Below are 144,179 nucleotides of genomic sequence, written 5' to 3'. Positions count from 1 at the left end.
TTTTAGTTACCTCTTGCTACAAAAGGTTTCAGTTTCCAGGGTGGCAGAAAGAATGAAGATCGATGGTTGCTGGGTCTGGTTGGTCATACCAATTTGTACTGCAATCTAGGTGCTGCAATCTCTGAGATTTGAGTTTAAATGTGCGCCTTGCAGCTTTGGAAGAAAGATGTGGTCTGCATACAGCTGTAGATCAACACTGCCAGTTTATTCACAGGATAAGGCATCCGTCCTGCTTGTGCACATGGGCATTTCACGGGAATATAGAAAGGAAAAGAAAAGGAGACAAGTGGGATGAAAGAAGGAAAGAAAGAAGAAAGGGAAGGAAGGAGGAAGAAAGCAAGGGAAGGACAAAGGGAGGAAGTGGGGAGAGAGGGACGCAGGGAGGTGATTTGTTTGGTTTTTTAAAACAGCACAGTTCCAGCTAAATCTTTCTGATAACAAATCATGGTTCATTCATAGAAAAGAGCATGAGTTGAACATAAAAATAATATTATTTAATAAATACATGCTTAATAAAAATCGAATAAGAACTAATCTCTAATGCATACTGAATGATAAACATGTCTGATATTTCTACTGCCATATATTTGTGTTTGATCCAAATTAATTGCTTTTTAAAAATCTTGTCTTTGAGACATTGTCTTTCTGATTTGGTGCATAAAGTCCCCTACCCCCCCATACTGCATTTGAAAGGTTTCATGTGATTCATAATTTAAATTTTTTTCCAAATAATCACACTAAATTTCTAATGAGGGCACGGCACCTTTCTCATTTTATGAATTTTTAAAGTGAGCAACACAACGAGTTAGGGAGTTCCAATTTTATAATGCAAATTTGTAACACAATTTTTAATCCAACTTTCAATGATCCAGGTTCTTGTTTAACCTTTGGGACAACTCATACCACGCTACTTTACACATGTAATTGTTTTTAACTGCTTGTTTCCTTGTCCCATGAAACCCTGAGGAAAGGCAGTGAGAAATAACATCTATTCTTTGCATTGGAAGAAAAATATCTACGGTTCATTTTTACACACATAAAGCTTGACTCCTTGGTATCATGCATATATTCAGACTAGAGGTGCTTATTAAGGAGAGACTAGAGTTTGCAGGCCAGAATTTTCCCTGCTTAATGTTTCTTTGTTTGCTTATTTCTTCAAAACAAATACCTCGCAAAGAAAAATATTTTCTTTTAGGTCAGGGATGCATGTAGGTTCAGTGACTGGAATGCTAAAATAATAAACTAATATGATCTCTTAGAAAGAAATAGATAGCTCACGTTTATTTCGTTTAAACAACTGGGGCAGATTTTATGCACTAAACACAGACTAACCATCTTTCAGATGGGAAAAACTTAGTTTTTGCATACATAAGGTTAGACTCAATGCATTTATTTGATAATGAGGAATGTTCTGTGTTTAAAGTAGTAACTAGAAGAGTCATTCTTTGCTCGAAAATAACCTAAGACAACCCCGTTTGGCTCTATCTTCCAGGGTAGATTATCCTGTGGTGATAAAGAGGAAAAGTCATAGGAGAGCTTAAAATGCTGAGTAGTCAAATTTATGCCAGAGGAGAAAAGTCTGCCTGCTGCCCTCAGTTCTGAAGGAAAGAAACCTTTAGATTTAATCAGATATATATCACACTTTAGATACTCTCACAGGCATCTTTCCCATTCCAGAGATGAAGACAGTAAGGCACATAGAGAAAGGGCACTTATCTTTGGTAAACAGCTGTAGGCTGTGATCAATTATCAGAAATACATGATCAAGTAAACATGACAGCCATTAGTTAAGAAATACTTGTACAGCCCATATTTTGCTCATTCAGTCATTATTCTGTATTCTAGGTTTCCAAAGAATCAGTTTTATCATTTGGTGTGATGATAATAAGAGCTAGTTTAAGACCTTTATGGACCCCAAATACTTAAAAAGAATGTATGCCACATACATTCAAACCATGAACAGTACTAAACCATAAAATAAGTGTTAGGAATTGCAGTGCTTCTGGTTTTTCCCATAGAGACTTTGATTTTTTAAAAAGAAATCATATATAAAATCATCAAAAAAGATTGGCTGTTCTTGTTTGCTGAGCCCTAAGCACAAACTTGATCTGTGTCTTGAGTGTTACAGAGCAACGATGTCTCAAATATCAACACTGCAGTGGTAGCACAGACTTTAACGTTTAATTTCTGTTTCCTTTCTCTCCATCTTCTCGAATATTTTAATTAGGAATCATTTTAATAGAAACATTTGAATTACCTAATATAGTCTTTAAACAACAGCCAGAAAGAGAGAGAGAGAGAGAGAGAGAGAGAGAGAGAGAGAGAGAGAGAAAGAAAGAAAGAAAGAAAGAAAGAAAGAAAGAAAGAAAGAAATGTTTCCCTTAAATGGAATTGTCAGCTTTGCTGAGTATTCAGAGTAGCTGAGTCTATGGTGCTACTCTGAATTAGCTCTTTAGTTTTCATTAAAGCATTATATTGAATAAGTTAAATATCTCTGCTCCTAATTTAAAATGGTAATGAGAAGCTGAAAATAAAAGGCAGTGCAATGAGAAATATCAGGGACATGCACGTCAAATTTAATAAAAGGATTCTTTATCCTTGGTTTAGCTTTGGCTTTTATTCTTTTGACCAAAAGAGAACAGTGGAATCTTGATATAAAAAAGAAGGCTATAAAATGAAGTGTAATGACTTTAAAGATGAACGTATCAGTTCATGTATTACTTGGTATTGAAATTTAGAAACTCTCAGAAACCAAATTTTCAAAACCTATTAAAAAGACATAATTAATAATTCTACCTGAAACAATTTCTTTTTTCCATTATTACTAGTGGTATTATATGAAGATATGCTTTAAGAAAAACACTTTGATCAAGAATTTACCTAATGGCTTTCTTAGAGCATTTTTACAACTTTATGTATTTTACTATGTGGCAAGTGTTGTTCTATATTTGAACATTATTTGCTAATATAAAATGGCTAATCTAACACTCCACTTGAGAAAGTTAAAGAAGGCCTTACTTCCAAATTTCCCAGAAGACATACTCAATCCATAATGTATTAGGGTTTGTTTTCTTTAAAATGATCGTGAACATTATATAATATCTACATATTTTAGAGCCAAATTGACACAAAATACAAAGGTGTAATAAAGTACTGTAAGAAGGAGGTTAATTATAGTTTGACATGTCAGTTTCTATATGACTGATGAAACCATTTCAACTGACAAAAACCATTAAAGGCTTGGAGTTGGAGCATAGGTAGGTGGATTATAAGGCCACAAGAGGGCAGCAGATGGTCTAAAACTAATGAACTGACCTGGTAGATCTGGAATGATTACAGTAGTGAAGGTTTTTACTGTAAAACCAGCCTTTTACAAGTTTTGGTCTCCCAAGTAGGAAGAATGAGAACACACAAACTGTTTTTACTATAACAATGCCTTATTTTTCCCCTTTCGAATAGGAGAATAGGGAGTTTAGCAAAAATAACCAGTGGCTACTAGAACGAGTAAAAGTATTTGCTTGAACCATAGAAAAGGGGGGTTGCAATGTAGCTAGAGAAATTTAGTTCTCAAGTAGCTAACATAACTTCTCAATCCTAACCTAGACCTTTCATATAATTTCATATGATATGACACACATGGCCTTTGTGTGTCTAGCCAAAATCCTTAAAGCAATGCAGAGAAAATTTGACTGAGTCAGGATACATGTTTCTAGAACAAGATATTTCATCCTATAGACCAATGGGTTCAGCGCCATCATTTGACATAAGATATATATGTTTATTTGTATTTCCTCCTATTACATAAAACATGAGGTTGGTCCAGAGAGAGAGATAGGCTTCCATCCTCTGAATGTCTGACCTGTCGTCTGATAAATCTCCACCACACAGTCAGCCCTCTTGGATAATGGCTACAGAGGAATTGTCTCCGTGTCCCAATTCCTAGCTCATCTAGCTGACCCAGCTCTTTGAGAGATGCTTTCTCCACAGTGGAAATAAAGTTTTTCTGAATGATTTTGTGTCTGCCTGTGTGTGCATGTGCGCACGTACACATATGATTCTTATTAGGTCAGTGCATTGACCTATTTCTGGCAATAATGCTGCCTTCCTCCAGATCATCGTGACTCCACGTTTCCAAGTCATTGTCCACTGGTTCTTCATTTTGGTATCCCACGCTCAGTTAGACAATACATCCAGCCACTTCTACCCAAAGTCTCTTAGCTCAGGCTGCTGTAACAAATTACCAGAGACTGGATGGCTTAAACAACAAAAATTTATTTCTTACAATACTGGAGACTGGGAAATCCAATACCAAGTTGCCTGCAAATTCTATGTCAAGTGAGGGCCCTCTTCCTGGTTTGTAGGAAGAATTCTTCTTGCTGTATCTTCACATTTCTCTCATGAGTCTTCTCATAAGGTCACTAATCTCATTCATGAGTGGTTCACACCTTTGTGAAACACCTAATGATCTACCAAAGGCTCCACTTTCAAATACCATCACATTAGAGATTAGGGCTCCAACATGAATTTTAGTGGAAGACAAATATTCAACTGGTAACACTAACCAAAGTATGTGTGTGTGTATTATGGATATACTATATAATCTATATAGTATATATAGAGGTACATATATATACATATACATATATATATGAGTAGTAAATATATATGTAAATATATATATACATACATGTGTATATATATATGTATATATATATATATATATATATATATATCCTCTTATTACTATTGTCATCATTATAGCATAGAATTTTATTACTCTTCTGGGCTATAAAATCAACTCATAACTTATTTCCCATCATTAGGCTCCCTCCATCCTAATCCATCCTCCAGAGAGCTATCAGAGGAATCTTCCTTAGCATGACTCTGATCATGTTACTTGCCTCCTCAAAAACCTTAAGTGATGACTATTCTTTATCAAATCAAATGTGAACACAGAGCAAAGTTTATCAGGGCTTTCTGAAGTATGACCCCTGGACAGCACACTCTGAAAAGGTAAAATGGAATTTTAAAAACTCTGAACTATGCACTGTACAGCAAACAATTGTGTCCTTCATTTCCCTCAATTATAAAATTAGGTTAGACTACATAATCTTGCAGTCATCTTCTGAAATCAATATTCTGTGAATATAGCTTGTCAGCTTTAACTCCTACTTCTCTACACAGACATCTAAGACCCAAAAAGAACAAAACCACTGGCCACTGCTAGAATACGAACTGTATTTCTTCCAGCATGATTGTGTTCATAATGCCATAACTCATAATCTGTCCTTCAAGCCAAGTTTGTACATCAAAACCCTGACTATTCCTAGTTTTAATCTTGCTGTTCAAACTGCCATCCAAAAGTTTTCTCTCTTACCTCTAAATGTCTTAACAAAAGCCATTGAATTTTCCATGTTTCTGTCTTAGCTCCTATCTTAGTCACTTTGGGCTGCTATAATAAATACCATAGATTGGGGTAACTTAGACAACATTTATTTCTCACAATTCCAGAGGCTGGAAAGTCTAAGATTAAAGTAGTGACAGATGTGGTGTCTGCTGAGAGCCTATGTCCTGGTTTGTAGATGGCCACTTTCTCATTGATTCCTCACATGGTTGAAAGAGAGAGAGAGAGAGCTCTCATGTATCTCATGCTATCGTGAGTCTCTCCTTAACAGGGCACAAATCCCATAATGAGGGCTCCATCCTCATGGTCTAAGTGCATCGCAAAGTTCTCATCTCTGAATACTATCATACTAGGGAATAGGAGTTCAACAGAAGAATTTGGGGTGGGGGGGACTCAGTCTATAGCAGTTCCCCTATTCAAATTAAGTGTCAAGTGAGCAGAAACCATGTTTCACTCCTTTTTATCTCCTTTCGACCTTGTTCATTAAAGGTTTTCAATAAATTGAATGATTTACTAAATTATTGTATATGAAAGTTAAATAATAGAAGAGATTTAAATTTCTGATAAATAAATTAATATGCCTTGATCAAATTCCAGAAGAAAGATTACCTACCTCTGATGTGATGGCTCATCAAGACCCAGAGTTCTAAGGATCACTGGCTGCTTACAGTCACAGAGAGGAAAGAAAATTCCTATGTGACTTGAACTGTTTCATCAAAAGAACTCCTCTAGAGCAAATAAAACTAAAGAAATGGTATTGAATATAGTCATCAATGAGACCTTGAGAAGTAGTTATTTCTAAGAGTCAAATTTATTCTTAGAATGTTAAAAAGAATTTCCCTGTAAGATAATTCCATTTAAAACTTTAAAAATGACATTTATTAAAGCACATGTATTTAATTAGAAAATAAGAAATTGAAAAGGATATAGCATCTTTACAGAATTTAGGGGGAGAATGGATGCTTTGACTTGTGTACCAGAGAAAACCTGAATATAAAAAGAAGTGATTTAGATGTATCCTATAATAAATATGTGTCACCTTTCCTCTTCTGACAGAATAACTAATGATCATACCTCTTGGAAATAATACCTTAATTCATAATTTGTGAAAGTTAACCAACCAAAACAAGTCTTGGAAATATATTCTTATCCACTTGCCTTCTCCAAAAAACTAAAAAGTTTAACATTAAAAAGCTCTAAGTGTATACATACCCAGTAATAAATCTTCAAAATACTTGAAGCAAAATATGACATAACTGAAAGAAGAAATAAACTTCCCTGTTGTAGCTGGAGACTTTAATACTCTTGACACAAAATAAGAAACCTCACAGAAGACTTGAATAGCACTGCCTACTAACTTGATCTAATTGACATTATAGAATACTCCACCTTACATCATCAGAGTACAGATTATTTCCAAGAACATATGAAACATCCATAAAGACAATAAAGTAAAACTCAATAATTTAAAGAGACTGAAATCCTAAAAGCATATTTTCTGACCAAACTGAAATTAAAATGGAAATCAATAACAGAAAAATACATAGAAGCCCCAAGTATCTGAAAAGTTTAAAACACAAGTATAAATAACTCTTGATTCAAAGAAGAAGCTGTAAAAGAAATTGGAAATTATTTTGTACTAAATGAAAATGAAAATACAATATGTCAAAATGTGTGGGATGATGCTAAAGCAGTGTATGCAGGAAAAATGTTGTTTTAATTTTAAATGTTTAGATTAGGAAAAATAAGGGGTGTCAGATCAATGATCTAAGTTTTTGCATGAATAAACTAAAAAGGAAGAGCAAATAGAACACAGTAAGCAAAAGGTAAAAAATATTAAGGATATAAGAAGAAACAAATGTAATAGAAAACAGAGTGGAGAAAATCAGTAAAACTTTGCAAAGACTAATAAAATTGGTAAATCACTTGCTAAATTTATAAAAAAAAAACGAGAAATATAGAAGATACAAACAGCAATTTGGGGAATACAATATAGGACATTACACATCTTACAGATATTAAAAGGATAATAGAAGGATTATATGAAAACTCTGCCGATAAATTTTAAAACTCAGATGAAATAGACTATTTCACTAAAAGACATATTACAAAACTGACTCAGACATAACCTGAAAATCTGAGTATTCCTATATCTACTAAAGAAATTGAATTTTAGTTAAGAACTTTCCCACAAAGAAAAACCAGGGCTTGGTTGTCCATATTAAACAATTTCATCAAGCGTTTAAGGAAGAATTAATGTCAATCTTTCACAAACTCTATCAAATAATTGAGAAGAAAGGAAAAGTTGGCGGTGAATTTTACAAAGAAAGCATTATCCAGATACCAAATCAAGCAGACATTATAAGAAAATAATACCTTCATGGACATAGATGTGAAAAGCCTTCACAAAATATTAGCAAATGAAAACCAGCAATGTATAAAAAGGATATTACATCATGAAGTGTATTTCAAGAATGCAGGTGTGGTTTAAGAGCAAAAATGCCATTCAAGAATTAATAAATGGTGTTGCAAATAGCAGAATTTCCTTATTTTTTAAGCATCTAATAATATTCCACGGTGTGTATATACCATAGTTGCCTGTATCACTTCATCTTTTGATGAACACTTGGGTTGTTTCCCTCTTTCAGTATTGTTAATAGTGCTCCAATGAACATCTCTTTGAGATCCTGATTTTAATTATTTTCTGTATATATCCAGAGGGGAATTGCTAGATCATATAATAGTTCAGGTTCTAATTTTTTGAGAGTCATCCACACTATTTTTTCACTGTTGCTGTACCATTTTACATTCCCACAAACAAGGGTTCCAATTTCTCCACAACCTCTCTAACATTTCTTATGCTTAGTGAAATAAACCAGTCACAGAAGGATAAATACTGCATGACTTCACTTCTACGAAGTATTGAAAATAGTCAAACTAGGGGTTCCCGGGTGCCTCAGTCATTTAAGTGACCAGCTCTTGGTTTTGGTTCAGGTCATGATCTTGAGTTTGGGCTCTGTGCCAACAGAGTGGAGTCTGCTTGGGATTCTCTCTCTGCCTCTCTCTCTCTCTGCCCCTCCCCTGATCATGCTTTCTCCTCAAAAATAAATAAACTTAAAAAAAATAGTCAAACTCATAGAAGCAGAGAATACAGCGGTGGCTGTCAAGGGCTGGGGGATGGAGGAAATGGAGACGTGTTATTCAAAGGGTACAAAATTTCACTTACGCCATATGAGTAAGTTCTAGAGATCAGCTGTACTACATAGTAGTGCCTAGAGTTAATAATACAGTTTTGTGCACTTCAAAATTTGTTTAAAATAGAGCAGTCATATTGTGCTCCTACCCCTGTCCCCCAAAAAACAGAATACAAGAAAACTCTAGGAGGTGTTGGATATGTCTGTTATCTCAATTATGGGGACGGCATTACAAGTGTTTGCATACGTACAAATTCATCAAATTCTACACATTAAATACATGCAGTACTTTTGTACATCAGTTATACCTCAATGAAGCTGTTAAAAATAATACTACAATCCATCTCAAGAATTGTTTAATTATTGACTGAACTAATGTTTGCTCTACGCTTAGCCCAGTATCTGGCAAAGGATAATCATTCAAAAATCACACAATATGATAAAAAAATAAAATATTTTCAATAAAAAATAACTAATAAATGACTTTAGCCAGTTTGCAGAATATTAGGTCAATATGCAGAAATTATTTATATTTCTATAGCCTAGAAAAAAAATGGAAACCAAAATTAAAGGAATCAACATTTAGAACAGTATCCAAAACCATAAAACATTTATGGATAGGTTAGCAGTTTTTATAAGATCTGCACACTGAAAACTCTAAAAGATTTCTGAGGAAAATCTAAGATCTAAGTAAAGGGATAAATACACTATGTTGATGAATATGAATATTCAGTGTGGTTAAAACACAAACCGAGCTCTAGATTTTACTCAATTATGGTAAAAACTTGAGCAGTTTTTTTTTTCTTTTTTGGTAGGAATTAGTAAGCTGACTTGAACATTTATGTGAAAATTCAAGGGATCAAGAATAATCAAAACTGAAGATGAAGAACAAAAGTGAAAGAATTTTCACTTGATTTCAAGACTTAATCTAAAGCTATAATAATCAAAACAATGTGGTATTGGCTAAAAGACAGAGATGCAGATCAATGAAACAGAAGAAAGATTCCAGAAATGAACCCACAAATATATATCTACTTGATTTTAGAAAAGTTGCTACAGCAATTCAATGATGAAAAGGTAAATGTTTTTTAAAAACCAGTGATATGATAACTGAATATCATTATCAGAGAAAAAGGACCAACACTTTCAAATCTTACCCTGCACCATACACAAAAACTAGCCTGAAACGGACCTAGAATAAACATAAAAGTCAAAACTATAAAATTTCTAGGAAGCAACACTTTGTGACCTTACAGAAGACAATTTTTTAGAGAGTTCATAAAAAGTAATAACATAAACGATAAATTGAGCTTCATGATTTAAAAAATTCTCTTGGAAAGACATGATCAGGAAAATGCAAAGGCATGACACTAACCAGGAGAAAATATTTGCAATCCATATTAGTGAAAATGAGCCTCTATCCAGAATATTTAAAGAACTCATATGTATCAATACAGAGAATGCAAAGTATCAAAAATAGGAACTGAACTTCACAAAAGAAGACACATTCAAGGCCAACATAAACAGGATAATTCCCAGGGAAATGAAAATTTAAATGACAGTGAAATACCATTTAATAGTCACTAGAAGGACTAAAATTTAAAAGATTGTCAATATTGAATTTTGGCTAGAATATGGAACAACTGGAATTCTTACACATTGCTAGTGGGAAGGCAAAATGGAATATAGCCACATTAGCACAGTTCGGAAGTTTCTAATAAAGTTCAGCATAATCTTACCATATGAACCAGCAATCACAGGTATTAACCAAAAGAAACAAAAATGTAAATCCCAATAAAGATTTGTACACAAATGTTTACAGCAGGTTTATTCATTACAGCCCACAACCGGAAACAGCTCAAAAGAACATCAGCAGGTAAATGGGTAAACAAATCATGGTGTATCCACATGAATACTACTCAGCAGTAAAAAGGAATAAGTTACAAATACAGACAATGATGTGGGTACATATTTAAAACATTATGCTGAGAAAAAAGTCAGATACAAAAGAATACACGTGATGCCATTTATTTAAAGCTACAGGGAAGAAAATCTAAAACATTTATCAAAAGCAGATCAATGTCATCAAAGGCAGGGGGATAGGGGAAAGTGGATTAGGAAGGGGCACAAGGAAATCTGCTGGGGTCAGAAAATGTTCTATATCTTGATTATTGTGTACAGATTCAGTAAAATTCATCACTGCACTTAAAAATCTATGCATTTTATAATTTGTAAAATAAACCTCAGTAAAGTTATTAAAACTGCTCCCCTAAAAATTTTGAGCAGAAATAACAAGGCAACTATTTTTTTTAAGTTTATTTATTTTGAGAGAGAGAGCATGAGTGGGGGAGAGGCAGAAAGGGGGACAGAGGATCTGAAGTGGGCTCTGTGCTGAGAGCAGAGAGCCCAGTGGGGGGCTCGAACTCACCAACTGTGAGATCGTGACCTAAGCCGAAGTCAGACGCTCACCTGACTGAGCCACCCTGGCGCCCTAACATGACAACTATTTTTATTATAGAATATAGGTCTTATTACTTCATAGTCCACAAAGCACTACCCAAGCACAGGTACCAATGAGCTCCATCTAAAATCAGTGGACTATAGCTGAAAGCAAACCAGCTCAATTTATAAATTAATTGATTATTGATGAAAATTACCTAGAAATATTCCAAACTAATGATGCTTCAGAATTTCATTAACCAAACATTGAAAACATCTTGTATCCTTTTCTCTCACAAAGGAGACTGTTCTCCTTAGCAGTAAGCCCTGAATCATAAAGGAAAAACCCAGGACATTTTAGAGGTCTGGTTCAACCTAGGTAGAATGAGCAGAGCCAAATTCTTTGTATATTCAGTGATACCCTTGTTCGACACAAGGGCCATTCTCCTGTCAGCATTGAATGGCAAACCACAAAAACTCTAACCTTGATAACTGCCGGGTAAATTTGAGGAAGTTTAATTTTACTTGGAAATCTGAAAGGATACGTTTCCAACTGGCAGTCTGTACGAATAAGAAAAAGAACAAATATGCTAACAGTACACTACCCTCACCCCTTCATGATCTCAATCTATCCCTTTTCTCAGCAGCTTGGCAGAAAGGAGAAATATATCACTTATTTTCTGAACAGGAAACAGACACAGCAAGAAAGCAGCCCGTGAAGCGAAGACTCTGTGAGTGCCTTGTACAGTTCATCAGTGCACACAAATCTGGCCTCTAATGAAGCCATTTACATGCAGATGCAGGCCTGGGTGTGTGGACACCAGTCTCAACTCTGGGAATTGTTGTTTCATCTAATCAAAAGAAATTTGCACATGAAAGCCACATCCGTGTTCATTAACCCCACAGCTCTCTCAATATTGCTTCTCTATTATTCCTAACAAAATTGCAAACCTTCATATGATTAGGTACCCCACTTCAGAGCTTCATTTCCCTCCCATCCCCAACCCAGGCCTGCATCTGAATGTAAAACTGAGTGTGGGTCTGGAAGACTGAATAATCTGTAAATACACTTAACAAAACACCAACCCCAAGCACATTTTTCACATTGATTGGCCCACAAAGAGATGCGTCCTTACTCTCTTCCTCAACCAAGGAAGAATCTTCTATGCTTACAATCTCAGCATCACTGAAAATATAAAAATACTCTTCAGGATGGGAATCCCAAGACAATACGTTTAATTGCCAATTTTATTCTCATGTGTAAACAAGACAAAAGTCACACGTGTTCGGTGGCAAATAGGAGTCACACAGTACGTTGATACACAAAGGCCATAACAAAGGCATCTGCAGCAAGTCCTAAAAGCAACACTCATGGATATCGGCTGAATCAGGCCCATCTCACACTTAATAAGAATCACCTCTCCTGTCAATCGTGCAGATGTTAACTGTGCAGATCTTGTGCCAGGGGTCTGGCTACAGTGCTTTCTCATCCAGGACGGTGCATGATATGGGCACCCATTCTTATTACCAAAGAAAATCCTGATCCTGGATCTTCCAATATATGTAATAAATGTGTAGTAATAAATGTACTGGAATTGTTTATTTTGCTAGTAACAGCAAATTGAGGTTTTTCTTTCTACAGAATTAGAAGAATAAGAGTAACTTCGCTTTGTTAATGCAATTCAGCAGTGACCTGCCAGGAAGTCTGGGGCTGAGAAGCCAGGCAGATCTTCCTGCCCACTCAGTGTCTGGCCTTCTTGCTGAAGCTGCCAACAATAGTCTTAATTAGTGCCAATTATGATTTTTTTTAAAATGTGGACACCTGCATAATGTGAACAAGATGGAGAGTCCTACATTTTCTATCAACCATCCAACAGCTGTCAGAGGTTGACAATTTTTAGTTGTTATTGTTCCAGGAAAGATTCAGATTACTAGCCTAGAGGTAAATTTCTTTATGTCTCATTTGGATTAATGCTCTAAATCATCTACACCCCTATTATTTCCTCTTCCTTATTTATTTATTTATTTATTTATTTATTTATTTATTTATTTTCAGACAAAAACACAGCTTATGATCCTCCATAAAACAGGCAAACAAGTCATAGTATGATTCTGTGTTTTCAGTTTATTGAATGACTTTTAAAAATTCTATCATTGATTATTAGTATTAAAGAATTGGCCATAACTATGAGGCCTAGGAAGTTCCGCTATAGAAGGGCAAGCTTTAGATTAAAATGTCAACTATACAGTCCTGCATTCTTTAGAAAAAAAGCTAAACTTTCGGCCCACGAGTTTTGCATTTATGTTCCATGGATACATCACAGAGGCCACAGCAGAAGCTTAAAACAAGGTGGGAGTTCACCTCCTACTACATTTTCCTAATTGCCATACAGATTCTACTTTTCTGTAACTAGAAACATACATAAGATATTTTTAAAGAAAACTTCTGCAGCTAAAAGAATTTGAAAGCACTGGCCATATGCAGAAGACAAGAGAGAAGAGAGGGAGAAACAAGAAGAAATCATCTATTATCACTTACGAAAGGAAAAGGAAAAGGAAAATGACAGTATCGTGTTTTCTAGTGGCAGAAACGCTCCTGTGGAATCATTTTATTGCTCCAGTTGATGGGAGAGCAGTAAAACAACTGTTGGATTTCATTTTCAATTGTTGCTTAGTCTGTAAGAATGTTTAGCAAGTAGATTTGCAAAAACTTTGGAATAGCCCATCTGTTCATTTTAAATGATGAAGGAAAGGAAGGTAATTAGAAAAAAAAAAAAGGAGGAAGAAGGGAGATGAAGTATTGGGAGAAGTTTCTTGTTTAATATTTGTAAAACATAGCTTTCAATAAAAACTCTTGAATTCTGGAATACTTACTAGTGTGGAGCAAATTCTAAAGGAAGTGATTCAATAAGTGAAAATACATACTGAATTTCTAAATCATTTCAGGTTTCTATAACCTCCTATAACCAAACACTTTCTATACAGTTTCAGAATTCACACATGCATGAAAGAACCATTAATTAATTCATTTATTCAAGACTTATTATTATTTTTTTAATATTTATTTTTGAGAGAGATAGAGCATGAGCAGGGGAGGGGGGAGGGGTAAAGAGAGAGGGAGACACAGAATCTGAAGCAGGCTCCAGGCTCTGGGCTGTCAGCACAGAACCCCTTGTGGGGCTTGAACTCAGGAATAGCAAGATCATGACATACGCCTAAGTCGGACACTCGACCGACTGAACCAACCAGGTGTCCCTTTACTAAGTAAATCAAAATAAAAACTGTGAAAGATGAGGAGGATTTCCACAAATGTACAGTAAATTAGCCTCTCTGCTTCTCTGAGCTTAAAGGGATCAAAACTGAAGTTGTAGGATAGGTGATCCTTGAGGGTGGAGAGAGGCCAAACTTCTCATAATAGTAATCTGTCATTATTGCCAACCAGCAAGTCCACAGAAAACTAGTCTAGGAGGTGCTCCATGAAAAAAATAATTCTATGCTCCATTAATTTTGGAAATTGTTTTCTTACAAAGCCCCTCTTTGGAAATTCACAGTACATATAAAAATGGTAAAAGTTATTGAAGCCTTTCTTTAAAGAAACCTTAGTTTTGTATAATTCAGTATTTCCCCAAATCACTTTACTCCAGAACTTTATTTATGCAACTCTCACACTAGTAATATCCTATGGAATTGGAACTTTAGGAAAACACTTTGTGAAATTCTCGATTGTATCTAAGGTTATTTGCCTGATACAAAAATAATAGAGAAAGCACTATGCACTTCATTCATGGACACCATTGTGCACATAGACTATAGGTAGGTAGCAAAAGACAACTCCCAAATAGTCACACCTTCTCCATTTGGTACCAAATTTTTAAACAGCACAGTTTCTAATCCAACTTTAAGTCTGCAGTTGCTAAGGATTCACATAAGCCTTTTCTCTGTCCAACCCCTTATTGTTCTATGTTGGTGAATTATTTTTGCAACACATTTTTTTTCAGAACACTACCATATTTGACAACACTACAACTGTCACATTGAAACACTCACTCCCCCTTTGTTTTCCAGTGACATTGTGGATTACTCTGTTCTCCAACTTCGTGCTCATCGAGCACTTTTCCTAGGTTATTTGCTGTTTATCTTCCTCTAATTATGGATTTTATTCTCCAAGGCTCAAGTGGGGCTTCCATTCTTTCTGCTGTCTTTTCATTTTCTAGCTGATCATCTCTAACAGTTTAAGATACTACTTGGTGATCCTTAAATGCATATTCTTAGCTTCTTCTTTTTCACATAAACTCTATCCTCAAATTCTGGGTACTTATTATCCTAAAATGTAATAATTCAATACTAAAGTAATCATTGATTTTTATCAGTGAAAGTACTGGTTTTCATTTCAATCAATTTTCAGGCTTGAAATTTTGACAATATTTTTCCTTCATACCTTATATCCAAGCAGATAACAAATCCTGATCGTGTTTCTTTCACCCACCTATTCTTTCCATTCCAATCATCCTTTCAAGCATATACAGTTATATATGCCTCCTGCCTCCCCATATCTCACCACTATACTCTCACACATTGTTTTTTCCAAAGTATATAAGTCTTTATGTTAATATCTTATCACATATTGCTTTATGATTGTTATGTTTTTGGAAAATTACAAAATTATGGAAACTCCATGGTACAAAGTTTATAAATCCAGAAAAGGACAAAATAATCACCCAGAGTATTCCTCATCCATTGATAACCAGAGTTAATATTTTTGTGTACTTTTAAGTATTACCAGAATCTGTTTTTTAGCCTAATTTACTCAGTAGTATTACATTTTTGTGTGATAGATTTTCTTTTTTTTTTTTTCCAACGTTTTTTATTTATTTTTGGGACAGAGAGAGACAGAGCATGAACGGGGGAGGGGCAGAGAGAGAGGGAGACACAGAATCGGAAACAGGCTCCAGGCTCTGAGCCATCAGCCCAGAGCCCGACGCGGGGCTCGAACTCACGGACCGCAAGATCGTGACCTGGCTGAAGTCGGACGCTTAACTGACTGCGCCACCCAGGCGCCCCTAGATTTTCTTTTAAAACTTGGGGTTTAACGAGCATGTCATATTCCAAGAGGTATCGTAATTCATTTAACCATGTTCCTGTTGTTGGACATTTAGGCAAAATTCAGTTTCTCAATGTTATTAATAGCATTGTAGAACATTCATTTTTAAGTCACCTCTGATTTTCCCCCCTCAGGATAAATTCCTAGAACTGTCATTGTTCGGTCAAAGAATATGAAAATTATCAGAAATATTCTGAAATACCATCATCAGGGGTAGGGTATTTTCCAAAGTTCTTGTTCTTCCAAAACTTCTCGTAATTTCCTACTGCTCATTTTATAAATTCTAAAACCTCAGCTTGACTTTCAAAATTTTCTCTAACCTTATTTCACACTACTATAAATATTCCATTGAGACCTTTATAGTTTCCTGTCTCTTAAATACAATACGCTCCTTTTTTATCTCAGGCTTCTATTTATGTTACCTTTATTTCAGAATGCTTTTTTATCTTCTTCCTCTGTCTATCTATACAAATCATGCCCATTCTCCTCAACACTTGCTTGCTTATATGGCACATCTTTAATTGGATTTCCCTCAGAAATCACTTTCCCCTTTCTCTGAAGTCCTGTGTCATTATCAAGTACTTTTACTTTGATTTGAATTGTGAATCAGTTTGTATAAATTTTTCTTATTTTTTTTTACATTTATTTATTTTTGAGAGACAGAGAGAGACAGAGCACAAGTGAGGGAGGGGCAGAGAGAGAATGAGACACAGAATCCGAAGCAGGCTCCAGCTCTGAACTGGCAGCACAGAGACCGACATGGGGATCGAATTCATAAACCATGAGATCATGACCTGAGCCGAAGTCAGACGCTTAACTAACTGAGCCACCCAGCCCCCCAGTTTGTATAAATTTTTATCGACACAATTTTATTTCAAGTGTTTAAACATTTAACAAGATACTATGCATCAGACCCACAATGGTCAACGAATCTTTGACAAAGCAGGAAAGAATATCCAATGGAAAAAAGACAGTGTCTTCAACAAATGGTATTAGGAAAAACGGACAGTGACATGCAGAAGAATAAAACTGGACCACTTATTTTACACCATACACAAAAATAAATTCAAAATGGGTGACACACCTAAATGTGAGACAGGAAACCATCAAAATCCTACAGGAGAACACAGGCAGCAACCTCTTTGACCTTGGCGGGAACAACTTCTCACTAGACACATTGCTGAAGGCAAGGGAAACAAAAGCAAACAGGAACTGCTGTGACTTCATCAAGATAAAAAACTTCTGCACATTGAAGGAAACAATCAACAAAACTACAAGGCATCCTACAGACTGTAGAAGGTACCTGAAAACAACATATCTGATAAAGGGTTAGTACCCAAAATCTGTAAAGAACTTATGAAACTCAACACCCAAAAAAAATGTAACCCAGTTAAGAAATGGGCAGAAGACATGAATAGACACTTTTGCAAAGAAGACATCAGATGGTTAACAGACACATGAAAAGATGCTCAGCATCACTCATAATCTTGGAAATACAAATCAAAACCATGATGAGATACATGTCAGAATGGCTAAAATCAACAACACAAGAAACAACAGGTATTGGCGGGGATTCAGAGAAAGGGTAACCCTCTTGCACTGTTGGTGGGAATGCAAAGTGGTGCAGCCACTCTGGAGAACAGTATGGAGGTTCCTCAAGAAACTAAAAATAGAACTACTCTACAATCCATCAATTGCACTATTAAGTATTTACTCAAATGATACAAAAATACAGATTTGAAAGGATACATGCACCACACTATTTATAGCAGCATTATCAACAATAGCCAAACTATGGAAAAAGCCCAAATGTCCATTGACTGATGAATAAAGAAGATCGTGTGTGTGTGTGTGTGTGTGTGTGTGTGTGTGTGTGTATACATGTGTGTGTATACTCACACACACACACACACACACACATTTACAATGACGTGGATGGAGCTAGCAAAATCAGTCAATCAGGGAAAGACAAATACCATATGATTTCACTCATATGTGGAATTCAAAATAGATGAACACATGGGAAGGAGGGAGAAGAGAAGAGAGGGAAACAAATCATAAAACACTCTTAATAATAGAGAACAAACCATGGGTTGACGAAGGGAGGTAGGGGGGAGATGGACTAGATGGGTGATGGGCATTAAGGAGGGCACTTGTGATGAGCACTGGGTATTGGACGTAATTGATGAATCACTGAATTCTACTCCTGAAACCAATATTACATTGTATGTTAACTAACTGAAATTTAAATTTAAAAAAAAGGACACATTTTTTAAGTAAAAAATTTTTTAAAAAGATACAATGCATCCTATAATGCTTGGTAAATGTTTGTTGAATGAATAATAAATAATAGTTACTAAGATAGCACCCTATACATTAATGAAATATCTAGCTGATGTTATATTCATTTCATTGGCTAAATATTACTTGATAGCTGAAATTTTAGCAAGATATTATATAGAAGATTACCAAGTTAAGCTTTATTTTCAAAATGTTTTCTCAATTATCCCTTTTTCTTTGTATGCTATGACAAGTTGATTCAGTTAAATTTTAATCAGCTTCCTCCCAAACCAACCCCAAAATAAGTCTTAGAGTGTACACTCTAAAGTTACTTGCCCAAAACATGTTGTACTCAGGAACTGAGAATCTTATTAGAGAGAAAATAAAAATAATAATGTATTCTTGGAAATTAAGATGATTTGTTTCATTGCAATGTTTGATAAAGAACCAGAGTATTTTCCCCATGCTTTATAATTTCATGTCCAGAGTCAACCTTGGCTGTAATTTAACTAATTGTAACAAAAATTTGGGACTTACTAAAAAATTAGAAGAAGGAATAGAATTTGATTCATATGTACATTTGGGTAATCATTAGGATATGAAAGTAAGATTTGTTTCTACAAACCTCTACCAAAGGTTTTCATGCTTTGGTTATTATGTACATTTTTTGCTCTTTCAATATGGATAAACTTAAACCAGATCTTAGAATGATTATTCTAAAATTATATTGTCGACTAAAATTATATTGATACATTCTTTATTACAATAGACTATTTAGATATGAAATTTCATTTAGATGTACAAGACCCCTAGTAACCATTAAGAGAAAATTAAGTTATACTGGGTTTTCTGATATAGTGGAATTTTAGGAAGCATTAAGTTTAATAATAATAATAATAATATTCTATTAATAGTAATCAAAACATTATTCCTACTTTAAAATGAACTTATTGGCTATATTTTTCAAGATAAGTTTTGAGATAAGGATTTTGACCACACTCTGCTTCATGTTACACGCAGTTCATGAGTTCGACCCCGCATCAGGCTCACTGCTGTCAGTGTGGAGCCAGATTCAGATCCTCTGTCCCCCTCCCTGCAGACCCTTCTCCACTGGAGCTCTCTCTCTCAAAAATAAATATTTAAAAAAATATCTAACTATGTGAAAAAATTAAAATCAATCTTTTAAGATATCTAATACATCCTAACTTTTATTTAATCAAAACATTGTTTTATGTTTTTTTTTCCTATAGATTTCTAAAACAGACTATGAGTTAATACATGGAAAAGCATTTTGTTCCACCTTTAAATGATTCCCCATCACCATGAAGGAATTTGGAAATAGTGCTTTAACTTCATTTATTGTCTTTCTTTAAAAAGTCAAAGGGAATCAGGACAATCTAGTTGAACTCTACAAGGACAGAGAGAGGCTCCAACTTAAAGAATTGGAGATTTCACTTTGCCTCTAACTTCTCCAGTTTCTGATGCATTCTTGTAAGGATATGTATAGGTAACCAACCTAAGACAGGACCACAATATAATACTAGGAAACTGCTGGATCAGACCATAAAATCTGGTCTAAAACTCCTCAACAGAGTTCCAGTTTTCCATATAGACATATTAGTTAAGGTTTCACATGTTTACCTTTAGTAGCTAACTACCAGAAACAGTTGAAGAATGAGAACAAGATATTTAGGAGGGCTAAATCTCTGATTTATATGTTTGGAAGAGGACTGACTTTCTATGCACCGAAGCTTTTGCCTGAGTTTTCCATGCATTATCTCTTTAATCCTGGAAATAGCACTGTGAATTAGGTTATAGTATCCTCAGTTTTATGGATGAAGAGAGTAAAGCCGGAAAAAAAAATGGTTGAGTAATGTCACAAAGAAAAATTAAACAGTTAATAAATCATCTAAGGCAGTAATCTATGAATTTTAGGAAAATAAATAGAATTTACACTTAAAAAGGATCACGGGAAACCAACTGGGGAAAAAACAAAAAAGAACAAAAAAACAGGAGAATGCTTGCTTTGTTGCTTTGTTTTTGATCCTGGACTAGAATTCTTTAACATCTCACTGATGATCTGAATAGGCTGTAATCCCAGGTCCAAGGGTTGAATCCAACCAGCACCTGTGCATGACGCTGAGTCATCTATGTGATACTTCTTGCTGCCTTGAAAAGACCCCATGCCTAGAACAGAAAGTACTTTCAGGGGAATAATGACATTGACTTGACCTATTCCCCAGCTGCCTGGAGAGTAGTTCACACACAGGTCTAAGACTGTTTGCCTATCCAAAGGAAGCTCTGGATGAATTGCTCATTCATCATCCCAACGTCTATAATTCAGGGTTGCTCTTGTGAGGTTGCTCTATTACTCCTCAGTAATATCAAAGAGGGTAAAGTTATACAAACAAGACAACTTTGTCCTCCACCCTATCATGCAAGAAAGCTTACAATGTCTGTCTGTCTCTTTCTAGGTTGCTATGAATCCCTGCTAATGAAAAGATGAATAAGGGCATATGTTAATGAGGAGTCAAGTGCAAAATGAATGTAAATAAAAGGGAGGCCTTCTAGTCATGAAAAATATTTGAAAGTGATTTATTTCTCTTCCCTCATTTTTCCTTAAGAATTAACTTGATCGTGTCAACCTTTCTTTCTCTCCTTAACAGAGTTGTTGAGAGAATAAATCATTGATATTGAAGATATTTTGTGTCTACAAGCATGTGAAAAGAAAGAGAAACAAAACCGGGCATGCTTAAATTGTTGTGAATATCCAAGTTGTTAATATCCTCACTTACTGTTTGATATGCTTGACCAGAACTTTCAAGTTTTAAATAATAAAATATTAGTGTTCATGAATATATTGAAAAGTCACATTTTTCAACTTAGAAGCTCTCCTATCAAAAAGAGTTGATATTTTCTATCAATGTAAGAAAGGTTTAAAATAATATTGCTTTCTAGCTACAAGTGTCTTGATACATTCAATTCACTAATTCAAAGTGAAGAATTCTTTTTTCATAAATTTTTTGTTTGAATTTGACAAAAGATTTTTAAAAAATAAACTTCTTCAGAAGGCTGTGTAATTAGCAGTATAACTCTTAATCCTTTAATCCTTTTCCCAAAAGATTCTGAGTAACATATCACTTACAAATATGAGTTCTGTATTGATCATCTCTATATTAATCCATCAAACACAGTAAACATATTAATATGGCATGGGGATATACCACAACTAGTTTCTAGGTATTTTAAATTTCCTACAGTATATTATTTATAAGCAAATATACAGACAAACATGAACAGATGAAAATTTAGTATCTCTTACCTGAAGTGTTTCAAGAATAACATTGTATAGAAAATACATGATAATGCCTAGCAATCTGTACAAAACCATCTACAATCAATTCAGGGTAATACAGAAAGTCAAAGCCACGAGGAAACATTTGTCAGTGGCCAACCTCTTCCTCACAATGCCAAAGTCATACTTTGAGACAGATAACAATCTCTGAATAATGGCAGGACAAACTGGAGGAAATGAGCTGTAGAGAGATGCTGCCTGTTAAGCTACATAACAGTATGTACTGACTTCTTACTCCTATCTCGTCTCTGCTAGCAGACCCCTAGGAACTGCGTGAGACTACTATCCCAAAAAAATTCTGCATATCATACAATGTCCATTTTCTGGTTTGAGATTGGAGGTATAGTTGCCATAGTGATACATCCTGCTTTAGACTCTGTTGATACCCAGGTCTGTGCATTTCAGTATAGCAAAAAACAATAGCTTGTCATCTATGTGATTTACATAGAGATGCTAGGGATAGGAGTTTATGTGAAAATTCCTATTTTGGGAACCTTACTGCACAGTCCGTTTGGTTCCTTAGGGTTCCTTACCACTGCTTGCCCAGAGCTAGTTGAGCTATTCTTTTCTTTTAACAGCAAATCTAAGACATGGTTTTTGTCTGGAAAACTGAGTGCTCTGGGGGGTAGCTACTGTTTAAACCTGGCTCCACCTCCTTAAGTGTTCATCACACCCACTCTTTTCTTCCTATTCATGAGAGCCAAAACTGCTCAATTAATCACAAACTCCCATAACCAGCTCCTATATTTTCCAATTTCATGTCCCTTAAATATGAGTTATTGGCAATCCATATAAATAAAGAATAATTATTTAAAAAGCATTTTAGATTGAAATTAGAAACTTTTCATGCTTGCCTAAAATACCTTGAGAATACTAAAAATATAAATATTGGTTTAAAAGAAGAACTGACAGGGGCGCCTGAGTGGCTCAGTCAGTTAAGCACCCAACCTTGGCTCAGGTCATGATCTCATGGCTTTTGAGTTCAAGCCCCACATTGGACTCTGTGCTGACAGCTCAGAGTCTGGAGTCTGCTTTGGATTTGGTGTCTCCCTCTCTCTCTCTGCCCCACCCCCCCCACCACTTGGGCTCTGTCTCTGATTCTCTCTCTCAAAAATAAATAAAAACATTTTAAAAAATAAAATAATAAAAAAAGAACTGACAACTTCACAAACGCCTTTGTTTTCCTCTGACTCCTATCCAATTCTCAATTTCTATCTCCTGACTCTTCCCTTGTCTCTCCCCACTCACTTTATTCTTGCCTGTTAAAATACACCTTCATGCATTAGAACTTTACCTCAACAGGGGCGCCTGGGTGGCGCAGTCGGTTAAGCGTCCGACTTCAGCCAGGTCACGATCTCGCGGTCCGTGAGTTCGAGCCCCGCGTCAGGCTCTGGGCTGATTGCTCAGAGCCTGGAGCCTGTTTCCGATTCTGTGTCTCCCTCTCTCTCTGCCCCTCCCCAATTCATGCTCTGTCTCTCTCTGTCCCAAAAATAGATAAAAATGTTGAAAAAAAAAATTTAATAAAAAAAAAAAAAAAAAGAACTTTACCTCAACATTCCTTTTACCTTAAAGGCTCACTTCTTTCTTCCCTCCCTTCAGCCCTTGGACCAGCAATCTCTCCTACTCTGGATTTAGTTTAAATGACATTTCCTCAGATTCCTTCCTTCATCCTCCCAAACCTCCTCCATCCCTTACAAGATTAAGGTTCCTTTACAACCTCTCTAGTAGCAAGGAGCACTTTTCATGGTTGTATTTTATCATTATTTGTGTGATTACCTCTTTAACATCCGTCTTCAATGCCATCCTGTAAACCACATGAAAACTAGTACTGTGTACACATACTAGACAGCATATAATCAATAACCACTGAATGAATGAGAAAATAAATGAATGGACATATAAATGAGTAAGTGAATGTCCTGAAGACAATAAAGACACACTACTTTTGTTAGTGTATGTGTTTGTTTTAATTGTGGAGTATCTATAGCAAAAGCATTTTTAAATAATGTTTAATTACTTTTCTAACATCAGACAGTGAATTTACTTATAAAGAGTATCTTTATTATAACAGTTATAACTGACAGGCCTAAGGTATTTTCAGTTGAGAACATGACCTGCTTTAAAGATGAGTGACTCCTTACAGCGCTCACCAAAGGCCCACTACAGACAGCATTTACATTCCAGGCTCTGAGAAGACAAAAAGCAAGTCCCTTGCCCTGCAGATGCTTGCAATTTATTCCTCCCTGCCCCACCTCCACCCAGGGAAACTCCACTGCTCTCTAAACAAAAGAAGAGCTTGAAAGCACATTTAAATAAAAACTTCCCTATCACTTCACCACTATGTCCTTGGAGCATTTTACCATATGGCAGATATGGTTTGAGACATAATCCCTGCCCTCACAAAGCACATATTCTAGTCAGGAACACAGACTGGAAGAGAGACAATTCCTACACAACAGAATCATGGTTCTATGGGAACTGGGGACAAAGGTCTGTGGAACCTAAAAGGAAGAGGGCTAATTTGCATAAAGAGACAATGGCTTTATACAATAGGCCACAAAAAGCTGGGTTCTTGAAGGATGAGTAGGTTTTGCCAAGTGTACCAACAGGGGAAGAGCATTATTAAAAGAAAAATTAAGAAAACAAAAACCAACAAAACAAAACAAAACAAAAAACTGCCTGGGGAAAATGCTGGCACACTTTACAGGATGTATTTTAAAGTAAGTGTGGCAGTCAGGAGTGAATCTCATTTTAACAAATATAATTGTTACAACAGAAAATACCAAAGATGAATTGGAGAGAACTTCCAAATTTTCTTCTGTACCTTTCATAACTCGTAATAATCCTATTGATCACCATGCTAAATGTTTTTACCATAGATGAGTATTAGAATGTCCAGTGTAATAAACAGACTAATACCAATAGCCATGCCAATTGCTTTTTGACATTGTTTAAGTTAGTATCTTGCTCTGGTAGTTGCTTTAAAGCTGCACTGCTAGAGTGGTCTATGGACAAAACAATAGGAAATATTCTTTCTGATCGCATATCTTGAAAACAATGTAATAGTCTAGAAGCCAAACAACCTAAGATTTCCAGCATATTATGAGTTCTATAGAATATGGAAAGATAGTCTATGGAAAGTCTATCATAGTCTATGTACGGAAAGAAAGTCCTAACTAATGTCCTAGTAGACTAAAGGATGAGAATTGTTTTTTACTAAATGCCACCATTAAGGGAAATTTCTATTTGGAATAAAACTAAGAAGAACAATTTCTTAGGAACTGAAGAAACTAAAGTTCTCATAAGTTCTCATAAAGCATTGTTTTATGTTTATATCTATAGATATCTATACATATCTATCTATCTATATAGATAGGTTTATAAGTTTATATCTCTGAATATTGGTATCTTTTTTTAAATACCTGGAGAGTGTTTGGGTAAATTTGTTTCTATGAATTTTATTTAATATAGAATGTGTGAACTTATATATATATATATTTTTTGAACTTATGTATTTTTTTCTCATAGCATTTAAATAAAACTGTTAATTTCATTTTAAAGCTATATGCATTCTCAATAGTTAATTTAAAATAACCTTGGGGTCATTTCTAATGAGAAAAATTAAAACATTTAGATCAGAAATTCTAGCTTCTGTGAATACTGTTTATAAACATATGATACTACAACTAGATTGGGAAATAGGAAATTTGGACAATGGTATATCTTCTTTACCTTGGTTTAGAAGGAATAGAGCAGTAAGTGGTTTTATTATTATATCATCATAAAAATTTGAAACATAAGAGGATTTTTTTTACATTTCTCAAGTTTCAAAAAAGATTTCCAAGTATTAAGTTTTACAATATTCATATTTTAATGTTTTAAGGTTTCCAGAAATGATTTGCTAAGTTCATAATGTCTGCAAATCTGAAAAACAATTTAACTGTAGTTCTCTTAGAAATATTTAGATATTCTGAGTATTAGTTGATGAAGATAGACAATTCAGAATATAATCATCATGTAGACACCTCAAACATTCTGTATAAACCAATCAGATCTCTTACCTTTCCAGATCTACCCCAAAATAGCTGTGATTTGATGGCCTTAATTAGAAGAGATAGGGTTCCTGGGTTGCTCTGTTGATTAAGTATCCAACCATGGCTCAGGTCATGATCTCATGGTTTGTGAGTTTGAGCCCCACATTGGGCTTCGTGCTGACAAGCATGCAGTCTGTTTGGGATTTTCTCTCTCCCTCTCTCTCTGCCCCTCCCTCTCTCTTCCTCTCAAAATAAATGAACTTGGAGAGAAAAAAGAAAAAGAAAAAAAGAGAAAAGAAAAGACAGTATGTTTAGAGGGTTTTTGTCTTTTGTTCTCCAAAGAGCTAGGAGTTAGTTGTAGGTAGGTCTAAAACATTTATCTCACTGACTGACTTTCAGCGATGAGTCACTGAAAAACATGTGCATAAAATAAAATAGACATGCCAGTTTAGTACCTATGAGCAGTTGTGGTGTGTACAAAAATATATTAGCATTGTCATCCCTATAGTTATCCTTACCTACAGTACATTGGTTGTGCATGTTATTGAACCCACTTCCCATATGGACATATAGAAAATAGTTTATAAATACATAAATTGGTGTGGCATTCATTTACATGGGTGCAGTCCCTTCTTATTGCAGTGAACTCCACAGGACATTTCAGTTTTCATCTCCTTTTCTTCCTCCTACAACAGCAAGATTTCATTGTATACTGCTAGAAATCATATTCCCAGTTGTGGCTGAGAGTAAACAAACTCAAAACAGGATCTCCAGGTCTCTTTATTGATGCTGCCCTGGGAGGAGGCAGTGCATTAACAAATGGGAAAAGAGGTAGGGGAGGAATGACTCTAAATTCAATGCACTGAAAAGAAGGAAAGAAACCCTCAAAGGAAAGCCATTTACTTTCCAACACTACCCGATAAACAAATTAATTTCCTCTTTCTCCTCCAGGCTCCAAACGTGTTTTGGGGGTTGGGAAGATGGGGATGGGGAAAGGAGGAAAAAGGGCATTAGAGATGGAGTTTTTTTAGACTGGATGTTCATAACTATTTAAGGTGACCATGTTTGAGGGAATTAAGGGTGCCTTGTTACAGATAGATTTCTTTTCAGAATAAAAGATTCTGTTCGAAAATTGCTCGTTTAGATCTAACAATGGAAAGAGGGTCACCAACAACTGGTACTTATATGCACTCAACATATAAGTCTGCCATTAGGCACTTTTTTTAGAGTTGGAGAATGATAATAATAGGAATTTCTATGCAAAGCATTATTTGCTGTGAATATTTACACAGAAAATATACTTGTAACCAAATTAACAAAGCAGCACTCTACAGATTATAAACGGAGACATGGAGAGCTAAATAGCTGTTGTTACCATTTTTGTTAAAGAGAACTTTCCTCGTATAGGCACTCTTCAAAATCCCAACCTGCATTTTGTTGATGAGGTATGAGTGTATATAAAAGATCATCCCTTTCTGGCCTAATAGAATGTTCATCTAAATGACTAGACACAGGAATAGGGGTTCTAAAAACTAGATTACATGGTCATACCCACTAGATGCACTTCTTCTCCAGCTGCCCTACATGTCAGCTAGGGAAAATGGATCCAAGTGATCTGTTGACACCATTTTTATTTGGGAGACAAACTCACTACCTTGTAGCACTGTTCCCCACAATAGGTGACTGCCCTTCCCTTTTGTTTACTTCACCACAATTAGTTTCTTACACAGTGGAAGCAAACGGGAGATTTCAACTGTTGGTAAATAAAGGGCTGTGCATGAGTGGCTCTTAATAGCTTATCATCGTGTGTAATCAAACTGAATAATTGCTGGAGAGGAGAGCTCCGGCGCATTGGCAGATGCCCGTGGGCTGAGCTCTGCTCTGGAATGTCACCACACAACAAAACCCTGGATGGATAATGCATCAGCAGCACTGGGGCTCTAGGCATGTCGTGCAGGTGGGGAGAAATCAGCGAGGTGAGGCAAATGTAAGTGTGCCAATGACACGGGAATGGTATTGGATGGATAGGGGGCAAGGAAAAAGACAAAAAAGCCAAGAAATTGAAGAAAACAGCTTTCACCACTAAATGGAAATTACCTTGAATGCTGCATTGCACCAGTGACTTTGACAGCTGAAGCAGCAGCAAAGAGAACTTGACTAAGATATTGGTCGTGCTGTTTGCTTTGCAAGGGGCTAAGTATGGTTGACTTTCTCCTGACAAGATCAATCACCGTTCATATAACACAATGAGCCAAATTCAAGAATATTTTCTTGGAGGCATTCATAAAAAGATTGAAAAGAAGCAAGCTGTTCCTATGCCTGAATCCACAGGGACACAGATATACATTCTCCAAATGCCATTTACCTAAGAGTTTTCTTAGGTATTCTATAAAACTATACTTTGTACATGTTTACTATTTTATGTCATATAATTAAACTTTAATGTTATTTATCAACCAGGAAATCAATTCACAGATTCTAGATAATCTTCAATCCACACTTATTTTGCCCCATTTTAAAACTAGATTTCACAGACTAGCGCCTTGTTTTCTTGCTCTCTGCTTCTGTTGTTCTCCTACAGAACATGCTATGTATATGGCAGATTGGTGCTTACCGTTGAGTTTTGCAGTGATTTAGCTTTGTCATACACACATTCGGGCACATACACACACCAAGTCAAGTGAGCCTCATTACAGAGTGGCATTCTCTACGACAGACAAGTAACATCTGTGCTGCTTTGTCTGCAAACAGTGCGTCTGCTGGGGAATCTTATTCACAAATCCTTTAAAACACACAAGCTCCCCCTTTCTTCTCTCTCTTTTTTGCACGAGGATGTGAATATGAATTGAAATTCCAAATTAACTATTCCAGATAAAGCTTAAGGTTTTCATTAATATTTAAATTGAACTATCAGACGTGATGTTGTGATATTTCATACCAACAGCTTTGTACAGAAAGGCTTTTAAATATTAAGGTTTCATCATTTTCCAAAGAAAGAAGGAATTGTTCTTTTCTTTCAAACACTGATACTGTGGAAACTAACATGAGTCATGTACAAAACTAACAAAAAAAAGCATGAAATCAGCCATAGAATTCATAGAATTCTTTGCTATTGCACATCACCTTGAATACCAGAGCTCTGCACGCTGTCAGATAGGCTCATCCCAGCACTTAAAAGGGAAGCAACTACAGTTGTACAACCAGCAGCTATCTGTTTGGTTCTTGCCAGTGTCTGGCTCATAATAGCCATTCAATAAATATCTATTTAATATTGAACAAACAGAGATGTGAGCGAGATGTTGTGAGGGACACAAATACATAATAAACAGACTCCATCCTTGATCATATTAGAGTATTGACAAATTATTCTCATGGTTCCCAGAGTAAAAATCGGAAGACTTTCTAGAAGAGAAATGACAGGAATGGGTCTGACATTGAATGAGGAGGGCATTCCAAAAAACTGAAATGATATAAGCACAGGAAAAAAAAAAAAAAAGAATATTCCAGGCTATTAAAGGGACACTTAATGGCTAGGTGGCCAGGAGAAAAAGGTTTATCTAGGGGCGGAGTAGATGTCATACTTGAAAAGTTAAGACCGAATCATGAAGGACACTGAATGTCAGACCTTTCAACTTTCTATTCCATTTCATGAGAAAGAAGCTGTTGAAGGATGTTTTAGAAAGGGAGTGACAGGGAAATTAGTGTAGTGGGGAGATTAATCTAGCTATCCCAGAAGCCTGTTCATCCTTTTAATAGGAAAATATAAATATTCAATCCAGGCAATTTCAAAGTTTTCTAAGAACAAAGCAGTACATCCTTAAAGCGCTGGTGTTATGATCAACTTTCTTTGAGATATTGATCTTTTAATCATCTTGTAATGGCTTCATCAGTCCTTGATATGCCCTATATCTATTCACTACTCCTTATGTCACCTTAGAAAGATAGATAGATAGATAGATAGATAAGAAAAGAAAAGAAAAGAAAAGAAAAGAAAAGAAAAGAAAAGAAAAGAAAAGGAAAGAAAAGAAAAGAAAGCATCATCTTTATCTGGATGGCAAATACTGGGGCATCTCAATGCTAGGATTTAGACTGGTTCTTTTCACTCCATACTTACTTCCTTAGCTCCGTTTTATACTCATGATTAACATAGCTACCTACCAACAGATGACCATCAGAATTTTATCTTGAGTTCAGCTATTTCCTCTGAGCTCTTGGCTCTTAATAGCCAAATGCTTAATTAACATTTACTCTTGTACTGATCAAAAAACTTATCACCACCTGAGATGCTACATATGTATTTACTATTGTCAATCTTCCTTGCAAAAATGTAAGCTCCTTGTGGGCAGAAATTTTTATCTTTTTGTTCACTCCTGCATTAACATGTCTGCAATAGTGCCTGACACATAGATGATATTCAAAAATATTTTTGAATGAAGAAATGGCTAATTCTCTGGTCCAAGCTATCATTTATCATCTCCCATGGTATACCAACTGAGCAGACTATTTTAATCACCAACATTGTTTAGAATTACTGGCACACAGTGATAATAAAAAAATGGTTGGACTTTTTATTGTTTACATTATTCTTTTTAAATTCTCTATAGACAATGTACTCCTTTATTACCCAGGACTAAGGAGAACAGCTTTTTACTACCTTCCCCTTGGTAAATTTTTGGTAATCTCTCTCCTGGACTGTTTCAATCATCACTTTCCCATATTTCAAACTCCACACTCTCATCATAAACATTTTTTTTTTAAATTTTTGAAAAACCATGACACTACCCTGCTTAAAATGCCAAAAAGATTTTCTATTGTGATTAAGATGAAAACAGCACCTGATTAACATAGACAACAAAGGCTTTCAGGATCCAGCTGTGACTTACCTTTCTAACTATCCTTGTATAACATCCCTCTACTCATGCTTGCCTCCTGCTCTCTCTGCTCCAGCCACATGGACCTTCTTGCTTTAGATTCTCATACTTGGCATGCTCCTGAAATACTCAGAAGACTTCCATTTCTTTCTTCACCTAGTTAACTGCACTGCCCTCTTTGGTTCTAGGCTTACAGCTGCTCTTCCTCAGAGAAGCCTTTCCCTATCTCCTTGACTCAGTCAAATGTCCTTTATAGAACTTAGAATTACAATTTGATATTTGTGTGTGTCTGCCTTTGTTCACATTTGCAAATACTTAATTGCTTAATTACATAAGTTATTTAAATATTTAATACTTACTAGGTGTCATCTATGAGTCATGCACTGTACTGAACACATGAAATATAGCAGTAAACAATTGCAGTTGTGGACCAAATATTCAACTGGGAAGGTAGATAATAACCATTATGCTACATGCTACAATGCTAAGCAGTACTAAGAGATAAAAAAGAATAATAAAGAAGGCTAAATGGTAAGGGAATGTAGAGATTATTGTAACAGGTAAGGTGGTCAGGGAAATTATTTCCACAGAACAAATATTTGAATGAATAACAGAGAAAAGTGAAGGAGAAAGTATTACAGATATTTCGGCAAAGATAACCCTAAGCAGAAAGAATAGTAAGGGAAAACAGCTTGAAGTATTTGTGTGCTTGCTAGGTCAAAATTCAACCAGAGCTGATGCTAGAAGTGATACTAGAAGTAAGTAAGCAAGTAGGAAATGAGGTAAGAACACACACAGGGGTTGAGATCATATAGAATATTATAGATCAAGCAAAAGATTTTAAAATTCAGAATTTATTCTAAGTGTGTTAGGAAGGTGTTTGAGAACAGAAATGTAATAATCAAATTTTAGTTTAAAAATTTTTTAATGTTTATTTATTTTTGAGAGAGAGAGGGAGAGAGAGTGCACAAGCAGGGAAGGGACAGAGAGAGAGGGAGACACAGAATCCAAAGCAGGTTCCAGGCTCTGAGCCATCACCACAGAGTCAGACGCAGGGCTCGAACTCACGAACCATGAGATCATGACCTGAGCCAAAGTCAGATGCTTAACTGACTGAGCCACCCAGGAGCCCGAATCCAATTTCAGTTTTAAAAGTTTCATTCTATCTGACATTTGGGGGATAGGTTATAGTAGTAAAAGAGCAGAAGCAGAAACCAATCAGGACATTTTTGCAGTAGTATGGACAATGAAATAAGAGGATAATGATAAAGATCATGGTAAGATGTCATATTTGGAATACATTTTGACAGTAGAGCCAACAAAGATGGACTGCATGTGGGGGATGAGAAAAAGAGAAGAACCACAGAAAACTCCAAGATTTTTGGCCTGAGCAACTGAATATATGGTGGTATCATGTACTCACATAAGAAACATTGGGAAAGGGATGAGTTGATAAATGGGCTTTGAACTCGTTAAATTTGTTATGCCAATTAAGAATCCAAGCATAGATGTCAAGCACACAGTTGGATATAAGCCAAACTTCAAGTTTTAGGACATTATGTTGCTGATTTTAATAACATGAAGAAATGAAAGTAAGGCTGGAATTCCTTCATGATAACTTGAAAATTATTACTTTCTCTATAACATTCAAGATGGAGCCAAACTAGCTGACTTGTATATGTGTTACCATTGGAGAAGACTGTGGATATGCATATGCCTGTATATCTATCCTAGCCTTAAAAGCTGAGGGGCTCAAAGTAGATGCTAAATAAACAGACGGCTTTATTTTTATTTTCTTTTCATAAACAAGATAAATAGAAAAAAGAAAATAACAGTGACACAGCCTCTGGAAGCCCGAGGAGAATTTAGAGAAAAAAATAGGATAACCTATCTAAAAGCAAAGAATTAGGAAAGATGACAGAATGTATATAATATATATAAATAAAGTCTTTGAGTTCTAGCTCTTTCTAGTACATATTTGTTAACCTTGGGCTAATATTCTCATCTCTCTGGCTTTCAGTAAAATCTGTTCGAAAAAGCTACACAATGAATGTAAAATGAAAAGATCTTTTGAATTCAAAGGAAATCAGTCACATTTTCCTCATCACTTAGCTTGCAACATGGCCTGGGTTTTGTTTGCAGGTTTACTTTATTGTGGACTGCAATATTCCTATCCATTTCAGAAACTCCTGAGTTTGGGCCATATACTTTTAGTGCAATATTGTTCTACAAACCAAAATTAACATTTCGTCTTTAGCTACAAAGTTAATAGGGCACTGTCAACTTTTATAAGTTTTTTACACCTTTTTAGCCATTTTGTGGGGATATAAATTAACTCAACCACCATGGAAAATGTGTAAACAATTGAAAATCATAGAAGGATGGGGGGGGACACTATTAATGTTCAAAGAGCAATTTCATGATTATTCTCATCCATGTGGTCTTAACAACAACAAGAAAAAAAACTGTGAAAATACAGTATGGGCACCACTATGTAATTAGTAATGAAAAGATAATCTAATTAAAATTTTAAAAGTACATCCACTATAGTCTTCCTTTGACTTGTTACCCTGGAAATATTTGAGGATACTCATCAAAATACCCAAGGCTCAAAATAAATATGAGGACTATAGGACTTCTTGAATATTGCTTTTCAGTAAAATGAATGCTTGCATTTTGACAGTAGAAATAAGATGCACTACTACGGTAAAGAGATTTTTTTTCCCCATCTGAGAAGCAGCCCTAAGATAAAGAAAATATTCTATAGGAACCATTCTAGTTCCTATAAAATATATATGAGATATGATACAATTAAATAATATGGAACTTATGAATAAAGTAAAATTATATACTATCATTAAAATGCATATTTATAACAATTTATCATTAATGTATTTTTTTTTTAGTTTTCCATGAGCTCTTTCCTTACTCCAGAAAAGGGATGACTGACTCCTTTACAGTGTTTTCCAACACATTTTTCTAAAATGTGTTCAGCAGAATATTAGTGCTTAAGATATTAATATGTGCTCTACAAACAAATTAAGTAAATAATAACAAATAATAATAGTTAAATAAACAAACTATGGTTAAAGAAATTGGAGATATACTGCATGGTATATTAATGGTCTGGAAAGTTCCACAGAGGGGAAAAAAATAAGTAACTGAATTTGTTTCAACGAGCAATTCCCAGATTTATTGACCAAAAGTTTTTTTCCCTTAGCACCTATAGACAATTCCTGAGACTCCCATGTTACATAGAATGCAGTTCTGAAAACAGTCCCCTAGTGGTTGACAGGTAACTACTATATAGCTCTTCCTACATTGTACTGTGGTTACTACATAATGACCTATGTATATATAGGACCTTGTTTTAACTTACTTTTCTAGATTCTTTGATAGGTTATGATCTACAGTGTTTACTAATATTAAGAGATTTTTTTATGGTAAGAATATATTGTTAAATATATTATATATATAAACCCATTAATTCATTACTGCTATTAAAAAAAAACATACTTTGGTTAAATCTGAATATATTCCCCGTGTGGGATCATAGTGCTCTTTCTGCCTGGTATGATTTTCCATGCTACTTTAGTTAGTTAAAATCATACCTACTCTTCAAAGCCTAGACCAGTATCATTTCTTCTGTGAAGTTTTCCCAAATCCCCCCACTAAAAATTCTGTCTCTTCTCCTCTGCTGATTTCTCACAGCACTCCTCATGCATCTTGATTCTCAACAGACTTTCAACTTTGTAGTACACTTTACTTATGGACATGCCTCATCTACCATATGCCTGCTCCATATTTGCATCCACCCATGCACCTTGCTCTGTGCCTTGTACAAACAAGTATTCAAAAAACTACTTGTTAAAAATAAGAAAAGACTATCCTAATAGGACACAATACAACTGCATAAAATTTACTATTTGATTCTTTGAGCAAGACTTGTGAAATTATTTAATCATAGAACAGAGCAGAGAAGAAAAAAGTTTGAAAGGATTTAGCCCAGTTGATTTCAGACATGGCTAATTCTCAGAATCATTCTGAACTCTAAAAACTGCAAACACTAAAATAAAACCTTATAGCAGACCTGAATTCTAATTTCCAAGGATGGATTTAGAACCCAGATGAGGCAGATTATTCCTAATTCTGTTGCCATTCCATCAAAGAAGTCACATTCTAAAACCCCTTCTCTTTCACTCCATCATCATCTGAAAGGCTGACCCTGGAGACCCAGAGCCTGAAAGCACAGCATAGAGAAACAATGGTCCCCTTGGTTGCCATCTTTGTTGCAAACACAGAGGCTTACCACCAGAAGTCATTTGCAGATACTTTGTCAGGGATGAGGATTAAGAGGCAGTTGGAAATAGCATGGTATTCCTTACATTACCTAGTGGCCAATAGCATCAGAACCACTGGAAAAGATGATACAATGCAGGTAACTCAGGCCCACCAAATCTATGGGACAAGGTCAGAAAAATATGCACTTCTGATATATTTTAATGTTCACTAAAATTTGAAACTAAATGGAATAGTGGTAAGGATGCATGAGCTTTGGAGTCAAGAAGCCCTGTTTTCAAACACCAGATCTGATACTTTCATTGTTTGCCTAATACTGGGTAACTGTACAATGGCGATTTTGTAACAATTGAATGGGATGTGCCACACAGAATCTAACAAATAGGATTTCGTAAATAAATGTCATTCTTGAGTTAATGTTGCTGCTGATAGTGGTGCTGTGGCCCACTATGTGCTATGTGACACTTATACTCACCCGACACTCTACTCGTTGACCATTCCCTAACAGTCTGTAAGATTCTACTATTTGTATGTATTTAGCAGCTCACATACTCCTTTGGACTCTTTACCCACAGAAAAAAACACAGGAACTTCTAATATTATGAATATTTATACCTCAAAACAAACTTTCAAAAATTTTTACTCAAAAAATTTTAATATGCAAAAATTTTATAAATATTTTTGATCAATAAAGAGTGGTTTTAACTACTTTTGTAATTTTGCAGGTAAGAAAACACAGGTTTAGAGGTGCTGACTCTGTAAAGACCACATGGGAGGTACGTATGTAGCAGAGCTCAGACTCTGAATCCTTATTTCTACCACTGTACCAAAGTAGGCTGCTTGAAACATTTTCTGGACAGTTAAAGAAATACTAATTAAATTAATTTTACTTTAGCCCATTAAATAGTTGTAATGTCAACAAGGTAGCTTTATACATCAAAATATTTTATTAACCATGCTATGATATTGTAACCTAACATGAATAAAGAAAAATCACCTAGCCCACAGTGACCGTGAAGAAATTGCCTGTTTTATACAGGAAATATTTATGCATAGGTAAAACACACACACACTCTCACACACACAATTTATACGGTTCAAATATCAAAATGTATTAAAACACAGGTAATGCAAACTCCCTCCCACATGTACCTCTGGGCCCTATCCACACAGCTGCCCTCCCCTATGAGGGTCGTATATTTCCTAATTCCATGTGAATCTCACCTCCAAATGTTATGTCCTTATGCTGAAGCTCTGATTCACTTCCTCCCAAAAGCTAACCACTATGATAAATTTTAAGGGTTTTTATGTTTATGCACTTAAATATAACATGTACCTTTAACTTCCCTTATTAGTACACAAAATACAGTATATGGTACAAACTTAAAAATCTTGTTTGTTTGTTTCAATATAACAACATATATTGACAATATTTCCATAGGCGTATGAACAGATCATCCTAATTATTTTCATGTTATTACTTTGCCTTAATGCAACATAGTTTACTGAACCACATCCTATTAATGAATATTTCCTTCAATCATTTGCTTTTACAGGCCAAAATATATGAAACTGCTAACATTCAACCATTTTTGATCCATATAAAATGTAGCTTTCATATAGCTGAAATTAAATGAAACACTAACATAATAAATTGCTTGCATATTTGCAGATTTGAGGAGAGGTAAGTAGAATTCTAGTACAAATTCCCAGAAGTGGAAGTACTACGTTAAAGGGTATCTACTTTAAAAAAATTTTTTTCAATGTTTATTTTTTTTTTTGAGAGACAGAGAGAGACAGAGCATGAGCAGGGGAGGGGCAGAAAGAGAGGGAGACACAGAATCCGAAGAAGCCCAGGCTCTGAACCGCCAGCACAGAGCCTGACGCGGGGCTCAAACTCATCAACGATGAGATCATGACCTGAGCCAAAGTCAGACACTTAACCAACTGAGCCACCCAGGCGCCCCTCTACTTTTAATATATTTTTCCATAATCTTAATGTATTTTTGAATTTACCCATTGTAAGAAGTATACAAATGTATGACATATAAATAGCTGTTTAAAAGTGCCTATTCTCCCACAGTTCCTCTGTCAGAGTTTGGGAAATGTGTCAATGTAATGATCATGATTTACTTTCTTACTCTATCTCACTCTCTGTCTCTGACTTTCGCTGTCTTGTTGTCTATTTCTTCTGTTTAACAGCAATTTTCTTTACGCCTTTTGCAATTTGAGTCAAAGTCCCAAAGTTCCTTGCACCCCAAATTTATAAACGAATCACCTCATGTTTTCCCCTAGCGCTTTTAGAGTTGATTCCTTATATTTAAATCTTTTACCTATCTGGAATATATCATATTGCACGTTGAGACAGTGGTCAAAATTCACGTTTATCAGATGTCTTCCCAGTTGTCCTAATACCAGTTACTAAATACTCTATCTCTCCTCTAGTTGACCTTAGACACCACTTTTAACATATATTTAATCTTCATATGTATTTTTTCTATTTCTGAAATATCTGGCCTTTTTCTTTGATATGTCTCTCTTTTGAACTACACCATTTAAGTTTTCAAAGCTTTTTATTTTAATATCTGTTAGACTAATTTTTTTTTCTCAGACTCCTTACCAGAATTTTCCTGGGTACATTTTGTAAATTTCCTATGTATTTCTATTTAAAAAATTAATACATAGTTTATGACTAGAAATTGATATACATGCTTCAAATATAAAACTCAAACAAAATACATCCATTGCTGCTTCCCCTCTGCCTAGTTACTCTTCTCATCTTCACAGTAACTATTGCTGGCAGGTTTTTTATGTCATTTCAGAAATTACTTATCCATATACAATAAAATGAATATAATTCATCCCCCTCCATTTTATAAACAGAAGTTTGCTATACACCCTGCTCTATGCCTTTTACAAGCAAACTTTATCCAAAGAGAATATCATGGAAGTGAAAAGTATATGTTAATTTAACCTCATAACAAATCTCTGAATTCTGTAATAATGGAAAAACTCAGGCAAGGGGAGGTTAAGTGAGGTTAAGTCACACAATTTTAAGTGATAAAACTAGAATTCGAGTTCAGTCAGCCTGACAGTGTTCACCATTGATCAACTTAAATGTTTCTGACCACTGTTTTCTTTGTATCTTTCTCATTTCCTCATGGAATTGTTCTCCCATTTAAACCTTACACTTAAAACAGTATAATTCTCTTTTGTGCTGAAATTCTAGTCAATAACTTCTTGTTCCTGAGCATTAATTTAACTCTTTAAAGAAACACAAGTACTCTGTTTGTCAAGCTTTTGCAACCTGAAAAATGTCTGAGTCATGTTGGTGGTGGTGGTTGGAGAGTGGGATGAGGACGGGGAAGTAGGGATTGATGGCTAGCTGGATAGTCACTTTGCAATGTGGAGAAGTGCAAATGAGCTGGTAAAGAAAGAATCAATTTATTCGGTGTTAGCTACATACACAGAAACTGGGACTGATGCATGACAACATCTTGTACCCATAAACCTTCCAAATCCATCTCCAGGGGATCTTGAAGTAGGCTTTTTGTTGTTGTTGTTGTTTCTTTTTGGCCGTTACTATCCTAAATCTTTCTATATTTGGGTAATCTTCCTTTTTAGGATTCCTGGTGGGAGGTATAACCCACCTCTTACCCAGAAATCTGAAACTGGTAGATTTTTATATTCACAGCCTCTCTTGCGCCTAGGGAGTGTATCGTCCAATCAGATGAGTCTGCACCAGACTTTAGATATGAGCTAGGGAATCTGCTCTGCCGCCATTCTCTTTGCACATGTCTCTGGGCAATAGGAACAGATGGTGGTAAAAGTGGCATCCGATTCTTTTATCAGAAGTGTTGAGGAGTTAGCTGCAATGAATAATGTTCACCACTGGTGGCATAATGTTCTCACAGGGCCAGTCCTACTTTGTTATTTTTGCCTTTGTTTCTGATCCTGTCATCTCAGAATTGGTTTTCCAGCCTCACAAACAACACTTTGAATAATGAAAGGAATGTAATAAATTTCTTTTCTGCCTAAATCAGATAGAATGTAATTCTGCTGTTTGCAATAGGTATCTGACTGACACAGCACTCTCTACATAGGCAAGAGAAGTAAACATTCTCTAACTCATTCATTTACTAAACTAAGCAAGTGCCTACCGTGAGGCAGATAACAAACTAGTTTCCAAGGCTACAAAGATATCAAACTGTAATCTCTGTCCTCTGTTCAAGAACCTCATATCACACCTGGCATCCTAAATGAGATACCATAAACCCCACTTAATCACTTTTCCATGGTATCTGAAATTCTTACCACTCTAACAGTGATTCTTGATTAAGGTGTTACACATCTAAGTGACTTTAGTGACTAGTACTGTTCTGGAAATACTAGCTTACTTATAATACACAGATTACATTATATGTACATTATATTATTTGTACAATAGTACAGATATTTCATGGTATTTGAACCCCATTGATAGTGATTAGTTTGATGGATCCATCATTGCCTTGGAAACTAGAATTGAGAAAAACTGAATATATTTTAATTGGAGAGAAACTATCCACAACACACAACACCTACCTCCCCAAACTCCTCACATTTCTCCCCAGTGTCTGTCTTGTCTACATCCAACCCAGGCAAGAGAACATGTTACTGCATATTTTCACAAACTCCATGGAACAACCTGGGCAACAGTGTATTTTCTGCTTGTCCTTTCCTCACTCTTGTAAATTTTACTTTGGTTGACTAGTCACACCATTGCTGAGCAAGTTGGTTCCATAGTGATTTTATTGAGATCCTATCCCTAACCTCTTCTAACAATGCAGACTGCATTCTTTTGCACAACCACTTAGCATCGCTTTCACCTTGAAAAGTGTTACAGCTTAGAAGTTATAGTACTTTGGTGAAAGTATATTCAAGTGGCAAAAGCATAGGAAAGTGCTTTACAGGAGACATATCACATTATCACAAAACACGTTGGTGTTGTCCCTTCCGGCAGCCCAATCAGCAACCACCAAAGAAACCTTCTTGTGTTATATCCATGTTATATAAAACCCTTTCTTGTGAGTAACAGAAAAATGTATTGAACTATTCTGAGAAAATTTAGTGTCTTATGGAACCCAAGGACAGGGACACAGCAGAACCTTAAACCCGAAAATGGGCTGAAATAAGGCATGCGAGTACTCAAGAGAACACAGGAAGGACTCTCTCCCCACCGTTGATCTCTGGTTCTCTCCACAGATGTGTTGTATTCGTCCACTGGCTTTGGCAGGTTTTTCTAATTCCTGTGCTACCTGGAATAAAATGTTCACTGACAACAGCTTCCAAGTATCTACTTCTTTCTCAGAAGAGATTCAGAAAGAGATGGAATTTACTGATCTGTATTATATGTTCTCAAAGAAGAAATCTACTTAGTCCCATATGAACATACCGATTACCTTTGGAAATCATTTAATTCTGTCTTGGTGCGGGTTCATGCTGACCACAATCACCTCTACAGTTCTTCATTACATAGTGTTCTCCCACACTGACCATCACTGTTTGGATATTACAGTATCTCTTCTGAGAAACTTTCCAAGGCTGACACCCCCTCGGCTGAATGATGCACCCCTCCAAATGTTTCCTACAGTACCCTGTGCATCTTTGTTTATTTTATGATATGGATGAAGAAGGTCAGAGAAAGTTCCTCGAGCATGATTGTGGAAGAAGCAGAGAAAGAATGGCCAGATAGGCAAATAAATCTGATGAGTACCATACTGTACAAGGACATATTTGAACAGAGTGGTTTTTTGTTTGTTTTTATTTTGTCTCATTTTTTTCTTCAAAGGGGACTAAATACAAAAATATAAATGAGTCAAAATGCTCCCAACACTGGAGTAAGAAAAAATATTTTAATATATTTTAAGAATATATACTGAAGGTAAATTTTACATGTACACACACACACACACACACACACACACACAGACTCATAAACACACAGATCCCCAAAGTATAAATTTAGCAAGTGCCCTTAGAATGTAACTTAAAAAAAAAAATAAAGATATCATTGGGTTGTGTGTAACATAAATGTTGTAAACATAAATGCTGTGCTGAAGCAAAGAAACCTCTCTTAATGGTGAGACTTTTTACCAACTGCTAAGAATCTCATCTGTTACAATACAGTTTTAGGGCTTTGAGACTTAAACAAAACATAAGTATTATCTTATATTCCCTCCTACTCATCTGCACTCACATTTGTAAAAACAGATCCAGTAGGGCTGCTCAATTAGCAAATTTCATTATGTTTTCCCCTTAAAATCCCTTAGTTCTTTGTACTCCAGAAAAAAATGTTGGTAATACACTTATGAGAGTACAGACAGTAGATAGATAAGAAACAAATAACTATAATTGATTATGTTAAGCATTGTTTTAGCACTAAGTACGAAGTATCAGATATCTTGGTGAATAATGTTCTCTTTCTATGCCTTAATCCCACACTCATTAATTTATCATATCTACCTACACTTTTCTACTTATCTCATAAATTGTACCATCTTAATATTTCTCAAAAATGCTCCCTCCCCACCTTCATTTGTTCTAATTTAGATTTGCATAAACTTTTAAAGCTTCTCCTGCTTCCAAGCCTGATCCTACAAACTGTTTTCCAGATACATACCAAGAGATCTCAGGGATATATTCCCCTCATTAAGTCCAGCAATGACTCCCCACTGAATTTCCAACAAAACATGAACTTTTTATCCTAATGCATGACACTTTGTGAACTGGCTTGTACCTGCCTCTCCAATTTCCTTGTTATCACATTCCAACACTGAACTGTATATTGAGTTCTTTTTCCAAACAGCCTGTATTCTTAGATGTCTTGACATATCAAATCTCCCCTGGGCTCAAAATACTATAAACACCTTTCCCCCATAGACCATTATGACCAATGCAAATCTTCATTAACTGGTTATCTTCTATGTTGACAATTCAGGTATCATGGTTACTCTTCTGGGAACACTTTCCAAGTCCCCTAAGCTGAATAAGGGTCTCTCCAATATTTCTCATAGTATCCCATGCTTCTTTGTTTCATCGTATTTACTGTTTTTAATATGCTCCATTGTCATGGGTTCTTAAAAGTCTCTTTTTTTTCCCAGAGCACCCTGGTGGCTCAGTCAGTTGAGCATCCAACTTCAGCACAGGTCACAGTCTCACAGTTTGTGAGTTCAAGCCCCACATCGTGATCACTGCTGTCAGCACAGAGCCTGCTTCAGATCCTCTGTCCCTTCCCCGCTTGCGTTTTCTCCAAAAATAAATAACCATAAAAAAAGTCTCTCTTTCCCAATAGGCTATTATTATCATATAACATAATGCTATGCTTTATCATTTTTAGACATTTTTAGAATTTAGAAATATATAAATATGTAGAGGGAACTGCCCTACCATTTACCCATGTCCTTACATCAGACTGTAAAATAGGAATTCCTAAGGAATATTGAGAGACAGCTTCTGTATCCTCTTCTCTTCCTCTCTACAACCTTCCAAAGTCATCACTTACCCAATCCTCCTGACCATCTCGAATGGAGAAGCAATGAGATGATCTAATGTAAAGCTTTAGGAAGAGGGTCTGTCTGTAAGCATGCATAGCTTAGCCTCTCTTAGACCTGCCTGTCTGGAATCAACGTGCCATCTCCTCTTCCCTTACTTTATGCCCACTGGGACAGAACCTGGCCCTTGAAGAAATGGGGTTGAGTTGCTGGATTCCTATGCAATGAAGAGGTAAGTGAAGTCAGTTCAGAGCTAAACCTGATTTAGCTTTAAATCTAAGCCATACGCCATGTTCTGACTTTACTGGTAATAATGATAATAGTTCAGTCTCTGCTTGACTCATAGTTATTTCTCAATTGGTTTAGAATCTGGAGAGAACAGAGATGTCAATAATTAGTCCTATCAGAGACCCTCAAAGTAATATGAAGGTTAACAGTTAAAATTGCACCTATGCCGAACTTTATAGGAACATTTTCAGTAGGAAAGTAGAACTAGAAAAAACGCTGATAATAATAAAGTTATTTAAAAATTTGTCTTCAATACCTAGTTATAGATTTGTAATTTGTGTTTAAAAATAACTGAACTCCCTACTAACAGAAGCATAGATTTGAAAATTTACAACTCTTTAGATGCTGTTGGAAGAAATTAAAGAGACCCTATTATTCACTACAGTCAATACTTAACTTCTACAGCTTTGATTTAAAGAGTTAATTTATCTTTACTGAGGAAAATTATCAATACAAAATCTAAAATTAATTGAATGTTGAGTTAGAGGAGACTTGAATAAAGTATTTTAAAATAACCATTCGCTTGAACAGTGAACTCTATGTGACCTTTACTAGAGCCATATGATGGTAAAAAAATTAAGTGAGTAGAAAATTAAAAGGAAAATGTTCTACCATTTTTCTTCGGTCTCACTGACACCATTGCCCTCTATTTATCTACAACCAAGAGGCACTTAGTACTTCCAATAAATATGAAGTAAAATCATTTTAGGGCTAACTTTACAGTAGCAGAATCAAAGGCATTCTAACTGCTAGGTAAATATGAGGCAGCTCTCTGCAGTGAAAAGTGAAGTTGAATGAGAAGGGACATGAATTCTAGATAACCTATGCTAAGTTACTTATGTCTCTAAGCCTCAATTTCTTCACTTATAAGATGGGGATGATGATAATACAACAATTTCACAGGGTTATATAAGGATTTGAATGAGAATTATATAAGGTTCATATATGTAAAATGCTTACCACAGCATCTAGCATATAATTAGTAAATAGTAATAATAGCAAACACTTATAAAGCATTTGATACTCAGACACTGCCCAAATGTTCTACATACAATAGTTCATTTAATACTCACAACTCTATGAGGTATATATTAAATATTAGTTCATATTATTGCTTACATTACTAGAATTTCTAAAATGTTTATACGTCTCTTGTGCCCCATTTACACATTATTCTTTTGCACCCCATTTATTCTGAAGGCACTTCAAGGACCAGAGTCATGTTTTTCATTATATTCCATAGCTCCCAGGATCTCACTGTTTAATAACACAGCAGTTGAAACAGCCAACAAAGGCAAGAATGTGGTAGGGCAAAGGCATACCTCAGAAATCTAAAGACAAACGATGGGTGAGTTGTTCTGCATAAGCAACAGCAGTTCTTTGTCATGCCATTGCTCATGTTTGCTCCTGGCATCTGGTAGTTATGATATAGATGGTGACCACAGGAATGAATGAAGACCACGAACAAGTGTCATATATAGATTCTTTCAGTCACAGACTTGAAGCAGAAACAAAACAATAGAGAACTCCATATGTAACACGGAGCATACTTATTACTCAGAGTTAGATTGTGGCTAGTGCCACAAAGCCACTGGGCTCTGGCATACATATGCTCTCCAATATGCAGAGGGAGAGACTAGATTTGCACATGCACAATTTATTCTTGGACAGGTTCACAGAGAGCACAATGAGAACTATCTGTAGGGCCACCTACATCACAACCCATCTGAAAATACTGTTTGCAAAGGCCCCAGCAAACTAATTTCCTTCCTTCATTTCCATCCTCAAGGAGCTCACAACGGAGGCGACACATGGAACATGAAAACATAGCATTGTGGTGTACAGAGAAAGGGAACCTGATTCAGAATAGGATGGCTTCTGAGGGAGCACAAGCCTGAGCTGAGTCTTGAATGTAGAGAAGACAACAGTCCAGTGAAAACAGAAGGAAAGATATTCCACGCAGAAAGAGCAGGTTGTTACTTCAGCTGGTTCAATACGAATGCAGAAGTTGTGGGTTAGAGAAGGTCAGAGTGAGACATGGGAAGGTGAGGCAGGAGTAGATGATGAAGGAGCTATTGTGTCACATTTAGGATTTTAGCTTTAGCTGCAGAAGTAACAGGGCTGGTTGAGGTGTTATAAGCAGAGCCACAACCTAATCAGGTTTTCTAGGTATAAAATGAAATCTGTGTTTAACTATGTGAGAGTTCAGGATATAACACATAAAATAAAATGATGGGAGCTTTAAAAATTTTTATCTTCACCATTCATGAATGTGAGGCTCATTAGTTTTTAAATCATATGCCTAAAAAATGCAACTCTATGTTTGTGAACATGGGTAAATAACGCTCCTGCAGTGGTCATTACATTCTTGGTGTCAGTGCTATTGCAAACAGTAATGAGATAAATGGAGATTGATCACGTGAATGAATGAAGGACACTCAGTATAGAAGCTTCCAATCCCGCAAGAGGGGAGGATGAGTAGAAGGAAGTGACTCGTAGTCAGATGAAGAGCTGCTTCAACATTTGTTCAAAAATAATATGAATTTGCTTAATTGCTTTGTTCTGCATGATGCATGTTCCTTTAGAGATGATCTCTAACTAAAGGTAATACCTAAGAGAGGATCCAAGAAAGTTGCCTCCAATAAAGTGATAACTAAAATTATGCAACCCATAGGATGTTAGAGAAAATACTTAGATGACATAGAAACATATTTACCAGTATTACTTAATGGAAAGAAATGCACGTGATACTTTGTACAAATAAAGTATGATAATAAAAGGAAAAAAATTTGGATGAACTAGTAACAGTACTTTAGATGATTAGGACTATAGGTGCCTTTTGTTCTTTTTGTTTACTTATATTTTTACAATATTTTACAAGAGACATTACATTTCCTGGGTAGATGAAAATTAAACATTTGTTTAGATTAAGAAATTTCTAACAAAGAGTTAGCCTATGAAATCAAAGAGCTATAAAAAGAGAGGGTATGTTTCTATCAACAAAACATTAAAAGCATGGTGCCCGTATGATTCAATATTTTGTATATTTTAAAGTATTTCCCTTTTTAAAAATGCACTGGTGTCTTACATTCAAAGACAATTTATACTTGGGCAAATATTATTTTTTATTATTTTTATTGCTTACTGCTTTACTGTTTTGGACTAAATGCTCTCGTAATCCTTGTTATAATATCTCTCAACTCACAGTGCTGAATAACTTAAAAAAACATATGTAATAACTGCAAAAAAACAACACAAGAAGACATCCACAAAAGTACAAATGAGCTCAAAGAAAGTGTAAGCAAATCTAGAAGTATTTTTAATTTAAATTTTAAAAAAGCTCATTTTATCAATAATTAGGTTTGAGTTCTTTAGACGCCCAGAGTAAAGCTGCAAAATGTGTTCTAACTACATACTTTGATATGAGAACTATATAAGCATGAGCTAAGTGTACTTTGCATATATTCAGGTAATGTTTCTGAGCATATTACACCTACATATGCTATGCAAAATGTTGCAGAAGATTAAATTATCCCAGCCACATTTGGGAAGCGGCAGTATGTCTGTCATTGCATGTAAACATATGCAGATTTATGCAAAAGATTCTCAAATATGTGTACCTAAAGTCCCAAACTCCCCACAGACATGCAAAGCCAGAAGGTTTTGTTTATTTTCAAATTATTGGAAAACCTATAAACGGGACAAAAGAAATAGATACGCTTATGTTGTATGTTCAAATTTGGGGCATCTGTGTGTGTGTGTGTGTGTGTGTGCGTGTGTGTGTGTGTGTGTGCGTTTCCTTCATTTCTTTGTTAAGTCATTTGGCCAAGATTTTAAATTCATCTGCAGTAATCTTTACGGTAGACTTAATGTAAGCACAAAATTTCCATTTGCTTCAGAAAGTCCTCCCAGAGTTAGGGGAGAGAGTTCATGTACCATTTTACATAATGAATCTGATTTTTTCAGCACCTAAGACCCTTCCTTGTTTGTTAGTCTTTCAAAGGGGTACATTAACTCTTTCAGATTATTGCAATAGAATATGAAAAACAGCTAAAGTGGTTTGCCAGGGTGAAGTCACTTTCCAGAATGGGTCATTTATCGCAGCACAGTGAATTAACCTCTGTTTTGGTAAATCAGGTAGAAATCACAAGAGTGGCTCTGATGGTGTAGGAATAATGTAGTATCAGTAATAAGAAATAAACAATAATAGGAAGATTTTCTAAAGGAGTCATACTAGATTTTAAACAGTAGACAGTTTCTGTACAGCTTCTGTGAACTGAATTCTCTTTTACCAAGGGAGTTTTTAAAAGATCTATGTAGTATTTCAAATATGGACCCCAAATTCTTTACCCCTTTTCCAATTAAGAGGTAGGTTATATGTTTCTTCTTTTTGAATGTGGGCTCTGTGAATGCTTGACTCGTAAAATAAGGACTAAGTAACACTGTTTCTGATTCTGAATTCATGCCTCAGTAAACTGGCAAAATTTCCCTTCTTGAGTCTGTTGGGATGCTCATTTTTGGGACCCAGTCGCCATGCCCAGAGCAAGCCAGGCAGCCTCTGGAAAGAATCAGGTGAAGATGAACCGAAGCCCTTGACCCTCAGTTTCAGCTGAGCTCTTAGCCAACAGACAGCCACTTTACCAGCTGTCTGAGTGAGCCCTATTGCAAGTGGATTGCTCAGCCTTGTGGAACAGAGAGCTGCATTACCTCACTAAACCCTGCCAAAATTGCAGACTCATAAACTAACCAATTATAGATTTCAGTCATGAGGTTTGGAGGTTCTTTGTCATGCCACAATAATAAACCAGAACAGGATATTTTTGTTGTACAGTGACCTTCCCTTTGTGTGGGAAGGTACGTGTGTGTGTGCGTTCACATGCACATGCATGTTAAATACATCTCACATTGTGGCTTTTTAGGGAAATGCATACCTACAAAAAATTGGTTCCTACGTAAGGAATCTGACACTTATTGTTGTCATATCTAGTAATGGTTTTGAACTACATGGATGCATGGAAACAGGTTCTAGTATAAAAGATACAAGGGTCAAGGAAGAAAGTGTATTCAAGAACTTTAGAGTTACTGTAATATTTACCTGAGTTGAAGGCTCTTCTCTTGAAACCACATTAACTTTAGCAAGAGTTGTTCCTGCTTTCCTCCTTTCTGATTAAGTGAGAAAAGAAGAAACTGATTCTGGTCACAATATTTAACCAACTTTTGTTTGATTATATAGGTTTAATAAATGTATTACTCATACACATTGGAGCAGGGATACCTCAAGGTTGTTTTCACTCTGTGTTGAACTGTCCTTTAAGGACATGTAGTCAAATTCAAATTAGAATTATCTTCCTGTAAATACCTCCCTACCAGTCTAAAGGATGTTGAGAGTTAATACCAACTCAAGTTTGCAACCATCTGACAAATTCTAGGTGGATGCTGGTACAGAGTGATTCAGGGCTACTTTCAAAAAGCTTTTCCTGGGAGTTAAGGCCAGATGCCTGTAATTTCCCTCTTGAAAGAAGGGACAAATTAAACAGTTGTGTCATTAAATCCTTAATGTGAATTGGTTTCTTTTATCAGTTTTCATTACGTGCAACAGCTAGCTCCAAGTTTGTTTGGGCAGGAAGGAAGGAAGCAATGTAGAGCTACTCTCCTCAGAAAGGCAGGTGCTCCGCTGAGGATGAGACAAAGTTATTGAAGTCCAATTTGCACAGTTTTGCCTGTGTGACCTTGTTGCTGTAAAGCCGAGTCAAAGAAAACATATACCTGTGTTCAATGGGATTTTTATCTTCTAGTCTTTGTTGGTAGCATTATACACTCAGGGAAGCTTATTCAGATTTTTATCCCACTGGGAAACACTTAGCACCATACTGCTTTAGCGTCCTCCTAGCCTCCAAGAGTGAATAAGCATCTCTGTACTGACTTACTACCAGAAAGTAACTCAAGCAAGGGAAATCAGGTCATGACTCTTAAGGTTCCTTAAAACTCTCATTACTATTTAAAAGTGGAGTTTGCATGGTTATATGATCAGACCCTTAAGATAAAGACTGTTTTCTGTTCCAACAGTTGCTTTATCAACCATTGGCCTGTGCTGTCTTAAAAATACACACCGTTGGTGGCCATTGTCCTGCTCCAATTTTAGTTAGTGTCAGGGTAATTCTGCAGTCCCTTATGATCAATGTTCTACAGTTTTTATAGGCATCTCTCCTCTGCATAAATATTTCCTGATCTGCCTCCCTGTTCTGCCCTGGAGGTCTATAACCATTTCGTAAAATGGCTTTAAAAAGGAAAGTATTTCTTTCACCTCTATTAAGATGTCTCTGCGGCAGGAGGTAGGAGGCAGGAGCTGTTTCTGTCATCATTATTTCCTTCAATCTGTTATGCACATATACATGTCCATACTCCATAGAGTCCTTCCTGTTTATTAACAGCCTCTAGATAATCCAGAGTGAAATGGAGTTTTATTTGCCAAAGAAAAGAGGTATAAAAACTGTTTTCTAATTAGATGATGATGTGTCAAGTACTTGCCACTTTGCTCTTTCATTGGGGTTTTGTTCTCTACTTTTCAGTGTATTCATATATTTTCACTTATTTTTATCTTGACATAACAATATTCTCCTAGCATTCGTTTTCCTTGTACTTGCTTCCTTTTACTAGTAGATGCTGGGTAAATGCTACTTTAAGATTTTTGAAAGAACTTCATAAAAGATGTCCCCAAATGAGCCAACCAATTGAAATTAGAAGTCTTTCTTTATCGGGGCCCTGTGTGGCTCAGTTGGTTGAGGATCTGACTTTGGCTCAGGTCATGACCTCACCGCTTGTGAGTTGGAGCCCCAAGTAGGGCTCTGTGCTGATAGCTCAGAGCCTGGAACCAGCTTCAGAGTCTATCTCTGTCTCCCTCTGCCCCTGGCCAGCTCACACATTCTCTCTCTCTCTCTCCCAAATATAAATAAACATTAAAAAATTAAAAAAAGAAGCCCTCCTTTATAAGTAAACTGATTTTATAAAATTTTAAAGTTTTATTAGGTTATTTAATATATTGATAACAACAAAAAAATCAGTCTGCATGGCCATATTCTGTTGCCCGTTATGCATAGTAGCTGCTGAAAAAGTGAAACCTAGTTTTAGTTGAGGAAGGGAAACCAGTGAAGAAAGGAGAAGGAGAATAGCATTTTTACCCTTAATATCGCCAGTAGTATCCTTAGTCCTTTATATGCATTCTTTCAGTGGCCACCCACAACAATATTATAAGATAGACATTGATTTTTCCATTTTGCAGATGAGGAAACTGAAATTCAACAAGGTTAAATCTGTCCAAGTTAACAGCCGATAAATTTCAGATCTGCAATTTCATCCCTGATTTCTCATCACCACCTCAGGGTTATACAATAATGACATTACCAACGGCTAGCCTGAAACAAGAAAGAATAAATAAACACTGCAGAATTTTAAGTTAGGAATTCAAAGTTTTAAAAGCATGGGCCAAACATTCTGCAGTTTAGTTGAGTGCCAAATGATTGAGGTAAGACCCTAGGCCTGGGAATATGTAGTGACTTTTGCTAAAACATAGGCTAGGGAAAGGAACAATCAAACAAGGAAACAAACAAGCAGCATCAATAGCCGAAAGGTCAGGTTGTGGACCACTTTCTGATAACGCTACAATTGTTGCAGACTAGATGGTGATCTTCCACTGCCTTCTTCCAAATGTTTTCAAATCCAGGAATTCTAGCAACTTTTTTGCAGAGTATCACACCTTATTGTTTAAAAAACTTGTAATTGAGTTGGAAAATAGTTTTTTCTTGAAATTGGAAATGCAGAGTCCATCAAACAGAATCCTGTATTTTTTATAAAGAGGAATTTTTAATATGTATTTTGGAGGGGTATAAATCTTTCGTATTTGAGTCTTAAAATAGGATTGATAAAGGTAATTTCATAGTCAAGTTCCTAGGCTGATCATTTCTTTACTTTTTTTTTTTTTGAGGGGTCAGGTAAAAGGTAAATAAGATGACATTAAAAACAAACCAGGGGTGCCTGGGTGGCTCAGTCAGTCGGTTGAGAGGCCGACTTTGGCTTAGGTCATGATCTCATAGCTCGAAGGACCCTGAGTTTGAACCCCTGGAGCCCGCTTCGGATTCCGTGTCTCCCTCTCTGTCTGCCCTCCCCTGCTCACGCTCTGTCTCTGTGTCTCTCTCAAAAAATAAAATAAACATTAAAAAACAAAAACAGGGGGCGCCTGGGTGGCGCAGTCGGTTAAGCGTCCGACTTCAGCCAGGTCACGATCTCGTGGTCCGGGAGTTCGAGCCCCGCATCAGGCTCTGGGCTGATGGCTCAGAGCCTGGAGCCTGTTTCCGATTCTGTGTCTCCCTCTCTCTCTGCCCCTCCCCCGTTCATGCTCTGTCTCTCTCTGTCCCAAAAATAAATAAACGTTGAAAAAAAAATTAAAAAAAAAATTAAAAAAAATAAATAAAAAACAAAAACAGGGGCGCCTGGGTGGCTCAGTCGGTTGCGCATCCGACTTCAGCTCAGGTCACGATCCCACGGTCCATGAGTTCGAGCCCCGCGTCAGGCTCTGAGCTAATGGCTCAGAGCCTGGAGCCTGCTTCTGATTCTGTGTCTCCCTCTCTCTCTGCCCCTCCTCCGTTCATGCTCTGTCTCTATCTCAAAAATAAATAAACGTTAAAAAAATTAAAAAAAAAAACAAAAAACAAAAAACAAAAACAAAAACCAGAAGTGCTTGGGTGGCTCAGTTGGTTGAGCATAGGACTTTGGCTCAGGTCATGATCTCATAGTTTGTGAGTTTAAGCCCTGCATCAGGCTGGCTGTCAGCACAGAGCCCGCTTTGGATCTTCTGCTGCCCTCTCTGTCTCTCTCCTTCTCGTGCTCTCTTTCAAAAATAAATAAAACATTAAAAAAAATGAAACACTCTGTACTTAAAAGTGAGAAAAGCATCATATCTAAAGAGGTAACATTCACCTAGTTTTCTAAGGAATATTACATCTAACATTGGTCCCCAATTTGAAGTAGGCTTTGAAAAAGCTTGGATAGTTTTTAAGAGCTTGGGAAATGAGACGGGCCTTTAAACAGAGGCTAGAAGAAACAATTTTATTAAGTCATTTTTCTATAGAATGAGTTAATAATAGTTGCCAAGAAGAAAAGAAAGAACTCTTGACATAGTTTACTGTTGTTCCCCTATTCCAATGAATAATAATAAAACAAAGGATGAGTTTGCAGAGGGGCAGGAAGAAGTCCTGGATGTGAATACAAACTTCCAGACTATTAGAGTGTAAGATACTATATTCCTTTAGAAACCCAGCAGTCTCTGGCATGCTGCATAATAAACATGAAGAAGCAATAAATATTTAAACAACTCCCCCAAGAGCTAAATGGTTAATGAAATGAATGAATGAGTAAGAATAAAGTATTGCTTTGTCAGAATAAATGCTTTTACCACATGTGTATGCCAGTGGTCCTCTGAAAAGATGGAACTTGTATCACTTCCTAAGTAACTAGTTCCATTTGAAATAACTTTAAACTTCAAAAGGCCCCTGGAAGTGATAATTCTTCTTTTTCAAAGTGTCTAAATATTTATTTGCTGCTTTAATTCTGATTAATGAGTTAGATCTATCCCTTGATTGATTTTCCACTTATAACTTCCTTATAGTTTTTCATGCCTGTCAGAAGTTTGTCGTTGGAACTTCATCTCTCCCCTTCATATAATTTCTCAATCCTAGACATCACTCTGAACTCTCCTTGTAATAAAATTTCCCAGAATGAAACATCCTTGAACCTACACTGCCCCATGTCAAGTTGGCATTGGCATTACTATAGATTGAACAATGAAATTTCATTATCAAAAATGAGCCTCGAGCCTCTTACCCTGTTTCAGGTCCTGGTGATAACCAAAATATACTGATGCTACTGCCTCCTTCTGCCACCCATTCAGTTCATTTTTGGGACTCCAGGTATCCTGTGTAGGTAACAATCCATTCTACTTTACTGCCCTCATGACACTTGCTCTGCAAAAGCCCAATAGACCACATCACAAATATACAATTCTCAGGGGGCTAATGAGAACTGAAATGCCCTTCACAAGGTCACATAGCTTCTTGCTGAACAAATGCATAATGTGTACCTTTCTGGATTCATTCAACGTATCTTTCAAATAGTAGCTCTCTTCTACTTGTTTTACTTCTTTACACAGGGTTTACTATCCGTGGTGGCAGCAAGGACTATGAAAACATCAAGCTACTGTAACTGCTTTTACACCAAGTTGTTTCACAAAACCATCAGAAGAATGAGTCAAATGAGTTGTACTGTCCTCTAGACAAGGGGTTTCTTACATGAAAAAAAAAAGGGAATCAAGAAGAGGTGAAGTAATGTGGTTTCCTTACACTAATTACAAGAACATCTATAGGAGTCAAAGCAAGACAAAGGAACCAGGAAACACCCTGGATTGCAAATTCAAAGCAATATATTTTATTTATAACCAAGGTCATTTCCTTATGTTCTACAAAACCGCTCCTAATTTCTTGCCAAAAGGTTATTCCAAGGTGAAGCTAGTATAATCTCCTGGCATTAGACACTTCACTACAATTACTTCATTTGAAGGAAGCATTTTCATCTTAATATCATGGTCATGAGGTTGGGGTCTACAGCCTGACTAACTCTGAACGGGACCTGCACAATTCATTCTAGTTTTGCCTCAACTGATCTGTCTCATTTGATCAAACACCAGTTGTGTTCTTGCTTCACATTGTTCTTAAGTTGGAAGAAACTAATCACTCTGGCTTTCTTCTTCTTCTCCTTCTCCTCCTCCACTTCCTCCTCCTTCTTTTTCTTTTAAGTTTATCTATTTATCTTTAGAGAGAGAGAGGGAGAGAGAGAAAGCAAGAGAGAGAGAGAGAGAGAGAGAGAGACAGAGAGCGCACAGGCCGGGGAAGGGCAGAGAGAAGGAGAGACAATCTCAAGCAGGCACCTTGCCATCAGCACAGAGCCTGATGTAGGGCTCGAACCCACAAAGTGTGAGATCATGACTTGAGCCAAGGTCACGAGTTGGATACTTAACTGACTGTGCCACCCAGATGCCCCATCCTCCTCCTCCTTCTTTACAATTTCTAATTCTTTATAATATCTTACTGACTAGCATATGTTTCCCTACATCCACGAATATAATACATTAAATTTCTACATTAAATTTCTAAATATAACATTCATTTTGTATGGTTATGACTTCCCCTAATACGTCCTCTCCTACTCTGCATCACATTCATCTCCTTCTCATCAACACCAACCAATACTTGATTACGCACCAAGCATCATACACAGTCAAGGACATTCAGAACTAAAAAAAAAAGATACTTTTACCATCAAGAATATTCTAGAAAAGATAGAGGGATAATAAACACATTAAAACAGTATACGTAATTATAAAATTCAAATTTGGATTGCTATAAAGGGAACTGAAGAGGTGCATTTTAAAATAAAATTGCAAGCATGAAGGGAATATATCATACAATAAGCTGATGCCAGCTTATGCAGAACTTTGTTGGGCAATAGTAAGAAAAAATAAAAAATCAATATTAAATTAATAAAATAATAGTAAAATTAAGAATAATTAGATAGCAGAAGGTATGTTGAAAACTAAAAATATAACACTGAGATTTAAAAAAAAGAAGGCATGGAGGGGCGCCTGGGTGGCGCAGTCGGTTAAGCGTCCGACTTCAGCCAGGTCACGATCTCGCGGTCCGTGAGTTCGAGCCCCGCGTCAGGCTCTGGGCTGATGGCTCGGAGCCTGGAGCCTGTTTCTGATTCTGTGTCTCCCTCTCTCTCTGCCCCTCCCCCGTTCATGCTCTGTCTCTCTCTGTCCCAAAAATAAATAAACGTTGAAAAAAAAAAAAAAAAGAAGGCATGGAAAGTCAAGGAAATATGTACATTAACAATCAAAAAAGATATACATTAATAATCAAAGAGAATAGATTTTTAAAAAATTAAAGGATATTCAAGATTTCCATTATATTAGTAATAAAAATTAAATAAAATGATACTAATAAAAACATATGGAAAGAAATTATCAAAGAAATAATAACAATAATTCCTATAAATGGTAGACATGTGCCTCTACATATAAAGAGCTGACAGAGGGTCTTGTACGATAAAACAAAAGCATTCTACATCAAAGAATACCATCTTGAATTTTCCTCACATCAAGGATAAAGAAAAAAAATTAATATCATCAGAGAGTAAAAAAGTCTCCATACAAAGGAATAAGAATCACATATCACAGAAATTCTCTATAGCAACAGCCAGAAAAACATGGACTTAAGCCATCACAATTCTGCAAGTACATGACTTTCAATTTAGAATTCTGCATTCAACTCGTTTATCAATTAATTGGGGGTGAGGGTGAGTAAAATAAATTCTTGTTTAGACATGTAAAGATTCAAGAAATATACAGCCCATTTTTCCTTTCATGGAACTACTAGAAGATGTGTTTCAGATAAACAAAGAAATAAACCAAGAAACAGGGAATAAATTTTAGCAGAAGAAGGAAAGAAAAGGAAATCTCCAGGATACAGGAAGTCCACAAAGACAGAGTAGCTCCAAAAAGCAAATGGCCCAGAACGGCACAATAGGATGAAAGATGGTCTTCAGGATAAAATGGAAATGATAAAATCTCTAGTGGAATAGAGGTTGTAGAAAATAATACTCTTGGTAGATTGATAATGAAAAAATAGGCACATATAAACAATGTAAATGGAAAATGAGGCAAATATTAATCAGGAAAATAAATGATGTAAGTGATACAATACATATTTTACACAACTTTCCTTAGCAGTGGGTAATATTTATATTGTCACATCATACAAAGACAATCAATTTAACCAGAAAATTTGACTCAAGTCAAAATTTTAAAGGGATTTCAAAGGGGTGGTACAAAAGAAAGTAAAATCCTGATCTTCCATAAGAGGAAATCATTAAATAATGATTAAAATGGATGCACAATAAATAGCATTATATGCACATGATTTTATACAGCAGAGATAAATAACCAAAGATAAGGCAAAAAGAGTAAAGTCAGAACTCCTAGGGAACAGTCTTAAGGGAGGGACAGAGAACAACAGAGAGGTGCTATTTATTTTTACATAAACTTTTAGTACAATTAGACTTTCTAAAAAGTGGCCATTTCATTGATTAAAATAAAAAAACTGATAAACTATTAATATGACAAAAATAAATAAAGTATACATATTATAACATAAACCTTTAAAACTCAGAAAGATATAAAAAGTCCTATAAATCCCACAACCTAAAATAATGACTATTCCCACAAAATATTTTCATATGTTTGAACATAACTAGTAGCATACTTAATATGGAAAACATTTATACATACCAATTATCTCCCACCCAATTTACTGTTTATCAAAAAGATAAATAGTGCTATGATATTTAATACAGATAATATAATGTCTCTACTCCAATATTAATACTATGGACTCAAGCTATTTAAATTTTTTGAGAATGCAAATGTGTATGTATGTACACACACATATGTTCAAAATGTACAGGTATAACAAGTGAAGAAGCGATGTCCCTGTTCTAAATTGAGTAACAGTCCATTCTGTTGCAGTTGTCTGAGAGAAAAGTGTTTCTGGCAGAGGGACAAGCCAGATCAAAAATCTGTGAGGTGGGAGCAAACTGAAACATTTGAGAAACAATCAAGAGGCTGATGTAGGTGGGGCAGAGATGGAGGGAAAGAAGAGTTGGTGGTGAAGTCAGAAGAGTAATGCCTTCTTTTGTCACACTGAAAGGACTGGCATTTTTTCTGATTGACTTGGGATAGCATCACAGTTTTGAGGTGGGGAATGACAGGGTCAAATTTACACTTCATCAGTTTCAATCTGGTTGTCTCATTGGGTTCAGTATTCCAAGTCACAGGTAATAAGAGCTTCAGCCAGAGTATTAAAGGTAGAAAGTTAAGAGATGGTCATTTTCAGGATACATTAATGAAAGGCAGAGATGTCAGGATTTTCTGCACATTAAAAGTCAGTATCTTTTACTTTCCTCTTATCTCCAGATCATCAATTTTTTTTTAAATGATCAAACTGCCTTCCAAACTGCCTTTAAAACCAAAACTCAGGATTCCAGATGTTTTTCATACTTTTCCCTGCTGTCATTGAGGTTTTATGTGATGAGTCTTATGTGCTAGTTTTTAGTTCTACCCTTCCCCCAACACATACCCAGCACAACAATGAAAAAAAGCTGTTCGACATCATAAAACTGTGAAGGCATTAACTCACACCTAACATCCATGGAAGCCTAATGACACAGAAAAGATCTGGCAGGGATCCTCAGAGGATTGCTAATTGATATGAACACAAGTTTCTGATTAGGAACGTTATGTTATCTAGTTTTATACACAATTATCTGCATTTCTGGTTTGTTAGAGACTTTGAAAATATAAATTATGGTTAAAACCTATTGATTCTCAGAGGTTATATATAAAACTTCGACTTTAAAACTGGGGAGCTATTTCCTTATATCTGTGCCTGGCTACCCCTCCACCCCCTGAATTGCGGTAAACAATTGCATCTTCCAGGGATAAGTTAATAAAAGCATCTGTGTTTGAAGCATCCTGGGTAGACTGTGTTGAGTCACATCAGACAAGGCATGAGCAGGCTTTCTGTGACGCTTTTCTGTGGCTTCTAATAATCAGTGCCGTGAACAACTAAGATGGAAAAGAGTGTTCTGGAACTTGGTTAGATTCGAAAAAGACAAAGCTCTTCAGGTTTCAAAACAATTATACGTGCATGCTCTATGCATCCCATTTTTTTAGATGAAGAGAGGTAGAGACTGAATAATCTAACCAGGATCACACAGTACACAAATGTATGTCACTACATGGAAAATGTTGCAATAGCTATTTCAGCTCTATAAATTTTCAGGGTTTTTTTCTTCTATAAAACAAAGACCTTAATGGTATCTACCTCAGAGTTGAACTGTGAAGATGAAATGAGTAAAAATGTGTAACACACTTAATATAGTCCCTGGGCAGACTGTCACTGAGTAACCATTAATATTCTGATTAAGAACTTCATTGTACTGAACTGACAGTAAGAAACCTTCTTTGTTATACTCATTTCAGTTTGATTCTGCACAGAGTTTCCTTCTGTTGGAGAAAAGCAACATTTTAAAGTCAGAAAATAAGGCAATACATGGCAAAGTGCTTGGTGGATGATGTGTGCCCTGGAGGTGCTGAGGTTTGTTGTATTATAAATAATACTGTTCACGTTATCCCTCCTGAGTTTCTGCAGCATGGAAAAGGTAATAATGTGTAACTGATGGAATTTCAAATAAAGCATTATTAAAATATTTGTTCAGTGACCTTTTTGCTCTTTACCTTTTGTCTTCTTGTGGCTGTTAACATTCCGGTGCGATCTCCATCCATCCTACACATTTCTTTCAGTTCCACTCACGATGTCCTTTAATTGGTTCAAGCCATCTATTTTATTTTCTCTTTGGAACTGAGAAAAGATATGTGATGGTACTTGTTAAGAAGTTTATATTCTAAGTTAGGAGGTCCAGGTCTGAAGAAAGACCTTAAGGGAATAAAACATCAGTCAGCTTCTCATGGTGTATGAATTATAATAAGTACTTTGGAGGACCTTTTGCGTTCCACAACCTAGCAGGGTGCCAGATGGTAAAAGCCTTCCTTGGTACTAAAGGATGCTTTTGCCTGTGTGGGGTGCTAAATCTGTCAGTGGTATTTTATTCCTGACAATCGAGAATGCTGAGACAGTCTATAAACCTATTTACATATTTACGATATTCTCAGGATATAATTCACAGATTGGAAAATTTTAGATGAAAACAGCAGAGGAGGGCAGAAACAAGAAAGCATAATTTTTCAGGAAAAAATGCTTAAAAGAACAAGAAAAAATATCTTCTCATGATCCATGGATTAGGGATGACTCAGAACATCCTCATGAGAACAGTCTGTTTCTACAAGGCATAAAATTCAAGGTGGCTCACAGAACTGAAATCTTGCTTCGTCAGGATCTATGTCAGGGAACACTGGTAGGGGTAAGTGGGTACCTGTTAAGTTTACCAGGGACATGAATATTCCAGACTCTAGGCTTATGATGCAAAGAATCAGATTCATTAAGAGCCTTCTAGGCAAAGAATACTGTCTTTAGAATACCATTAGATTTATAAAATTAAGAATAATAGTTCTGAAAGTTTCAGTTTCCTAGAGAACAGATTTACAAAAATAATGAAATATACCTTAATTCTAAAGTGATATCACCTATGAATTTATCTTTTTCTAAACAAAGGGGTAAATAGCACATTAACATTTAGTATCTCAAGGCCAGAGGAGGGCAATGGAAAGAAAAACATATTTCAAATGAAACAGAACTAAAGGAAGGTAGGGGACCCATAAAGTTGTATGTTTAAAAAATATCTAACTGGATGAAAATCCACAAAACCCAAAATTCAGTAGAGAATTTGTATGTATTATAGAAGAGGAAAGCTCTTCTAGGTCCAACAATATGGCAGATGAAGTTAAAGTTACAACCCCTTCCCCTGCAAACACTTGGAAATTATGCATAAAACAAAGCAACAATTACAAATGAATAATGAATACTAAACTAAGTTTAAAAGGAAGAAATCAAGTCAGCAGGTGGCTGGAATGAAGAGGAATCACAAATCCAGAATTAACGGAACAAAATGATATTATGGCTTATACGGATGCCTACATTTACCTCTTACAGGAGTTCAAATTTTTTATTTGAATTGCCCAATTCTGAGAACTTGAAACAATGAAAAAAGTGACTCAGCTCCTTTCTGTGTTGATCAACGAACAATTGTAGTTGGAGAACTGTAAATGACAGTTACCAGTCAGTGACTGGGTCACTTGATATAGGACCATCTGACTTCACTTGGTGAATGAATTACTACTAGATACAGAGTTGCCTAATATTTGACCAATGAATTCAGTAGCATATGATCTGATGGTATGTTTCATAAAAACCAGATTTTGGGGTAATGATGAATGTAAAAAAGATTTTGAGATACTTGAGAAAGTTGTAATGCATTATAAAAATATCTGTAATATCTAATGGTTATGTCACAGCTCCTTCTAATACTATTGTAATTTAGTGCCTATACTCATGATCAGAGGGAAAAGTACATTTTAGTTACACCTTGAACAAAATGAAAATGTGATTTTTTCATCAAATTCCAGGCCCCTAAAATCTACCCATGGACCTTAATGGTTAAGAGCCTCTGCTTTATGTGTATTGCCTCATCTAATTTTTACATGACCCCTGTAAAGTAAGCATTATTATTTAACTGATGGTGAAACTGAAGGATAGTTTGGATCTTTCTATTGATTTGAACCATACAATGGGTAAACTGTGGAGGGGGGATTCTAACAGAGGCAAATTGACTTGTGTATTTGCTTTTTTTTTTCTTTTGGAACTAAATTCTTATGCATTGTTATGTATTTATGCATTAGGTAGTTCTATATCTGTCTAACCAATTGTTCTTTCTATTGATTCATGGACCACATCCATAATGCTTTCATTGCAATTTTATAATACTTTTAGTATTTGGTAGGCTAATTTCTTTCTCGATATCCTACACATATTTTGTAATATCCAAATTAATTGTCTGAATTCAAGACACATTTTTAGAATTCAGGCTTGTTGAGGTATAATCATGCATACACCAAAATTCATCCTTTTTTGAAATATAGTTGATGGATTTTATCAATGCATGATGCCATACACAATGAAACATTTGCATCCCATTCAAAAGTTACCTCATTCTCCTTTGTAGTCAATCCCTTCTCCACTAAAGTAAAAAAAAATTATGGAGTAAACATTAAGCCACAGAAGGCAGCAAGGGTTTTGTTTTGTTTACCAGACATACATACATACATACATACATACATACATACATACATAAATAGTAGGCCATAAAGTGAAAGGTTGACAATATTCATTACATTTTAGCTTATATACTAATTAAAAAGCTTCTTTTAAACAATTGAAAAAATAAGGTTGGTTAAATAAAAGCAATCTTATGTAACAATAAAAACAGACAACTCCAAATATAGTAGATTGAATATTGTTAAGACTACATGTAAGGCATGGAAAGGATTATGTTCAGTAAGGTTTAGGAATAGAATTATACAGGAGGAAAAGGAAAGTAGCAACAGTAAGACCCACGGTAGGTGGAGGTTGTCATACATACAATACCTCATAAATTGCAGACTTGCTGAGCTGCAAGTTTCCTCTTCTAATATAGCCAGAGAGAGTAAAAAGAAAGCCTATCACTCTGCACTGAATTCTGGCTATCAGGAATATATCAATGTAAGTGAAAATAACAGATTTTTAAGAAATCAAGCACATTGCTTTAGTGTTAAACAACAGAGATGTCTGAAATAGCCAGCTATAGTTCCTGAATTGTTAAGTATACACTTTAATAAAAACCTACCAAAAGGAGATTTGGTCCCATTGTCTGAGATTAAAAAAAAAATCATTGAAAGTGGTTCAAAAACACAAAGTCAAGATTCTGTAAAATCCTTTTCGATCCCTTCTATCAGAAATATTAAAATCAACTTTCACAAAAGGATAAAATAAAATATATATTATGGCAATACAACATATACTATTCATAATATTTACCACTCTTGGTGGAAGAAGGTTTGACTTTATGGAAAAACTCTTGCACCAAACAATAGAACTTTCATTATAAAACTTTGGATGTTAGGTAGCAGAAAAGTGAGGTAATTTACAAATGGATTACATTTCCTTTGCATCGGTGATATCACACATCCTTTTTGTGGTAAATATTTGACAGGGTGTTTTGCCTTTATAATTGCTCTTCTTCTTCATGTCATTCCTCGTCAGTCCACTGCAGTCTCACTTGTGCCTCCACTAAAACTGTTCTTAACCCAGACATTACTAACTCCTAAATTCAACAGATATTTTCAGTCTTAATTTTTGTTAGTTGATTTACCTACTGTTTTTAATATTGTAGGACCACTTCCTATTGCTTGAAACTTTCTACTCCCCTCATTTTATAACACTAAACTCCTCTAATTTTCTTCTAAGTAATGTCTTGGCCTTTTCTTTTTTATCTCATAAGTGCTGGCACACTCAATCCTTTCCTCTCCACCACATGAATTTTCTTATACCAAAGTTCTCTTTAAGTTATCTCTACTGCCTTTGTGATTTTTAACTATTCCCTATGCTCTTATGATTTCAAAAGTAACAGCCATTAACCATGATTAACCATGATCTCTCCTAACAGAGATATACACTAAACATGTACATATACTTACCTTTCAGACTTCCCCACTTTGATATATCAGGGCTCTTCTGAAGTCCAGATGCCGAAAATGGAACTCATATTCCTTCCAAATTTGGTTTCTGTTCTAAATTCCACATGTCAATTCATAGTTTTACCAACAGTGCAGACACCTAGCCAGAAACCCCTGGGTCTTACTATTATTTTTAGTAGTCCTCAGCCTTACTCCTAATCTGTATGTTCGGCTGGACAAGTTTACCTAGGAAGTATTGACTGAATCTGGATAATCATATTTATTTCTGGGCCCACTCTGCCCACTTAGCCTTTCAACTTCTTTGGCCTAAAATACTGAAATATACTATTCATCTTACATTCCAAGTCTCTGAAGCCCATCCCCCACATGACCAAAGATTGATTTATCTGAAGCATACAGTTGATGACACCCATCTCCCTAAAATCCTCCAAATTATTCTGTTTATCTAAAAATCGAAATGTTTATACATATATACAATGATTTATGTGGTCTTTCCCCACATGCTTCTCTAGCTTTGTTTCCCCCTATGTCCTTCCACTTAAGCAACAATTATTTAAAAAGCACTGAACAAATTATGCTAATAATTTGAGCCCTAATACATATCAGGGCTCAGGATTACATCACTTGCCCAAACTCTTCCCTCACACCATCCTTTCTTCTGATAATCAACACCTTGTCTTTTAAGACTCAGCTCACATGTCGTCTACTCCAGAAATTCTTCTAACATTTCTCCCTTGGTAGTTTAATGAAAACTCATCTATTTTTTCACAACATTCTAACACAACGTATTGACATTCTGATAATTATAATAAAATATTGCTTTATATTCCTCTCTCTTTTTACTCCTTTCTTCACAATAATTAAGATTTCATAACAAGTTTTATTCTTCTTTGTATGAGCATAGCCTGATAATTACCTGATATGTAATAGGTCTCAATAAATGATGGTTGAAATGAAATGGGAAAAAAAGCAGCTGACATGGGTTGTCGTAAGAAGGTAGAGATATGCCTTCACTGGAAATACTAAAAGATGTTTACATATTCCAATGCCTATTCTATCTCTTCAACATCCTCTTCATGGCTGATATTGAAGGGATTCATACACCAGACAGAGGTTCCAGCTAAAGGAGGCTCCTTACCTTGTCATACATGTTTCCAATTAAAAAAAAAAATGTTTCTTTACTTTTTGAGAGAGAACATAAATGGGGAAGGGGCAGAGACACAGGGGTACAGAGGATCCAAAGTGGGCTCTGCACTGATGTGGGGCTTGAACTCACAAACTGCAGGATCATGACCTGAGCTGAAGTCAGATGCTCAACCAACTGAGCCACCCAGGCGCCCCATGTTTCCAATTATATTGTGATTCCTTTAGAGCCTAATTTCCAGCTTCTAGGATTTAGGCACTAAGAGAATTCCAATTAGTAAATAATAATGTATGTGTGAAGATACAAAATAACAATGTATTATTTGGGTCTGGCATTTTATTTCTTGGAATCTGATATTACGTCTCCAAAACCATTGCCTATTTAATGTTCCTCATAAAACTTTTACTATCATTAAAGATGATGTGCAATTGACACAAAAGGGGACTGAATTCAATACAGAATTAATTGATTTACACTATTCCATATATAGATCAGGGGATATAACTGATTTTTCAAATGTATAAATGTATTTGAAAATAAAATTAAAAGACATATATTTTGATTGTTGGTTTTATATTATCTAAGATTTCAAACCTCAGCTATCTTCATGCTTGCCCTTTTACTGGATTTTTTTTTACTGGAAAGGGCTGTGTTCTCTTTAGTGCTCTTCCTCTCTGATTAGACTTTTTAAACACTTACCAAAGAAACTTGTGATTAATGACAGTTAGAACTTATTGGACTTGAAGGACAAATACTTGCTTCACCAGCTAAGAGAATGAGCTAATCAAAATGAAGAAGTGCAGGGCAAGGGAGAACAGGGAGAGAAACAAATGCAGTGAATCTATATGGATTCGCTTGAAGTGATGAGCTGAACTGTTAACTTTTCATTTACTGCATCACAAACTTGACTCAACCTTTGTCTGCACTAAGAATAATGGAGCAGTTCTTATTTAAAAAAAAAGTATAAAGCTTCTCAAATTAAACCTCTTTTATTTTTATAGCTACTGGCTAGCATTATTCCAGGTTCTTCACAGTAAATATTTCGCAGTATACTTCACAGACTGGAAAAACTTTTCCACCTGCAGTTACAAATCCTACTATAACAAACCAAACTGGCTTTCTCTTCAGAGACTATACTTCATACTCCAGCACGAAATTGAGACTGAACATTTTATTTGCTGAGAAGGTGCCACAATTTTCTTTTATATGGAGTGATCTCATTCTTTGCCTTTCCAGTGACCTCAAAGGAGTAGGTGCCTCAAATATTTCAATGCTAGATTGTTTGTGAACTGCTAGATTGTTTGTGAATGCTAGATTGTTTGTATCAGTCTTGAAAAGGAGGCAGAAATCCTTTTTAGTGGAAGGGTGCCAGGTAACAATTCAGAGTTCACTGTGTTGATATTTGCTCCGTGTTTCATCAAATTGCACTATTGATAGACATTCAGGCATCTAGCAATATAATGTATGTGTTCTCCCTTTAAAATTAATCTCTACAAACTAAACGAGAAAAGAGCTAGAAAAACAGGGATGAAGTTTATTGTTGCCTGAAGATTTTTGTACATATACAATGGTATTAATGGAGAGGGAAAAAACTGTGTGTTTCCTACATTATATGGAAAAAATTACCAATCAAAAAATTATACCTACATGGACTTTGATAATTTGTATAAGGATGTGATATATTAGGACAGAAAACAAAGGGGTTTTACCGTGCTTAAAAATTTAAAGAAACTAGGAGCTTCCTTTCCTTTTGTTTCTTTTAGTTCTCCAGAAAATATTCTTTTGCATCTTTCTTTAAAATATTCTGCTCTAGGAGTCCCTAGTGGCTCAGTCAGTTAAGCATCTGACTCTTGATTTCTGCTCAGGTCCAGCACTGACTCTTGATTTTGGCTCAGGTCATGTTCTCACGGTTTGTGGGATCAGCCCTGTGTGGGGCTCTGTGCTACGGATTCTCTCTCTCCCTCTCTCTCTGCCCCTATCCTGCTCATGTTCTCTCTTTCACTTTCTCTCAAGATAAATAAATAATCATGTTAAAAAAATATATTCTGCTCTAGATGTGCTAGTCTATCTAGTAAAGCACCACATGGACCATGTAAAGTGACAATTAAAAGATGAAACAACACAGAAAATATGAAGCAATTTGGACATTTTTATTTTTTATTGTCTTTTTACAAATATTTTTTAAGTTTATTTATTTTGAGAGAGAGAAAATGAGAGTAAGGGAGGGGCAGAGAGAGAGAGGGAGAAAGAGAGAATCCCAAGCAGGCTCCACACTGTTAGCACAGAGCCAGATGCAGGGCTCAACCCATGATCTGTGAGATCATGACCTGAGGCAAAGTCAGACACATAACCGATTGAGACACCCAGGTGCCCCTTATTGTGCTTTTGAAAGTTTAAGTTTTTGTTTTAATTCTAGTTAGTTAACACACAGTGTTGTACTAGTTTCAGGTGTACACTATAGTAATTCAAGACTTTACTACATCACCCGGTGCTCTTCATGACACATATAGTCCTTGATTTCCATCATCTATTTAATCCATCCTCAACATACACCTCTCCTCTGATAACCATTAGTTTGTTCTCCATAATTAAAAGTTTATTTCTTGATTTCTCTCTTTTTTTTTCCTTTACTTGTTTGTTTTGTTTCTTATATTCCACATATGGGTGAAATCATATGGTATTTGTCTTCCCCTGACTGACTTATGTCACTTAGTATTACACTTTCTAGCTTCATCTATGTCATTGCAAATGGCACGACTTCATTCTTTTTATGGCTGAGTAACATTGCATGATTACACACACACACACACACACACACACACACACACACACACCCCTACCACTTCTTCTTCATCCATTCATCTATCAATGGAAACTTGGGCTGCCTCCATATCTTGGCTATGGAAAATAATGTTGCAAGAAACATAGGGGTGCCTGTCTCTTTTGATTAGTGCTCTTGTATTCTTTGGGTAAATACCCAAATATTATTACTGAATAATAGGGTAGTCCATTTTTTATTGTCTTGTTTTTTAAATGTTTTACTTATTTATTTGCAGGGGCGGGGGAGAGAGCACACAAGCAGAGGAGGATCAGAGAGAAAGGAGACACAGAATCCAAAGCAGACTCCAGGCTATGAGCTGTCAGAACAGAGCCCAATGAGGGGCTTGAACTCACAAACTGTGAGATTGTGACCTGAGCAGAAGTCATATGCTCAACTGACTGAGCCACCCAGGTGCCCCACCATTTTTAATCTTCTATGAACCTCCATTCTATGTTCCAAGGTGGATGCACCAATCTGCATTCTTACCAAGAGTGCATGAGTACTCCTTTTTCTCCACATCCTAGCCAATACCTGTTGTTTCTTGTGTTGTTGATTTTAGCCATTCTAGCTTATGTGAGGTTGGGGTGCCTGGGTGGCTCAGTTGCTTAAGCATCCAACTTTGGCCTAGGTCATGATCTTGCAGTTGGGGAGTTCGAGCCTGCATTGGGTTCTGTGCTGACAGCTTGGAGCCTGGAGCCTCTTCAGATTCTGCGTATGTGTTTCTTTCTCTCTCTTCCCCTCTCCTGCTTGCACTCTGTCTCTATCTCTCTCAAATAAACATTTAAAAAAATTAAAACTAATTGGTGTGAGGTAATATCTCATTGTAGTGTTGATGATGAGTGATGTTGAGCATCTTTTCATGTATCTCTTGCCCATCCCTATATTTTCTTTGGAGAAATGTCTATTCATGTCTTCTGCCCATTTTTTGAGGTGCTGAGTTTTATAAGTCTTTATATATTTTGGATATGAACCTATTATCAGATATGCCATTTGCAAATATCTTCTCCCATTCCATAGGTTGTCTTTTAGCTGAGTTGATTGTTTCCTTCACAGGCAGAAGCATTTTATTTTGATGTAGTCTCAATAGTTTATTTTTCCTTTTGTTTCCCTTGCCTCAGAAGACATATTAGAAAGAAGCTGCTGTGGCCAATGTCAAATAAGTTGCTGCCTGTGTTCTCTTCTAGGATTTTAATGCTTTCAGGTCTCACATTTGGGTTTTTAATGTGTTTGAATTTATTTTTGTGTATAATAAAGTGGTCCAGTTATCCCAACACTGTTTGCAGGTAGCTGTCCAATTTCCCCAAACTGTTTATTGAAGAGACTGTCCTTTCTCAATGAATATTCTTTCCAGCTTTGTCAAATATTAATTGACCAAATAATTGTGGGTTTATTTCTGGATTTTCTGGAATTGATGGCTCCAGCTTTGCATTGCTTTTTCAAGAATGCTTTGGCTATTCAGGGTCTTTTGTGATTCCATACAAATTTTAGGATTGTTTGTTCTAGCTCTATGAAAAATGCTGTTGTTATTTTGATAGAGATTACATTAAATATGTAGATTGCTTTCAATAATTTAGACATTTTGACAATATCTGTTCCTTCAACCCATGAGCATGGAATGCCTTTCCATTTCTTTGTATCATCTTCAATTTCTTTCATCAGTGTTATGTAGTTTTCAGAGTACAGGTCCTTCACCACTTTGGTTAGGTTTATTCCTAAGTATGTTATTATTTTTGGTGCAACTGTAAATGGTATATTTTCTTAATTTCTCTTTCTGCTGCTTCATTATTGGTGTATAGAAATGCAACAGATTTCTGTACATTGATTTTGTATCCTCTGACTTTACTGAATTTGTTTATCAGTTCTAGAAGGTTTTTGGTGGAGTTTTTCAGGTTTTCTATGTATATAAATGTCATCTGCGAATAGTGAAAGTTATACTTCTTCCATACCCATTTGGATGCCTTTAATTTCTTTTTGTTGTCTGACACCTGTGGCTAGGACTTACAGTACTATATTGAATAAAAGTGATAAGAGTGTACATCCTTGTCTTGTTCTTGACCACAGGGGAAAAGCTCTTAGCTTTTCACCATAAAGGATGATACTACCTGGGGGTTTTCATACATGGCCTTTATTATGTTGAGGTATGTTCCCCCTAATTCTATTTTGTTGAGAGTCTTTTTTATCATGAATGGATCATGTACTTTGTCATATGCTTTTTCTGCATCTATGGAAAAGATCATATGGTACTTATCCTTTCTCTTGTTGATGTGATGCATCATATTGACTGATTTACAAATATTGAACCACATGTGCAACCCAGGAATAAATCCCACTTGATTGTGGTGAATCATTTTTTTAATGTATTGTTGGATTCAGTTTGCGAATATTTTGTAGAGGATTTTTTGCATCTGTGTCATTAAAGATATTGGCCTGTAGTCCTTTTTTGCAGTGGTGTCTTTAGATGGTTTTGGTATCATGACCATTTGAGGTCATGCTGGCCTTATAGAATGAATTTGGAAATTTTCCTTCCTTTTCTATTTTTTGAAATAGTTTGATAAGTATTAAGTCTTTTTAAATTTTTTTAACGTTTATTTATTTTTGAGACAGAGAGAGACAGAGCATGAACGGGGGAGGGGCAGAGAGAGAGGGAGACACAGAATCGCAAGCAGGCTCCAGGCTCTGAGCCATCAGCCCAGAGCCTGACGTGGGGCTCGAACTCACAGACCGCGAGATCGTGACCTGAGTTGAAATCGGACGCTTAACTGACTGAGCCACCCAGGCGCCCTGATAAGTATTAAGTCTTATTTAAATGTTTAGTAGAACTCACCTGTGAAGTTATCTGGCCCAAGACTTTTGTTTGTTGGGAATTCTTTTATTACTGATTCAATTTTATTGCTTGTAACCAGTCTGTTCAAATTTTCTATTTCTTCCTGTTTCAGTTTTGATAGTTTATATGTTTTTTTTAAGTTTATATGTTTCTAGGAATTTATCCATTTCTTCTAGGCTGTCCAATTTGTTGGCATATAGTTTTTCATAATATTCTCTCATAGTTGTTTGTATTTCTTTGATGGTAGTTGTTATTTCTCCTCTCTCATTTGTGATTTTACTTATTTGAGTCCTTTCTCTTTTTTTCTTGATAAGTCTAGCTTTATCAAAGAACCAGCTCCTTATTTCATTGATCTGTTCTATTGTTTATTTTTTGTTTGTTTTTAGTTTCTATAGCATTTATTTATGCTCTAACCTTTATTATTCCTTTACTTCTACTGGTTTTAGGTTTTATTTGTTGTTGTTTTTCTATCTCCTTTAGGTTTAAGGTTAGGTTGTTTACTTGAGATTTTTCTTCCTTTTTGAGATAAGCCTATATTGCTATAAATGCCCTTCTTAACTCCTTTTGCTACATTCCAGAGGTTTTGGATTGTTGTTTTCATTTTCATTTGTTTCCATGTAGTTTTTTATTTCTTCCCTTATTTCCTGGTTGATCCATTCATTGTTCAGTAGAATGTAATTTAACCTCCATGTATTTGTGGTCTTTCCAGAGATGTGTGTGTGTGTGTGCGTGTGTGTGTGTGTGTGTGTGTGTGTGTGTGTGTGTGTGTGTGATTCCTTTCTAGTTTCATAGCATGGTCAAAAAATACACATGGTATGATTTCAATCTCCTGAATTTGGTACGGTTTATTTTGTAGGCTAATATGTGATATATTCTGGAGAATGTTCCAAGTGTACTTGAAAATAAGTGTATTCTGCTGTTTTAGCATGGCATGTTCTGAATATATCTGTTAAGACCATCTGTTCCAGTGCATCATTAAAAGCTGTTGTTTCTTTGTTTTATGTTTGGATGGTCTGTCCATTGATGTAAGTGGGGTGTTAAGGTCCCCTACTATTATTGTATTATTATGGATTAGTTCCTTTATGGTTGTTATTGTTTTATGTATTTGGGTGCTCCTATATTGGGTGTATAAATATTTATAATTGTTAAAAAAAAACCTTCTTATTGTATTTTCCCCTTAATGATTATAATTATTATTATCTCTTGTTAAGTCTTTGAAAATCTATCGTGTCCAATATAAATATTTCTACTCTGGCTTTCTTTTGACATCTATCTGCATGATAGATGTATTTCCATCCTCTCTCTCAATTTGCAGGTGACTTCAGGTCTATAATGAGTCTCTCCAGGCCGCATTTAAATGGGTCTTGTTTTTATATCCATTCTGTCTCTTTATGCATTTTAATTGGGATATTTAATTTATTTACATTCAAAGTTATTATTGTTATGATATACTCATTGCCATTTTATTATTTTTTTGTGATTATTTCTGAAGATTTTCTCTCTCTCATCCTTTCTTGACTTTCTTTCATGTTTTGCTGATTTTACTTAGTGGTATAATTGGATTTTTTCCTATTTATTCTTTCCATATTTATTAGTGGTTTTTGATACATGGTAACCATAAGTTTTGTATATAACCTCTTCTGCACAAAGTTGATGCTTATTTAAGTTTGAACACATTTTTTGTCCTCTCCCCCCCATATTTTAGGTATATGTTATTGTATGTTATATCCTTTGTGATTTATATCCTTTTTATGTCCTTTGTGAGTTCCTTGACTGATTTTTTTACAGAAATATTAATTTTTACTGCCTTTGAGTTTCCTACGTCTATACTGTTACTTTTGGACTTTCCTTTTCACTCAGTCCCCTTTAATATTTCTTGCAGGGCTGGTTTCATGATCATGAACTCCCTTAGTTTTTGTGTGTCTGGGAAACTCTTTACCTCTCCTTCTGTTCCAAATGACAACCTTGCTGGATAGAATATTATTGGCTGAAGATTTTTCCCTTTCATCTCTTTGAATATATCATGCCACTCGCTTCTGGCTTGTAAAGTTTCTGTTGAAAAATCTCTCACTAGCCTTATGGGTTTTCCCTTGTAAGTTACTGACTTCTTTTGTCTTTCTGCTTTTAAAATTTTTTCTCTGCTATGTTATCCCTTATGTCGTTGTCAAGGGTCTCACTAATGTCTTCCACTCTTCTCAAATCCCATGAGTATCTTATGATCATTGCTTTAAATTCTCTATCAAGCATGTTACTTATATCTGTTTCACTTAGAGTTCTAGCTATGACCTTGTCCTGTTCTTTCACTTGGGGATAAATTTCTCCATCTCCTCATTTTGTCTGCCTCTCTGCATTGTTTCCATGGATTAAGAAAGTCAGCTGTGGGGGCGCCTGGGTTGTTCAGTCAGTTAATCAGCCAACTTTGGCTCCAGTCATGATCTCACAGCTTGTGAGTTTGAGCCCCACATCGGGCTCTGTGTTGACAGCTTGGAGCCTGGAGCCTGCTTTGAATTCTATGTCTCTCTCTATCTCTCTGCCCCTGCCCCTCTTGCTGTCTGTCTCTCTCTAAAAATTAAAAAAAAAATTACCAAAAAATTTAAAAAAAGAAAAAGAAAGAAAATCATCTGTGTCCTCTGCTCTTAAAATTAGTGACTTTATGATAAAGAGATCTTGAAGTTCCCTGCAATGCAGTGTCCCCTGTTCAAAAGAACCTAACACTTCAGGAGAGTATCCTATGTGTGCTGCTTATGACCTGCTATTGTGTCTGAGTCATTTTTCTTTTCAGTGCAGATATTTGCACTGACTCTCTGCTTGTTGTTGGCTTTGCTTGCTCTCTGTGGTGTTAGTGGGGCCCAGATAGGCCAGCTCTGAGGGGGCGTGCCTGCAGGGAAATTTGGGAGCTGTGTGGTGTTTTTAACAAAAGTTACACTTAGCCACTAGTCCTACGCTGGATTCCCCAAAGTGCTACAGCAGCTAGGGACTGTGTACTGGGAAACCAGGGGTGTGAGGGTAGGTCTAGTGTGCCTCGATGGCTTGGCAAGGCTGGACCTGGAGGCACCATGGTGGCTGGGATATGATTGGTGTCATGCAATGGCTGGCCACAGCCTGGCAGTTGGGCACCTCATGGGATAGCAGCTGGAAGCACATAGCTGTGGGCACAGTGGCTGGGTGTGGCACATAGCAGCCACTGTGCACCTTGTAGCTAAGAAGGGCACACACTCAGCTCTAACAAAATTTGCCCTTTGCCCAAGGCAGAGGCCAGCAGGCTTGGAGTTGGCAAGTCCTCAGGAGAATTTGTGGGTGTAGCACAGTGCTAGAAGGCTAGGTAGCAGGTATCTGTGCAGCTCTGCCTCTTACAAGTGACTCTGTGTTTATGCTGGTGGGTGCGCAGTGGGGGAAATACACTTCTTGCCAGCTCTCTTGTTTTCAGGTAAATCTCCCAACATGCTCTGAAATCAGTATGAACATATCTGTGTTCTTTTTGTTTCTGGGATTGTATAAACTGCCATTTTTATGTTGCCTGTCCATGCAGGCTGCTACCTCCTTGAGAGCAGCAACCCGAGCTATCACTCACCCTCCCAGGTCCCCCAGTGCTGAGCTAGCTGATTTTTAAAGTTCCAGACTTCAAGTCCCACTTGTTTTACAAACTCGCAGAATTCAGCCCCTCTGTTTTTCAAAGCCAAAAGATATGGGGATTAGTCTTCCCCGTATGAGACCCTTGGTGCAAGGGCCTGTTTCTCTGCCCTTTCAATGTGCACAGCTCCCTCCTTTTTTTGCAGGCAGCCTCCCTCTGCCTTTGTGACCTTCCTAACCTTTTAGATGCAGCTTCTTTATATGTAGTTGTACAGTTTGGGATCAAGATCTGTCAGTCTTCAGATCACTCTCCAGTTTATTGACTTGGATGTGAAAGATACCTAGTTGTAAACATGGAACAGGGCAAACTCAGGGTCCTCCTACTCTGTCATGTTCCCAACCTCCTAACGGACCATCTTTTTCATTGTCTCAAATACCTTTTTCTTCCTTTAATAATCTTCCTGAAAGAAAGCACTTGTTTCATTTAAAGCCTCCAGGGGGTGATGAAGAGAAACAGCATATCCCTCTGCTAGTTACTCAAGGGCTCCAATGGAACAATAGGAACAATATTCCCAAAGCTGTTCTTGGACATCAGATGTCTGTTTGATTTGGCAGATTCTATGGCTAGTACTTTTCCTTCAGCCAATTTTCTGGAAGCCCCTCCCTTTCTTACTCCCTCCTCTCTTCTCATACACATAAACTCTCTATGGGATCACAGTACTTTTAAACCTTTTTAGAATGCTCACTTTGTTCTGTTATTAACAGAGTATTTTATTCTAATGTTCATATATTTCATACTTTTCCTTTTCTTAAACAAATATTTCATGCTTCTGGAAACTAGTCTGTAGCACATATCAGAGGATAAATTCTAATACCTAAGTGCAGTCTTTAAAAATCACTTTGAAATGCTATTATGAGATATTAATATGATTCTCATTAGTAAGAATTCCAAGTTTCCTATCTGTTTAAATTGTGTAATGTGTTTTTAATACACTTGTTTCTGTAGTCAATTCATCTCATGTACAGCCTTGAAATCTAGAAGTTTAACAAGGTATAGCAGAAATTCAAGGAAATTCATCTGTGAAGCTAATTCTAAAGTTTCTCTGAAAAGACACCAGAAATAGAATGACAAAACATTTTTGGAAAAGAAGAACGAAATAAGAAGAATGCCACTATCTGATTTTAGGATGAAAATAATGCTATAGTAATCAAGACTTTGGAAAAAGAGTAGGTACAAAGATCAATGGAACAAGAAGAGAATTAAGAAGTAGAACTAACAAATCTGGTCAGTTGATTTTCAACAAAGGTGCAAAAGCAACTGAGTGGAGAATGGAGAATTTTGTCAATAAATGGTGTAGGAACAATTGAATAACCATATGCAAAAAAAATGAACCTCAATCTACAGCTCTCTCCATTTACAAAAAGTAATTCAAATTGGATTATAAATATAAAATGAATTAAATATAAATATAAAACGAATACTATAAAAATCTTAGAAGACAACATAGGAGAAAATCATCATGATCTATGGCTAGGTAAAAAACTCTTAGGTATGACACACAAACACAATCCATAACTGAAAAAAGATTGATAAGTTAGAATTCACCAAAATTAAAAACTTTGTTTCATGTAAGCACTACCAAGAAAATTAAAAGACAAGCTACCAACAAGGAGACTATATTTGCAGAGCACATATCTGACCAAAAATATATCTACAATATACCCAGAATATATTAGGAATTCTTGACAACCTAATAAAAGAAATAAAACAAATAACCTAATTCTAAAATGAGCAAAGACTTGAACAAACACATCACTGATGAGGATGAACTTATGGAAAATAAACACATGAAAAGATGTTCAACATCAAACATTTACTCAAAATTTTGTGAAAATGCAAATTAAACCTACACATCAGTAAGAATAACAAAAATAAAAAAAATATTGATAGTATTAAATGCTAATGAGGATGAGGAGAAAGAAGAGGATTGAAACTCTGATAAATTGTTCCTGGGAATGCAAAATGGTGTGGGTTCTTTGAGAAATAGTTCACTAGTTTCTCATAAAGTTCCACCATATGACCCAGCGATCTTATACTTATGTATTTACTACAGATAAATGAAATTATGTTCATACAAAAAGTTCATTCTGATATATGTTAACTTAGTAATAAAAATTTTAAATTATTCTGTGCAAAGATAAGAATAAATACGTGTTTAGTTTTTTTTTTTCTTTTATCAATACAAAGAGGAGGGGAAGAGAAAGAGGTTAATTCAATAAAGTTCTTCAATTATGTAATTTGAGGATAACAATCTTTACCATTTTTTCTTGGAGTTAAGATGAAGAGTAAGTGTGGTTAAATTTCAGCAAAAAAATATTTTCAACCCTTTTAGAGAAAAAGAACTGGAGTTAATCTAGGTATGGTAGAGAGTCCTCTTTGCATATCTAAAATATATGATTAATTTCCATTTGTCTCAACCTATTCAGTTGGACTATGAGAATATTCATTATCTCACATGGTTAGCAAGAAACATTAGGGCTGAGATAAAGGACAAATCAGGCGACAACAGTGGTGCTTAACAAAAACAATTTAGTGTTTTCCTTCTGTGAATTTTGTTTTTACTTAGTTGGAAATGTACAGTTTGGTAAAACTTTGACTTTTTAAAATAAAGATAGTTAATTCACTCTTCAGTACTGAAGGAAAAAGATGTGGACATTGTTATACTTAGGTAAAGAGGTCATAAATAAAAATTTCATGGAATAGATATTGTATTTGATGCCTATGTTATACTCAAAATCTACACTAAAGCATGCCTGGATGATGTTTCAAATCTTGCTATTATAAAACCACCAGTGAAACATGGCTATCACTCAAGCTGAACAAACCTAGTCTTCATATTCCCTTGTTCATTTTGTCAAATTTACAGCAAAATACTACAATTGGCAGTGAAAATAGTGCAAATTCATTTATCTTCTCTTTTACACTGCTATACTGTATTCCAGTTTATGTGGAATATATAAGATGTCCTCATTAACAAGAAAATGATAAATTGAACAATAAACTACTCAATAAAGCAGTGTATATATAAATAGATATTCATGAATGACTTCCGAAATCATCCTGGTTTTACATGTTACCAGTTTTCAAAGACATAGGTATTATAAAATGGATTAAAAATATGTTAAACTTATTTTATCTACCTCTGACAATTTCTTAGTATCATTCATGAAGTCATTGACCAGCATAGTCTTATGCTTTGTTTTTCCTAGCTTGAACTGACACTTAAATATTCTCTTGCCATGAGAATACCAACTGTTGCCTTGACCTGTATATGGCCTTTAGGACTTAGTACAGAGTATAATTCTTTAACTCACTTAATGTTTTTTTATTTCATGCAATTGGTAAAACCAGTAATTTTAATGTGTAAGAACCATTACTGTGAACACAGTTCTTTATTACATAAAAATACAAAACTTTTCTGTGTACCTTGTTTAAAGTTATTGGATTCTGACAAAAAAAGGAGTTTGGCTTTTTTTTTTTAATGTTTATTTATTTTTGAGAGAGAGAGACAGAGCATGAACGGGGGAGGGACAGAGAGAGAGGGAGACACAGAATCTGAAGCAGGCTCCAGGCTCTGAGCTGTCAGCACAGAGCCTGACACGGGGCTTGAACTCATAGGCCGCGAAATCATGACCTGAGCCGAAGATGGATGCTCAACCGACTGAGCCACCCAGGCGCCCCTGGCTGCTTTTTTTTTTTTTTAATTGATTTTGTAGACCACTGTAACAAGTGCATTACAAGACTAAACTAATTAGCTTATAACATCAAAGAATAAGCTTTGAGTTAATAACTGTGGGATATAGATAATTTTAACTTTATAGGTAGCTCTGTGTGACCATACTTTCCCAAAAAGTCTGAAAACTAAAACCACAGGTTCCATAGGCCACATTACTATAACTGTTAACTGTGCAAAAGTTGGTATATCCTTTTATCTCTCTGTATATTACAGGGAGATGTAATAATAATATTTCTTGTTCATGATGTAAAGGAGAGAATGGTACCAACCTTATGAGGGTTAATATGAAAGTTATCGCCTACGGGTATTCTCTCTTAAATGTCACCCAGCACAGTATTGCCCCTTTAATTCATCAGACTCCAGGCTAAGGGTCATAAAATAAGCACAATAAAGTGCCTTTTGTGCCCTCCAATTGTCAACTGCCTCCCTCACAACCATCCATCCCCACAGGTGATAGATTTCTTGTCTTTTTCCTGTTTCTTTTGGCTCTTGACTCTATAAATAATTTCCTGCTAACAGCTTTGTCTCACACTTTGGAAATGATGGTTCCTATGTCTTCTGTGGCCTTGACTTCTGGCTTCCCTCCTTGACCACAAGAATGATATATACACCCTTAATTACACTGCCTCTAGCTTTTCTGAGTAGTCCTCTCAAATACTGTAGTCTGGACCAGGAAGTCTATAGTCTCTTAGCACAACTGCCATCTGCTTTATTACTGGACTTACTCTGAATATATTGTAGTACTTATAGAATGTATAAAATGTTTTCATTTATAACATCATTATTCACAATGACGAGTTTAGATACTCAAAATATATATAATCATTCCCTACATAAAAGTGAAGAAAAGGGAGGCTTAGGAAAGTAAAGTACTCTGACTAAGGACTTAGCTGTACTTTGCTGCAGGGTTTAGAGCTCCAACCTAGGCCTGCGGATTCCTGATCCAATCCTCTTCTCACAAATGCACATTGCATCTAATTTATCTCTTGGGCGAATGAAACTATAAACAATAACTGTTGGTAACTGTTGCTTCTTAAAGTTTCTAGGTTTTTTTTTTTAACTTCAAAATTCTAAAATATCTATTGTCGGTCATATGAACTTACTTTCTCTTTTTTGAAAATAAATATTTAATAGCTATAAGCATGCCCTTTTATGCCCTGCTCTCTACCAAAGAGATATATGTCTAGACCAAAAAAAAAAAATTAGGTAGTATTTTCTAACAGGAAAATTTAATACACTCAGCCTGTTATTTCTCTTCCATTATTAATTTTGCATGAAACCTGCCAATAAATTAACTATTAGTATCCACTGGCTATAGGATATGCGGATGCATATGTTTTCTTAGTTTTATGGCAAATAAAAGAATAGTTTAGTGCAGAAAAAGTCAAGGAAGAAGAATATAAAATGGGAAGCAAAGTTAAGATCAATGTCTAATTTTCAAGAGAATTTATATATAAATCCCTTTATACGTAAATATACTTGACAAATATTTTGGTATTATTCATTTATTTAATTTATCTAAATCTGTGCTTATTAATCATCTATGAGGATATAAGATACAGTATATCATCCATTAATGCTATAAGGCTTCTGATCTTTAGTTAAGAAACATAAATTTAACTACAGAATTGCCTAAGTGGCTTTGCTATTTGACTTCTGGTCTTGCTGTTCATAAAAAGGATGTATACATAGTAAGTACTGCATAAATGCTTGCTATTGTAATAATTATTAATATTATGGAATGAGGTCAATAACACTGAGAGAAGAATAATTTAGCTTACTTATGCACAGTGGTTATAACAATGTGTACACGCTGCTCATTAAATAGCCCAAAGTTTTCTAATTTCTCTATGTAATTTCAACAATTAAAATCCTATTAAAAGCATTCTTGAATGTTATTTCTTATTTGAATGTTATTTTTGTTTTTAGTTCCTGTCCACCAATTAATTCTTATTTTAATTTTTTTTTTTCTAAATGAGAGAAATATTTTTTCTCATAAACTGTGAGTCATTGCTTTGGTTTCTTCACTGAGTGAATGCAATGAATATTATTCCCATTCTTATTTTCTTTTTATGTTTCTCTTTGCTTATTTTTTTAAAATATTTAATAAATTTCCTGAATGATTTCAAATCTTTATTTTCTATATTTATTTTTTAAATTTTTAGATTTTATTTAAATCCCAGTTAGTTAACATATAGTGTAATAATTAATTCAGGGTACAATTTAGTGATTCATCACTTATATATAACACCCAGTGCTCATCACAAGCATCCATCACCCATTTAGCCCATTCCCCTGCCGAATATCCCTCCAGCAACCCTCCTTTTGTTCTCTGTATTTATCATATGATTTCACTCATATGTGGAATTTAAGAATGAAAACAGATGAACATAGGAGAAAGGAAGGGAAAAATAAGATATAATCAGAGACAGAGGCAAACCATAAGAGATTCTCAAACCTTTTTTAAACTTAACCTTTATACTCCAAATTTATGTTCAATGTTATATGAAACTGATCTGTGTTCTAAAGTGAACTCTCTCACATCTTTGCAGTTCTTCTTTAGAGACATAAAGAATTATACTTGAGGCACTGTTCATTGTCTTTTTCTTATCTTTTCATTTATAGAGATATAATGGGATCTTTGGATATTAATCTTAGAATATTGCCAAAGTAACAGACAACTCCCTATTCTTGGACAGGCCTAGTTTTGATTTTTTCTACTAAGCTTTAAGTTTTGAAATACCATACAACACAGACCATACTCTTTTTCAAAGAAAACATCTCCTTTATTCTCTACACTAAAATAAATACCAACCTATATTCAGATAGTATCCATATACTTTCCATCTCTCAGCCAGTGAGATTTCTTTCTCCTTTCAAACATCTTAGTTCAGCATCTCTTCTTTCTTGTGGGAACCTCTTCTGTCCCATCTCTTAAGTTACATTTTATGTTTTTATATAGAAAAAGATTGATCTAGTAAGTATTTTGCAATACTTAGTTGATAGTTGATATTATTTCCCTTTGTTAGAAAATTATTATCTTTTAAGGATAGATATTCGGAGCCTTGTCAAAAGAGTCACTTGAAGAGTGTAAGTAAACGGCAGGAATGTTGGCACATGTTTCCAATGACCTCAGCTGCAAGTAAATGTATCAAACCAGGAATAAGAACCCAGGACTGCTGGAGAAGAAACTGTCAGGTCTGCCATCTAGGAACCACTCTTTGCAGTGATATTGATAAGCAGAGAAGTCAAAACAACATCAATCTGCTCTCTACAAGTTTTTCACAGTTAAACTGATAGTGATAGGTCATTGAGAAAAAAATGTTCATGTGTAGAACACCAGATGTTTTCAAATAAGCAAGCTTTGATTTGCATACTTACACAAAACCCAAACCCAATTTTTCTTAGTCCCCCTTTTTAATTTCATAAGTAAATAAATAAAGGAGTAAGTCCTAATTGGGTGATTCCACCATGACACCTATTCTTATGTCTAAGCCAGGGATACAGAACCAACTCCTTACAATATTTCATTTTAATGTGGGGAGTAGACTCATAGCCTAAACAGTACCATCTTGAATATGTGCAGTCCTTTCTTGGTGACAATCCTGACACTAGTTGCTTTTCGTCCAAGATGTGCAAACTATACGATGTTGCTCTTGCCCAAATAATGCATAAAACTATACCTTTTTCTTTCTTTCATCATTTTTTAAATGTTCATTTATTAATTTTGAGAGAGAGAGAGAGACAGAGACAGAGAGTGAGTGAGAGAGGGACAGAGACAGAGAGGGAGAATGAGAACCCCAAGCAGGCTCTGCATCATCAGCACAGAGCCCAATGTGTGGCTCAAACTCATGAACCAAGAGATCATGACCTGAGCTGAAATCAAGAGTTGGAGGCTTAACCAACTGAGCCACCCAGGTGCCCCTCTTTCTTTCATCTTATAGATGGTTTTATATTTTTTTAATTTTTTAAAATGTTTATTTAGTTTTGAGAGAGAGACAGAGTGCAAACAGGGGAGGGGCAGAGAGAGAGGGAGACACAGAATCTCAAGCAGGCTCCAGGCTCTGAGCTGTCAGCACAGAGCCTGATGCGGGGTTCGAATTCATGAACAGCAAGATCATGACCTGAGCTGAAGTCAGACACTTAACCGAATGAGCCACCCAGGTGCCCCTGGATGGTTTGAAATTGAACTGTTTTTCCATATTGATCTTGAACTTTTAGTTCAAATCTTCTTATACTTTATATTTTCATTCATCTCTTCCTAATATACTCTAAATATTTTAGTCAAGTTTATCCCTTATCACTTTACTTTTCAGTTAATATTGATAACCCATGGATATTTATTAAATACATACTGATTTTTGGACATTTCCACTTGTTATTTAAATTGGGATCAAATTTTTTATGTTTACTTATTTATTTTGAGAGAGACAGAGACAGAGACAGAGACTGCACAAGTGGGGGATGGGCAGAGAGACAGAAAGAAAGACAGAATCCCAAGCAGGCTCCACACCATCAGCGCAGAGCCTGATGCAGAGTTCGAACTCACCAACCTTGAGATCATGACCTGAGCTGAGATCAAGAGTCAGATGCTTAACCAACTGAGCCACCCAGGCACCCCTAACTGTGATCAATTTTTTTCACATGACATGGTCATTTCATTAAAAATTTTACCTATCTAACGTTGAATTACCAAGACTGATTTTATTCCCATTCAGTCATTTAACATATATATATATATATATATATATATATATATATATATATATATATATAAAATGCTTTATGCCAAGTGGTATTCTAAGTCCTTGGTTCCCAGTTGTGAATAAGACAGGAGAAGTCTTTGCTCTTACTGAGCTTACATTCTAACACAGGCATACACATAAGTAAAAATAATTTAGGGGAGCCGGGGGTCTCATTCAGTTAAGGGTCCAACTCTTGGTTTCGGCTCAGGTCATGATCTCACAGTTTGTGAGTTCAGTCTCTGCAAGGGGCTTTGTGCTGACAGCACAGAGCTTGCTTGGGATTCTCTCTTACTCTCGCTCGCTCTCTCTCTCTACCCCTTCCCCACTCACGCTATCTCTTTTAAAATAAACTCAAAAAAAATAATTTAAAGAATAAGTAAATGAGAAAACATTAGACTAGAAATAAGTGCAAGGCAGAGAATTAAAATGCTGTGATAAAGAATGACAGGTAGACACTTTACACTCAATGATCAGGAAGTCTTTTTGAGGAGATAACACAAAAGCTGAGATTTGAATTTCTAATAGACAATGTGTATTAATGCCATAAGTCACTTCCTCTCGTTGTGTCAGTTTTTTGCATTGTTTCTCATCAAGACTTTTGTTATCGTGGTTGTCATTGTTAGTACTCTACTTTTTAAATTTATATGAAATAAATTTCACTCTTTTCAATGTACAGTTCTATAATTTTTTGGCAAATGCTTACCGTCAAATAAACAGGGCTGCAATTAAGATACAAAACAATTTCATCACCCTAAAAAATTTCCTCTTGCTGCCTTTATAGTCAACCCCTCCCACTACCCTAGCTCATGGCAAATTTTTCCAGAATGCCATATAGATACAATCATACTATATATAACTTTTTATCTGGCTTCTGCCACTTAGCATGTGCATTTGAGAGTCACCTGTGTTGTTGTTTTTATCATGAACTTGTTCCTTTGTTATTGCTGAAGAATATTACATTGTATAGCTTGATCACAATTTATCTATTTACCAGTTGGATTTGTCCTATTTTGACAGTAATAAAAAAGACCATTATTAACATTCATGCACGGGTTTTTGTGTGTGGTCGGAAGTTTTAATTTCTCTCAGGTAAATATCTAGGAGTAAAATTACTAACTCATATGATAAGCTTCTGTTTAAGCTTCTTTTTAAGAACCTTCCAAACTATTTTTTCTAAAATGGCTGTATCATTTTTATTCCCACCAGCATTATTTAATAGTTCCAGTTACTCTGTATCCTTGAAAGCCCTTGGTATTGTCTTAGCCATCCCAACAGGCGTGTAACGGTATCTCCTGGTTTCTATTTGTATTTCCCCAACGACTGCAGATTTTGAGTATCTTATTAATGTGCGTACTTGTCATCCATGTAGTGTCATCCATGTAGTCTAAGTGCCTACCTGGGAGGAAAGTTTTCTTCTTTTTAGATAACTCCCAGAAAAATGTTCTATATATATTTGTACGTCTCAAGTCAAGCCAATAGAGCCAACCACTTGTAAGAAATAAGATTTAGTTTAAAGAAAAAAGATATAGGGGCGCCTGGGTGGCGCAGTCGGTTGGGCGTCCGACTTCAGCCAGGTCACGATCTCGCGGTCCGGGAGTTCGAGCCCCGCGTCAGGCTCTGGGCTGATGGCTCAGAGCCTGGAGCCTGTTTCCCTCTGTGTCTCCCTCTCTCTCTGCCCCTCCCCCGTTCATGCTCTGTCTCTCTCTGTCCCAAAAATAAATAAACGTTGAAAAAAAAATTTTTAAAAAATTAAAAAAAAAGAAAAAAGATATAAACTGGATTCATTCTTTGAAAGGTAAGTTTACCAATCTGTTCATTTAATTCTAATAAATGTATCTAAGTAGTCATTATATAATGCTTTTCAATACATAAATATATGGATCAGTATATATATAAATGTTATTTAATGGGTTAACCTCCCCCCCAAAAATTTAAGCTTAAAGTGTTGCAATTATTCTTCTTCAGGATTTGTTTTCTGCAAAAATAGCATTTTTGTCATTCATTCAAATATAATAATAGATTGTAGGGATAAAGAGAATGTTGTTTCATTTTTTTCCAAAAAATTTGAAATTTTAGAGCAATTAGAGAATTGAGTCATCTAAACAATTGCATTTATTTTAAAGACAAGCTCTCAAGCATCTGGAAATGTAAGTGATCTATTGAAGTTTGAAAAATCAAATACTTAGTGACAAATCCAAGAGGAGAACCAGATCCCTTTCCTCCTTTCCCACCAATCTTATTAGTATTTCTACCCCAATACAGTGGAGCAAACGAGCATGAGAAAAAGGTACAGCATGAGAAAAAGGCTTTAGCTCACACTAAATAATGTTTTTGTAGCACCAAATATCTTAAAAGGGCATTGTGGAACCAGGGGGTTCCAGTCTGGGAGAGAAGACAAGAAGAAGAATCACTGTAATTAGGAAAATTTGTGGAAGAAGGGAAAGAGAGATAGAATTAATTATCTTGCCCTTTGCTTAAAAACGGTCTATGTTCTCTGAAGTGTATTCATTTGTTTGTATATTCACACCCATTCTAGTTTTAACTCACTAAAGTCATGATATATACTCACGTAAGAAAAATATTAAACAAAGCAGAAAAATTGAACATGCAAGGAAATATATTCCTCTCTCATCCATCCTCTTTAGTTTATATTTTAATAGGAAAAGTTATTAGGAAAATAGGAAAGTTTATATTTTAATAATTTTATTTATCTCCATTATCAATTTAAATTATATAACTTTTTTTTTTTTTTTTTTTTTTAGGTAGGCTTAATGCTCAGTGTGGAGTCCAATGCAGGGCTTGAACTCAAGATTCTGAGTTCAAGAGCTAAGCTGAGATCAAGAGTCCAACACTTAAGCAACTGAACACCCAGGCACCTCAATATAACTCTTTCTTAATTTGCCATAAACAGGCAGTTATATAAGGAATTTATGCTATAACGAATGACATAATACAGTTACAATACTATCTGCCTCTTTTCCCTCCCATTATGGGTTGATAGATATATTTATAAAATGCAGTGGTTCTGAACAAGGGTAATTTTACCACCCATGGAACATTTGCCAAGTCTGGAGACGTTTTTGGTTGCAACAATTACAGATTCCTACTGGCATTGAATGGGTAGAGACTTGACATGCTGTTAAACATCCTACATAGGACAGACCCTTACGACAAAGAATGATCCCATCCAAAAGAATCAATAGCGCTGCTATTGAGAAATCTTGTTTTAGAATTTGCCTGTACAACTATAGATAATGTCCATAAAATAATCTTGACAGCAATCTTTGATATAAATGACTCCTTGCTATGAAAAATGAGGTAATTGGAAGTATATCATTTCTCCATTTACCTAAATCAAATTTTTGTTGTCTTATTGGTTTTAAATTTTTATGATTTATAAAATTTTCATTCTTAATTACTATAATTATGGTTGTGTCATGTGTGCTTTATTTGTCAAATAATTCTAAGAACTCTGAACCATTAAATATAATTTAAAGTACCACTTCTATCAGTAATCACAATAATGATACTGATTCAGACAAAGACCAGTAATAGATGTTAAAATTACTGGGCTAAAGGTTATGAGAAATAAGAAATTTAGACAACCTGAGATTTAGACATTCCTCTACATATTATTTACTCATTTAAGGGAAACTCCACCTTTATAATAGATAGCATTTTGTTTAGCACTTTAAGCAACTAAACAACATATGGTAGGACAAACGCATGTTACATGCCTCCTTATATAATGCAATGTGAAATAGAGCACATTGATTAATCATGAGAAAACAATCAAACAGATTCAGATAATGGAAAATTCAGCATGACAACTAGCCTAGGCTCATTTAAAAGGTCATTAGTGTAAAAGACCAAACACAGAAACATAAAAAGATGGGGGTTTTCATCTAGATTAAAGGAGACCAAAGAGACATGATTATCAGATGTAGTGAGTGACCTTTGATTGGTTCTAGTTCAGAGCTACCAAAGACATTTTGGACATCACTTGAGAGTAGGTAGAGAATGAATATGAGATAAGGTTATTGTACCAACGTTATATTTTTTGGCTAAGGGATAGGCCACATTTCTTGACTTTCGTGGTTATGTAAAGAGAATGTCCGTCATACATCCGCAAGTTATTTTTATATGGTTCAGTGAATTGGGGGAGGAAGGATTTGTGAAATGCTTATGAAGAAAGAGCAAATTAGAGCAACTGGGACAAAATATTAACAGTTGGTGAACTGAGATAAAGAGAGCATATGGTTTATTTATTCTATCATTCTGTCTGTTGTAACTATGAAACTTGCCAAAATAAAAGTTGTTTGTAAGAATTGTGTTTATCTTCTGATCAAAGCCTGAGAAAGACACCTCATGTTTTTTTAAGAAGTGGACTTTATGTATTGATATGATGGTAAGTACTTAAAAATTAGGTCTCCCAGGGGGAATAAAAGCCCTTATTTGAAGCATTTGCTGTTGTATTTGTGATGTTAATATTCTTAGAGTGAATTTTTAGCACTGAACACAGAATTGGAAAGAAGTGCCCAGTGCTACACCATTATGGTTTTTCTACCATGAAGATAGATGTAAATAACTCCAAAAGCATAAATTATAGTAAAATGTAGCAAAATAATTAGGAAAGAATGAATTTTGACTATTTATTGCCTCTCTTTTTAATATAACCTACTTAAGTGTAGTTTATATTATAGAATTCATAATGTCTGCATCCAAAACTCTCTTACAAAATTCCTAAAAAAATTTTTTTTTCAACATTCCTAAAAAATCAACAGCTGTTTCTCATGAGGCCTTAGAAGCCAACTCCAGCACATCATTGTTCCTATGTCTTAGGAAGATTCCCAGAGGGAAAAATGGAGCCTGATAGTATAAACAAAGTTTAGGTTCTACTACTCTGCATCTTGATTAGCTATCACAAGAACAAACGAGGCATAAATGAAAGATGGCTTTCTTTACCCACCCAGGAGTAAAATTCTGTAAGAAGTATTAAATGATTTATGTGTCAAGTACAATTCTAGATGTTGGAGTTACAGCAATGAACAAGACAAATGAAACCCTTTTCCTCATGGACTCTATCTTTGTGATTCATTCCTTTTATTTGTTGACTTAGAACTTGGAGCTTCTCCTTGGCTCCTTGGACAAACCCATGTTTATTCTTGGGATACAGCTTATATATTCTGATTTCTTTTTTTTTTTTTTTAATTTTTTTTTCAACGTTTATTTATTTTTGGGACAGAGAGAGACAGAGCATGAACGGGGGAGGCGCAGAGAGAGAGGGAGACACAGAATCGGAAGCAGGCTCCAGGCTCTGAGCCATCAGCCCAGAGCCCGACGCGGGGCTCGAACTCACGGACCGCGAGATCGTGACCTGGCTGAAGTCGGACGCTCAACCGACTGCGCCACCCAGGCGCCCCTATTCTGATTTCTTTAAAAGAAACTGTATGCAGTCTCCTTTTTCCTGGGAATTTTCAAATTTTCCAATCTTCTCACTACTCCCTTCCTTGTTTCTCATTACTAATTTGCTTTTGTAATTATATTTTCATCATTTAAAAGAGGCTCTGGTAGAAAAGAGTGGCAAATGGATTTTCAGTCCATCATCTTAAACCAGAAGATATTTTCTTATAATTTCCAGAGAGATTGTCTAAATAGATGATCTAGGTAGAATGATTTGGAAAAATTCATCCCTTTCAGAAAGTATAATGGTAGACCGCAAAATCTCTCAGTGGCCTTACCAATCAACATATCTATTTTTTAAATCATTAAGGGTAAAAGAAATTGTAACACCAGAGGGAAAGGAAAATTGGGACCTGATCGAGTATAATTATTCCATAACTTCTAATTGTCCAAAATATTCATATATTTTTGTTACATACTTGGTTCTGAGGCATTAAAATTTCTAATTATGTACTAAAAGTTCCTAAATGAATAGCAAATGTTATCCATGATATGAAGCCAGTCAGGAATTTTATCCACCTTTAAACTTTTTATGAAATTAATACCTTTTTATATTCATGTTTTTATTATTACATGTATATTTATAACTTTCAAACATTTTTAAACTAAGTACATTTTTATTTCCTGGGAAATAGAAATCCTACATGCTAACACTTAAATTTAGCTTAGAAACTATTAATACTATTTAGAATTTTAAGTATTTATTGATTTCATTGTTCGTCTCAGAATTATGGGGCATTGCACCTGCTATTACAATAAAAAGACAGGATAGCACTTAATTCCTTTTATATTTAAAGTTAAAATTCTTGATTACACTTAAACTAGGGTAGAAATTCAATTGTGATCCATCAAAGCTTAATTTCTTTTTTTGGTTGAAAAGCTTGCAATTGACCATTAAGCACTAAAAATGTTCAATCTTTTACATCTCATTCTAAATAGAACAAAGTAACTTTATATATTATACCACTGGTCAAGAAAAACTGGATAAATGACATCTTTGTAGAATATTATTTTACATTTCTTTCTACTTTTTAATCTCTCTACTGCCCACTGTTAATTTTAAATCACTAGGATCACAGCAAAGATTTCAGCCTTATTTCTCATATGTTTCATCTACAACGATGAAGAAGTTATCAGATCAAGATGTCAAAATATAAATTAATACCGTGTTAGAAAAGGTCTGTGTTTGTATTTAGATTATAAGTACGATAAACTGCTTCAAAGGCTTCCTCTAGGTTCTTCTGAAAAAGCTGTTTAAACAAAGAAAATCAAGAACCAAATAAAAATATTCTATCTAACTACTTATGGATAGTACATATCTTTAAAGTAGTTTGACTCTATATACTCAACACAGATATGCCCCAAAACCAGTTCATTTCTCTAGTTGCTTCATTATTTTATTTTTTGTACAATTAGTTCTTGTCATCTTGTTCTTTCTGAGTAAAGCTGCTATATAGAGACACCTGCTGGGAAATAAATGAACAGAAGAAAATTCAAACCTGAGCTCTGGAAACCAAAAAATCCTCCCTTTTATATAACTTAAGTATGCTCTCTTCAAATAATATATTTCACTTCACAGCACACTTGCTTCTCAAATGTATTCAAAGTCCACCTACATCTGAAGTTTTGCTACACATCTAAAAATCTAAACCTTATCATGAAGTTTCCAGAGTCCACATATATCTGCTATATACATTAGGTATATGATACAGGAAAATTGTAATAAATGTATTTCAATCAAGTCATTTATAAGATGTTCACACGTATTTTTTAAAAAAATTTAAAGGGGATTACTTTTCAGAGTGACTAGGACTTCTCTAATTTGTAATACTTTTATATCTTATTTTTATTTAAAACATTTTCAAATCAAGGCAAGATTTATCCTTTACAGGTTTAATATAAATACTCTGAATTAATAAAAATGATCTCCTGAAAGTCTGTTTACATAAACTTTTGTTGTCAATTTTAATCTGAGTTTCCCTATTGTAACCCAGCAGATTAAAAACATCAGAAATTACTTGTAAAAAGCAGTGTTTAAGGGGTGCCTGGGTGGCTCAGCTGGTTAAGTGTCTGACTCGATTTCGGCTCAGGTCATGATCTCATGTTTCATGGGATCTAGTCCCTAGTTGGGCTCCTCGCTGGTATTACAGAGCCTGACTGATGTTCACTCTCTCTCTCTCTGCCCTTCCCCAGCTCACACGTATGCTCACTCACTCTCTCTCTCAAAAATAAATAAACTTTTGAAAAAAGTACAGTGTTTGATAGCAAACCATCAAATAGGTATTTCAACTGTGTTCCAATCTCAAGGTCAAGCTTCACTTCTCCAGAATTACACTGATACACCTGCCATGTATTACAAGATGATAAGACTTAAAAAAGATATAAGCATAATCTGATTTCTTGAGTGGTTTCAACAATTTCCTCTAGGTGCTCTGCTGAATTTCAAATCATAGGCAAGATTATAGCCAGGTCTTGGAGTGCAGCCACTACAGCAGCTCTTAAGTGATATTCACCATAATTCAGCTGAACATGGACTAGTCATGTGTGGAGAATGGATGACAGCAAGACTTCCAAGCACCTGCTCTATGCTCCCAACCAGATAGGGAGAATATATTATATGGTGACAAACTGATATCTGCCCTCCAACCATGTGGCAAAGATGCTGACAACTGTTAAGAAACCAACCAAAGATGTCATTATTCAAGATGGGGTTTGCATTTTATAATTTCAGAGAAAAAAAGAGAATATGCTTTGAGAACTAACAGTTAAACTTGCTATTAAATGACCTTAAAACCCCACATTTCCCTATTCATATCAAATACTTAAGCCCATTCCAGAATATTCAACAGCATATTGAAAAACAGAATAGCATGCAGTGTAATAACACAAACTCTGAAATCAGACAAAGTCAAATTCAGTCTCCAGCACTAAGTAGGTGATGCAATATTTAAATAATAGTTTCCTTCTTAGTATTAAGAATATATTAATGGTATTATTGGGATGATTCACATTAAATGATATAATGCATATAAAGTGCTTCCTAGAATATTTGGCATACAGTGAGCATTCCATTAACATTACCATTTTAATGCTGATCATCATCTATAGGGGAAATTTCATTAGATCATTGTACACATCATTTCTACTACTTTTGCAGGATTATAACGACGTTATTATATTTATATTCTTTGGAGAATGTTGCAGCCAGAATCATAAACATTGGTTTTGAGAACATTAACAAACCAGTTGGAAAATCAAGGATGTATCTCAAAAGATACAGATTTTAGGTAGATTGAATTTTAAAGACTGTAGATTCTGTGTGGTGTTTTCAATCATCTTAGATGAAATTCAAAATATTTGATGCAAAACTTACAAACATACTAGCAAAAAGAAAAACCTGTATTAAATTATTTACTTAGTTGTAGCTTCAACAATGTCATCAATATTTGTATAGCTTCTCTCAGATCCTTCCCCTGGCTTACCCATCAGGTATTTAGTATAATATTACATAAGTAGTTATGGAAATTTAAGGCAATATATTGAAGAAAATTTTAGTTGGGATTCTAAATTTAATTGGAGGCACATCACAAGTGTGAATCACAACACTGTTGTGGGATCTGAGATTGGAAAATCAAGCTACTAATCTAAGATGGTTGAGTCAAGAAAAGAGACAGCTGAACAACTGCAACTTGAGGCACTATATAACACCAACAGTTCATGGTCTATCCTTTAATAAGGAAACAAACTCAGCTTTGCACGGCTTTTGTGTTTTGTTTTGCATGCGACTGGAATATATGCTACTGAGTACAGAGATAAAAAGAGCTTGAAAAATTTGGGCTGTTTTACTCTGTGTAATATCGACCTTCTTGTTTCCTTGGTGTTCTTCCCAGAAATAGATAAAAGGACATATAAAATATATATTATCCATCCACCAAGAAACTAATTTAAACTCTTCATTATATAATTTCAATGAGTATGTTTGATATGCTCTTTTATTTAAGCAATGGTATTATCAATAGGCACAATCTTAAGGTAGATGGATAATAGATAGATAAATAGATGTCTAGATAAAGACATAGTTGAAATGAAAATGCATTGATACAGGTTTGCCATTATGCTTTCTTTTTATTATGTGCAAAAATTTAAAAAAATGGGAAAAAATAATTGTAATGAAAATCTACAAGAAACATAAACCAGAATTGAAGATTAAGAAAAGTTAACAGGGAGACATCAGCTTGGGAAAAACTTTGTAAAAATATTACATTTGGCTAACAATTTTTCTTTAGAAGTAGAGAGCAAATTATAAAATAATAATGTAGGGTTCTGCTTACATTACTTTAACTAAGCAACTTTTCCTGTATGCACCATACAACCTGGACCCAGATACAAGCAAGACTGAACTCATTATTGTCCCCTGAAGACAGCATGAATGTAAATCAGCTAAAATATAAGGCTCAGGATAACTTTTGGGTTGGTAATAAAATTCATGGTGCTTAAATTGCTCACTTCTAATGCATATTTTACAAGTCTCAGAGGAAATGTCTGAAACTCATAGATTTTCCCCCTTTCCTCATTACTGCATTTGATGTACTTTCAAACTCTGTAAGATGAATTTAATACTTTGTATAACACTGAAAGTAACTATCTGAGAGAATCTGAAGGTGCTACAGAACATTTTCTATTTACGGTAGTCCATTTTGGATTGCTAAATGGGGAAACTGAGGAAACCTATCCAAAGTCATATGGGTTTAACATCAGAAAGGGTTCAGTCTTCTAAAATATGGTGCTGACTTTTTCCACATCTATTTTGTTTTTGTCTTGACCTGATGAATTAAGAATGATTCTTTACTGTTAGTAGGATAAGCCCTTTAAAGATTTTTTTATGGTGGTTACATGTTCATTCTGATTTATTTATACTCTTATCCTTGTTCTCAAACATGTTATGGGTGTTAGTGATGGTCTATGACCACTGAAAAAGCACTAAGTATACTGGCCTATACTGGAGATGAGTATATGACCTTTATTCCATTGTCATAATTCCTAATATAGCTTATCAAACTAACCAGAAGAACCAGAGAAACATTCCATGAGGATACAGAAGTGTCAGGAAAAGTACCAAAGTTTTGGATTCTGCTATAGAATCTTGTTTTCCTTTAGAAGAATCTTAACAAAGTGAACTTATAATGACTATGATTATATCCCATTAGTTTCTATGCTGAAAGAGAAACTTCCATATCTCTTAGTGATACCAGAATCTAAATCGGGTAGACTTTAAATGCTTTTATACAAAAAAATAAGTATAGATAAATTAATTAGATAAGAAAACAGTTGATTTTTTGGAGGGGGAAGATCTGATTATTTATTTTCCCTTCTTTCTTTCAAGATACTTTTTCTGGATACAGAAAACTACATTTATAATTATTTTGTCAGAACATTAAAGAAATTATTTCATTGTCTTCTAGCTTTCATTATTGTTGAGAGATTAGCTGCTGCTCCTTTAAAGCTGATTTGTAATTTGCCCCCCTCTGTTTTGTACCTATAAGTTTCACAACAATATGGCTAGGTGGGAATTTCTTTTTATTTTCCCTGCTTGAGATCCTCTGGACTAGATCTATGCTTTAGTGACTTTCATCACTTCTGGGCCAATTTCAGGTAATAAGTAATAAAAAATTATTTATTGCCACATTTCATGACCTTCTCTTTCTATATAAATGATTAAAGCTTTTACTCTATCTTCTACATTTCTTATCCTTTCTCATATTTCTTTCTGGCCTTTGCTTTTATGTACTTTTTAATTTCTTCTGATCTGTATTCTAATTCACTAATTCTCTCTTTGTCTGTGTCCAATCAGCCCTAAAAGGTATACATTGGGTATTAAATTTCCATTGTTGTATTTTCAGGTCATAAAACAGTTTTATTTTTCTAGACATATTTTGAGATCTGATATTTTGATCTCTTTAAATATACCAACTACTGTTGGTTTATAATATGTGTCTGATTATGTCAGAATTTGAAGACTTATGACTCTGATTACGCTGTTGTTTTTTTCTGATTTCTAACTCATTGTGCCTTGCTGACATGTATGTTTCTTTTTTCCTATGATTTTATCATTTTCTGCCCAAATTTATTCATGTAAATTACTTAAGCTCGAGGATGAACTATATTCCTCTAGAGATGATTCATGTAGTTTCTGCTACACACCTGGGAGTATCATGAGTCTGGGAACATTTTAAACAAAATTTGTGGTTTCAGAGTTTTGGGTACGTTCAGTTAATACTAATTTTTACTGCATATTTGTAAGTTACTGGGCTTGTGGTTACAATTTCCATAATGTGTTATTTTACTTCTCTGTGAGGAGGAGGCAGGTTTATTTTGTTTCCTCCTTACCCTGAGAGTATAGTCTTTTAGAGCTTCTGCTTCATAAAGTGTTGTCTAATATACTTTTCTTGGTCCTGAGATTTGATCCCTTCCATTATTGTCTTGAATGGCAATCAAAGGCTAATCTCAGTTTCATTAGACTCAGCAAATCTCCATTGGTCCACTTACCTATCTAGTTTCAGCTTTCTTTTAGAAATTGTAATTTCTGACATTCTCTCAGTATCTCAGAGCTTTCAAAAAATATCGCAAATTATGTTACCCAACATTTTTACTTGTTTTGATAGGAGGACTGGTCTAAATCACCTAGTCTGCTAAGTGTGAGTATGGAGCACTTATTTTCTTTCTCTTCTACTACTGTTTAGGGTCAAAATATTTCAATTATGCAAGCTACCTTTGCCAACAAATTAAAATCCCACCAAGTCAAGTTTTATGAGACATTCAGGAGTAGAATAGTAAAACCTACAGTGTAAGTAGTAGTGATAACTTTTATATAGGAAGATGAGAAAATAAGCATATATAATTTTCTGTTTTAATTTTGACACATGAAGGATTTTGACCTAAACTATGTAGAAATAATTTAGAATACACAACACAAAGGACTTTGGCTTGACAAAATAAAAGTGGTCTGAGGGAATCTATTTTGCTAAGGCATTTACACAAGATATGTTACCCCAACAAAAATAATAGCTATTGTTTACTGAGTGGACTTTGGAAGCCCATGTAAATGGATTATTTTACACAATCTTCCCAACTTCTCTATAACTATGTCCCTTTCACAGATGTCAAGATAGATCTAGAAACATTAAATTATTATTCAGATCCATGACTAATGAGTGACAGAATTGAGATTCAAATCCAGGATATTTCATTCTAGAGCCCACAGAACTCTTATCCAAGATATTGTGTGATAGTTTAGATGTGGTCATGTTCTCCACAGCAATATATCTGATAACTTTTCAAAGTCTTGCCTAGCCCTTATGAAAATACATACAGACACAGAAGTATACTTTAAAGTGTTTTAATCAGTGGTGTTTGAAAAACATAAACACATACACTCTGCCTTGGCTTTATTATTTTCACACTATTCACATATTCTTATTAGTGAGATATCAGTAAGGTTTCACTTATTATAACTCATCCATTCTTAACTTAGTTGCCATTAGACCAGAGTCTTCCTCTTTTAGCTGTTGGATGCTAGCTTGACAGAAGAAAAAGAAAAAGTAAAAAGAATCAAAGTCAAGACCAATGTATAAGATTATTTATTCTGCCCACACTAGTACTAAATTATCTCTGATTAATGGTATAGCAAAGGAGATGTGATGAGGTATTAATCATTACTCTATTTGTTAAACAGACATGCCAAATACATATAATACTCTGAAATAAAACAAAATTCATCTACTTATTTTCTACTGTAAGTAGGTTTTTTTTGTTTTTGTTTTATTGTTTTTATTTTTTATTTTTATTTTTTTAATTCAGCTCAATCCAATGAGGTTATGGGCTAAACAATATTTCAGCATTCCTGGTGACAGTTGTTAATCTGGAAACTAATGACAATCTCTTGCAGCTAGATTTTCACCTCCAGCCTGAATATTTTCAAATAAAATTAGTTTGAATATTTGAATGCAAAATATATTAATAATACTGAATACAGCCTATGAAATGATTGATGTATGACATTATCATTGCATGAAAATTGATTGGTTTACTTAGGATTTCTCAGGCAGGTAATCTATATCATGAATAAGATTATTTCAAAAGTATGTAAAGAGGGGCACCTGGGTGGCTCAGTTGGTTAAGCTTCCAACTTTGGCTCAAGTCATGATCTCCCATTTCATGGCTTTGAGCCCCACATCCAGCTTTGTGCTGACAGCTCAGAGCCTGAAGCCTGCTTCAGACTCTTTGTCTCCCTCTCTCACTGGCCCTGTCCCACTCGAGCTCTGTCTCTCTCTCTCAAAAATGAATAAACATTAGAAAATTTTGTAAGTATGTAAAGCAATATGAAGAAAATGAAGGCAGGCTGAGGAGGAAGGTGATAGCCTATTCATTATGCCAACACCTAAAATCACTGGAAGATAGGTTAAGTAAATACAATTTTTAACTTCCAATATGGGGGCAGTTTACCAGCAATAATTCCTCAAATTAATGAAATATGGGAAAAAAAAACAAACAAAAAAACCCCAAAAATTTGAAAAGAAATTTCTATCTGGCCAAGCTTTATAGGTTGATAAATAAATTATATATTCTAAACACTAAATTGTTCAACTTTTTGTGAACCAAACAAAATGTATCAGTCTCTGGTCTAGAGCTCAGTGGGGGTTATGATCTATTATATTGAGAAATGGCTTGTTTTGTCTATCATAAACAGGGAAAACATAAGCTTTTTCTCCATAAAACCATATATTGGTTTGCTACATGCCACAGAAAAGAGAAAACAGTAGTGTATACTAATTTTCCATATCAACTATAAATGAAACAATAAGCCTGGGAATTTCATCCCTACTATACCCACAAGATTAAATGAACCAAATAAGCTGCTTTAAGACACTGTGGCTGGTTGATTTAAGATTCAAATGACTGAAAGAGTTCACCAAACTTATATTCCTTGTTTCCAGAATACCGTGACACATAGTTCTTCAAACCTATCCAAGCCATTATTAAATGACATAAAAGGTGTTTATTGCTTCAAAAGGCAGCCTACCGGAATATTGCTTTTTTTCCCCTCTGAGCTACAGTCCCTTAAATGGCACTTTCTATAAATGCTAGATCTTTTCTAATAAGAAGCAATACTGTGATCTCAGAGAAGCCTCGTATATTGTGACAAATCTTTGAGCCTCTGGGCTGTTTACCTAATGCTCAACTTAGACTATGCTTCTCTATATCTATGTTTTCCTCTGTATAGCTCATCTCTGTTCACAAAATATAGTGAAAAATAGATACTCTCATCATATATATATATATGTGTGTATATATATATATATATAAATATATGTGTATATATATATACATGTTAAAAAGGAGATATAGTCAACCCTATAGAAAGCTACAGTGAAGGTTACCGTGACTAAATTCAGCCCATGAGGTCTTACTGAACAACCACAAATGGAGATAAATTTGTCCTGCGCCACCATATCCCATAGCGCTTCTAGAGAAGAACCTCTTTCTTGTTTTTCTCCCCTAAGAACTCACAAAGTTTAAATGAAAATATAAGAATAACAAGGTAATTTTGGACGAGCGACAATGTATTAATGCAATAAGCATTTATGACAACTCACTTAATAGAAGGTATTATGTTACGTACTATGAAGGAAAGCAAAAAAGTACACTAGTCCTACCACATCTGTTCTAAGGGAATTTCTAATTTCTTCGCCACTACTTATTTCCTTAGTCCATTAGTCAGCTCTCGGTCTCCTTTCTAACCTGGGCATGAATACTTTGGCCCCTCACTTTAACTGCATACTCACACTGGCCTCCTCCATCCCTCTTCATTCCTTTCCTTCTTTTTCTAACTCTCCACAGCTGCTGTTCTACATCTTAATTTCCAAACCCACAATCCTATAGCAACTTTCTCTTAGAAACTTAGTATGTCTCCAAATTTACTAAAAACCCAAACAAATAACAAACAACCACAACAAAAACTCAAAACAGAAGCTAGCCAAAGCAGTCTTTCTTCTTCCTTATGTTTCTCACTCAAAGTCTCTTTAAGTGTGATACATTTTCCACTGTCTCAGTTTCATGTGTTGCCACATTGGCCAATGTGTTAGATCCATGCCCTTCAGTCTGCCCACATCAATTACCACCACTTAATATCTTTCTCATCCTTTCTTCAGATGTTTCCTTTTTATGAAAAAACAAAACAAAACAAAACATACAAATGTTAAGCACTTATTCCTTTGTCCCATGCTTACATTCATCTTCAGTGCTTTCTTTTCTAACGAAGCCTTTATTTCTTCCAACTCTCTTCATCACAAAATCAACTGGATATCCAGTTGATTCTGGATATCTGGTTGGATATCCAGAGCTCTCTCAAGGTGCAGAGTTGTTTTTCACCTTTATTATACAGTTTCCTCCACATTGCCTTCTAAGTAAATGCACATTGATCCTTTGAGGTCAACCCAAATATCATCTACTTGGAGAAATCACTTGAGGCGTCCTCAGAAGAATTAATCACTTTTTCATTTGTAATTCTACAATGTGTTTTTCATTATGTTGTGTTCATTTTCTACTATTACTTGTAAAAATAATACCTTCCTTTCAGTAAATTAAGAAATCTTTGTGGGCAGAGACACAATCTCTATCACCCTCCTACCTCAGTCATCTCTAACCTAATACCTAACATGAAATAGGTGCTCACTGTATATTTGTTGCAATAAACTTATTCCATCCCTCAGGAAACCTATTATGTAATCTACTTATGGAAAATTCCATAAAATAATATTGTAGTAATTTAGAGAAAAATCACTCCACTGCAATGTAAGAAAGCTGAAATGTGCTTGAGGAGAAGAGAATTCCAAACATATCAGGGAATATCTTGTATCATGCAGAAAGAGTAAGTTGAACAAAAGGTCAAGCCTGAAAAGGCATAGTGCTTACTTAAAGGAAACTGAACATCTAGTCTGTCTGGACTTTAGTAATAGAAAATAAGATAATATTAGAAAAATAGAATGAAGAGTGAAAAACTGCAACTGGCAAAATGGGTTTGAATACAAGTGACAAAACAAAACAAAACAAACAAAAAAACCGAACACATAAAAAAACTAAGAGAGAGAGAGAAACTTATTTCTCTCACATATAAATGAAATCCAAAAATAAGCATTCAAGAGTTAAGCAATCCTTCACATTGTGTGCTCCATGACCATCAATACGTGCCTTCTACTTCCTGGTCCAGGTAGCATTTTGAACTCCAACTATTGTGCCTTTCGTAAGTACAAACGAACAAGAAATGAAGATGATACACTTTTTGTTTCTGAAGATATGTCCTGGAAATGTCAAATACTGGTCAGAATTTATTGTTAGGGCTATACCTAGCTGCAAATGAGACAAAAAACAAATCTTATTTCCTATTGGTAAACATGTTTCTGCCCCCTCTTCCCATGTAGGACTTTCTCTCCTTACCCAAAGGAGAGGATTTTAAAAGATGAGTTAAAATATCTGCATTTTTAATGGTGAGAACAATACAGGTAACTCAGAAAATATAGATATTTTCATAAACTGACATTTTTAGAAGTTGAATAAAACTGTTAGTTTGTGTCTCTAATGTTTCAGAGAGAACTTAAGCACAGTTTCTCTTTGCCTAGCTATTCTTCATCAGGGCTATTTTCCCCGTTAAATATAAAAGCATTCATTATAATATTCAGCTAAAAGAAACAAAGGAAATTTGACAAATAAAGATCTTATCTCTGTGAATGTGTAACTTTTTTTTTTTTGCCCAATTCCATGTGAATGGCCATTTCAGCAAATGATACTGGAATACAGAATTTAAACACAAAGAAAGGCTGACTTTTCCCCTATTTCTGTTTGCAGATTGATTTGGTTTTGTTGAAAGTAAATAAGCAAAATCATTTCTTTCAAAGTAGCTACCAGGGATCATCCCTCATTAATTTCTGCAAGGCTTTTCTTGCCTACATCATAAACTCAGCAGCAGGAGGTACTAACACAAAGATCACATACCTCCCAAGTTCGCCTGGTGTACATACCATTCCTAGTAATGCTCAGATCCTAAGTTAAAAAATATTCTGGTTATGATATTGCTTAACTTTAATTTTTAAATACCATCTTTTGGTCCTAAATGTGAGAATAAGAAACAGTGCTTTAAATATTATCATACTATGCATTTATACACTTTATACAATTGAAGATAATCAAATAACTACATTAAAACTATAACAGTAATTAATTACTACAGGGCATAAAATTTAATTTTTAGTAGTCACATATCTTTATATACAATTCTAATCATGGGTAAATGCAGTTATCCCATGACCAAAAATGAAATAAGAAAACATACTGACAACATAAAAACATTTTTTTATTTAAAAAAGGGGAGTTAATTAGTTTCAGACACATTTCTCCTAACATTCTAAACTACCTATGAAGAATTAGCAATAAATAGATGTAGAAAAGAACAACATAAATCAATAAAAGCAGGGACTACCAAAACTGAGATGACAAAAGTGTTCAGAACTTGAAAGAAAATTTTACTAACTCCTAAGGAACTATACTGAGAAAAGGAAAGTGTCTAACTCATGCTTATAAAATTAAGTAACCTCAACCACATAACAGAAGGTAGGAATATTCATTTTCTTTTACATGTTATATAGTCCCTCAATATGTTCTTGGTAGTTTTGTATAGAAAACCACTCAGCTATCCTTCCTACTATGAGGGAGAAATTTTGTGAAGTGACCAGATCATTGCTTGCATTCCCCTTAACTTCATATTTTTTAATCCATTTAAATATTAAAACTTCAAAAAAGAAACAAGAAGAAAGTATGGTGGATATAAACATTAATTCTCATTCAGATTATCTCTAGATGTGAAGTACTTTAGGTAGAAGCAAGGAATTGGAAGATTCCTAGAAGTGCATTTTGGATCTTATGCTTTTTCATGGACTCCAGTCTAGAGGATCAGAGAAGAAATTAGTACATGAGATTTCCCAAAATAAGAGGTAAGTTGCCAAGTAGAGCCTTCTGGGTACTAGAAACTAGGCAAGGGACAGTGTTCATCACTATGCCCTCCAACTCTAGAGCAGGGGAGGGAATTCTAGCATCTTCCAAATGTTAGTGAACAGAACCAAGGGAATGGCCACACACCCTACCTGTGGAGGGACACTGAATTAAAAAGCTCTCTTCTCAATCAAGGATGAGTAAGGAGGAAATAAAAAACAAGAACTAGAAACATACAGAAAATATACTGCAGAACAAAATAAAGAAAACACTGGAAGAATCTGAGGAAGAACACAATATAGTACCTCTTCAACTATACGAATCAAAAGAAAAAAAGATGTGCATGTTAGAGTAAATGTGTGTGTGTGTGTGTGTGTGTGTGTGTGTGTGTGAGAGAGACTATTCAGTAGTCTACAAAGTCAGCTATTTCAATATCTACAGGAACCATATAGAGGGTGGGAAGGATTGGACAACTGGCCACTACAGACTACGTCTAAAAAGACAGACACTAATCAGCACCATCTAAATGTCAAGCATGAGTAAGGGCTTATTGTTAATAGATTTCTGATTGTGGAAATATGGGGATTTTTAAAAATCTCTGTATTTCTCCTTCCTTCCTTCTTCCCTTCTATCCTCCCTCCCTCCCTTCCTTCTTTTCTTTCCTACCATGTTGATTACCAACAAAACAAATGAATAACAACAAGAAGAAAAAGTTATGCAGCCAAACAAAACACAACTATAGTCAGCATACACAAGACAAACTGTCTTTTTCTGACTTCTTCTTAACAGAATATAACAAAAACAAAAATTGTAGAGATAAGATCAGGAAGTCAAGAAGGGAACAAGAAAAGAAAGAAATAACACACTATGATAAGTGCGCTGAGGAAACAATTTGCAATAACAAAATTGGAATTTGCAATGGAAGCATTAGAAGCCCTAACTTACATTTTAGGAAAGTAAATCAGAGGTGTCAGTGATAATTTGACAAACTCTTAGATACCAAAAGAAAGAGTGAAAATAAAAATAAATGGTAAGAGAGAAGAAAAGAGAGGGGGAGAATACAGGGAACAGCACACACACAACTGGCCCAAGAATATCAGTATACTGTTACAATGTACAGTAAAATAAAGAAAACCAAAATTCCCTGATCTAAAAATATGAAAAATGAAAACTAACAATGCCCGTTACACTGCAGATAAAACAACTGGCAAATAAATCAAACTTAAGGTATATTTTGGAAACATTTTTAAGTTACTAACAAGAGGTAATTTGAAGAGGGAAGTCCATTAGAGAAGAATTATTGAATTTGTTTATTTCCAGTCCTACTCCAAATCCCAATAAAATAAGAGCCAAGAACTTTTAAGATATCATCAGTATGAGAGACCAAAGGGCAAGATAGATTGTAAAGAGCAACAGAATTTCACAAACTAGAATGCAGAAAAACAAGAGGTTATTAACTTCCTGGTACTGAGAAACTGGATCCTAAGATGTTAGTGGGGAAAGCTCTGGTATTGAGTAACATAAATTTGGAAGTGGGGAAGATAATAAGTCTGAAACAACGTTTATGTGAAAATCTGTTCAAAAATAAGTCAAACCCCCAGATCTCCTTAACCAGCTAGTGAAGTTTTATTGCTGTCTTTTCCCATCAGTGAGAAGGCAGAATATTTATTCTGTGAAGAAAACAAGATGGAGTCTCTCTGTACCAGTAGCTTTCCAGCAAAGTTAAAGGCAATCATACCATACAGGACAAAAAAAAAAAAAAAAAAAAAAAAGGAATTTAAGTTAAAGTCTTCACCCAGAATTATATATTCATAACTTGTCCTTCTTTGGCTTGCACAATGAGGCTTCCATGCAGGATACTAAAGTGTTCTCTGAGGACTATGACCCAAAGAAGAGATAAGATTTAAAATAATGATCATGAAGATTTTTCAACAAATAAACCTGGCCACATTACCCTACACTGAAGGCAAGTAATGGTAAACTCTGTTCGTGTACACACACAAAGATTTCAACTAGATATCCAGGGAAAAGTTCTGAAACAAAAGACAATGACTGTGCAAACATAAAAAAAAAATAGACTAAGAGAAAACAGTTTATGGAGCAAAATTATTCCATAATTAAAAAAAACCTCATCAATACTTTCAGAAAGTTAAGAAGGGATATTATATCGATTTTATACATGATCCTATTTAGAAAGCATTACAAAAGCATTAAAAACAGAAAATATACATTGGAAATAAGAAAATAGCAGAAACGAAAAACATGGACTGGATTATGAGGTACAAGGAATTTTGTAAAAAGGAGAGGAAAAAAAACATTAAAATGAGAAATATGAAAGAAAACACACAAAAAAATAGCAGATCAGTCCAGGAAGTCTAAGATAAAAAGCAATGAATTTCCAAAAGATAAAATATTTTTTTAAAAAGGAGAGAAAATAATCAAGGAAACTATCTTTTAAATGCCTCAAAATAGAAAAACATAAATTTGTAGACAGAAAAGATTCACTGAATGAATACCCCAAACCATGAATGAAAGTTGACTCATGATAAGGATATCTCCATGATATTTCAGAACTTAAGAGCAAAGAGCTAATCCAAAAAGCTATAAAGAGAAACAGAAAATAAAAAGAGAAACAGGCTTCCTGCTAAAGATTAAGACAATGATGCTATCAGACTTCTCAACAGTAGCTCTGCCTTCTAACTTCATAGAACAATTGATTTCCAACCTAGACCACTTGACCTAAACAAATAATCAGTGAGTAGCAAAATACAATATGAGAAATTCAAGACCTTAAATATATTGCCTCCAATGTATGGCTACTTAGAAAACCACTAGAGAATATTCTCCACAAAAATAAAGGAATAATTTTAAAAAAGAGAAAGAAATAGAATGCAGGAAATAGTGTTTATCAAAAGAGACCTTCAGGATCACAATCTCACACTGCGTCTTAAAAGTAGACCAATCAGGTTGGATCACATCAAAATTTCCAGGAACATTTCAATGTAGCTAAAATTGACAGAATTTCTGATATTTTTAATGCATTAAGCAAATAGTTACACAACTTGAGGAGAGATTAGGGACAAATTCATGACAAGAATATAAGCAAAAAGGACAATTTGTACTCCAGAAAGATCAAAAAGTCCTGTAAGAAAAAAATTAATGATAGTATTTTACATAGCTCTAAATGGAGTTTATAAAGTCATAATGAACACTTAATACTGAAATAACTAGACTTTGAATATCCCTACATGGGGAAGGTAGGAAGATGGGAATTGTATGTGTTTTGATTACAGTGAGGGATAAAAAAGTACAACATCTTCCACAATAAATAGATAATATCTAAATCTAAAATATCAAGAATATCATCAAATTATTTAGATATGTAAGTGGCTTACGTCAAAGAAAGAGTTAAGAGAACCAAAATTAAAATTGGCTTATTGGGACAGCTGGCTGTGTCAGTAGGTAAAGCATGCAACTCTTGATCTCAGGGTCTTGAGTTTTAACTCCATGTGTGGCATACTTAAAAAAAAAATTAATTGGCCTATTAAATTAGGGCACATACAGGCAAAGTACTATTTCACAATAAAAATGAAGAGAATATATCTAAACAATGAAGGTAAATTTGGCTCAGGATTTCTTTGAAACACTCTGACAGAAGGCAATATAATACATCTCCAAGAAATGTTTTATACAAAAGAATAGGATCCAAGGATTTTTATGCCCAGTTAAGTAATTCTTTTTTTATGAGTTAAGGCAACTTTTAGAGACATGCTCATGTAGGCAAGGGCTCATAAAATAAATCACAAATTTTTCCCTTGCAAAAACTCAAAATATTCTTGTCAGCCAACTAAGAGATAAATCAAAAGAAATATCAATTCCTCTTCTGGCTTAGACGGACTAATACAGACTGGATTGACTCTCTTGAATAAAACTACCAAAAAATTGGGCAAAACAGATGAAACAACGGTTTTCAAGAGACTATGTATCAAGCAACAGAGGACACTAATCACTGAAAGAAAGAAAACAAATGTGATGTGCCCCTTGATTGACAAAGCTTATTGCCTTGCAAGATTTTTCAGAAATTAGGAAGGGGGAAACCAGGTAGAGCCTAGCACATTTCTGAGTTAAAGAAACATAACTAAAGAGCCCAGGGAGACTAGGACAGATATAATTCAAATGGAAGAATACCAGAGAGAATTCTTCTGCATACTGAATGATGGAGATCTGCACTGATTGAACACCCCTCAAGTATTTAGTGGTCAAGTATTTAGTATCAGTGGTCTCACTGATCAGTGGATGCATAGGAGGAAACTATGTGAGGCTAGAGAAAGAATAACCCAAAAGGATTAGAAATAACAGTGCCCAGCACTCACTCAGGCACAGCAATGATGTCTGTTTCCACCACCCAGTTTTGAAAACCTTATAAATCTTAGGTCACTGGATTGACTATCCAGAAGAGTCTTATCACCATAGAAGGGAATAATTGAGCTTAGACTAAATGCTGGTCTGGTCTTGCCCAAGAAATCTTAAAAGTAAAACTCACAAGGACAAAATTATTTTATAAGCACCTTACCTTCATCCCAGAACAAAATTCAAGATTATTAATTATAAAACAAAAATATTCAGCATTCTAAAGTTCAATATCAGAATACCTGGCATCCCGTCAAAATAAGCCAGGCATGCTAAATGACAAGAAAATGCATCACAAGGAGATAAAATAATGAATAAAAACAGACCCAGAACTGATAAAAAAATTTAGAACTAGCAGATGAGGACCTTAAAACAACTTATTATAACTGCATTATATGATCTAAAAGTTAAGTTGAGGTAAAGGAGATAGAATAAAATATAAAAATAAAACATCTAGAGATGAACAATACAACACCTGGGATTAAAAATAGAATGCAGTGGATAGACATTACACTAAAAGACTCTGGTGAACTTCAAAACATAGTAATAGACACTATTATATATAATAATAAATATATTATTTATTATGTTTAAATTATACATTATTACTTATTAGGATATATTTAATAAGTACATAATATATAGCAAAAAATGTATGTAATAAATATATATTATATATATTTGAGAAAAAATAACCAAAATCTCTCCAAACTAAAATGGAAAAAAAAAAATGAAAACACAACATATCAAAACTAGTACCATTCAACCTTGAAAAGGAGTGAAATATTGACACATGGATGAACCCTGAAAACATTATGCTAAGTAAAATAAGCCAGCCACTGAAGCACATATTGTATGAGGTTCCTAGGGTAGCCTGGGTGGCTCAGTTGGTTCAGTGTCTGACTCTTTGTTTTGGCTCAGGTCAGGCTCCATGCTGGGCACGGAGCCTGCTTAGGATTTTTTCTCTCTCCATCTGCCCCTCCCTCACATGAATGCTCTCTCTCCAAAATAAAATTTAAAATATATATATGTGATTTATAATATATGAACTGAGTCATTGTTAAAAACTAATATACCACTCAGTGGCAGAAATTATTTCTTCCTAGGATTTTTTTTTCCATGTTATTATCCATCTAGGACCTGGAGGTACTGTGCTAATTATGCTTTAAATTACTATATACAGAATTATCATCTTCATATTAAAATATGTAGATAAAGTGACTAAATATACCAATATATGAATGCTATCTTTGGGAATTAGAATTCTACGTGATCAATGTTTTACTTTGCATGTTTACTTTCCAAATATTCTTAAGTGAATATGCATTGCTTTATAATAAGAAATCTAATTTTAATAGGGTCATATAATTTTGTAGATTCCATATAATCACCATTATGTAACACTTCTAGGATAATTGCCAAAGCATTAACTAGTATCAGCTGTCTCTGGGAGAGACAAATATGGAGGATGAAAATATGGAGGATGATTTTCTTCTTTAAACTTTTCTAAATTTTCCACACTTTCTATAATGAGTTATATAAATGTTTAAATAGATAATTTTGTTTTCAAAACTTTAAAAGATACATATTAAAGTCAAACAAGAATAAAATTTTGCTAAATAATCTGTAGGATCAATTTTAAAATAATACATTTTAAGTTTTCTCTTAAGAAAGCCAAATATTAGTTTAGCAAGAACTATGCCTTTATTTGTTTATTTTTAATTACTGTTTATTTATTTTGAGAGAGAGTGTGTATGTGAGAAGGGGAGGGGCAGAAAGAGAGGGAAAGAAAAAGAATCCCAAGCAGGCTCCATGCTGCCAGTGCAGAGCCCAATGTGGGGCTCGAAATCATGAAGTGTGAGGTCATGACCTGAGCTGACATCCAGAGTCAGACACTTAACCAGCTGAACCACCCAGGTCCCCCTTAAGCATCCATTTATTGATAGTACCTAACACCTTGATTCTAAAGATAAACAAACAAAAAGTAATAGATAATAACTAACATAACAATTCTCTAATGGTCTCTAACTGTTGAACCCAAGTCCAAAATCTTAGTTTAATCCAACACATTACTTCAGAATAAGGGTGTAAATGCAAGGAGTTTTTTCTATAAGAACAAAACCGCTTCTATGGATATGCAGTTTTAATATTAAAAAATGATAATTGCCATTTCTTTCACTTTTAACGTTGACTTAAATATTCTGTTAGTATAAATACAGAACATTTTTGCAGTATCAATTGATAAATTAATATATTTAATATCATCTATCAGTACAGTATAAATAAGATTAAACAACAGAACTTAAAATTACTAAAGGTATAAAAATGTCATTTATGTGGAAAGATGTTAGAAGCCAAGATTATTCAACATGGCAACAGAGTTGCATAATATGGACTAAAAATTCCCAAATAAAAATATATGTTGGGGCACCTGGCTGGCTCGGTCAGGTAAGCCTCCGACTCTTGTTTTCACTCAGGTCATGATCTCATGAACCGTGAGACTGAGCCTCGTGTTTGGGCTCTGCACTGACAGCACGGAGTCTGCTTGGGGTTCTCTCTCTCCCTCTCTCTTTGCACCTCTCCCACTTTGCACTTTTCTCTTCTCTCTTTCTCTCTCAAAATAAATAAAAAAATAAACTTAACAAAATTATGTTACTATGGGGCGCCTGGGTGGCTCATTTGGTTGAGCATCTGACTCTTGATTTTGGCTCAGCTCATGATCTCACAGTTTTGTGAGTTTAAGCCCCATGTCGGGGTCTGCGCTGACAGCACAGATCCTGCTTGAGATTCTCCATCTCCGCCCCATCCAGTTCGTACTAGGTCTCTCTCAAAATAAATAAACTTAAAAAAAATTTTTAAAATATGTTGCTGTACATATGCATATGTATATACATAAAACGTGTAACTATAATGACTAGTTCTTTCTTACACCTATGGAAAATGGAACCACAGACATTTGGCGTAAGCACAAATAGTTTTAATTCTTTACGGTGAAACGTATTTTCAACCTGGCCTCATTTACCAGGAGTGTGTTCTAGTTATCACACCGCAACCAATCACTCTAGAACCCAGGGGCTTAACACAATACAGTATTGTCTTCCAGGGCTCTGTTGTGGTTGACTGGGTTCACCCAGGCACTTCTCACTTGGGTTTCTGATGCCTTTGCAGTAAGATGATGGCTGAGATAGTCATCTGAAGATTTGACCAGTCATGTCCAAGATGGCTTCTTCACTTACATATCTGGTGCCTCTGCTGGGAGGGCAGGAACACTTGCATATTTGTTGACCATCTCCCTCTCGCCACAGAGCTTCTCAATTTGCTCATCTTACTACCTCACAAGTATCTCCAGATAGAAACTTACTTATTGGCTATCTTCCTCCAGAAAAAGAATTTCAAGAAAGGAAAAAACAAACCTAATGCCAATTAAATGCTAGGCCCAAACTGACATCAGGGTCACTTTGGCATACTGTTGATAAAAGCAGTCTCAGGAATCGGGGGAGGAGGGTGGAATTCACCTTATCTCTTGATTGGGGGCATTCATGAGAGAGGGAAGAATTTGCAGGAAATACCTTTGAAAACTCAATACTCAGATCTTCTTGAATTGACTACAAAAATAAGGTAACTTAGAAGCATAATATTAAAAATAACAAGGGAAGCATTCTGGCTTGATTTCCAAGTCTCCAATGCGAATTTATAAAACAACCAATGGCCCATACAAAAAAATGCATTTCTTCTGGTTTGGACTTCCATAATGCTGAAAACATGCTTGACGTTTTCATTTATTTTTTAATAGTGACATTTCATACTCCTCTTCTTTGGATAACACTTTTAATCATATTAACCTTTGTCTTTCAGTATTATAGTTTGTTAGTTTGCCTATATACTTTTTTAAATTTAACTTTTATGTTGAGGTAATTGTAGATTCAAGTGCAGTCATAAGAAATAATACAGAAAGATCATTGTTGTATCACTTACCCCAATTCCCTCTAATAGTAATATCTTGTAAAACTAGTACAACATCTCAACCAGGATATTGACACTGATAATAGTCAAAATATACAAAATTTCATCACCACAGGAATCCTTCATGTTGTTTTTTATAGTCACAACTAGTTCCCTCCTAACCCTACCTCTTCCTTACCACCCCCCACCATTTTAAAAATTGTGTCAGTTCAAAAATGTTACAGAAATTGAATCATACTTGTTAGTATTGGCTTTTTTCACTCAGCACAATTTCCAGGAGATTCAGTCAGGTTGCTGTGTGTATCAATACTTTATTTCATTTTATTGCTGACTACATCCCATTGGTAGACGATAATTGTGGATTTTTCTAGTTCTCCTTTCGATTGCACCACTTTTGCTTCACATATTGTACAATTCTGTTACTTGGTGCAACACTTAGGATGGCTATGTCCTCTTGGTGGATTGACTTTTAATCATAATGTAATAAATCTCTGCTAATTTTCTTTTTTCTTAAAGCTACTTTACCTGATATTAACAGTCATTGTTGCTTTCCTTAACTAATGTTTGCATATATACCTTTTGCCACCCTTTTACTTTCAACTTCCCTGTAACATTACGTTTGAAGTTTCTTTCAGACAGCATAAAGTTATGTCATTTTTTTAATCTACTCTCCCGGTTTGTCTTTAAATTGGTGTATTTAAACAATTTACATTTAATGTAATTACTAATATGTTAGGGCTTAAATTAGCCATTTTACTTCTGTTCTATTTTACTTTTTTGTTGATTTGTTTCCCTGCTTTATTTTTCCTGATTTCCTCCGGATTAAACATTTTATTAAGAATTCTATTTTGTTTAATAACTGGTGTTTTTTGAGCATGTCACTGTGTTTAGGTTTTTTAGTGGGTGCTCTAGGTATTACTTTATATATACACACATGTAGCCTAGCTCACAGGTGTCATCATTTCACCAGTTCATGCGATCTATAGAAAACCTACTTCCCTTTACCTTTTCTTTACCTTCTTCTACTATCATTCTTACCGACCTTCCCCTACAGGTAAGGTCTTGGTTTTCTCTGGCTGATTTCAAGCTTTTTGTCTGTGTTAAGTTTTCAGAAGTTTATGATGTGTCTTGGTATAGATTTCTTAAGTTATTTAAGTTGGGGTTTCCCTAGTTCTTTGAAACTGTACGTTTATGTCACTTGCCCACTGTGGATATTTGTCAAAAATTATTTCTTCAAGTACTTTTTAAACCTTGATTTCTTCTCCTCTGTTTTTCTGGGACCCTGGTAGTATGAATTTTTATGACGTTTTTTATGGTTCCTAATGTCCCCCAGACTCTGTTCATGTTGTTCAGTCTATTTCTTGTCATTCAAGATTGGGTTATTTTTATTTTCTACATCTAGTTCACTGATTCTTTCCTCTGCCCCTCCATCCTTCCATTAAGCCCATCCATTGAGCTTTTCTTTGTAATTTTATTGAGTTTTTAATATTAATTCCAATATATTTAATGTACAATGTTATATTAGTTTTAGGTGTACAATATTCAACAATTTGATACATTACTTGGTGCTCATCATAAGTGTACTATTAATCTCCATCACCTGCCATCTGCCCTCTGGTGTCACCCCTGCCATCTGCCCTACTTAAGAGTCTGTCTCTTGGTTTATCTCCCTCTTTTTTTCCCCTCATTAATTTGTTTTGTTCTATAAATTCCACATATGAGTGAAATCGTATGGTATTTGTCTTTCTCTGACTTATTTTACATAGCATTATACTCTTAAGCTCCATCAATAATATTGCAAATAGCATGATTTCATCCTTTTTTATGGCTGAATAATATATCACAGTGTGTGTGTGTGTGTGTGTGTGTGTGTGTGTGTGTGTGTGTGTGTACTGTTTATCTATTGATGAACCCTTGGGCTGCTTCCATAATTTGGTTATTATAAATAAGCTTAAATAAACATAGGGGTGTAAATATTCTTTTGAATTAGTGTTTTTGAATTCTTTGGGTAAATACACAGTAGTGTAATTACTGAATGGTAGGGTAATTCTATTTTTAATTCTTTGAGGAACCTCCACACTATTTTCCACAGTGGCTGCACAAATTTGTATTCCCACCAACAGTGCAAGAAAGTTCCTTTTACTCCACATCCTCACCAAAGCTTGGTTCTTGTGTTGCTGATTTTAACCATTCTAACAGGTGTGAGGTGGTATCTCATTGTGGTTTTGATTTGTCTTTCCCTGATGATAAGTGATGTTGAGCATCCTTTCATGTGTCTACTGGCCATCTGTATGTCTTCTATGGAGAAATACCTGTTCATGCCTTCTGTTCATGTTTAATAGGATTACTTGTTTGGGGGCAGTTGATTTTTATAACTTTTTTTTTTTTTGGATACTAACCCTTTATCAGATATGCCATTTGCAAAAGTCTTCTCCCATCCCATAGGTTGTTTTTTGGTTTTGTTGGTTTCCTTGGCTTTGCAGAAGGTTTCTACTTTGATGTATCAAGTAGTTTACTTTTGTTTTTGTTTCCCTTGCCTCAAAGTATGTACCTAGAAAAGTCTGGTTATAGCCAATGTCAGAGAAATTACTGTCTGTGATCTTTTCTAGGATGGTCATGGTTTCAGGTCTCACATTTAGGTCTGTAATCAATTTTGAGTTTATTTTTGTGTATGGTGTAAAGTGGTCCAATGTCATTCTTTTGCATTCAGCTGTCCAGTTTTCCCAACACTATTTCTTGAAGAGACTACCCATTGCATATTCTTTCCTGCTTTGTCAAAGAGTAATTGACCATATAATTAAGGGTTTATTTCTGGGCTTTCTACCCTTTCCACTGATATATGTGTCTATTTTTGTACTAGAACCATACTATTTTGACTACTACAGGTTTGTAGTATAACCTGATATCTGGAATTTTAATACCTGCAGCTTTTTTTTCAAGATTATTTTGGATACTTGGGGTCTTTTTTGGTTCCATACAAATTTTAGAAACATTTGTTCTAATTCTGTGAAAAATGCTATTGGCATTTTGATAAAGATTACATCTGTAGATTTATTTGGTAAGTATGGACATTTTAACAATATTTATTCTTCCTATCAATGAGTATGGAATATCTTTCCATTTGTTTGTGTCATCTTCAATTTCTTTCATCACGTTTGGCAATTTTCAGAGGACAGTTCTTTTGCCTCCTTGATTAAGTTTATTCCTAGATTTTTATTATTTGTGGTGCAATTGTAAATGAGATTGCTTTCTTATTTTCTTTCTGTTGCTTCATTATCAGTGTATAGAAATGTAATAGATTTCTGTATATTGATTTTGTTATCTTGAGACCTTCCTGAATTCATTTTACAGTTCTAGTGGAATTTTGGTGGAGTCTTTAGGATTTTCTCTATATAGTATCATGTCATCTGCAAATAGTGAATGTTTTATTTCTTCCTTACCAATCTGGATGCCTTTCCTTTCTTTTGCTTGATGCGTCCTCTGGCTAGGACTTCCAATACTATGTTGAATGAAGTGGTGAGAGTGGACATGTTGGTTTTATTCCTGAACTTAGAGGGAAAGCTCTCAGTTTTTCACCATTGAGAATGATGTTAGCTGTGGGTTTTTCATATATGGCCTTTCTTATGTTGACGCACATTCCCTCTAAACCTACTTTGCTGAGGGTTTTTATCACAAGTGGATGTTGTACTTTGTCAAATGTTTTTTTTTTCTGCATCTATGCAAGGATCACATGGCTCTCATCCTTTCTCTTGCTGATGTGATGTATCATGTTGATTGATTTGCAAATTTTGAACCACACCTGCATCTTGGGAATAAATTCCACTTGATCATAAAAAAAATGACTTTTTTTAATATATTGCTGGATTTGGTTTGCTAATATTTTGTTGAGGATTTTTGCATCTATGGTCATCAGAGATGTTGCCCCATAGTTTCGTGGTGTCTTTATCTGGTATCAGGGTCAAGCTGACTTCATAGAAAGAATTAGGAAGCTTTCCTTCTACTTTTTGGAATAGTTTGAGAACAATAAGTATTTTTTTAATTTTTTTAATGTTTATTTATTTTTGAGAGAGACAGAGACAGAATGCGAGTGGGTTAGGGGCAAAGAGAGAGGGAGACACAGAATCCAAAGCAGGTTCCAGGCTCCAACCTGTCAGCACAGAGCCCGATGTGGGGCTCAAACTCACGAGCTGTGAGATCATGACCTGAGCCAAAGTCGGTGGCTCAACCAACTGAGCCACCCAGGTGCACCTAGTTTGAGAACAGTAAGTATTAACTCTTCTTTAACTGTATGGTAGAATTCAACTGTAAAGCTATCTGGTCCTCAACTTTTGTTTGCTGGGAGTTTTTAGATTACTGACTCAATTTCATTGCTGGTAATTAATCTGTTCAATTTTTTTTCTTCCTGATTCAATTTTGGGAGATTATATATCTAGGAAGTTACCCATTTCTTCTAAGTTGTCCAATTTGTTGATATATAATTCTTCATAACATTCTCCTGTAATTCTTTGTAGTCTGTGGGCTTGGGTTGTTATTTCTATTTCATTTCTGATTTTGTTTATTTGAGTCCTCTCTTCCTCTCTCTCTCTCTCTCTCTCTCTCTCTCTCTCTCTGTTTTATGAGTCTGGATAGAGGTTTATCAATTTTGCTTATGTTTTCAAAGAACCACCTCCTGGTTTCACTGATCTGTTACACTGGTTTTTTAGTTTCTATTTCACTTATTTCTGCTCTAACCTTTATTATTTTCTTCTGCAGGCTTGGGGGTTTTATTTGCTCTTCTTTTTCTAGCTTTATTAAGTGTAAGGTTAGGTTGTTCACTTGAGATTTTTTTTGCTTCCTGGGGTAGACCTGTATTGCTATAAACTTCCCTCTCATAACAGCTTTTGTTGCATCTCAGAGGTTTTGAACTATAGTGTTTTGATTTTCATTTATTTCCATGTTCATTTTTATTTCTTATTTTATTTCCTAGTTTGCCCATTTATTGCTTACTAGTATGTTATTTAACTTCCATGTATTTGTAGTCTTTCCAGATTTTTTCTTGAGATTTATTTCTAATTTCATAGCATTATGGTCAGAAAAGATGCATGGAATGACTTTGATCTTTTTTGAATTTGTTGAGACTTGTTTTGTGGCCTAATATGTGATAGATTCTGGAGAATTTTCCATGTGCACTTGAAAAGAATGTGTATTTTGTTGATTCGGCTGTTTTGGGATAGAATGTCCTGAATGTATCTGTTAAATTCATCTGTCCAGTGTGTCACTCAAAGTCACTCTTTCCTTATTTTTTGTTTAGATGATACGTCCAATGATGTAAGTGGGTGTTAAAGTCCCCTACTATTATTGTATCATTGTAAATTAATTTATTTATGCTTGTTTTTAACTGCTTTAAATATCTGGGTGCCTCTATGTTGGTGCATAAATATTTGCAATTGTTAAATTATCTTGTTGATTGTCCCTTTAATGATTATATAGTGTCAATATTTGTCTCTTGCTACAGTCTTTGTTTTTAAGTCTATTATGTCAAATATGAGTATTCCTAACATGGTTTTCTTTTCACATCCATTTCCATAATAAACACTTGTCCATCCCTTCACTTTCAATCTGCATGTGTCTTTAGGTCTGAAATGAGTCCTTTGTAGGTGCCATATAGATGATTTTTTTTTGTTAACCATTCCATCACACTATGTCTTTTGAATGAAGCATTTTGCCTAATTACATTCAAAGTAATAACTTATTTCTACTTATTACTACTTTGTTCTTGTTTTATGGCTGTTTTGAAGTTTTTCTCCATTTCTTTCTTCCCTTGTTTATTCTTTCATGATTACTTGGCTTTCTTTGGTGATATACTTGGAATCCTTTCTCTTCATTTTTTGCATGTCCAATATTGGTTTTTGATCTGTGACTACCATTAGGTCTGTACATAATATCTTCTGTATATAGCAGTCTATATTAAATTGATGGTCACTTAAATTTGAACCCATTCTTTACTTCTCTCTCTGCCATGTTTTAGGTATATGGTGTCATACTTCACATCCTTTTATTTTGTGAGTCCGTAGGCTGATTTTTACAGATATGCTTATTTTTACTGCTTTCCTGGTTCCTAATTTCCTTACTCTTGCTCATGGTCTTTGCTTTCCACCCAAAGAGTCACCTTTCACATTCTTGTAGGTCTGTTTGGTTGTGATGAATTCCTTTAACTCTTGTTTGTCTGGGGAACTCTTTATCTCTCCTATTCTGATTGATAGCCTGGCTGGATGGAGTATTTTTGGTTGCAAGCTGTTGGGTTTTTTTCTTTCTTTTCACACTTTGAATATGTCATGCCACTCACTTATGGCTTGCAAAGTTTTTGATAAAAAATAAGTTGATAGACTTATGGGGTTTCTCTTGTATGTAATTATTTTGTCTTTCTCCTTTTATAATTCTCTTTTTACCACTACTTTTTGCCATCTTAATTACTATGTGTTTTGGGTTGATTTTGTTGGGGGCTCTCTGTGCCTCCTGGATTGGAATTTCTGTTTCCTCCTCCAGACTTGGGAAGTTTTCACCCATTTCTTCAAATAAATTTTCTGTCCCCTTTTATTTATCCCCTCCTTCTGGGATCCCTTAATGCAAATGTTATAACACCTGATAGTGACATTGAGTTCCCTAAGTCTATTCTCATTTTGTATATTTTTTTCCCTTGCACCTGTTCAGCTTGATTACTTTCCATTACTTTGTCCTCCAGGTCACTGATTCATTCTTTTTCTTATAGATTGATTGTTTGTTTTAATCTCATTGTTAATGGTCTCACTGATGTCCTCCACTCTTTTCTCAAGTCTAATGACTATCTTTTATGATCATTACTTTAAATTCCCTATTAGGCATATTACTTATTTCCATTTTGCTTAGGTTTCTTGCTGTGATTCTGTTTTGTTCTTTCATTTGGGACATATACCTCTGTCTTCTCATTTTGTCTAACTCTCTGCATCTGTTTCTTTGTGTTAGGAAAGACAGCTTCATCTCTGTGCTTGAAAGTAATGACTTTATGAAGAAGAGGTCCTATAGTGCCCTACTGGGCACTGTCCCCTGTTCTTCAGAACATGACACTTCAGGGGTGTCTCTTATGTGTAATGTGTGAGACCTACTGTTGTGGTTGAGAAGGTTTTTCCTTCAGTTCAATTGTCTACAATGGCTCTCTTTGCCTGTCATGTGCAGTATTTGAACACTATGGTGTTATTGGGCCAGTCTTTGGATGATTTGGATTTGAGTTGAGTCAGACCAGGTATTTGCCAAAAATGAAGTAATACCAAATTATAGGTAACTTTCCCTATGTTGTCCCCTAAGAAGCTTTAGTTCTTCTAAAGAGTCTCCATCTGACTGGGGTATATGCGATTATCTTTTCCTCTCTCTAGGGAAGGAGTGGTGCTGGCCATTGCAGGGCTGCTTGCATGCTACTGGGCCTATGGCACCTCCCTGTAGGAGCTCTGGCCAAGAGTGTATTGGAGAGGACCGATCTCCCAAAGCACAGCTCAAGGGGGCTAGAGCAATGCTTCACTGATGCTAGTAAGCTTTGTGAGCTGACATTCCTCTGTGGGACAGACTTGTTAGCTCAGGGACTGAGACGGGCTGTCTAGATGGGTTGATTAACATAAGCACAGTGTGGGATAATGGGGAGGGGGTGGCAGTGCTAGCAAGTTATGTACAGAGTCCTACAGGCGGCTCCATGTTTATGCTCAGAGTAGGGAAGGGAAATGGTGCCTGCCAGGTATTTTGTTCCTGGAGGAGTTCTCCAGCAACTTGTATCCCTCAGAGATGCACTGTGAAGTTAGTGAATAATTCTTCCTCCCATATGCCCCAGGTGCCTATCAAACTGCTGCTTCTATGCTGTATCTCCATGGACTGTTTGTTTTACTGTCTCTTTAAGGGAGGGGACTGTGTTTTTCTCACCCACCAGCTCTCCTAGAATCAAGCCCTCTGATTTTTTTTTTTTAATTCCAGGTTTTAAGTCCCACTGGTGGTAGGAAATCACAAAATTTGGCTCCTCTGGTGTTCAAAACCAAATGTTATAGAGATTTGTCTTTCCTATGTGGGCACGCCCCCCCCAGAGGTGTGGGGGTCTGTTACTCTCCCCTTTCCATACATTTGGCATCCCTCCTTCCCCAAGGACAGTCCCACAAGGCCATTTAGTTTCCAAACACATCTCTGCCCTTCCTAACCTCTTTGATGCCGTTTCTTCTCTACCTTTAGTTGTGGAGTTTGTTCTGTTGGTCTTCGGGTCATTTTCTGGGTTATTTACACTGATGTGAGTGTTATCTAGTTGTATCAATGGGGAAGGGTGAGCCTAGGGTCCTCATACTCCACCATCTTCCCTGGAAGTCTGAGCTCTTCATTTCACTTGTCTTTTTCATTTCTAATATTTCCATTTGATTCTTCTTATATTTATCTTCTCTTTCAATGTTAAGACTTTCTATTTCTTTATTTAGGCTATTTTTTCATTTGTTTCCCGTGTTTTTAATTGCTCCTTGATGCATTTTTATCATGCATACTTTAAAATCTTTGTCAGATGGGCACCTGGGTGGCTCAGTCAGTTAAGTGTCTGACTCATGACTCAGGTCATGATCTCACAGTTTGTGAGACTGAGCCCCGTGTCGGTAGAGCCTGCTTGGGATCCTCTCTCTCTCCCCCTCTCTCTCTGGCCCTCCCCAACTTGCACTCAATCTCTCTCTCAAAATAAAAGACTATTAAAAAAAAAAAGTAAAACCTTTGTCAGATAATTCTAACATCTTTATCTTCTCCGTGTTGATATCTATTGATAATCTTTTTTTCATCCAGTTTGATATATTCCTGGTTCTTGCTGCAAGACCTATACATTTAAATTAACACCTATACATTTGAGTGTTATGAGACTCTGTCTCTTATTTAAAACTTTTAAAAACAATTTTCTTGTATAGTACTCTCACAAGGAAAGTCAGGGAGGCATCTCACTAGTGCTAGGTAGATACTGTAGTCCAATTTTCTTACTCACCTTCATTAACACCCGAAGGAACAATGTTCCTATTTACTGCTTAAAGAAAAAAAAAAAAAAACAGTGAGATTTTTTAGCCTTCTAAGTCATCTCTGTTGACACCATGGTGGTGATGGCCCTGGTAGCACTGGGTGAGGGTATAAGTTTAACTCATTATTAAATGTCCTTTGACCCCACCTGAGTGGGGTCCCTTTCATAGTGCTAGGTTTTGTGGATATCAAGGTTCGCCATCTGCACTCGCCACTGATATTACTGGGGAGCCTCATTACTGATCATCAAGAATGAATATCCCATCTCCCTTCTTGATCTTTACTGACACCACCCTGGTGGGCTGTTGGGTGCTTCTTTAAAAGTTCATGAGACTATAAGTAAGACTAGGCTCCCACTTAGCCTTTGTCAGCACGGGATTAAGCGGGATGAGTCCATAGTTTTTCTGTGAGTTTGGCTGAAGTAGAGCAGATATTATCTAAAACATTCTGTCTTTACAGGCTGTCCCTTTCATGAGTCTTTGGCTAGAAGAACATGCTTTTGTTGGGGCATTTTCTTTGTCTGTTTGCATTCACTGGCATTTCCAATTTGTGAACTCCTTCTGTTCCAGGTCTGGGAATATATGAGGCAAAAGAAAACAGAGAACTCATCCTGGATCTTAAGCTCCCTGGCCAGTCTTCCTTCTTCTCACCACCTTTCAATGTCTCACAGTTTTTGTTTTGTTTTTGTTGTGTTTTGTTCATGTTTTTAGTTGTACTTAGAGGGGTAATAGGAAGAATTGTGTCTATTTTGTCTTCCCACAGCATAATTATTTTATATTTGTCTATATACTTTTTTTATGTTCTAAGTTCTATTTAAGAACTCTTCAGTTGTTTTGTCTTTTACTTATCCTCTTTTGTTGACTAATAAGAAGATAGCTGGTGACAATAACTATTAACAATAAATAGCAATTTCCAATAAATTTCAGTACAAACTACGTCCTATAATCTGAGAATATCTTATAATCAAAATATTTACTAAAGCTTATATTGGCCTGGTGTCACAGTTGATTTTATTTAGGTAAGCTTTAAAATCTGGATCCACACTGAGTTTCTGGAGTGATACTGAAATTCCTTTATGTTTTAACAAATCAATATTCTATTACATTGTACATATGAAGGTTCATTACACTATTCTCTCTATATTTGGGTGATAGAAAATTTCCATAATAAAAAGAAAAAATTCTGTCAACAGAAAATGAACAGAGATGTTCCTTTGACAAATAACCCTGTAAATCCAATACCAGAGAGGCTTAATGTCTAGAAAAAAATTTCAGTAAACTCTCACAACATCAGGCAACCACCCAACTTTTTTTTGTTATAATTTCTCTTCATTGCCTCTCATATTTTATGTATTTAAAATGTATTCTACTCGTGTTTTTGTCTTAATGTGTTTGCTATTGGAAAAAAGAATAAAAAAAACAGAAAATGTCCCACTTAAAATAAAATGATATAAACCTCTCTACAACATATTTTAACTGAGGGTGTATTAGAGTAGTTTATCCCTCCTATTTCTCTATCAAATTCTTTTCCATTCATTCAAGATATTGTTGAAACTTTTTCCAGAACAGAGAACGTTGACGTAAAAGTACATATAGCTGCCATTTTTTTAAGGTTTTATCCTGTATTACTCTTGCTAATATATGTTATACTCTTGCTTATATATATACATATATACACATGTAAATGACTTTGAGCCTAAAAGATTAGCAAGAGTAATACATGTATGTATGCATACATATGTATGTATGTGTGTGTGCATGCACACACACATATATAAATCTAATTTAATCTTCAAAATATCTTTTTTTCAAAAATAAGGGAATAGTTTTATTTTTTTTATTATTTTTTTTCAACGTTTATTTATTTTTGGGACAGAGAGAGACAGAGCATGAACGGGGGAGGGGCAGAAAGAGAGGGAGACACAGAATCGGAAACAGGCTCCAGGCTCTGAGCCATCAGCCCACAGCCTGACGCGGGGCTTGAACTCACGGACCGCGAGATCGTGACCTGGCTGAAGTCGGACGCTTAACTGACTGCGCCACCCAGGCGCCCCAAGGGAATAGTTTTAAAGAAGTTACATAACTTGTCTAACATGAGAAAGGTAATCAGCGAACAAGCTGGGAATATGTCAGGCAGTTTCCATACAAACACTCAGCAAAAATAATTTGAATAAATGAATAAATGAATTGAGCCTGCTAACTAAAAGTTAAATGCTGCCCTTCAAACCTCTGTGAGAGCTGAGTTGCAAGGTATGTTGATAGCATCAAAGGAGCCGTAACACAATGAATAGAAACTGTAAACAGACAACGAAATACACAAATTCCTAGACTGGATATTTTACCTAGTACTCTCCATCCACTCCAATTCTTACACCAAGAAATATCTGCATATCTGTCTTCCCCTCTTCCAACTTATTCAAAGAAAATGAGATTTTCCTTAATGCATTGCCAGAAGTGAATGGCAGAAAGACATTTTAGAATCATATTGTCCATCTCTAACAGATCAGTTCAGTGTCACTAAACACATGTTCTCTAATAGAATTTTAAGTGTGACCTTAAAAATTATCTTTAACCCAATCTTTTTTTTTTTTTAAGTTACAAAGGTGAGGCCTAAAGAAATTTGGTTATATAGAGCTTAAGGTTAGTATGTAGCCAAAACCATGGCAACAAACTTTTCAATCTCAAGGAGGTGATCTTTGCATAACACCTTAACACCACTACAAATAAAACAATCTGAGAAAGTGAATTTATACAGGTAAAAAATTCTATACATGCAAGTTTTCCTTGACTTTGATGTCTGACTAAGATAAGCAAAGTTTGCACTTATATAATCATCATTTTTTCTCTTTAATATAGATACCATTCAGCTTAGAGCTAGATGACTTGAAAAATAATAGTTAACATACACTGAGAACTCTGATCCAGGGAGTGAGTTAAGAGTTTTATACATATTCTCAATAAATATGAAGATCCAGAAAACAGTTTAAATAAAAGAATTTATTTAAAAATAAATTGTAGGGGCACCTGGGTGGCTCAGTTGGTTAAGCGTCAGACTTCCGCTCAGGTCATGATCTCACGGTCTGTGGGTTTGAGCCCCGCGTCAGACCTGTGCTGATAGCGCAGAGCCTGGAGCCTGCTTCAGATTCTGTCTCCCTGTCTCTCTGCCCCTCCCCTACTCACGCTCTCTCTCTCTCTCTCTCTCAAAAATAAACATTAAAAAAAAAATTTTAGGGGCGCCTGGGTGGCTCAGTCGGTTGAGCGTCCGACTTCGGCTCAGGTCACGATCTCGCGGTCCGTGAGTTCGAGCCCCGTGTCGGGCTCTGGGCTGATGGCTCAGAGTCTGGAGCCTGCTTCCGATTCTTTCTCTCCCTCTCTCTCTGCCCCTCCCCCATTCATGCTCTGTCTCTCTCTGTCTCAAAAATAAATAAATGTTAAAGAAAAAAATTTAAAAAAAAATTTTAAGCAGTAAAATTTAAAAACAAATACATAAATTGTATAATCTCATTATTACTATTTAGAATCCAAAGCTTTAAGTAGTTGGGAAATTAAATGTGTACTGCCTTTCATTTTGCACTAGCGCACATAAAGAATACCATATAACTTCAAGGAAATTGCTAATGCTAGAAGAAACCTGAATGAAGTTAAGAAAGGCTGTCTGATTTAGGACCTTTTGGGTGACACTTAATCTGGCATAGACGACACTAAAGGTTCCCAGAAAGATATCCCTGCTCCAATTGATGAAGTTTAAACTATGTGATTTCACACGGAGAGGAAGCAGAAGAAATAACAATTATATGTATTTTATTAGTCATAATAGGATTGCAACATTCTCCATCAAACTGCTGAATCCAGGTCAAGATTTATTATAATAAGGCATATTTAACTTACAGTTGGTATATGATGTTTTAATTTTATTTATATGAAATGACTCATCAGGCAACACTACCCCTTAAAATAAAAAGTGATTTAGACATATGAGTACTGAAATAAAATATAAAATTTCAATATATAATTTAAGAGTAAATATGTATTTTAAAGTATGACCTTAGCAGAGAAAATAAAGAATTTTTAATTAATAATTTCTCTGTGGCTTAATTATTCCTAACTTACACATTTTAAGGAATTATATTCTAAATAATCATAACAAAATAAAAAAAAACTTGTGTACATTTGGCAATATGATGCACTCTTCTGAACTTTAAATGTAGCACACTCCAATTAATATGTGTGTGTAAATTCCACTGCACTTGTTTCTCTGATCAAAGAAGCATAGTAAGAAATTCTGTCCGTCAGAATCATAGTATCTCATTGAAGAGTTACATTAACAATACAAAATAATTAAAATCTGTGCTTCAGAGTCCTAGTGCAAAAGGGATTCAAAGGAGGAGGAGACACTAAGAGAACCAGAAGGGGCAGGGATGCCTTCTGAGAGGAGGAAACCTTGAAAAGTGCTTTTGGGGGATGTGATGACATGGCCAGCTGAGAGAACAGGCTTATGCCCTGGGTCTAGACACAGCTGCAGTTTTCAGAGGTGTTAAGAGAGGCAACCTGACTATAGAACAATATTTACTATTGTACAGTAGGTATATATGAGCATAGAGAAGTAGAATTCTGGCTATTAGGGTATTTAGGTTTAATTTTATAAAAATAAAACAAAACCATAGGCCATCTAATAAATATGTAAAATAGTATGTGAAAAGCACAAATACAGATAGTATGAGAGGTAAAATAGAATGAAGCACATTCACATGTATATATTCATGTTTGCGAACAGAACTAAGTGATACATATCTATGGAAGCTGTCTCTTAGTTTATAAAATCTGTCCATAAATGAAGAAGAACATGAATTTAATTATGGAAGACACTTATTAAAAATAGAATAAGAAAACTGCCACTTTTGTCTGGAGGGCTTGAAAAAAGTTATACTAAACTATTTCTAAGCCAAAGGACAATTAATACAGAATATTCCTTCATGAGAATTCAAATATCCAGTGGGAAATTACCAGGAGAAAGCTTTTCATTTCTATTCTCAGTTCCAGGAGAATAAGAAGCAAGAAGTGTGGTTAGACAACCCCCCACATAATTACCTTTGAGCTATGAATTAAACAGGTAAACTAAATAAAATAAACATATTTATGTTAAAAAAAATCCTGACCATTTTAAAAGGGAATCTTAAAGTTTATATTTAATCCTCTACAATATTAAAAACAGAGAGTGGAGAAACTTACATTTCAAATCCCCAGCTTTTTTAGACAAAGAAAATGAGAAGTATATATATACTCTGTAAACAAAACTTAGAACCTCAGTTTCCCCAGGTGTTTTTGAAAACTTGAATGACAGTGGAGCAGCCTTTGAGCATGAAGTATTTTTTTGTTTAAATTAAAAATGTGTGTTTAGGGGCTCCTGGGTGGCTCAGTCGGTTGAGTGTCTGACTTCAGCTCAGGTCACGATCTCACGGCCTGTGAGTTCAAGCCCCGCATCTGCATCGGGCTCTGTGAAGACAGCTCAGAGCCTGGAGCCTGCTTCATTCAGATTCTGTGTCTCCCTCTCTTTCTGCCCCTCCCCCACTTGCACTGTCTCTGTCTCTGTCTCTCTCTCTCTCTCAAAAATAAATAAACATTAAAAATTTTTTTAATGTGTGTTTATTTTTATTTAATAGGGGCAGTTACTAATTATAGAAATGTCCCTTTAATTGTAATCTTGAGATTTTGGTGTTCTAAAATTGAAGCAAATATTAACCTATGAAATCTCCCTCAAAATAATTTTGTTAGTTAAGTACTTGACCTTTTAAGGAACTCAAAATTAGGAGGTACGGAGGGGTAAATAGATAACAGAGAAAGTAAGAAAAGAGGTAGGAGTATGAGGGAGGAGTGAGAGAGGGAGTGACAAAGGGAGAGAGGGATGGAGGGAGAGGGAGAGAGAAGAAAGGAAGAGAATTGTTTTCTTATGAATAAATATTCTGAAACTGTTCACTTCGTACAGAATAAAACAACTGTTAGAGAACCACAATTTTATTTCTGAAAGCCGGCCAAATATACCACTCCTCAAACACGGGTGACAGTAAATCAGCAAGAACAAAACTGTTCAATATTATACCTGGTATTTTGCATCAGGAACGAAACTAGTTACATCAAGTATCCAGCAGTCTTGTTACAGCCAGCCACACACTCAGTAAGATAGAGCAGCCAACTAATTCATAGTAAAAATGAATGCTTGCTAGCACAGCTGTCTTTCTGAGGTAGACTTATGAAGTAGAGAATATGTTGAGATATTCTTGATTGGTCAAGAAGAAACATTTAACTATACACAGAACGCCCCAATAAAATCTATGCAGAGTGTGAGTTTCACCAATCTTTGCAGAGCTGTGTTACAAATTACAGTATGGGAGGAGAGTGCGTGTGGGTATGTATGGAGAGAATGTGTATATATTTGTGCATGTGTGTGTGTCTGTATTTGACCATGAGAGAACATGGATAGTCAGGTCATTCAAGCTTATTATCTCTATTTTCAGGCAGACCTCTATGTGTGATTGTCTGCTGAGCTTCAGGAATGAATATCATAGATAAGTTCAACAGTACAATACCAGGGCTGGAAAGGATAGCAGAAAACCTTTTAATTTACCCTCCTATTTGTAGGCAGGTTTGCTCTTAAATTAACAAAAGAAGAGAGTTCTGCTGCTATTTTCTAAAAGTTCTCGGAGAGATACATTCTTTGGCTATTTTTTATCATTTTAAATTAAATTAAAACATATTTGGGCATCCATTCACTATGTGATAACTTACCAAGGTAGTTAAGAAGAGGTCACATGTGCATATTTTGTCGATCCAGTACCTGGAAGTCAAGTAAGTGCTAAATATTTCCAGTATAATTTGCTAGTAATTATAGTGGGAGTTAAGGAAAATTAGTTTAGTTTCACTTATTTCCTATGAAAAGGTAATCTTTTTTTTTAATTTATTTCTTCGGAGAGAGAGAAAGCACATGCATGCATGCAGGGGAGGGGCAGAGAGAGGGAGAGAAAGAGAATCCCAAACAGGCTCTCCACTGTCCAGCACAGAGTCCGATGCGGGGTTCAAACTCATGAACATGGAGATCATGATGTGAGCTGAAATCAGGAGTTGGATGCTTAACTGACTGAGCCTCACAGGTGCCCCAGAAAGGTAATAATCTAACCTAAATGAATAATATTGTTTATCTTACATAGTAAAAACTTGAGAAATGTTTTTAAATAAAGAGAGAAATTAATGAGTGATAAAATACATAGCAGTAAACATCAGAAAATATGAATCTATCATCTTTATTTGACTTACCTTATTTCTTTATAAACTCACTACTTCATTTGTTAGGGTAGGTATGTATATACATGGCTGGTTCCTAAGTTGTTTTTTTTTTTTTTCTCCTTTCTTTTTTTAATAAAATGCAAAGATTTGTGAAAGTAATTCCAGGTATTAAAAAGTTGGAAAGACTTCAAGGACTCTAAGAACAGATTAATTTTCATAATTGCTAGTCCTGTGATAAGATGATACATTTTATTATTTTGGAATTCCTGAAACCAGGTTCAAATTCCAGAGCAGCAATATTCAGGCATGAGTCAACAGACAACACTCTTTGATAATCAACTTGCCCAGATATAATATGGGTACTAAGTCTAATGTATAAATTATTATTGTTAGTATAAAATAGTGTTTATTATTATTATTATTATTATTATTATTATTATACCATAACCTATATTTCATATTTGAGGTATTCTGATCCATACTGTATATGGTGTATACTCATCAACATCTCCACACATCAACAAGATGCCTAATTGAGTACCTAACAGGTAGTGGACCTTATAGTAATGATAGCAGTTATTGATAGCAATAGGTGTTGGTTTACAAAGAGAGTTTGATTACACAATGGACGACTTAGAAACACTTTGGGAAGGGGTGCCTGGGTAGCTCAGTCAGTTAAGCGTCTACTCTTGATTTCAGCTCAGGTCATGATCTCACAGTTTGTGAATTCAAGCTCTGCATTAGGCTCTGTCCACACTGACAGCACGGAGCCTGCCTTGAGATTCTCTCTCCCTCTCTCTTTGGCTCTCCCCGGCTCACCTTCTCTGTCTCTCTCTCTCAAAATAAATAAATAAACTTAAAAAAAAGAAAAATAGGAAAAGATAACCATAGTATATAAGTAAAAAGCAGATATGAAGTAACTGAAAGGAAGGTAATTTACAAAGACTGCTCTCATTGTCTAATTGTTCTTTAATATGTTTTTAAAAAGAATTATAAATATACATATTGGATCTACTTATGAGTCTTGGTAATCATCTGTAGCATATAGGGTAACCATGAAGAGAATAAGAATGATAAAAAGGCCTAGAAAGCAGCTCTGTAAAAAGATTCAAAAGAGCTTTGTTTTGTTTTGTTTGTGGCAGGGTACAACTCTTCTTGAAGATGACAGTGTACATGGTAGGGTGTCTGGGTGGCTAAGACAGTTAAGCATCCGACTCTGGCCCAGGTCATGATCTCATGGTTCATGTGTTCGAGTTCCATGTCGGGCTCTGTGCTGATAGCTCAGAGCCTGGGGCCTGCTTCAGATTCTGTATTTCCCTCTCTCTCTGCCCCACCCCACCTCGTGCTCTGACTCTGTCTCTCAAAAATAAACAAGCATTAAAAAATTTTTTTTTAATAGATGACAATGCACATGGTAAGAGAGACCATAATTTCTTTGAAGGCAGGAGAGGTCTTAGTGGTCTTTATATAATGGTGCCCAGTGTACAATTAAATGTTTAAAAATATTTATGGGCAAGAAAAGAAAGAGAAAGGGAGAGTGAGAGCTAGGGAGGGGAATGGTATCGTCCAATCCTGACTAGACTAGTGGCTTCTCAAGAGAATTGCCTGAAGTGCTTCTTTAAGACCTGCAGAAATAAGAGTCTGAGTGATTTTTGAAAAGAAAGATTCACAAGTGTTCTGGTAGTCAGTCAGGATTGTCAGTGATTAGAGTGGACAATGAAATCAGAACTCCAAATTCCATTTAGTAGAATTGAGATTGGCCCTTGGCTCAGATCTTTGGTCATGGCATGGAAGCATGAGGGCAGGGCATTGACAGAGGCAGGAACTAGGGCACTCCTATAAAATATTTCTGTTAAACTAGAATTCAAGCAACTTCAAAATGCTTATGAAGGAACCATGTTCAGTAATATGTAAATGCTGAATGGCCTCATACTATTGTTATTAGTGAAAGAAGAAAATTATAAGCAGCAGCAATGAGGCTTTCCTTCTCTATTTCCCAGACTCACATCATTACGGTAATTAAACAAGGCCATTAGACTGGGGTGGCTCTCATGCCTTGGTAGCCTATGGAAGCAAACAGAAAACTAAGCCAGAGTCAGTACACTTGTATATAAGAAAATGAAACTCAAGAAAATGAAACTCAAGAAACCAATCACAAACAGTCAACTAGATTTTCCTAAAAAAGGTGATCACTTAAGCTATGGCCAATCAAATAATTTCCTTGCTTTGCTTCCATCTGCTCTATGAAAACCTCTTCCCAGCTCCTGTCTAGGAGTACTCCTAGCCACTTTTGGTTTGCTGCTACCCGATTTGAATTGATGATTGCTCAAATAAGCCCTTAAAATTTTAATGTGCCTTGGTTTATCTTTTAACAACACTGAGCCTTTTATTTGGAACTTGACAGAATTTACAATTCCAGAGGTATCTTTACTTTGCAAGGAGAACAACAACTCATTTAAAACTTTTCAGTACATTCCACGTGTTGGGAAACAACCTCTTGTTACTCTATAGCCATGTGAGGCTATTTCTGTATCATCAAATGTAAATATGCATTAGAGTCATGCTAATTTGCTAAAGCAGGATATGCATTAGCAATTTCAATCTGGTATCTGATGATATATATATATGTCAAGTAAGACCAGACAGTTGGATTATACCCCAAGATGCTCCTAGAAATGGAGAATGTTGCATTGCATAGTGAGAAAGTGAAAAAAGCAGGGTTGCCAGCTTTAACCAACATGTGATTAGTGAGACTTCTGCAGAAACTTGTCGGGAGTATAAAGTACCCTTGAACTAGCAGGTACGACTGCCTCTTAACACTTTTCTCTCTCAATAAATAGAAAGCTTAGATTAGTGAAGGTGCAGGCTTCTTAGATAAAATCCCTTCTGTACTTAGGCCTATGGCATTTATAATCCTGAATTTGACCTGTTGTCTAAATTTATTCAAAGAAGATGGACTTTAGAGTAAATTAATGTCATTCACTTTGTAAACAAGCACAACACTAACCAATCTTTTTCCATGCTTAGTCTGGTTGATTTCAGCAAACTGAAAGTAAGTTGAAACTAGTACACTCTGCTACAGTTTGGTTTTTTCTAAAATATTTAACACCACCATCACCACTACCACCAACACCACCACTATTTTAATTCCCCAAGCCAGTTTTATCTCAGAAGAGCCAGGAAAAGAGAACCACCCTCCTAGATTGATGGTATACATATGGTGTATATATATATATATATGTATATATATATATATATATATATATACACACACAAATATATATGTATATATATACATATATATGTGTATATATATATATATATATATATATACACACACACACACACATTCTGTATGCTTCTCCCAAGAGCATGAATAAAATGAAATTTAAATTGACTACAGACACCAATTTATGAAATATCAAATTTCCACATATATGTAGTATTTTATTCGTTTATAATGCATACACTCTTCTCAAGTATGTAAGAGCCCAAAGACTGTGAGACCTTAAATTTAGACTCCGCTACTTACTTATACAAGTGTCTTGGAAAAGCTCCTTTAATCTCTCTGAACTTCAGTTTGTTGCTGTATGAAAAGTCAGTAACATCACTGCACATCATGAGATTGTTTTCAAAAGCAAATAAAATAAGGTTTATGAAATGAACTCAAACAATACCTTGCACATAGTGCTCAATACATTTTCCTTACTTCAATTTATATCCCAATAACTAATGAACATACTCCACAAAGAGTACCTGAGTGTGTGTGTCCTCTTCCCTTTCTGAACATTTGTTTGACTGAATCTCAGGTTCCAAAGAGATACAAAGTCCAGGAGTTCTTAAGATAAAATTGATGTAGCTGTCTTTTCATCATTTAACAATGCCAAATTGGTGTAACAACTCTCAACTATCAGAATCCTAAAATGACATTCATGGAAGAGAAGCTTAAAGAATGCCTACCAGAGTCAAGGAGAGCACTTGCAAAGCAGATTACTGGCTTGACAGGCAACCACAGAAGAATACCGAAGATGATAGAAAAATGGAGATGGGTAATATAGTTACCACTTCCAAAAAATAGGTAGATTCTGCTTGAAATATATTCTGTAAAATACTACAGAGAACTTAATAAAAGAAATATTTAGATGAAGGGAAATGAAGGGTGAGTCCTAATTTCATGGAGAACAAATACTAACAGTCTACCTTTATTTGTCAGTCTTTATTGCAGATTGAAAATCTCTTAAAATAACCATATGAAAAATATGGATAAAAATGATCTAGATGCTAGAAGCAGCTATGCTCTTAACTATTAAAAAATTATGTCCAGATATTTTACTAATTGATCCCACACCAACTGATCCCACACCAATCTGAGAAATATCTAGATATATAATAAGAAGGGCCCGGCCTTGCTTCACTCCTTATAAACATTGTGCCCCTCATTGTGAATATAGGATAGGAAGTAATAATAGCAATAATAATGGCATTTATTAAATAGTATATGCAAAACACTTTGCAAAGCATCCTTTTTATATCATCCCCTGCACTCCTGAAAGCCACTCTATGAAGCAGTACTATCATCGTATCCTTTTCTTATAGATACAAAACTTAGGCTCTCCAAACAAAAGCCAAAAAAAACAAAAAAACAAAAACCTCAGTAATAATAACAAAGGGAATGGTAGGAAACTTTGGAAGGCGATGGATATGTCTATGACCTTGATGGTAATGATGTTTCACAGGTATATATTCATCCCCAAACTCATCAAGTTGTATACATTAAACATGTACAGCTTTTTACATGTCAATCATACCTTAATAAAGTGATTTTAAGAAGATGATACTTGACTCTGATGGTGTAACAATCACATTTGGAAGGTAATTCAAAACTTATCCTGTGTTTCTTTTTGTTAAAAAATTTAAAGGTTATACTAAGTTTGGAGGAAATAAATAGAACTTCTCCCATAAAATAAGAAACTTAGACTCACAGTCTGGACAGCGGGTTATGCAGTGGTGCCGGGCTTAGAACCCAGACTCATCTCACCCACAACACCACTTAAGTACTAGTCTACACTGCATGTCAATAAAATGCACCAATCACACTTGCTGATGTCAAATCAGGGGAGAGAATAAATACCTTGCATATCAGATTAAGATAAAAAAATATCTTGATAGGCTGGTATGGGAAGCTGGAGCTGGACTTTAGCAAGAATCAGTAAGTGTTCCATTTTACATCTATCCTCCGGATTCCCATCGTACAATGCAAGGAAAGAAGAGAGGTGATTTAGTGGCAAGGGCACAGAGTGTGTGTGTGTGTGTGTGTGTGTGTGTGTGTGCGCGCGCGCGCGCGTGGATGCCCTATTTAACAAAATTATCCAAAGACAAAAGTGTCTGCTTTTGAAGAAAATGAGTCTCTTGGTTCCGAAAGCATTCAAATCTAGGCTAGATGACATTTAGAAAGGTACTATGGTTATGAATGAAGACCAGATGGATGTATAGACTAAACGTCTAAGTATCTTTCCAACCCTGATATTCTGCCCTTATGGTAAGACCAGATGTTCAAATAAAAAGAAGCTAATGCATGAGGTGCCTGGGTGGCTCAGTGGGTTATGTATCCAGCTTCAGCTCAGGGTATGATCTCGAGGTCTGTGAGTTCTAGTCCTGCATTGGGCTCTTTGCTGACAGCTTGGAGCCTGGAGCCTGCTTCGGATTCTGCGTCTCCCTCTCTCTCTGCCCCTCCCCCTCTCCCTTGCGCGTGCGCGTGCACGCACGCGCTCTCTCAGAATAAATAAACGTTAAAAATTTTTTAAATAAAAATAATCTAATGTAGTTAGGAGAGACAGAGGGTCATATATATTTCTAGTCTCTTTAGCTTGTAGTAAATATTTGAAAAATCCATCAAAAGAGCAAAATTATATCTCAACTGACAAGCCTTACGCAGTGCACACCCCAGGCAATGCTCTTATGTCACTGAGAAACAAACTGGTCCACCCAGAAGAGAGCCTCACTAATCCTGATGCCTAAAAGCTGGAAGCTTCACTGGAGAAGTGAGCAGACAAATGGGGCTTGCCACTGCTGATTAGTTGAATGTTGAACTACACTGCTCTTCATACAAAGGGAAAAAAAAAAAAAAAAAGAGGAAAAGCAAAGAAGGAAGTTACTTCTCTGCCAAGATGAATAAGGTCCACAGCCGAGCTCTCTAGCTGGAGGGTTGAGGAAAGGTGCTATCAATGGCCATGGTCACTCTGAACTGGAGTTTGAATACAGTCTGTAGCATAAAAGCAGGCATAGGAAGCACCTTTCTTTTCCCTAAAGGGATTGCCAACTGAAGGAATACTGTCAGCCGCCTTCCGGGGTCCCTCCCCTCAACATATGTGGACTCTGATCACAAGCAGCCAACCTGGGCTTCTCTCCAGTCAGGGGCATATGGTGAGGTCACAGTGGCTGAAAGGGCTGAGGCAGAAGATTTGATTTCAGAGCCAGCAAGAGAAAGCCCATCAAATGCAAGCGCACAGAGATTAGGAGATCAGAACAGCTCCTGGCATTTTTGCTGCTTTTATACTGTTTTCCCACTCCCTTGCTCAATGACTTGTCAGCACACCTAAAATTGGGGGTTTGATAAGAGAAGAGCAGCAAAGACTGAAATATGTCCAAATCAAAACTATGAATTTTGCCGAATGTAAGAATCATTTTACACAGAACAGTTTATGATTAGTGAGACACCAAGGAAAAGCACTGCCAAGAACTGACCATGCAGTGGGGCTTCTCCGTCAGTAACCGTGAGAACCCCGCATTCTCCCAGCAAACCTGCCTTGGGTAGGGTGGTCCTGGGTAGGGTGTGCCTGGGGCTGGCAGGAATGAGATGATGCAGGTCTGTGAAAGCAGGACTACATAATTTACACACACTTCCCCAACCAGTCAGGAATTATAGTTCAGATGAAGGCTGCAGCTTTCTTGTGGTACAGAATTCAGGATATAAAACACATTTTATACCAGGAAGTCATATGCTGCAACTTTGACCCAATTCATCACCTACCGAAGTCCATTAGGAAACAAATGAAATTGTCTAAATAAAGAGAATCGACTAATTGAGGTTAGGATTTCCAGAACAGACAGAGAGAGCTGAGACTCCAATTAAAGGAGCCTCCCAACCCCACACGTAGAGCAAAGGAACTGAAATAGAGAGGACATGAATTCCTTCTGCTTTGCACCACAAAAGCACCATCTGACAAATCAAACAGCTGTCCAAATGAACAAACATATGCACAGCCCAAAACATAAACATTTAATTTAGAGGTATTTGAAGTACTATGCAAACATAAGAGAGAGAGAGACCCAAAGAAATTGGGAGAAAGGGGAAACCGGGGTCCTGCCTTTGGGACTGACCTTGGATGTCAAACAAAACACTCTTGGCTTTTTTGGATTCCTGAAATTTACATATATACTTATAAACATATAATATATATATATATTTATATAACATATATATAATCTATATATGTACATTTATGTCTATAAAAAAAAAATATATATATATATATATATATATATATATATATATATAAGGTTTGAAAACTTACAGACATGAAAAGCGTTCTCTGAAATACTTATCAGGACACGTGGCCTCAATGTTTTTGTCCCCACAATCTAGTGTTCAAAAAGCAGTACTGGCTGCTTTTTTATTTGTTTACTTTGCAATCCAATGTATTCATTCAAACCCTAGGAGAATCTACCTTTTCCCTTCTGTTTCAATGGTTAAACAGCTAAATAAAACAAGTGTTCTCTGTTCCTAAATTAAAAATTATAGTAAGGAACAAATGCCAAGATAACATAGTTACTGAAAACCCACCAATGTTTTAAGTCATTAGATGGCACAGAACCTCTGGTTTATTAGGAAATGTCACCTGCCAGCAGCTAACATTTGGACCAAGTCTTATATCACTGTCCTGGCCAAACTATGACAAAGCGGAGAAATTGCTTAAGCAAAAACAAGGACAATAAAAACAAAGGTTTTCTAAATTACTGTTGCCCGTGTCATTAAATTTCATATTGTGCATGGAATATAAATACATCACTTTGTTCTGCATGACAAGCAGAAGTGAGCATTCATACATTACTCAGCCACTTAATTAAGTGCCTGGGATATTTGCAGTTAGCAGAAACTAATAAGGGAATCACATTTAAATTCAAATCACTCCTCAGGGTAGCTGTCTGCAACATAAGCAAAGCTTACTGGGTAGATGTTCCACTAAATGCTCAGCTAAAAGCTTAGATTCACTGTATTTGTGAATAAAGAATAATTCTACTTGTGATTAAAGGTGAGAGTAAAATAAACAATTCTGTTAGGGATTTTTGAGTGATGTTTTATTTCCCCTGTTTTAAATACCCATTTTGTCACTTACTTTGTCTACTAGAACAAGGGTATGATTTAGGGCTTTGCCGGCGTAGAAAGGAGGTTCCATAAAAAACAAATGACTACGCTGACCCTTTCCATGGCAGCCTTTCAACAGACCTGACAGTAACAGTCCCTGCACCACAGACAGTAAACAACAAAATTATAAAGTCCCCATTCAGAAAAAGCAAGCAGGAAACAAAGTGATGGAGGGTCACAGGAGGCCAAGAAAGGGGAGGAGAGGGGTGGAGAAAATTCGCATTTTTGTGACAAGAAGCCAAGAACCCAGTATTCCAAATTCTGAGGGATGGCTCCTCCCCTAGCCACTGCCCAAGAGTGGGTTTATTTTTAGTCATTCCTCTTTATAAATTTTAACTTTTCTAGACTAAAACAGTCCCATATGGTTTCAAATCTGCCCTTGATTCCAAACAGCCTCCACACCGAGCTTCTTCAAAATTTCAAAGCCATCTGGACGCCAGTGGTACAAATGACCTCTCACAATTCCTCTTCACACAAAGGGTGGTTTGCAGCTTTAGAAACTGGACTCTCAGTCCCCTAAACAAGCTCCTACTGAGGGCAGAGGTAAAGATACACAAAAGACCCTGTCACTTGAAGAGAAATAATCTCTAACCCAAGGCACTTACAGGAAAGTGAGTGGAATAGCTTAGATTCAGATTGTACACCCTCGTTCTTCTACTCACAGAAATTACATAATTTCACCTGCAATCATGCATCATTTTGCTACAGAAAACACACATTCCTTAAATTCCAGATTGCATTCCCAAGCAGAAATAAATCAAAGTAAATTTGAATATTTTAACATTGCATTGGGAATGAACATAATATTTTTGGTTAGATGGAAATTTGGCATCTTCTGCAAGTCATAAAATCTTTGAAGCATAAATTCTGATCATCACAATAGGTACTGTCACACAGCATCACCTCAGATATTGTCAAGGTACCATCTGGCATTAGTTATACAGCAGTGGATAAAAAAAGGTGTAGGTTTTAACGCTTAATTCTTGAAAGTATAGAGATCAATATTCATACCAGCATTAAGAATTACCACAAGACATATGTAGGGTATACATGCAGAAAAACATTTTGATGATTTATATAGGAAATCATTAACTTGGTTATGTCTAAGAAGAAGACATGGAGCCTTAGCTTTTAACTGTATATCCTTTTACACAATTTGAATTGTTTTGCCATGTATATGTAATAATTTTGGTGGGGGGAGAGTAATTAGATTAAGGAACAAAATTTATGCTTGCAGCTTTTCAAGTTTTTCCCCAACCACTTCTGTCATATTTAAGCTATTACTCAGTGTGAAAGCACCTTTAAATATGCATATGCATCCACTGAAATCCATCCTACCCCTATAAATAATAGCTTTCTAAGTCTGTAACCACTCTCTCCCCTCAATTCACCAAATGATGCAGCTCCAGAGTCATGTCCTATTAGATCCCCCACATTCTTGACAGAATTGTTGAGAATGGTCTCTTATCTCTTATTTTAAGAATCATGAAATTATTTTAGACACCTGAATATTTAGAATAGATGTTAATAAGTTGCAGAGTCAAATATGGTAGACTACTATTACATATAATGCCAAAAATATGAGAAGATTCACACAATAAGTTTATTTATCCCTAATGTCATAGACCAGTGTGAGGCTATTTAGAGAGCCCATTATATAAAATGAAGGTCCAGTTTCCTTCCATTGTATAACTCAGACATATTGTTCAAGGGCCTTGGTTTCCCCTACATTTGGCCAGCAGACAAGTAAAGAGAGAGCATGGAGAATAGCATGCAGAACAGACATATTTTATATGAGCCAAGCATGTAAGTGGCATTCCTCACTTCTAACCACATTGCACTGGCATCATTCAGATACTTGGGACCACCTATCTGCAAGGAAAATGCAATTTGATTGTTTGCTTAGGGAAAAAAGTTTGGAGAACACCATAGTACATTGATTGGATCATTCTTCTCACATTTTCACTCTCTCCATGTATCTATCTACTCTTTTTGTCATATGATTTTGCAGTACATCTCAGGGGAGTGACCACTATATATTTTCCCATTCCGTTAATACTGGCTTTGGTCAGAGGAAAAATTAGCAGAAGCGATAAAAGCAAAAAATTAAATGTGGTGAGGGATTTTTAGTTAGCCCTTGTATTTCTTCCTTAACCTTGAGAAGAACATGCCCCAAGGAGGATGAGAGACATGTGAAATAGACCAGAACCTGAGCAGAGAGGAGTCTGGAAGCAAGCCAGCCAACCCACAGCCTGAATCAGAGCAACTCATTTTAGCCCAGCCTAGATCAGCCTCCAAACCTGTTAAGTGTGAGAATAAGCTTATTCTTACAAGCTACTGAGATGGGGGAGGTAGGGCTGTGGAGCTGTTTGTTATATATCATTATTATAGCAGTAGCTAACTGATAGATACATAGCAGTCTTTGCAACAGTTGGTGTCTGTGAGCAATGATAATTTTAAAATACCTCACTGAACCTCATTCTCAGGGGTATTTGCCTGAATTGTTACATTAGACATTGCTTTACTTTGCTAAATATTAAGAGAATTATGAAATCTAGTAACATTTAGTGAAAGAAAGAATACACTAAGAATAATAAACTGGAAACATACTTCACTGTATTTTTCAAAGAATCTCTTGAGTCATTATTTACTGAGTTTTGGTTTTTTTTTTTTTTTTAGTTTTACTGGGGTAGAATGTATATACAAAATCTGCACATATTAAATGTACACAATTTGATGAGTTTGGATACATACATAAATCCTAAATGCCATAGAATATTACTTTGAAAACTGAATATGTTTATAAGAGGTTAGTAATTCTCTCAAAGTCATTTACAAAAGAGTAAGAAAGATAGTATCTATCTCAACTGCTATAACTGCAGATGATCATCCAGAGACCATTTTGTTTTAGGTTTGTTTTTTTGTTTTTTTTTTTTTTTTTTGTCTATGAATTGTCTAGGTTTCTTCTCTTTGTGCCTGCTTTAGAACATTTATTTCACAGCTGGTTAGAACTTTCAACAAAAGATGGTCAGAAGCAGAAAATATTTTTTTTATATCAACCATGAATTAAATAATGGCAAGCATTTAAAATATATTGCCTCGGGGCACCTAGGTGGCTCAGTTAAGCGTCCGACTTCAGCTCAGGTCACAATCTCGCGGTCCGTGAGTTCGAGCCCCGCGTCGGGCTCTGAGTTGATGGCTCAGAGCCTGGAGCCTGCTTCAGATTCTGTGTCTCCCTCTCTCTCTGCCCCTCCCCCGTTCATGCTCTGTCTCTGTCTCAAAAATAAATCAACGTTAAAAAAAATAAATAAAAATAAAATATATTGCCTCATTAAACCCTCAAAATGTTCCTATGCGGTATTTATCTTTTTCCCCATTTATAGATGAAAAATATGAACCTTTTAGGCTTTTATTAATTTCTCCAATGTTCTATCCTACTAATTTATGAAAGCGGTGGAGAGCTAGGCTTAAAACTAAGAAAGTCTAAGTATTTCCTCTATGAGACCAGGCTGTCTTCACAATTAATGTAAATTCAGCACCTTTAGTGAGCTCAAATTAAGTTTGGGGACGAGCAGGAAAAATGAGTTACGTACACATACAGATATTTGTGACTTAGCTTTATTTTCTTAATCATACAATAAAATTTCATAATGCTTAACCTACATAAGAGAAAATCATTTATTAGCATATAAGTCTAACTAAACAAAAAGGAGATTAATTTATAGAATAAGAATCAATGTATTTCAAACCCTGAATTCACCACGGCTTGTTTTAAATAAATGTAAGAAGATGCTGAAGGACTTTCCTCATACCTTCTCCTAAAACTGGACATAGGAGAAACTAACTTCATATGTGGTATAATTATGAAGAAAATGGTTTCAACTCTTAGAAGCTCTTAAGCCTCATAAGTGGAAGTTGTATGTTTAGCCAATGTAACAAAGAAGGACATTTCAAGATACTTTCTGTACCTGACATTTGGTCAAAAAGTATCACCATTTCTCTAACCTCGGATTCATTTATCTGCAAAATCAGGCCAGGAAGAAATAAAACAACTGAAAATGAGTGTTGTCTAAATTCTTGCACAAGTCAACTAAATATCTGGGCCAACAAAGAAGGGTGAGTTCCCACTGGGACTGAAGAATAAGAGCACAGTAGTTCCTGCAGTGGCAACAACACTCAAAACTTCATGAGCTCACTGGAACTCATGACACCTGCTCCACCTATTGAGTCAGCCTGTGGTGGGTGGGTATTGGAAAGAGAAAAGTGGGTGACAAATGCAATTTCCAAGGACCAAAATAGGTTCTAGCACATCCAGCTCATAAGATTTCTTCTATTCAACTCTTCTGAGGAAATTGTGGAATAAAAAATATTTACCATGCAAAGTTTTTATGAAAGGGTACTTTTACAAGAGGATGCAATCTTTGTTTCTATAGCAATATAATTTTAAAATATGAAGGTATTCTGATTTCTCAATCTAATTTCAATTTTAAAATTTTTTTTTTTTCAAATTTTATTTTTATTTTTGGGACAGAGCGAGACAGAGCATGAACGGGGGAGGGGCAGAGAGAGAGGGAGCCAAAGAATCGGAAACAGGCTCCAGGCTCTGAGCCATCAGCCCAGAGCCCGACGCGGGGCTCGAACTCACGGACCGCAAGATCGTGACCTGACTGAAGTCGGACGCTTAACCAACTGCGCCACCCAGGCACCCCAATCTAATTTCAATTTTAAACAGTACATACGATTAACTTTTCTCTAAGATGAGCTCCCTACTTTTTAGTAATTAACCTACTCAACTTTATTTTTTTTTTTATTTTTTTTTTCAACGTTTATTTATTTTTGGGACAGAGAGAGACAGAGCATGAACGGGGGAGGGGCAGAGAGAGAGGGAGACACAGAATCGGAAACCAGGCTCCAGGCTCTGGGCCATCAGCCCAGAGCCCGACGCGGGGCTCGAACTCACGGACCGCGAGATCGTGACCTGGCTGAAGTCGGACGCTTAACCGACTGCGCCACCCAGGCGCCCCAACCTACTCAACTTTAAATAGCCCTTAAATCAGCCCAGAATTGGAGGTAAACTCTTCCTTGCCCAAAGTTCAGACATGTGTTATTTCCTACCTAATTTTTCTTTTTGAAATTGTAACAGAAGGGCAAATTCTTAGCATCCTTCCTCATTCACTTATAAATCTGTGAATGAGAATTATTAAAAGAATAAAATCTTGTCACTTGTAACAATAAGGATGGACCTAGAGGGTATGACGCTAAAGTGAAATTAAGTCAGCAGAGAAAGAAAAATACCTTACGATTTCACTTGTATGTGGAATTAAGGAAACAAGACAAGCAAATAAACAAAGACAAAAAGAGACAGACAAAAAACCAGACTCTTAAATACAAAGAACAAATTGGTGGTTGCCAGAGAGGAGGGGAGGTGAGTGAGATAATGAGCGAAATAGATAAAGGGAATTAAGAGTACACTTACTTTCATAAGCACTGAGGCATGTACAGAAATGTGGAAGAATTATAGTGTACACCTGGAACTAATATAAAACTATGTTAATTATACTTACATTTTTAAAAATATTAAAATAACAATATCAGATATGCTCATTCCCAAAATGTTCATTCCTGTATTTGTGCACTTTTCTGAAGGAAAACTCAAAACAAAATGAAACCCAATTTTGGTCTTGCTTTGAACATTTTTTTTCAATGCAATTTCTTGGACTCTTTAAGATAATGTTGCATGCATGCATTTACATTACAGTACAATTTTAAGGCTCATCTTAACTATTTCTCTCAATTTGCATTATATTACTTTCAATTCCCATTTTGTATTAAGTTGAATATATCATAAATACACAACTAAGCCTTTCTTTAATAAGTGTTGCTCCCATTATATATTAAAAATGTAACTGACTTAAATTAAATAATTCAAGGGGTGCCTGGGTGGCTCAGTCAGTTAAGCATCCAACTCTGATTTCAGCTCAGGTCGTAATCTCACAATTTGTGAGTTCAAGCCCCACATTCAGCTCTGCACTGACAGCAAGAAGCCTGCTTGGAATTCTCTCTCTCTCCCCCTCTCTCTCTGTTTCTCTCTAAATATACATTAATTTTTTTAATTAAATAATTAAAAAATAATCAGATTTAATTTATCTCTTTAGTTTCATCACTAAAAATACTCTATGGAAGTACTGACCCATGTCAGGGTGCCTGGATGGCTCAGTCTGCTGGGCATCTGACTTCGGCTCAGGTCATGATCACACGTTTCATGAGTTTGAGCCCTGTGTCAGGCTCTGTGCTGACAGCTTAGAGCCTGGAGCCTGCGTCATATTCTGTCTCTCTCTCTCTGCCCTTCCCCTTGCTTGTGCACTATCTCTCTCTCTCTCAAATATAAATAAACATTAAAAAAAAAAGCAGTATTGACCCATGTCACTGTATGTATATAAAATTAGTTTAAATTTTATGACCTAATAAAATAAATTACTATTGTTTTATAATTATATAATTGATAGTCATTTTTAAAATGTATAAAATAAAAACAAATGAAAAATCTATAATAATCTGCCAACCAACACCTAAATATAATATCTTTCAATGGAATAAATTAATGTTTTTGAATAATTTATATTTACATATGTATAAAATGTGTCTGTAAAATTGGGATTAGCTATTGCAATCTGTTTTATAACCTTCTCAATGTGTGTTCTCATTACTTTTTTTCCTAATGATTTGAAAGATATGTTTTTACTGTAATCTGTTTGCTTGTATTTAGTTCACCTTACTTTGTCTAGTTATCAGTGATAATAAAAAAACAATCTATTAACCCACCAAGCATAGCGCCCAATATTAGCATGCCAATCCTTGTAAACTTTTTCCAGTGACCACCATTCTTTTCTCATGTTTAAAAAAAGTGTGAAATGTCAGTATCTTGTAATTACTTTTATGGAATCATCTTTTGTCAGCTCAGAAGTTTTCTTTGAAAACTGCATTAATTTATAAGACAGATCTTTATTTAATTGGCTTCAATCCCTCAGTAGGAGCATTACTCTTTCATCCAGTCATGATTTTTATGCCTTTATTTGAATGTATTCTTTAGGAAGAGAATGTGAGAAATCTGAGAATACTTTTCTGTTGTCTTCACATAGAGAATTCTCAGATTTGAGGAAACTCTCTGGATGCTAATCCGAATCTTTTATGAGAAATATGAAATCAGTGTGATTATCCTTTTTCTTTTGTCTGAACCTGTTTTATATTCCTAACTGAATGCTTGCAGTCTCAAATTTTTTTTAATGTAAAATAAATATCTAGCATAAATATGTATTTTTAAAAATACATATATAAATATAAATTTCTTAAGTGAATTTTGATTTACATACAGTAATCCTTTTCAATTCAAAGATTCAAGTTTTTCCAAGTTAGGATAGTATAGTGTAATTATTTTTTAAATTATGACATCTCCATAAGTTATTATTTTTCAATCTGGAACCGATATCATTTATGTGTTGGGTCTGTCCTCCAAATCACATCTTTTCTCCAATTTTTCAACTTCTTCATTGGTTTAATTTTTCAGCATTATCATGACTGTTATTCATTGCACTCATTATTTCAACTAATAATTTTGATTCAGTTTCATGCACTCTGTACTTTTTCTAATTTTATATAGTTACCTACTTTTTTTTATTAAAGTATAATTAACACACAATTTTCTGCTCCTTTCAGGTAAACATTATGGCAATTCAATATTTTTATATATTACAAGATACTCCCCACCAGAAGTTCAGTTACCATCTGTCACCATATAAAGTTATTACAATATTATTCGTTACATTCCCTATGTTGTATATTACATCTCTATGATTTGTTTTTAACTGGAAGTTTGTAGCTCTTAAGCCCATTCAACTATTTTGCCTGCCCTCCAAACCACTCCCCCTTCTCATAACCAAGTTTGTTTTCTTTAATTACAAGTCTGTTTCTGTTTTGTTTAGTTTGTTCATTTGTTTCGGTTTGTAGTTTCCACATGTAAGTAAAATCATATGGTATTTGTCTTTCTCTGACTTATTCCACTTAGTATAATTAAGAACACAACTTTTTTTTTAATGTTTATTATTTGAGAGAGACAGAGCGTGAGCATGGGAGGGGCACAGAGAGAGGGAGACACAGAACCTGAAGCAGGCTCCAGGCTGTGAGCTGTCAGCACAGAGCCCAATATTGGGCTCAAACCCATGAACTGCGAGATCAGGACCTGAACCAGAGTCAGACACTTAACCAACTGAGCCACCCAGTCGCCCAAGAACACAACTTTTTAAAAAATTTCTAATTGTTTATTCTGTTTCCTTAGTCTTTTTTTACAGGGGAAAAAAATTGTTTCCAGTGGGAAACTGAGAATGCAGAAACTTAAAATGGGTGTTCACATGCCCACAGACCTCAAAGGCCCAGAGGGGATTGTATTATTAAGTCTGACCACGGTCTCAATCAATGTGCTATTAACCCATCTTTCCTTGGGATAAACTTTTCCATTATTTGTCTGTCTCATTCAAGATTATATAAACTGCGGTTTCAGACATATAGATGTGGATCTAGGAACAGAGATAGATAGATAGATAGATAGATAGATAGATAGATAGATAGATAGCCTGTTACATTAGAAGCTCTCAATAAATATTAATGATTATGATGACGATGATGTGCAGCAGAAATTATGATTTCAGAACACTATTAAACAACACTCAATCCAGAAAAGAAATTTACAGAGTAAATGATACTGATTTTGCTTCTGTTGCATATGTTCACTTTACTTGAAGGGACAACTAACAATTTTCAAACGTCCAGTAAAAGAAAATAATTGAATTCATTTGATAGCTGCTATACAACACAAAATAATGAAAAAATACAAGCTAGAATAGTGAATCTGAACTTTCAGGAGATAAGAATTATTTGACCCACTTACAGAATTGAATATACAGTGTGTATTTATAAAATTAATTTATAAAAGTGATTTCAAAATGTGTTCATAGATCGTAAGTGTCCCTTCAATTAATCAGAATACTCATAAGAAAAAGTCTCTGGCAGCAAAACTTGTAATAATTCTTTCTGAATGGAGATTTAATTATTTGTAAAAGCAATGCTTAGATAACCATTGCTTTAGGAAATAAATGCCACCAACACAAGTCTTCCGTGTAATTTGCATTGTATTAACAGTCCTCTTTTTTTTTTTTAATCATCAGCAACTTTTTACTAAAAACTCATTGTGAACATGAAACTAGCCATACTCTGGTTATTACAGATGTTATAAACTGTATTTTCTCAGGAGCAGGTGGGAATTGGTAGGTGCACTAAGGGCAAGACTGAACAAAGAGTGAGTCTTCTGGCATCGCTGGGTTTCATTTAGAGCAGCTGGTGATATTGGAATTACATCTGCAATGTTATTTGTTGCAAACTACTGATTTGTCCCACCTTCTACTTAGAGAAAATTACATACATTTCCCCAGAATCATGAGGATCTATGAGAGTTCTAGTATAGAAACAGACATTTCCCTGTCTAGATATGTCTACTATCTGTCTCTTGTAGCTCTTGTCTCTTGTAGCAGTCAATACTGCCTAAATCTTAGGAAATAAAAACACTAAATTTAGAAATCCGAACTTTATGTATTTATTTTACTTACAGTGTTCTGATCTAAATCTATCTTAATGACTTATCTCTCATGCTTTACAAGTACCCGTTGTCACTTTATTTGTGAAATTTGGTGTTGGGTTTGAAATGTAGAAATCTTGTGCAATTCAAACACACGCTTCCATAATGAGATTACAACCAAACTCTGGTCTGTTCCTGCTATTCACTTTTTGATATGTCTCACTGTGGTGGTTAATTAATTTTTTTTAACTCTAGTGCTATACCGTACAGTTAATGTTAATCCCCCTTAATTTACCTTTGGCTATCAAACAGCACATAGGTAAGTTATTAATAAATATTTTTTTTTTTAATTTTTTTTTTTAACATTTTATTTATTTTTGAGACAGAGAGAGACAGAGCATGAACGGGGGAGGGGCAGAGAGAGAGGGAGACACAGAATCGGAAGCAGGCTCCAGGCTCTGAGCCATCAGCCCAGAGCCTGACGCGGGGCTCAAACTCACGGACCGCGAGATCGTGACCTGAGCTGAAGTCGGCCGCTTAACCGACTGAGCCACCCAGGTGCCCCTTAATAAATATTTTTGAAACTCAGTTTAAATAAGATGGTTCAATGTAAAAGCTGAATAAGACACTATTATGCTGCAACTGAAATAGTTTTTAATCCTAGTCCTTGTTGATGAAATGACAGCTTAAACTGAGAGGCAAGAAATAACCACAGCATAATGTATGTGTGAATAAATGGGGAGAACCATTAGAGCTATTGAATGCCTGAAAATCTCTTAGAACTATCCTGCTTCAGTTGACAGCTCCAGCATTGAGTTAGTTTTTTCAGAAGGTTCTTTTAGTAAGCATTAAACTATCTGCAGATAAAGAGAGACCATCCTCAAGACTTCAAAAATCTTGGGGCGCCTGGGTGGTGCAGTCGGTTAAGCGTCCGACTTCAGCCAGGTCACGATCTCGCGGTCCGTGAGTTCGAGCCCCGCGTCAGGCTCTGGGCTGATGGCTCGGAGCCTGGAGCCTGTTTCCGATTCTGTGTCTCCCTCTCTCTCTGCCCCTCCCCCGTTCATGCTCTGTCTCTCTCTGTCCCAAAAATAAATAAACGTTGAAAAAAAAAAAATTTAAAAAAAAAAAAAAGACTTCAAAAATCTTTTGCTTTGTGTATGTTTATGGAATGGTAAAACAGCATTAGGTAAACCTAGAACTGTATTAGTAGCCTTGATGAAATCTGAGTTGGTGAGGCAGAAATGCCATAAAGGTGAAACTTAAAGGTGTAAGGCTTTCTCCAAGGAATAGCTGAACATTTATATTGAGGAGAGACAATTCATATCTGAGGTTAATGGAAGAGGAAACTGGATCTCAAAACACTAATGTCCCATCTACACCTTTCCAGAAATGTCAGCAATATACCGGTGTTGAGAGCTCAGTAGTTGACACTAGAATAACCGATACAGACTATTTCAAATGAGGTACTCAGCTGTTTCCACCCCATTCTTTGTTTCAACCTTTTTAAGTATTCTTAAATTGGATTCTGTTGCCTATACGCTAAAACTGGCCTCTTTGGGGGAATTCTTATTCTAAATGAAATTAGTGATCAGTAGAGACCCTACATCACCAAACCAACACAGATTTTGGGCATAAACCTTCCTGATGCTGTCTGGGGTCTTAGTGGCACAAAGGCTATTCTTACTGAATGATGAAGAGTTTAAGAGTCTATGTAGAGTATCCCCTGGGAATTGTTCCAAGACCTAGATCTAGAATACTATATACCAAAATAAATTGAGTATTATTAGATTACAAATGACCTAATTTTTTCTATCTTCATTTCTCAATGGAATTTAATGAAATCATTGTAAGCAACCAAGAGACCAGGAAACCATATATCCTGTCCACTTCTTTCTG

The sequence above is a fragment of the Lynx rufus genome, unplaced genomic scaffold (genome assembly GCF_022079265.1).
Source record: "Lynx rufus isolate CCGP_SWC_20201006 ecotype Redwood Valley unplaced genomic scaffold, mLynRuf1.p SCAF_13, whole genome shotgun sequence".
NCBI lineage: Eukaryota > Metazoa > Chordata > Mammalia > Carnivora > Felidae > Lynx > Lynx rufus.
The sequence above is the reverse complement of the archived record's forward strand: the minus strand, read 5'-3'. Positions refer to the sequence as shown.